Genomic DNA, 144,179 nt, shown 5'->3' with positions numbered 1-144,179 from the left:
CCAAACTAAATACACTACAGACACCGGGGGATGGGCAGACTATCTTGGGAGGCCGAACACTGTGAACCTGTTGATCTGTTTATCGAACCTGAAGTCTCCTCAATATTGAGCTCTTATAATAAATACTTCTGCTTAAGACATCCACGGTTTCCGTCTTCCTGAATCAGCGTCCTCTCCATCAATTATTCCATTTCAAAGTCCACAAAGAAAGAAAGGTCTAGCGGACCATGACATTTGCTATAAGTATATGATAATGAACCCAGAGCAGGGTCCCAAATAAATAAACCTAATCCTGAAATGAAGTCTTTAAAATAGCCTGTTTTATATCCAGAACGACCTAATGCCGGTAGCCTGTTCACACTCTGACAATTGTTTTATTAATTTGCTTATGTTCATCTACCATGCTAGTCATTTCAGTATATCTAATATTAAAGGGATAGTTCAGTGATTTTGAAGTGGGGTTGCATGAGCTGCTTCCACTTCTCCTCCAAACTCCGTCAAATGAGAGCGCTGATCACCATCTCCATGAGGTAACATTAACTATGCATAAGTCACTCATACAGCCCCAAAATCACTGAACTATCCCTTAAACAGGGGGGGGGGGGGCCAAAAGTGGCTGAGCTTTCCAAAATGTCTGCGATGGCTGCCACAAGTAGTGGCGTAGGTTGGGATATGAATCCGCCATAAAACCAGCGAACGAGCAAGCAGCAACGGAGGCGAGTACAGGAATCGGTGAAAATCCCGACTGGAGGAACGACCAATGTTTATTCGCTAAATTAGTAGAGGAGTGTAAAAACCCATTCGACGGGATGATTCAACCCCCAGAGTGAGAGTGCACCAGGCAGGCGTGGGAGAATGGATGAACGCCTCACTCCCTGTGGTTGTGTGCATGAGTGAGGAGTGCATCTCTCTCTCTCTCTCTCTCTCTCCCTCTCTCTCTCTTTCTCCCTCCCCCTCTTTCTCCCTTCTACACCATTACTCTCCTTTCAACCCAAACGCTGGCGGCAGATGGCCGCCCACCTTGGGTCCAGTTCGGCTCCGTCAACAGGTACCCGCTCGTCCAGGCAAGTGTTGGGTTTTTTTCTCTGAAAACATTCGGCGGTCTCCATGGAACCCTGCAGAGTGCCTCCAGATCGCTTGTGTTGTGATTCGACGCTTTGCGAAGAAGAAAATGAGTCGCACCAAATTGGACGGGTTGAAGTCTGACAGCGGGAGGGGGAGATTGCGGCACATAAACAGGATCCTTCACTCACAGGTGAGTGCAACACTTACTCACAACTGCTTCCAAACTACTTCAACTGCTTGAATAACTTAATAACGGTTATGTCCTTACTCCCACAGTTTTACACCTTCAGAGTTCACTGAAAGGGGCTGAGACACTCGGCAACTTTTATCCTCAGACGGATCTAGTCTTTCTCAGAATTTCGTCACCAGGAGTAAATCCTACGCCTCAGTGAACGCAGCCCCAGACGAGTCGTCTATGCCTAACTGTAAAAGTAACCACTGTTTCAGTGGCTGAGGAGTCACTCTGAATATTGCATGTTTGATTTGGAGCACATTAATGGGGATATCCGGCTAGATTAATACAATGTGACCTACATAAGCGGTCCGTCTTCTCTCCGCAATAACAGAGAGACTCTTATTAACAAGAGCTTGCCTTTTTCCTATCTGCAGCTCTCCAAACAAGCGTGGAGGGAAATTATGTATTGCTATTGTTGGGAAGAGAAAGCACAAAAATTGAATTTCGAATAAGGCCTTGGCCTGTCATTGAGTTTTTCTTTACTTCTCGCAGTCGATGACTTTTAAATAGCTTTCAGCGTACTTGAAACGTGTCAGGAGGGAAGCGGAGAGGAAGAGTGCACGGGACCCGTTGGTCTGATATTTGTCGCTAGAATATGAGCCCAACATCAGTGCAAATGACACCCTGCCAGGAAGTGAAAACGGCTCATGCATTTCTCTGCTCATTACTGTGCTGCTGCGACTTTGAAGGAAAACGTTGTTTTTTTTAAAAAGCCTGAGCGGCAATCATGTCCATTGCATTCAGCGTGATGACACGTAGAGACGAGGATTACCTATGGAGTTATCAGCGTCTGCAAACGCGAAGAGGACGAGGACGAAAATAAAACAAGAGTCTGGCGGACTCCTCCTTGAATGATGTCGCTGACAGCAGCTCGTCCTGTACTGTACGCTCTACTGTTTCAGAATCGGCCTGCCCCTCGCTGCGCCCGATCCTCCTCATGTTATCGGGCTTGATGCGGGAATTGTGGGGCATAAGGGGTCAATTTGTTCATTTCAGTCTCAGTAATCCTCTATGGGACATACATAATCTGCACAATCAGATGCTCGTTAGCTAAGCTGCTCTCAGAGCTGTCAACGTTTTGTGGAGGAGGTGGGGGGGGGGGGGGGGCTGCTTTGTTTGGCATTAAAAAAAGAGGTCGGCAATGTATTTTCTACTGACTGTGTGTGTAAAATGTGTAAATAGGATGATTAGAGCCTCATGATGCCTACATAGATGGGAGCGTTAAAGGGGGGGCGGCTGCAGGAAGCTGACGGGGCAGATGTCAGTCAACACATGTCAAAGGAAATTTCATCAACCGCGCATCACCACCGAAGCCTGTCCAGCATCGTTTACCTCCATCTACCTCCGAACAGGCATCGGCCGCGCGCGCACACACATCTCGACAAACATCGCTCTGCGCTGGACTCCGTATCCGCCCGGAGTCTGTTTACTTGGGCATTTTTAGAAATTAGAATTGTCTCTTCATTCTTGACATGGCGCTTTGTTTACACAGCCCAAACATAATCACCCGCTGCTGAGCAATCGCAGCCTGGCCGGCCAAACAATTCACTGCACAGAAAATTTGCCGTGCGGAGCCACTGGGATTTTATCTTATTTTTCCCGGGGAGGGTTTAGGCAGGTGCAGCGAGACAGCCATCACGCTGCAGGCAGAGGCAAAGTTCACGTCTGCTGTGCTGCCACTGGTGCAGGTCGACCTCATTCGTTGTTATGGTAACTCTTGTGATGAGGGAAGGTCTGATCGAGGGGCCCGAAGGCCAAGCGCTGCTCCTGTGAGCCGTTGTAAGGCAAATAGCTCCGCTGAAATAGAAGCTGTCATTTCCCAGGGAAAATTGCTCACAGGGACGTGAGCTATGTGATGACCCAGAGCGAAATCGTAAATTCTCCTTCAGTCCGGCGTGAACTTTTTCCTCTCCCCTCTCTCTGTTTTTTCCCTCTCCTGCTCCTTTCACCGTTCCCCTGAAAGCTTCCATCATTTTCCCATTCCGCGACTGTGACCTCTTTCTTTTCTCGTCTCTCGTCCTTCTGCCCTGACTGACAGACGCTAAATCATTTGTCTCAGAGCATCCTTTTGTCCACGAATAGACTGAGGCCAAGGCACTGGGAGAACAGTGGGGCGGCAACCCAAGAGCAACACACTGACTTTGAGCGATTGTCTCGACCATGCGCACAAATGTGCGCACGCACGTACACGCACACACACACACACACTCTCATAAACATGCAGAGCACGCCCGCAAAGTGGAACTTGTGAGCAAGCACCATCCACCGACAATCAGGGACACACCGCTCTGACTGGTAGACGCAACCACGCACACACACACACACACAAGCAAGCACACACAAGCTTATGCACTCGCACATCCTGCCTACAGCCAACAGCGGCCATCATCATTCACAGACCGAGTCTGATACAAACAAGCAGGCAGCCACACACACACACACACACACACACACAAACACACACACACACACACGCGAGCGCGTATGTTTGTGTCAGCAGTAAAGGAAGCTCTGCTCAGTTAATAAGCCACCATTGATTTCTTTATTTTATTTTTTTCCACTACTACTCTGTCCAGCTGGGCTCCACAGCCATTGATTTTCACTGTGAAAACAAATGTTCACAGGGGGGTCGGCGTGGTGGGATTACATTTGCCAATGTCTGTGTTGAAGAGAAACTAAGTAAATGAGTGCATGTTGCTTATTGCCGGGGTACTGTGTGTGTCTCTCTCTCTGTGTGTGTGTGTGTAGAGGCCGACTCAAGCAGAATCAAGCTCTGAGCAGTCGTCTGCCGTTGCTCCCAGCGGAGCTTTTTAGTCCAAAACCCTCGGTCCATCTCCTTGTACTACGACAAACTCGATGAATCTTTGCCTTTTAAGAGTTAACATGATAAACTGCTACGACGGGGCTGCCTGCCATGTACACACTGTGGGTGTCCAATGTAAACTGGCCGGCAGTAAAAAAAAAACACACACTGCACTGAGGCTCAAATCCACCTAGAAAGTCAGATTGAGTCTGGGGTCGCATGACGCTTCACAGTCACACCCACTCCTCTGAGCACAGTCTGCTCGGCTTCAACAAGTCGCCTCAGTGTCGGAATCCGTGCCGTCCAGTTTAAGCTGTGATTATTTGGAAGGAAGTAAAAGCACAGTGGCGGCTGTGCGAATGCATAATCAATATCCGTTGTCAGCACAAGATTTACTTTTACAGTATGTGCTCACTGTCTAGGAATTGTGAGTGTAACATCACCATCAACATCCACATCATCATGCTCAAAGCCTGAAAAGAGATTTTTGAACGTTGTCGAGCGTTTTTTAACTTTTGAGCTGCCAGAGCTGAACTTACAAAGCCATTAATGACTTACCAGCATGTACAACTATAGTATTAATGGAAAGGATAAACATAAGCCAAAACTGTTGTTTTCCACAACATGGCAACAGAAAACGTCTTTTTATTTGTGCGTATATCTGATTATAGATATCTTATCTTAGGATTATTAAAAACACTTTTTTTTAAAGCCTTTCATTTGAAATAAAGCCCAAATGATGCTGGACTGTTTGAGGCTGATACCAATAACAATAACAATATTTGTGAGGTCAAAAAACACATTGGCCAATATTCTTTTAAATTTATTTTACACATTGTTACCATGGTTCACACTGACTGGGACTGGGACTTGTTACTATCGAAATGTATATCAGGGGTCAGGGCTCCCTTGATGTAACAGTCGATGTAATGGTGCCACGTGCTTTGTCATTTCTGTGCCGACAAGTCTACACATACACATATACACTAATGTGCGTCTGCAATGAGCAGATTCATATAACGGCTGCCTTATTTTGCAGTCCAGCTAAAATCTACGACTAAAAAAACTTTTATTTAGTGTGTATTATTAGAAAATTATTGTTTTTTTAAGCCAAAACCATTATTGGCACTAAATATCAATATATTACTTTTAAGCGTTATCTTCGACTCATCATTTTACATAGAAAAACATTTTTGATAAAGCTCCCTAAACTCATTTTCTTTGACAAGTGCATAAAAGAGATGTACAGGGCAGGATACTTTACAGCTGAAATATAAACTTGTCACTTCTCTTTGGTGCACAAACCTTAGACCGGTTCAAAATGTATCTTTGGTTATTTTTGCATTTCAGCTCACATATACACGTGCACAGATACGGACATACTGTATCTGTGGTCGATATGTCATCCAGGGTGATATATCAGTCGGGTCCTGCTCAAAGGAGAGAGGAGTAATCCTCTCTCCATCATTAATAATCTGTAGTAGCACCAACTATAAGAGGAATAGTTTGACATTTTGGGAAATATGCATATTTTTTTGATTCCAGACGGTGAATTTTCAGGTTGACTTTATTACCTTCATTACCTTTGGACAGGTAATAAAAAGACTATTTCATGTTACATACTATTCGACCTCACAAGCTGCTGGCTGTAAGCTTCACATGTACAGCGCAGACATGAGGGTGGGCTCACCAGAAATAAAGGCAGTCAGTGTATTTTCCAAAAGTGTCAAACTAGAAAACCAATAACATCAACTGTCTCTGTGTCTCCATACATGTCCGTGTCTTGGTCCTTCGGTTATTTAACAAACACGCCAGCAGCACTTTTATTAATTGTGTCACCTTTTAGAATACAACTCAGTGTTTCCTGCTCTTCACATTTCAAATAAATCTGTCAGCATCAGCTGAGTGACTGAAACCAACCCCCAGCCCCCTTTTTTTTCCTCACAATTTCTTTTGTCGCCTCTTTGCAAATGCCAATTTTCACACGCACGTACACGTACACGCACACTACCCATTCTAATTGTCAAGGTTGGTTGATGCAATCGATCACAGCTATTTCATTCACAGGAGCGTCTTCTGACAGGCCGCAGAATTTATGAGCTGGTGGATAATGCCGGAGCAGAAGGACTGGTTTGATTTTTTATATTTCTATTGGGCCATTTTCATCAGTCTATTGTCAAACCTCTTCTCGTTACCCATTCTCATATGTCACTGACTGGGGCAGTGGGCGAGTGTAGTAATAAAGGGAAGCAAAATCGGACGCACACTCACCCACACAGGCTCAAATTCAAAGGGCAATACAATGACTTACATCCATTTCCCGGGGACTCAATCAACCCATAACCACACGATTCATCTAACATGTCTCCACTTTCAGATTCCATCATTTAAGTTAAGGGGAGAAAAGTCCCCATAGTGTGACTGTGTACACAGATTAGGGTCCCCACAACACGGGTAATAACTAGAACACACACACACACCGATCATAATTTCACTGTTGCTCAGCGAAGTTATGTTTCACAGTGCAATGGATGGGTGAGATCAGACAGGTTGGATGACGGATGAAAGGAATCGCATCTTCCTCCACCGATGGAGCAGAACTGTCCCTTCCGTTTTAATATTTTCCCAGATTCTTGACAAAAGTATTCGCATGACCGGATTCGGCAGTTGATTCTGTTTTGTTTTAAGCTGTTGCATTATTGTGTTTTCCGCCAATGTTCCACATGAGTGAAGCTGAATTGTAAATATCTTTTCATTGCAGCTCAGTCAAGAGTATTACTCCACAAGCAATGAAATGTGTTGTTTGTGTGTGTGTGTGTGTGTGTGTGTGTGTGTGTGTGTGTGTGTGTGTGTGTGTGTGTGTGTGTGTGTTTGTGACCAAAAATGAAATGAAATGGAAACGATGCTTTGATAACGACTTGCTTATCATCCCACAATATTGCATTTCAGTATTATTGGGTGTGCAGCAGTGTCTGCAGTCAGAGTCACTGCATCCTCATAAATTATGCCATGGAAGTGACGGCATCTGCTGGCTACAGGTGATGGATGTGATATGTATGTCAAATTGCACTCTGGCATGTAGCCTATATAGTTATCTGTGATGTCTGGCATATAGACGGAAAATAATGAAACCCTTTTTTCTCTTCCTTTTTTTTTCCTCATGCATTTCTTATTTCAGCCGATCTTTGCCATCTGCCAATGTCGTTCTCAAGTCGGCTGCTGTACAATTCTGGCCCACAGGGATTTCGGTCATCATTGTCGGGCAGACACTATAGGCAATGAAAAATTAAAGATCTCTGCGGGCGCAAGAAAGTCAACATGTCTGCATGGATCTGTCCGCAGGAGACAGACGCCCCCCCCCCCCAGAGTTGAACAAACGAGGTCCTATCCGGGGGCCCCGCTATTTGGCGCCGTGCTACGTCATGTGCTGAATAGCAATTAAGCAGAGGAACACGCGTTAAACCTCATTAGCAAGGAAACTGTGGCGCTCAGAAGTCAGAATATTAAAAAAAAAAAACATGACGGCCTTCCTGTAGGAACATGACAGTGTGTCACAGTTAGCGGGTAGTGACCCGAGCACACTAAATTCTTCTTGGCATCTCCCGTAGCGTCTCTGTAACAGTCCTGCCAGATTCCCCTGCGAGGCGAGTGCTGCGTTCAGCAGTAATCTTATTATCAGCCTATTTCATTTTTGTTCTTCTTCTTCCCATCACAACAGTATCACTTTAATGTTCCCATGTGATCGGAATATACAGTGGCTCTGCAGAGGAATTGCTATTGCAGGATCAAGACGGCCGTTTCAGTGCTGTACTACTGCGACATGATGGGACCAACTATAGACAGTCCCAAGTCCCGGGTCACCGCTGTGACCCCTGTTGTTGTTGATTCTTCTCAAATGAAAAGCCTTTTTGAAATTGTGCATTAATGTGGGGAGCAACAAGACCACTTAACAACGGCCAGATGAACATGGTGTTGGTTCATATTATGGGATACAAGGAGATATAGACTCACTCTATTAGGTACAGCTCACTGTCAAAAACAGCCATTTTCCATGTCCACTACATATCGACACTGTTTTACAGGGGGGTTATTCAACTTTAAGGTCATTTTGGAGGTAAAGCTCAGTATTTATGTTATAGCCACTCATTGGCCACTTTATCAGGTACACAACTAATGCAGTCCAGTACCATAGTCCCTGTATCATAGCCGTTGGCACAAAGCTCATAATATTCAGTTTGGGGCGACACTGTCAGAAATGCATATACTCTATAATATGCATTGTACTCTAATTGAGATGCATACAACACAGAAAAAAAATAAAATAACACTATGGTCATGGAGGTAGACTTTATGTGAGAACAGTTATAATTGGATAGATGTTAGTATTTTGTTGACTTCCAACTTGAAAAGTAACATGTGGGAGATGTGCTGCCGGAGATACGAGTGATGCGTAATGAATGGAGTTGAATTGTGGTCACGCTCACAGGTGTTTTAATTTATTTATTATTTTCGTCTACTCCATATCGTTAAAAAAATACAGTATAATACATAATTTAGGGAGGACGGCTTACTTCTATTTAGTCAGTTATTATTTCATCTTAACGCAACATTCAGATGAAGTGCTGCTACAGAGGAGGGTGACCCCCCCCCCCCCCTCCATCACACAGCTGCGACCTACCGTCTCCCTGCGTGCGAGGACTTGCTCTCGGCAGCGGTCTTCTCACTTGCGTCTCGGAAGAAGAAGAAGAAGAAGAAGAAGAAGAAGAAAAGAAGAAAAACTAAATAGATTAAATAAAATAAAAAAATAAAAATATTTAATATTTTACAAAAAAAGGCGAATCCCGTGTTCCACACCGGTGCGGACGGAGGAGGCCCCCCAGCCCCCTCGCTCCTGGCCCGGCGGCGGTGCACTGTCCCCGCGGGCGGAGCTGGTCCTTGGCAACTGGAGCCGGAGGAGGAGGAGAGGAGAGGAGGAGGAGAGGAGGAGGAGGAGGAGAGGAGGAGAGGAGGAGGAGGAGGAGAGGAGGAGAGGAGGAGGAGAGGAGGAGAGGAGGAGGAGAGGAGAGGAGGAGGAGAGGAGGAGGAGAGGAGAGGAGGAGGAGAGGAGGAGGAGGAGGAGGAGAGGAGGAGAGGAGGAGGAGAGGAGAGGAGGAGGAGAGGAGGAGGAGGAGGAGGAGGAGGAGGAGAGGAGAGGAGGAGGAGAGGAGAGGAGGAGGAGAGGAGGAGGAGGAGAGGAGGAGGAGGTGGGGTGCTCGCATCCGCCAAAAGCTGGACGTCAGCGCCGACGGTGGTCGATACACACTCGCATCTCCCTCCTCCGCTATTTGTTACACGGCTTTCATTCGCTTTTAGTTCAATTTTTGTTGTTGTTCTTTCCTTTTTCTCCCCGACGTTATCTTCCTACAGCGACCTGCTCCTGTAGTTATCCCTGCTCCAACTGACTCCCTCCCGCCCTCTCTCTGTAGAGGAGAGGGAGGGCTCTCTTTATTCTCGTCACTGGCAGATCAAACATCGGGCGGGCTCCTCGTTGCCTGGCACCGGGTTTGTTACACTCTCTCTAAGAGCGCGACACATTTCCGAACTAACCGTTGATAGAAACTGCGTGATTTTATTGTGAAAGGTCACGGGGGAGGAGGAAAAGGAGGAGGAAGAGGAGGGGGAGCAGGAGAAGGAGAGGGAGAAGGGGAGGAAGAGGAGGGGGAGGAAAAGGAGGAGGAAGAGGAGGGGGAGCAGGAGAAGGAGAGGGAGAAGGGGAGGAAGAGGAGGGGGAGGAAAAGGAGGAGGAAGAGGAGGGGGAGGAGGGGGAGAAGGAGAGGGGGAGGAGGAGGAGGGGGAGGAAAAGGAGGAGGAAGAGGAGGGGGAGCAGGAGGAGGAGGAGGAGGGGGAGGAGGAGGAGGGGGAGTAGGAGGAGAAGGAGAGGGGGAGGAGGAGGAGGAGGGGGAGGAGGGGGAGGAGGAGGAGGAGGGGGAGTAGGAGGAGAGGGGGAGGAGAAGGAGGGGGAGGAGGAGGAGGGGGAGTAGGAGGAGAAGCAGAAGGAGAAGGAGAGGGGGAAGGGGAGGAAGAGGAGGGGGAGGAAAAGGAGGAGGAAGAGGAGGGGGAGCAGGAGGAGAAGGAGAGGGGGAGGAGGAGGAGGAGGAGAGGGGGAGGAGGAGGAGAGTGGGAGGAGGAGGAGGGGGAGGAGGAGGAGAAGCAGAAGGAGAAGGAGAGGGGGAGGAAGAGGAGGGGGAGCAGGAGGAGAAGCAGAAGGAGGAGGAGAAGGAAGAGAAGGAGGAGCGGGAGAGGGGGAGGAGGAGGAGGGGGAGCAGGAGGAGAAGCAGAAGGAGAAGGAGAGGGGGAGGAGGAGGAGAAGGAAGAGAAGGAGGAGCGGGAGAGGGGGAGGAGGAGGAGGGGGAGTAGGAGGAGAAGCAGAAGGAGAAGGAGAGGGGGAGGAAGAGGAGGGGGAGCAGGAGGAGAAGCAGAAGGAGGATGAGAAGGAAGAGAAGGAGGAGCGGGAGAGGGGGAGGAGGAGGAGGGGGAGCAGGAGGAGAAGCAGAAGGAGAAGGAGAGGGGGAGGAGGAGGAGAAGGACGAGGAGGAGGAGCAGGAGAAGGAGAAGGAGAGGGGGAGGAGGAGGAGGCGGAGGAGGAGGAGGAGGAGGAGGAGGAGCAGGAGAAGGAGAAGGAGAAGGAGAGGGCGAGGAGGAGGAGGAGCAGGAGAAGGAGAGGGGGAGGAGGAGGAGCAGGAGGAGGAGGAGGAGGAGAGGGGGAGGAGGAGAAGGAGAAGGAGAAGGAGAGGGCGAGGAGGAGGAGGAGGAGGAGGAGGAGCAGGAGAAGGAGAAGGAGAGGGGGAGGAGGAGGAGCAGGAGGAGGAGAAGGAGAGGGGGAGGAGGAGGAGAGGGGGAGGAGGAGGAGGAGGAGGAGGAGCGGGAGAAGGAGAGGGGGAGGAGGAGGAGGAGGAGGAGGAGCAGGAGAAGAAGAAGGAGAAGGAGAGGGCGAGGAGGAGGAGGAGGAGGAGGAGGAGCAGGAGAAGGAGAAGGAGAGGGGGAGGAGGAGGAGCAGGAGGAGGAGAAGGAGAGGGGGAGGAGGAGGAGAGGGGGAGGAGGAGGAGGAGGAGGAGGAGCGGGAGAAGGAGAAGGAGAAGGAGAGGGCGAGGAGGAGGAGGAGCAGGAGAAGGAGAGGGGGAGGAGGAGGAGCAGGAGGAGGAGGAGGAGGAGAGGGGGAGGAGGAGAAGGAGAAGGAGAAGGAGAGGGCGAGGAGGAGGAGGAGGAGGAGGAGGAGGAGGAGCAGGAGAAGGAGAAGGAGAGGGGGAGGAGGAGGAGCAGGAGGAGGAGAAGGAGAGGGGGAGGAGGAGGAGCAGGAGGAGGAGAAGGAGAGGGGGAGGAGGAGGAGAGGGGGAGGAGGAGGAGGAGGAGGAGGAGCGGGAGAAGGAGATGGGGTGGAGGAGGAGGAGGAGAAGCAGAAGGAGAAGGAGAGGGGGAGGAGGAGGAGGAGGAAGAGGAGGAGGAGGAGGAGCAGGAGAAGAAGAAGGAGAAGGAGAGGGCGAGGAGGAGGAGGAGGAGGAGCAGGAGAAGGAGAAGGAGAGGGGGAGGAGGAGGAGCAGGAGGAGGAGAAGGAGAGGGGGAGGAGGAGGAGCAGGAGGAGGAGAAGGAGAGGGGGAGGAGGAGGAGCAGGAGGAGGAGAAGGAGAGGGGGAGGAGGAGGAGGAGGAGGAGAGGGGGAGGAGGAGAAGGAGAAGGAGAGGGCGAGGAGGAGGAGGAGGAGGAGGAGGAGGAGCAGGAGAAGGAGAAGGAGAGGGGGAGGAGGAGGAGCAGGAGGAGGAGAAGGAGAGGGGGAGGAGGAGGAGAGGGGGAGGAGGAGGAGGAGGAGAAGAGGGAGAGGAGAGGGGGAGGAGCAGGAGCAGGAGGAAGAGTAGGAGGAGCAGGAGCGGGAGGAGGAGGAGCAGGTGGAGGAGGAGAAGGAGAAGGAGAGGGAGGAGACGTGGTGAGGTCGAATTGTCAAATTGGCTTAGGAAGTTTCCTAAATCTTGACGTGACCTGGAAGTATTTGATCGGCAGCCATGATAAGAGCTGTTCGGATTCTCTAAATGTATAGGAAAGGAGCTTCAATGCTTCCTTCACTATCTCCTTTAGCCTAGGGTACACTGGAGCTTCCTTTGTGAGATCAAGGCGATATAGACGCCCCACAATTCATTGCGGCAGCGATATTTAACGAGACGCGCCATGCGCGAACGTAAACGATTCAATCCGAAATAAAAGTAGAAGAAGAAGAAGAAGAGTATGTATATGACACAAAAGAGACGTACGTCATCATGTTAGTTACTGTTACATATGAATCATTCTGATGTCATACGGTGGTAATACACACATATGACACAAAAGAGACGTACGTCATCATGTTAGTAACTGTTACATATGAATCATTCTGATGTCATACGGTGGTAATACACACATATGACACAAAAGAGACGTACGTCATCATGTTAGTTACTGTTACATATGAATCATTCTGATGTCATACGGTGGTAATACACACATATGACACAAAAGAGACGTACGTCATCATGTTAGTTACTGTTACATATGAATCATTCTGATGTCATACGGTGGTAATACACACATATGACACAAAAGAGACGTACGTCATCATGTTAGTTACTGTTACATATGAATCATTCTGATGTCATACGGTGGTAATACACACATATGACACAAAAGAGACGTACGTCATCATGTTAGTTACTGTTACATATGAATCATTCTGATGTCATACGGTGGTAATACACACATATGACACAAAAGAGACGTACGTCATCATGTTAGTTACTGTTACATATGAATCATTCTGATGTCATACGGTGGTAATACACACATATGACACAAAAGAGACGTACGTCATCATGTTAGTTACTGTTACATATGAATCATTCTGATGTCATACGGTGGTAATACACACATATGACACAAAAGAGACGTACGTCATCATGTTAGTTACTGTTACATATGAATCATTCTGATGTCATACGGTGGTAATACACACATATGACACAAAAGAGACGTACGTCATCATGTTAGTTACTGTTACATATGAATCATTCTGATGTCATACGGTGGTAATACACACATATGACACAAAAGAGACGTACGTCATCATGTTAGTTACTGTTACATATGAATCATTCTGATTCATTCTGATTCATACGGTGGTAATACACACGGAACAATGCTGGATGGAGCCGCAGCATTTTTTTTACTTCATCTTCGGAAATGTGTAGTTTCACCACGACAGACGCACGTCAATAACATCCGCCGTCGCGTGATGACGTAGTAAAGTGAAAGTCTTTCTCTGAGCACCGCTGTCGGCTTTTCTTAAGTCCTATCAGTCCTCCTTTACACCTTTCCTTGACCTCATGACGTTTTCCACTGAGGTCAAGGAATAGTAGATAGGAAGGACAATTCGACCGCACCCAGGTTCTGCCTCTGACAGAGTGAGGCTGCAGGGATAAGTCAGAGGAAACCGCGGGAGGAACCGAGTTGAAAAAAGTGCCATTTCTGTCTGGCCAAGGGCGAGAGAATTCAAGCTTCAACTGCCGCCTGTCAATATCCTGCGACAGCACATTGCTCAGCCCATAGCAGGCAGCAGCAATTCATTACTGGTTGTGGGGGGGAGAGGGATGAATTTGAGACTAAGGTTCTTTTTCAGGTTCTTTTGAGGGCCCTGAGGTTGCAGACTGTTCAGCCACTGTGGCCCCTGGTTTAAGGTCGGGCTTTAATTGCTGTTGTTTGTCTAAAAATGGTGGTTTCCAACCCTTTTCTTTTGTCTTAAAATACCCCATTCATCAGTCAAACTACTTTTAGAAACATTTCAACAATTTCTCTACTTTTATCCAGAGCAGTCTAATGAGAGTCGCGACAACTCCGTTCACTCCAATGGACCATTTCCCCCCCCAGCAATGGCGGATCATGGAGCCTCTCAATAGTTCCAGGAAGTGAGCAGCAGCGCATTAGAGGAGCAGCAGAATGGATCAATGGACCGTCTGTGTTGCACTCATGAAGGGTAAGACGCTTAAATAATCAGATTGCATATTATCAGCACATCTGAATCAAATCAACATGCACATTAAAGCATGTTAGTGGATTATGATTTATGATTATTTATGATTTATTTATGATTTTGAAAAACGTATTGACTAACTACATAGAGTAACTACATAGGCATGTCGATCTGCTATATTGTAAATCCATACATTTATTGACTAACACGCAGTGTTGTGTGGTGTGGTGTTCTCGATTGACAGAGCCCGGGCTGAGTCAAAAAAAACAAAAAATTCGCTGACTTTTTTACAGAGCATGCATTGCTCCAGAGTCGCTTACTGCCCTGTAAGCGGATAAACAGCTCGCTACTTCAACAGCTATCTACTCTAATTAATTACCAACATTAACACTTTGAGCAAACTATTTCAACCATTCATTCACGACTAAATAATTGTTTTTAATTTGAATTTTATTGAGCTTACTATTTCAATCGTTTTATTCACCCTGAATGGCAGAGGGTATCCACTGGCTGCTGCTGAGGTAACCCCCCCCTGGTTCAAGTCCTCCAGCTCATGCGAACTATGTTGTGTGTGGTTGAACGACCATATCGACCGTTTCCTCAATCGGCGCCTCTTCTGGTGACAGGAGGTACGCCGCAAATACTTTTTCGCCTCAGAGCATTGTGGGGTTTTATTTGATTTATCAAGATAAGGTTGATGAGCCTGTAAAGGCATGGGGTGTTGGTTAGGGGGGCATGGCAGAGAATCAGCACGAATAGAAGCAAATCCATTTAAATATACATGCTGTAACATGCTGCTTCAAAAACAATCTGGTAATTGCAAGAGAAATGCGCATTCCTCTGCAAGTGTGTGTGTGTGTGTGTGCGCGCCCCCCCCCCATCACTTGATCACTCACACCGTGTGGTTCAAACTGCGCTGACCCCATTTATTGATTGATTAATGGCCTGTGGGCTTGTTTGTGTGTTCTAGGCGCATGTGCATGTGCACACACGCTGATGCGTAGAGCTGCACGTGAAAAGGTCCCCATTGCCTGAGCAGCTACATTACTCAGTGTGTTAATTGTGTGCCTTTGTGCGTGTGTTTGAGCTTGGATAGTTACAATCTCCTCTCACCCTCCTCCGGACCAAATAGGCTTGAACCTCATCGTGACAACTAAGATCACACTCGAATATCTGTGAGAGCAGAGGTCTTCCCTCTCATCCGGCCTGAACTCCCCCTTTTCCCGCTCACAGGAGGAGCAGAAAATGTTGAATTACAGCACACAGGCTATTTGTATGCATGGAAGCTGCAATGCACATTTTTATTTGCACATAAATTGGTCCATAAACTTTGCTAACAAGTTGTGTTTTCCAGCTATAAAAATCCGAAAACAACCTTATCAAACAGCCTTAGAGTGACACAGTTAGGCTTATAATGTTACGGTTGCCAGTTTAAGTCCCCAGATCTGCAGGGAAATCAGTCCTGTGTGCCCACTCGCTGCACTATCCAACTGTCTAAGTGCACTTGAACTAGTCACAGTTTCATTAGTGCTGCTCTGTGACCAACCTTAGAAGACTGAGGTTCACTGGGCTGTCACTATTATGTATGTGTGTGTGTGTGTGTGCGTGTGCGTGTGTGTGTGTGTGTGTGGGTATTCGAGTAAAAACCCTCTGTCCTTGGCAGCTACTCCCGCAGGGATTGGTTGTAATTAGGGATGTTCTTTTTCTCAACTCGCCTTGTAAAAGAAAACACCTCTGTATCAAAGAGAGGGAACACATTGGGTGCCGCCGCGATGCGGAGGCATTTCCCACCTCTAATATTGAAAAGATGGGCCTTTGATGCCACTCGGGTCTCCCCATTGTCCAGTAGAAAAACAAGAATTAATTTTCTTGACATAGTCAAAGAGATTAAGAGGCAAACGGATGAAAAATTGGAGTTAAAACAAAAGCTCCTTCTCATCGTGAGGAATATAATACTGACAGAATCGTCCGTCTCCTCGTTACTTATACAGACAGCTTTTTCAAAATGGCATGCAATGATAAACTTTGACAACTTGATTCACAATGGGACGGCACAGACTAAACCAAATTACCAGCAGGGCAGTTTAATTTCCATTTACATATTTCACGGAGCAATATAAATGAGGGCAATTTCCATATAAATGTGAGGGGGGGAAACTAAACAGATGAGGGAATCGCTGTTTTGTTTGTGGTCTACATGGGTTAGAATCAATAACAAAGGCAGATGCTGGGGAGATAACGGCAATTCAAACCCACTCAGACACACACACACATACACACACACATATGTAATGGGATGATCGGCCAATAAAAAGCATGCAGGACATGAAGGCTTTACAAATGGCCAGCAAAACAACAGTTGTAATGTGACGGGCAGATATTTGTTCCACTAATCACTGAGCGGATTGTCAAATACATCTGAATGGGGGCTAAGAGAGTCTTATGGTGCTACCACAACAACAACAACACACACACACACACACACACACACACACATCCCTATCCCTTGCCTTGGCCCTCACACCTTGACAGCTGTCAGTGATTTTGACATGTGAGGAATATCACGGAATAAAGGGATTACACTGATCTGAGAAGAGGCGTGTTCCCAGCAGATATTCCATAGGGCGCACACGTCGAGTAAACAACATTGGGTTATAAAAGGACACTTGCAGATTAAAGGGTTAGGTTGACAGAAAATTATATATATAAATATCCTGATTTTAGTGGTATCTGACTGTGACGATAGTTTTGCTTTTTTGTGCCGGCTATGTTTGTTATGTTTGTGGTCGCTCACAGCAATGAGGCATGATGTTTTAAATAATTCAGTGGCAACATGTATTTCCAGACACTGTGTCCTGGGCGATTTGGATAATGCGTTGACCTCATTGTCAACAGTTTTCAGTGGAACATGAAAGCGAGTGTGAACACTGTTGACAGCATGTTCCAGGCAATGCTGGAAAATGATGGCCGCTGCTGAAGTTGTTTTTTTCTAAAGCTGCACTGCTCAGTGATTATACATTACCAATACATGACACGATAGTACAATACTGGGTGATTATGAAAAGCTTTCAGTTGCCGCAATTATTATTTTTGTAATGTACAATGCCAATATTGTTCTACAATCCTCACTTATGTGACACCTTTCCCTTTAATGGGGTCAAAAGTGTTGACTGATTTTCTTTCGGCCACTCGCCGAATAAGTGGAATGCTTTAACATTGACAAAACACCTTTTTACACTGACATTATATTAGTATATAGTCACTTTCTTTTGCTCCATTTTTAGACTCTTCAGAATCCTGGAACAGAGATATCTGGCTTTCTAGCTTAACTAAACACTCCACTGTATTCACCGGCCGGCCGCTAACTGTGTCTGTCTTTTCCGCTCATTGCAGCTGCCGGCCGCAGCTGAAAAGAGCCTTTTAAGAGCAGCGAGGGTGAACCACAACAGTTTCAGTTGCGGGCTAGACGGATAAACAATGAGCTGACGCTCTCCGTAAAGTTCAGTAAAGGTGAGTGGACCTGCAGATTTGGGTGATAAATTCTCACTCTTTCTCTCACACACATTGTTATTTGATACATACTTATCATAAAACACTGGACTGTATAACCACTTTGAGGTTAGTGAATATTTGCACAATGCTATGGTACATTTAGGACTATAGGAAACGTTTGTTGAGGCGAGGGTATGGATATGATTTTGCAACTAAAACATACTTAGTTAAGTACACCCGTACTACTTTAAAGGTGAAATATTGTGCTCATATTCAGGTTCATACTTTTAATTTCGGTGACCACTTGAAAAGGTTTACATGCTCTAATGTTCAGAAAAGGCATCAGTGTTCTCATACTGTCCATTCCTGCAGCTCCTCTTTTCACCCTCTGTCTGAAACTGATTTATTTAGCCCCGCCTCCCGATGAACCCCAGTCTGCTCTGATTGGCCAGCTGGCCCAGTCTGTTGCGTGTGCTCAACTGCTTTCAAAACGTGTAGGAAATGTCACGCCCCTTCACCAGAAAAGTGGAGATTCTCAATTTGCAGGAAGGGTTAGACCAAAAGAGACCAACTGTGACGTCACAGTGGGAGAGGAATCTGAACGAGTTCTTCAGAGCCAGGCTGTAGGGTTTAGTCAGCTCACACAAAAAAAATGACAGGGTCTTTTTTTCACGGTTTGTGGGCTGGAAGGCCCCCACAGATACAGACACTGAAAAAGTGATTTTTGCATAATATGTCACCTTTAAAACTGAAACTTCAGTCACATAAAATGATCAATCAAATGTCTTTTGTGATGTGCGGAACTGATACTTTAATACTGCGTCTGTGCTTTTATTATTTTCTATCTGGCGGCATTCCTAGACCTAAAGAGTGCACACACACACACACACACACACACACACACACACACACACACACACACACACCAAACATATAACAAGGTGTTAACAATCAGGGCGGAGGTGTCTCCCTCTTCCTGGACATCCCCTGATGTCTTTTCATCCGTGATTTCTCAGGAAGTCCATTACTATTGCAGACGGGCACCGTGCTTCTGCACCACAATCAATACTCTTCCATTAAGGTGATGAACGGTCTGTTTCCCCAACCTTCTGCAGTCAAGACAAATTCTCAGGGTCCACTGATCCAAATCAGTCAATGTGGACATGACAGCACTGCGCCCAGGCAACGTGAAGGGTAAAGAGAGTGACTGACGGGGAAAAGTCTGACCAACACCTCCATCCTTGCAAATGGATATCGCCGGTGTAGTGCACGCTGTCCTTCTCCTTAACAGCAGTCCACTCAAGCACTGACATTCATTTTTTCAAATGTAGTGCGAGGGATGAATTTTTATCCATCAACTCTATAGCAGGGTATAAGTGCTTAACCTCTTCAAACACATATTGAAGAGATGAGTGTGGGAAATTAAGTTATTTAGTTTTATATTGAAAAGAGAAAATAAGGTGAGCGCTTTGTTTCGATGGGGATGAACTACTACTACTTCTTTGAATTGTGTAATATTTCTGAGAAACAACTGCTTATGTCCAAAAATAACACATATCAACATTCAAGTATCAATATATGAATATAGGAATTTCAAAAACAATGTGATTTGTTTGATACAAAATTGATTCTTTGCTCTCTTCAGGTTGGTTTCATCCTGTTCTGAGAACAACAACAACAAGGTGATATCCTGGCACCCGTGGAAATCACAAGCCCCTACCGAACCAAAAGAGAACATAGTTGGCCACAAAATTCTCAGCTGAAAAAAACACTGTTCTCTTTAATTTAAAGAGGGAATGCAAAGTCACCCCTCAGGAAAATGGGAATTAGTGCACTAATTGTTATGGAGACGGACATGTTGTGAAAACCCCGGCAAAGACGGCGCAAGGTTAATATAATAAAGCCGGCGTTGTTTTCCAGGCTCCGAAGACTATTTTTTCTTCAATTTAACCGCTGAAATGTCCCACTATCTTTTGAAAATCTGAAGAAAATTGCAGAGTGGCAAAGCAATTACCGGGTGACTGACAGGCTTTCAGTCATACGTTTAGCAAAAGGCAACAAAGTCAAATCTGCATAATGTTCAAACAAGGGACAAATCCGTAAGTGAAGTAGACTGGAATGTTATGGGCCTTGGTGATGGGTGTTACCGATTGATATAATTCTATCACATAAATCCACGACTTTGCTCGTTTACACCTGTCACAGCATTTGGGTTGTCAACTTGACAGGGTTCCGCTAAAAAAGCACATCACGTGATTCCCTTCACAAGATGAAATTCATATCATATCTCCTTTGGCAAACATCCTTACCACCCCGGGTGACCCAACACACACAAGAACCACAGCCGCTCACCAGTAACACTAACACAAAACATACAACAACTTTAACTCCGTGTGACTGCCGGACTTCTGTCTGGAGGTGCTCTCCTGAGACACCTCCACCCTCACAATCTCATTGAAATCAGGATATCATTGATAAACAGGTGGAAACAGCTCTGTGATGTCCGTTATTTGTCAAGTCTGACAAAAAAGGCTTGATTGACATTACTTGTGTAATCTCAGTTTGTAAGGCGGGCCCAAAAGCCCAGACATGGAGTTTGATGTTTGGTCAGGTTTACTGTAGGCATAAAAAACGGTTTGGGGCAGAGCTGTCCAATGAGAGTCGCGACAACGGAAGTCCAAAATGTAGACTTCAGATAGTTCCCGGAAGTTCTTGGCGCACAATTCAAACCCATTAATCAGAGCACGTACTGCGATTTTTGATCATTAGTAGTCAATAAATGTATTGATTTACAATATAGCAGACCGACATGCCTATATAGTTACTCTATGTAGTTAGTCAATACGTGTAAAAACTAAATTTAAAAAAAAATCATAATCCACCAAAATTATTTAATGCGCATGTTGATTTGATTCAGATGTGCTGATAATATACAACCTGATTATTCAAGCGTCTTATCCTTCATAAGTTCAACACAGACGGTCCATTGACTCGATTCTGCTGCTACTCTAATGCACTGCTGCTCACTTCCTGGAACTATTGAGAGGCTCCATTATTCGGCCGTTGAAGTGAACGGAGTGGTCGCGACTCTCATTAGACGGCTCTGGTTTGGGGTAAAAGAGGTACTGTCGTCGTCATGGTTGCAATGCTAAAGATGCAGTTAAGGTTGTGGAACAGTCACGGAGGCAGAGTGTCTTCCACCCACTAGTACTAGTACCTCAAGTTTGTGTATTTCAGTGGATTTGCTTATATTCTGTTAAGTAATCGTGCTGATTCTCTGCCATCATGTCACCCTAACCTTAACCGTAACCCTTACTTTTATGAGCTCGCCAACCATGCCTTGGTAAATCAAATAAAAATCCCACAATGCTCTGAGGCAAAAAGTGTTTGTGGCGTACCTCCTGTCACCAGTAGAGGCGCTTAATGCTTACATCAGTGATGCCCACGGCTACAACGCTCATTTGAGCCCAGCGGGAGTCACAGCAGTGTGTTGTGTCAGTGGGGTGTCAGGGGATTACCTAAGTCATTAGGGATTCCTTCTCCGTGCGCCGTGGATTTCTGCACAAAATCCAGAGGATCAATAGGCCGATCAACATCGCCACTAGTGTGGCTCAAAACGCCCATTCCATGTTTCCACAGCCAAAGGGGACAATTTTTAAGTCATTTTTCCTTTTTTTTTCCAGAAACCAATAATCCAAATCTAAAACAAAAAAAAGGTTTGAAAAATATGACAGTGATATAAAACACAGTAATGTGGAAAAGCTGGAACCAAAGAGCGTGTTGAACTTTGTTCTGATAATTGATAGTTTCTGGTTCATTGTCTGACTGTGAATTTATCGTTTCGGCACCGGGCAACTTTTTCACAATGTTTTCATTCAGTGCAACGTCACTCCTGAACTCGAGCTCGAGCACTGCTCACGCTGATGAACGATGAACTGACATCAGGATGAAGGGTCGCTCGGTGAATCTATCCATCTCCGGCCCGAGTCAGCTGATTTGAATAGCAATAACCAGCTACCCTCTCTCTCTCTAGTATAAGGTCCTGGAGTGACACTGCTGATATGTCAGGTATTAGAGCCGACACAGGCCGAGAACCAGCAGCTTGCCTGCTGTGACCCTGAGTGGTGGCTGTATTTCAGTTGTGGTCAGGAGAAAGGGCGCGTTCCCCAGAAGTGGAGTCACCTTTCACACATAGTGTAACAGTGGTCCCGCAAGCAGGAAAATTGCTTTCTGTCAAAAGGAGAGAAAAAAAGAAAAGGTGAATGCAGTCTAGGAAACGTCCTTCAGCCTCCCTGACGCACGGGCTGAACCGGTCCACTGCACTGTCCTGAGGACAATCCGGGCAGCGTCCAAGGATTATAAACAACAGTTACAGCTCCACGACGATCATTTGTCTGTTATGGTCTGCGAAAAGTAACTCCTAATCCATTCTTATGGTGATTCTCTGTGTCCCCCTCCCCGAACAGAGCGGTTCCAGCTGATGAGATTAAAGCAAGAAGCTGACAGTGGACTCATCTCAACTCAAAAACCGGCGTTGTGCCAACGAGACCGAGAATCGTTGTGCACACTGTTGTAAACACAAGCCATCGACATATAACTGGGTTCATTACGTGGCCTAATCCCGTTACACTGGTGGCATCCGTGATGGATGTCATGGCCCAGTAATAAAAAAAAAAATGGCTTTGCCAGAGCGGATGTGCCTGCAAAATAGAGTGGTGGTGTTTTATATATATATATACATGACAAATGCCATGTAGGACTTTGGTTAATTTACTGTACATACATACTGTACTGTACCTGTTGGTTATTTGTGGCTTGTTTGTGCCAATTAGTTGGGTCGGATTGCCTGGCGACAAAAAGCTCTAAAAATAACCACCTTATCAGCATGTTTCCTCATCATCATCATCATCATCGGAGCTGTGTACAGGACTCAGTCGTGTGGCGTGTCGTCTAAGGTGCATTTACAAGACTTCGACTCTTACAGGCAATTGGCAAAGAGTCCACCTCTGTCCGCCGAGAACAGAGAGTGAGTAAAAGAAATTCTGTGGCACAGATGTGCCTTCATGTAGAGCAGTGTTTATATTTACGGCCATGCTGCCCTCTACTGCCTCCACGTGCCACTGTGGTCATTCCATCAGATTCCATCCGGATGTCATCACGCAGCCTGGACTGTGGAGAGCAGGAAGCACAACGAGACCGCCAGAGTTATTCGCTTTAGTTACGTGTAGATTTGTGTTGTTCTACGGACTAGAATTTGTTGCATGCATGACAAATTTTAATACGTGTTTATATGAAAACAAAATCTCTTCATAAATCTTCTGCATTCCTGCACTTCTTTGTGAGCAGTCAGTTAATTGCTCATGAAATGTATGATTGTGTAAAAATAAACCTGATCTATTATTTTCTGTTTCTTCTGTTATTTAAATTTTTTTATTTATTTAATTAAATATTTGATTGCTGAATCGGGTATGGTGTCATACAAGCCGCAGTTTTTTTTTCAAATAATTTTTGGGATATAATATTAATTGCAAAAGCTGTTTGTTTTTGTTCAGCAATAACTGTCTCTCTACCACCACCATGTGGGGATAAACAAAAAGTGCCGCCGCTCAGCTGACAGTGGGTGGATTTTAGGTTGCACTTCTGCAATATGTTTTCCCTACAGTCAACTAAGTCTTGTGTGAGCAAATTTATGTACTACAAAGTATATTAGTTGCATAAACTCATGGTATATTATTTTTGGCTACTTGGTCTGTTAGTAGGCTATACAAAAACCTTTGCAGTCATAAAAATGATAAAAAAAAACGTCTCTCTTGGTTTGTCCCAAATCAGAATCAAAAAACACTTTATTGGACCACAAGGGAAATTGGCTTTCGTTACAGTTGCTTCAACCAAGACAAAAAAAATATATACAGACCTAAAATTATAATAAATAGAAATGTGAAATATGAATAAGAGGAATGTAAATAATGTGACTTCCTTTCTGACCTTGGGACTTCCAGCCCATGTTCAGTGCAGGTGTCCCTGTCCACTATGTCTGCCACTTGGTCATGGTGTCCCATGTACACCCTGCTGTTATCTGCTGGACGGTCTCAGGAGCGTCTTTGCACAGCCTGCACCTGGGGTCCTGTCTGACGTGGTAGACCCCTGCCCCTATTGATCTTGTACTAAGTGCCTGCTGCCATGATGAGTGTCTCTGTGCTGTCTTTCCGACCAGCCTTTTCCAGCCACTGGTAGGATTTCTCCTGTCAGTGGTACTTGTCCTTCCACGACGGTTCCTCCTCCTCTCCCTCCGCGTCACCCTCCTCAGGTTTCTGCTGTCCGAGGTATTCGCTCGGCAGGTCATCTCTCGGATCTGGACGCTGGATCTTTGTTGTTTCACCCTGGATAGTGGCTCTGATGCTCACCAGTCCTCGGCCTCCCTCCTTCCACCCACTGTGCAGTCTCGGGTTGCTGGACCTGGGGTGAAGCCCTGAATGTATTGTGAGGAGGAGCTCCCTTGTCTTCTGTCTCCTCCCCTGGCCAGGTTATTGTACAGCTGATGTGCAGGGCGTATGTGTTGATGGCTCGGTCCTTGTTCTTTGTGTTCTTATGCGTGTTGGTGATAATACTGACTGATATATTCTTAGAAGAAGTACAGTATAGTACATATCGGAGACAGCAGTGGCTACAAACCTGTCAGGACTGTCAGGCTGTGTCTGTATTTCACTTCAACAGCCTGATTGAAGGCTTTTAGCCTGAGTGGGTGACAGCCCTGCAATAATAAAAAGGCTTTTTACAACACTTTGAGCCTCGGATGTGTTTTTCCCTTTTCAGACAGTGCTTCACTTTGAAAGTGAAAGTTTGCGATCGTTGCTGAACAGTGGAAGCCCGAGGCCACGAGTGGAAATTATAGGTTAATGTCACCATTTCCCGAGACCTGGTTGTGCACGGATATCATTAGATGACCTTGTTGAGAGCGAGCAGAACATGGACCAGAGTAAAGGATGTGTGTTTGTTTCCTGAATGAAGCCTTTTATTTTGGAAGAAGAGGGTTGTGTTTTCTCTTCTTTCAAAATGTATCGTGTCTCAGTTGAGGGGTTGCGATGATTAACACTGTAAACCTGCAATGGCTGTTATTGAATGTCTGACATGGAATAATTAAGCCAGGAAAGAAAAAAACTGTTCTCATCTTTTTAACACATAAGAAATCAAATAATAATTACGCACTTCCAGCAGAATCAAGGTATAAGAGAATGTATAAAGGCACAAGGTGTAAAACAATGGTCTCACAACACAAGGACACTGCAGCACACTGATCTTTAAAATAGATTTTATTTACCATTTTGTAATTCAACAGTTTTACGATATACAGCCGACAGGACTAAGACATTTCAATGGATTTTGGCCCTAAAGGTTGAAGAATAAGAAGAACAGACATTGTTAGATAGACAGATACTGTAGATATGATACAAAGTACCAGAAGATTTGTGTTTTCTTCTCACTTGTGCTTTTCTTCTCCACTCCTCCCATGAAAACAATTTGTCAACTTACAACACTGACACTCGGACAGTTCCCTTCACCCAGACCACTGAAAAAGGCATTTTCCCATACTTGCTTCTTTTCCAGAATGAAATTGTAAATCATTATTCAAATTATATATATATATGTATATATATATATATGTATATATGTATTCCTTGTTGCTAAAAAAAAAAGGATTTCTTTAAAGTGCTGAAAGACGAGTTCATGGTTACATGAGCAGTAGTATGAAATGCAAGAGGTAATGTCCTGTAATTAACAGAGAACCACAGGAACAAGGTAAAAATCACAGTTTTGTTTTTTGCTTCTTTCTTTTTAGTACAGTGGAGTAGATGTGCTGTGAATTTGTGTGTAAAAGTGGTCCAGACCTTCATGTGGTTAACGTTCTTCAATATCAGTGACTTTCTGCGCAGCCACCTCTGTGTGCGGCGATAGTACTGTAAGCATCGGGTCGAGTGTAACTGAACCGTTCTCACGTGTGTTCTCAGGAGCCGTTCCCTTCAGGGCCGAATGGTTCAGGTGTTATTCTTTTGGTAGCTCGACACCGTAAATCAGGTTCACTTCACCAATAAATCAATTTGAAATAGCAACAAGACCCTTGTCTGACACATCTATGTCATATACCTGGTTAGGATGTCAACATAAAACAACAGTTTGTACCGATATCATGCATCAGAGCTGCACAAGAGAGAAAATGTGGCTCGATGGGTCCTGATAGTGATTCAGTCTTGGTTGCAGAGTAATTTTGGTGTTTTGAGTTTGTGCATTTTCTAACATTTTCTAACAACTACGCTGGAAAAAAAACTGCCAAACTGTTCCGTTTTTAAGAGCCACAGAATATTTAAGGTCAGCAGCGTTGTGCGACGGTTGGCACTGCACTGTGAAATATTTCTTTAAGTACAGGTAATAGTTTTTGAAAAAAAAGGAGAAAAAAGAGCATTGTCTACGCCAGAGCTCACAGTAAAAACGAACCATCTCTTCAGTAGTTCAAGTTTCGATCCAAAGCTTTTTGTTTGGCAATGCTTTTAGTCTCAGCTGGCTTCAAATATTTTTTTTTCTTTCTAAGAATACAACTTCAAAATCAATCAACAACAACCAAAAAAAAAAAACATGGGTAAACAATGATTAAAATCCAAAGATAAAATATGTAGTTTCTTTCTCTTCTTTTAGTACAAAATTTTTTTCTCTCTCTCAAAAGATAAGATTGTATACGATTAGCAGAGTAGGAAATGGCTAGTTCTGATAGATTAGAGGTACACCGACATCAATAGTGACACTACGCCTGCTCTACACGAGGCTCAGCAGTAAAGAACTAATCCACTACACACACAGTACACAATACACCTGACACCGTCTACATCACGCTACGAGAAAAATGAGAAATCAAAAACAAAAAACAATGCCCACCCCTCCACCCAAACACGCGTATCCATCCCCGGAAAAATAAAAGCAAAGATAAACACGCACACATACGCACGGTACAATTATATATATATTTTTTTTACATTACTGTACAAAGGGAGGCAGAGATGCGGGGGGCCGGCAGAGATGGAGAGGGTTGGGGTATATAGAGGGAGATAGCATGGCTACACGGCGGCTAGGCTACACTTACTACAGCATGACCACACGAGACAGGCCAATCACAAAGAGGGAACGGGTCGGAGCTACAAGTCGTCCCAACAAGCACTGAAGATGATGAGTGTATATTCAAATGTATGTTGTTTAAATCTATTGTTTTCATCGAGCACCTGGTTTATCAGCAGTGTTTTTATATCTAAAATCAACATTGAACAAAATACGTCACTTGTGGTGTGAATGGTTGAGGAATGAACCAAAACCAGATGGTGAAAGCCAAAGTTACAATCTTCACGTATGGGAGGAGCCACTGTGTGTGCAGAGCACACTTCCTGTACAGAGGCCTGATGAAAACCTGGTAAGAGATTTGTGCTTGATCCAGAATGCCCACTGTGTTCATCATGGTTCCTGGTTATGTGCATTACATCAACGCCTTTATCCTTTCTTTAAAACTCGCTGTGACACTTTTGAGGACGTTACGTGCTGGACTATCCCTGGGCTGGGACCAGTTGCCTGGCAACCAGCAGGTCTTTCTTTTTTTTGAGTGTGTGTGTGTGTGTGTAGGCTAAACAAACAAGATATAACTTGTTCATTGAGCTTTAGAGGTGGATCCTGTTTCCTTTGGACGGAGCCTGAGCGAGCTGCCCCCCCTCCCCTTTTCCAGTCTCAATGTTAGGATGAGCTAACTGGCCGCTGGCGCTGGCTTCAGATGTTTTTGCGTGCAGACTTGAGTGGCATCGTTCTCCTCATCTTTCTCTCAGGAAAGGACGAGGATGGTTCCCAAAACGGTTCCTTTTAAGTTTCTCCCTATGTAAATGTGCTGTATACGAGACACAACCCCTGCCTCACTACCACCTGAGCAGCTGTCCGACACAAACCTCTGTCATCCCACATCTACGATAATGTCCTACTCTCTATCCTAACCCCCCCAACAACATGACGACAAATCGATTCACAGATGATGAATGGTAAACACGGTTAATTATGATTCTGTAGTTTCCCGCCTTTTGTACAAAATAAACATGTGCTATCTTTATCATTATTTACTAAGTTACTTTACAATAGAGGGGTAAAACGGAGAATTATACTGAGAGAACGATTCTATATCAGCTACATTTAAAAACTACATAATTCAGGTATCAGGATCTATTCCATAATCTTCTGGAAACAAGCCGCACCTCGCTGCTCTCTGTTCTCTCCATCAGTCACAGTGCAGCTTGGCTCAGAGCTTTAGAACGAGTGTCTGTAAATACATTGAAGGTTCCACTGACTGCGAGAGGCCTACACCAGATGGGCCTCTGGGATGCACACAAATGTTATCATAAACATGTAACATGTAACTCAGGTAACGTAGGTGATGTTTTTGGTAACGTGCCTGAATGGGGCAGATTGCTACAACCCACGGGAGACACACACTCCAACACACCTATGATCCTTTCCCCCGCTACTTCCTCCGGCCCCAAGACCACTCCGTCACAGACCACGTCCCGAGATGCATTGCCTGGAAGACTTAAGATGAGATGGCACTTTATAGAGTTAGAGTTGCATCCACCGGTATTGTGCATGTGTTTGTGCAGGTGTTTTTTAGACAGCGAGTTGATTTCAGTCTCCATAATCTTGGCCACCGTAGTCGAGACAAGGAATAACAACGTGCCACTAAGTTTAACTCCGCGTGAACCCTGAGAAATGGCCATGGGATCCCTTTTGTCAAAAAACTGGGGAACAGATATGCTCTGTGTGTGTGTGTGTGTGTGTGTGTGTGTGTGTGTGTGTGTGTGTGTGTGTGTGTGTGTGTGTGTGAATGCAGAGGCAAAAAGTTAGAGTATAATACGGTTAAAGTTCACTGATGTTTCTCTGCCGAGTTTGTCAATCTTGAAGCACAGTGTGCTGCAAAAATGTACAATAGTGTGAACGACGATGTATCCGCCTGTCTTTATCCGGCCACGAGAAGTTTCCATCCCTCAGCATCGTCAAACTGTAAATGGCCAGCGCAGGCACAGTTCACCAACCTTCTCTGTATTACAGCACCACAACAGGTCGTCACCGAAACCCAAACACACCCGACACAACACCTAGCTGAATGAAGGAGAACAGTGTGTGTCTCTACGTCGCTGCATGCACACAACAAACACATGCAGCTTCAAGATCTACTGTAACTCTGACTGCATGTGCAGATGACATATACAAGTATACAGAATATGAAAGGAAAACCAAAGTATTTCAGACAAAGTAACAACCCCACTCACACACGCACAAATCTTTTGGATGATGACCCAATTTTTTCCTTTCGTTTTTTTTTCTTCCTTCGTTTATCTAGAGACGACACACAGATAGATAAAAGAAGTTAGGAGAGATATAATAAGCCTTTACAATATGTAAAGGTCTCCAGCGAATGGGATCTCCCCCACAGAGGACTGTGGGAAAGTGGGGTGGGGATGGAGGAGAAGGGAGGAAAAAGGGATGAAGAGGAGGAGATGGGGGCCGACAGATGGGTGTCCCGTCTATGCGCTGGGGTTGGGGTTGTTGTGTGTGTTGGTGGAGCCGTTGCTTCCCTGGATGGTGAGGCTGATTTCCTCTCTCCTCTCCTTCTCATCCTCCTCCTCCTCCTTCAACTCCTTCAGCTCCTCTTTCTCCATGGAGGGACAGGTCTCCACGGGGTCTTCGGTGGCCACGGGGGCGTAGCGGCCCGTCCGGTGCTCCTTCAGGGCAGGGCCCCACGATGGGTGGGGTCGGCACGCGAACTTCAACCGCTGGAATGGAAAGAGAGAGAGAGAGAGAGAGAGAGATATTTTTTTGATTTTGAAAACACAATGTTTATTAAGATTTACCAGAGAACATCACGGAGAGAGACAGAGGGTTCACATTGTTCAGAGCAGCCTCAATGTGACTGGGAACTTTATCCCCCCCCAAAAAATAATCCAAATCCACCAAGGACTAAGTTAGAAGTATGTAACTATAGAGCAAGAAAATGTCTGTCTGAATGTCTGTCTCTCTGTCTCTGGCTCAAATATCCTAAGAACCCTTCTTCTTATCAGCTTCACACTTGGTTTGTGTATTGTTAATGGCCAAGTAGTCACGGGGTCTAATTAGGTGCGATTTGGACACGTGCTACGTTCAATATTAATAGACTGTGATAGATGAGTAAAGAGCGCTCTGCCCTCTGTGTAGCAGTGGGGGTGGGCAGCGTGCATAGGTCGCTGTTCTAACACAACAATTGAAAAGTTTTATGGACCACAACAGGAACGAAAACTTTTGAATTGAAACAAGTTTTTCAAATGATTTCAACAACTAGACTCCGGAATTAGCTTTCATACCTCGAACAGTTTAGGTTTTAGGTTGAGAGCAAACAATAGCTTTATGTGTGCATAAAACATGATGATTATATGATGACAGTTGCAAATAGCATGAGTTCTACAGTTACAGTTACAGTTATACACAACAAGTAGATTTCATTTTTCTAACCCTTTCAATTTAATAATATAATATTCTAACATTTTATATTATTTTCTTCTGTAGCGTACAATTCACGCCGCTTGCGTTAGCAGGCAACATTTTGTCCAGCGAATCATCAATCAAAGGTTGGATCATAGGAAAGTACGTTTAAATGAATTTCAAAGTGAGGCCCGCTGAGGGCGCTCTCTCTGATTGGACGGCGAGCGGCGGGGGCAGTACCTCTCTGAAGGTGGCTCCTGGGGACTTGGAGATCTTGTACAGGGCGTAGATGGGTATGCAGATCACGGAGGACATAGCCATGCAGAAGCCGATGGCCAGGGACCAGCCGGGATACACGTAGTCGTTGTAAGTGATGGGCTTGTACTGAATCACCGTGAAGATCAGGATGAACTGCACGGGGGAGATGGGGGACACCGAGACCCGTTTAAATAAGTACAAAATATACACATATTCATTGTGATCATCTGCAAAAAGGTTTGGCATATATAAATGAATAAAAATATCAATAAACATAGGAAAAATTCCTTATGCGTCTCTCATCCTGGTTAAGCTTTAAGCGAGCAAATGGCCACCATTTCTACTCTCAAAGTCTAAAAAGATAACGTCCAGTACCGCTGATGGGATTTTCACAGGAAAATTTAATATGTCCAGGTCAAATAGCAATAACGGCAGCCAGCAGCACAACGCACATTTGCTTTTATTTACAAGTTGCAGATGAATATAATTATAACTCCTGACTGCAGCCAGCAGCAGTGTGTTTGGTCACAGCTCCGGCAGAGGCCCTGGAGACCGGGGCCTTAATCTGTGTAGTGAAATGAAAGAGAAGAACAAAAGTGCCTGAAGTCTGACTAGTAATCCACAACAATGAATTTCTTGGTTTGCCCAGCAGCTTAGCGGACTAATGCGCCTGCTTGGGAAATACCATTGACAGCAGTCGCATGCGTCCATTTTCCCAGAGGTTTATATCGGAGAAGGGGCCAAACAAGCAGCCGAACAGATTAGTGTTGATGGCAGCGGAAAAATAAGTCAGGTCCCTGACAATGTGTCAGCAACTCAGCGAAAGTTGAGAACCTCACACTCCTTTAAAATGGCTGAACCAGTGTGAGGTGTCGGTCCCGCGACCGTGGCCAGATGTATTTCAAGGACAATAAAGCTTAATGGGGCTGAAACAATGTTACATTTTGATAGCGGGTTCTATCACCGTGACAGTGAGCCCAGATCAGCAGTTGTGTGTGTGTGTGGTTGTGTGGACTTACAGAGATAATGACAGGGGAGATGAATCTCCAGCAGACTTTGAAGAAAAGCGGAGGAGGGAATCCCAGCATCATCTCAACATCTCTGAAGTAGTTTGTGTGACCTGCGACGGAAAAAACAACAACAACAAAAACTCGTTATCCTGCGAAATTCAAGATCAGAATAAACTGATTGGTAAGCGATCAATGTAATAATTTGATAAAGTCAGTGTTTGGTCTGTCTGGTGCCTGTACCCTCAATGGTGTTGGACTGGTGAATATGATTTTAAAGAATTCAATGAGCAATGATTTTCTTTTGTAATTTTAGCTGCAGCTGAGGAGCCAAACGTGCACAAGGGTTCCAGACAGGCTAGATTTTTAAAAGTGTTTCATGCTCATTTATTATGCCATGGTTAGAACCATACTATAACACACATTCATTTTTAATTTATTACATATTGGCTTATAGGGAAGGTGAAAGAGAAAAAAACAGGCATCTTCGTAGTCAACCAGGCTGGACTAGGACTTCTATAGCTAAATATAGGAAAATAAGTAGATCGAAATTTGTAGGGCAACATTAAAAACTGAAAAAAAGGAGATTGAATGAAAGTTTAAAATAACTTTAAATAACTGTAAGTTGTTTATTAAGCAGCGCATGCTATCAGTTAGTAAATTGTAGTTGTCAAAGGCAATGAGGACGTGAGAGGAGAAATAGATTTTTGTCTCGTATTGCAGCACATACTGAAGACGTGTCCCGAGGCCTTGGTGAGGAAACATCTGTACCTTTGCCTCTGGCATAATGAAATGTGGGTGTATAATGGTGAGTTAACACTGGAGGCTCAATGAATAATTTGTCAAATTCATGTACTGAGAAGGCGGCGAAGAATTTCATTCTTGCTCGACTCAGATTTACTGTAGATTTTTTTGGAAGCTGAAACTCTTTCACTATTTCATGTTGAGGTGTTGTATATCCCGCTGGAAAAACTACAAAGATATGTTATTATAATAATCTTAATGTGTCCAATGATATGTAGTTTTTCGTTTTTTTTTTTTTTAATGAGAGGTTCTTGTCATAAATATACACGTCTGTTCATGTCTGTACACCGTCTTTTTCCCTCCTTACCATAAATATACATGACGCAGATGCACATGATGCAAGAGATGATGACCAGAGAGAAACTAGCAGCGTAGTTGTCCATCAGTAACAGCCAGTAGATTCCCGCCTGCACGCAGAAAAACAAGAAGAGTCAGAACAGCATCTCCATGGAGGAAATCAGGCTGCGTTCAGTGTGACTTGGACTCACCCGTGTCGTTAGTGGAACCCCCATTACGAATCCAATTATGGCCACCGACAGCGTGACCACAGTCTTGTTCCTGATGATCCAGTCTGTGCCAATCTCGTCGACGATGGCCGTCACCAGGGTCTCCAGCAAACAGAACTGAAAGAGCAGGAGTGAGAGGTAGGTGGTTGAACTAAATGAGAGATGACGAAGTAGAACAGAGGTGTTACAGTCATCAAGGAATCTTGAGAGAACACTGGAGGCGTTTTTTCCTGTGTAATCAATTTTTTCACACTGATTTCAGAGCTGAGGCTGATATCATCGTTCGTGGAAGAAAGGTCTGACATTTTAGGGCTGAAACTTCAAGTTTCATCTGCGCATATTCACTGTGTAAAATGGACAAAACCTTGAGCAGAAACGAGCAGAACATATGTCCAAAAAGTAAACAACATTGCACTCACTTTCCAGTTTAAATTTTTGGTGTGAACGTGGTGCACAGTTCCCCCCGCCTCACCTGAGTGCCCAGTCCCAGAAGGATGAGCATGAAGAAGAAAAGCAGCGACCAGAGCGGCGAGATGGGAAGCAGAGTGAGGGCTTCTGGGTAGGCCACGAAGGCCAGCCCCGGGCCGTGGTCAGCCACCTCGGACACAGGGACGTTCAGGTGGTGTGCCATAAAGCCCAGGATGGAGAAGATGACAAAGCCGGCGTAAACACTGGTGGCACAGTTGGTTATGCTGATGATGATGCTGTCTCTGTGTGTGGAGCAAGGAGAATGAACAACATGGTGAGCTCAAGTCAAACAGCCGGAGAAAATTTGAAATGGGCAAACACCAGTGTATCCAGCACTGTTGCCAGTTACACAGTCACTTCACACAGGAGATCAAGGATTAGAACAATTTTGAATGAAAGAATGTACGTAAAACTGCATCAATTAACATGTCAATAGAATGTCTAAAGCTATATTTGTATAAATGCAAAGATGGGATGAATGACACGGCCTGTGTTGCTTCTCCGACTTTAGATGGCACTAGTTCTTCACAGAGTTTACAAAAAAGCTAAAAAAAAACAAAAACGTTTTCCTTCCCCCTCCCTCCATCGTCACTTCCAGTTCATCCAACAAGTCGTGGGTGGATGATTCCACAGAATTTGGTTTCAAACCGGGTTACAATCAAAAATATCATAATCCAATATGAATTTGTTTTTCTAAGAATAGTTTAAACTTACAGGTGAGGGTCCAGTTACTGTGAGGTACACGCATCTAATTACATGCAGTATTTATGAGAAAAATTGAATATCTGAATCAGTTTTTCATTCAGCAGCAGTAGCATGGAGAAGCATACGAAGAAAATGAAATGAAATTTGAATCTCCACATAATCGACGGCCAAACTTGAAGAGATCTAAAAGCCCTTTATAATCCACGAAAATATTCCTTTTAATGTTGACCAACATGTCCAAGGTCGGTGAAGTGGCCAAGAAGTTATGAAGTCTCAGTCTCAAAACCAGAGAAAATGCCACAAAAAGCTTTTTAATTTTCCAACACTGATGCTGTATTTATAAATAAATCACTGTTTCTTCAAGACGTGGCGTCTTTGTTCGGGGAAACACCTCGTTTCACACTTTGACTTTCTTAACATTTAACATGGGGGGACGAAGTGGTCGCACGCTGCTTTGTTTCCTCATATTTCCCATTAGACTGGTGACAAGAGGACGTTTGATGACTTTGATGTCGGCCCCCTCCTCGGGCTCCTGCCCCGTCCCACCCCGACGTGCACTCCTGCATGCGCACCAACTGGTGGCGTTGCAGGAGTTGCGGATAGCGACTCCGCGGGGACAGAGCTGAGCGACCCCGAGCTGATTAGGCCGCCGTGCAGCTGTGTGCGCAGATAGGAAAACCTCAAGCTCCTGCCAGAGGGACAAATTATATCTTCACCCCCGCCCCCAACCTCCCAACACCCCCACGCTGTCAGCATGAAGTGTGGTCGAGCTCAGGAGAGTAAATGACAACTTCTCCTCTCCTTATCCCCTTTACTCGGTCTTAACCTTCTCCTTGGCTTCCTATTAGTTCCCTTGGCATTCAGGCACAGTGCGGCCAGCCACTTAACACAAGTCCAGAAATGTATTATCTCTGTCCCTCCTCCTGTCCCACCTTATCTCACCTTCTCCCCCCTCTCTTCTCTTCTCTTGACCTGTATCCATGAAGTTGGATCCTGACTATTTTATCCTCCTCCTGTCACTTTCTCCATCACTCTTCCGCCCTGACTCACTAGGAGGAGGCCAGACAAAACAACTTCTCCTCTTCCTACCTCTGCTTGTCTTTCCACTCTAGTTTGCACTCAATTATTTTCAACTCCCCTTCCTCCTCCTCCTACCTCATCTCTACTCTTCTCCTATGACTCCTCGCTCCCCCACCCTGTGTAGTTTCTCTAATTTGTGGAAATATTAAGATGCCAGTCTGTTGCTGAGAAACAGCATCAACACAGCCTGTTGCAAAATGAGCACAGTCATATTCACACCGGCAAAAGCAGCTGCAGCTTAAATCTGACCATAGAATTTTAATGCTAGAAGCTCAGTTTTGAGGAAGTCAGTGTAACTGGCCTTTCAAAATCCCACTGAATAAATTCAAACGTGTAGACGCACACTCTCACACAATATTTTTCATTTTTCTCTTCTTGTGACGGCTATGTTAGCTGTCACCATGCTCTCACTTTACCGTGCAAACATGAGACTGACATTGATCTTCTCATCTAACTCTCGGCAAGACGGAAAATAAAGTCATTTCCCAAAATGAGTTTTTGTACCAACCTGAAACAGTTGTTGTGGAACTTGTTGTAAGAGGCCATGGTAATGAGACCACCCCAGGCACAGCCCAGGGAGTAGAAGATCTGTGAGGCGGCATCTCCCCACACCTGCAAAGCAAACCTGCATACAGTCAAAGGTAGTAGAAAGAAGGGGAAAAGATCTGCGTCTACTTGCAGTTCATTTATATTCATCCGCCCGTTTGTGTGAGTGAATACCTTCGCATCAAGCACCTTCTCCCACTGCGGAGTCAGGTAGTACTTGATGCCATTGATGGCTCCATCCAGGGTGATGCCACGGATGAACAGGATGGTCAAAACCAAGTAGGGGAATGTGGCTGTGAAGTACACCACCTGGACACACACGCACGCAAACCAAAGTAAGGTACCAAAGTGAGAGGAGAGTTATAAATCTCTGTACATGTGTGTGTGTGTGTGTGGGGGGGGGGTGTCTAAGGACACATGGTGTTTCCTTAGGGGCAAAATTAAGGTCCTTAAATGCATCACTGCTGCTTCATTTACACCTGCCGTCCACACTACTTGGAGTTTTCGAACACGTAAAATGGAGTTTGGGAATGCTGCTCGCCCTTGTTTGAAAACTCCAGACTGAGATTTTTGGAAATGATGAGGCACTTCCTGATTGGTCCTTACCAGTCACGACTCGGCAACCAGCGGGGAAGGCAAAAAAAAATCACTGTCAGTAATAGTTCAACCTCGTCATGGATCCAAGAAGAGAAATCCCTGCTCTTACGTTTCACCCTAGCCGCTTCTTGTTCATAGTATTTTCTGTTGCTAAGCAGAGCAGACAATCTGCTTCCTGTTTACACTTGCACACACATGCTCAGTGTACCTGAATGGTCATGTGATATGTGTTTTCAGGTGTGTTAGTATGGACTGGTAGGCTTAGAGATACTGAGCTAAAACGCTTGTGTGGACGGAGAAATTTGAAAAAGCTTGTTTAGTGTGTGTGTGAGTGAGGCTGACCTTTCCAGAGGATTTGACGCCCCTGATGAGACAGAGAAAGACAACAAACCAAGACACAGCCAGGCAGCCCAGGATAGGCAGACGGACTTCTCCAAAGTTCCCAATATCATCAGAGATGTTCAGCACATAGTGTCTGAGAGACAGAGAGCAGACCAACATGCAGTACTTAACGGATGGCCTCCAGACCTTGGATTTTTCATTACTGGCAGAGTGTCTGTCTCTTATCTACAAGATATTGCAGTAGGATAAACAGAACAATGGATGAACATGTGTCTCAACAATGTGGATAATTGTCTCAGCTCTACTCATTTTATTTGGGTTGGATGTAATTAGGATCAGATCATTGAGAATTTGATGGTTTTCTTTTTTCATGCCCAGTGTATGACAAAAAGACAGCCAGAGTGAGATTGCACAAGTTTTGTCATGTTGACCAGCAGTGGAACCGAAAAACAAATACATAATGTAAAAGGGAAACTGAAAGAAACACGTTAAATCCACTGCTGTCCAACCAGTAGACCTGTCCAGAATGACATAAAAAGTATATAAAATATAAGTTTAATACAAATCCAAGAGGTGTAGCAGTTTGTACTGAGCTAAAGATCCTCAAGTAATAAAAAAGTGAGAGAAACACCCCCCCCCCACAATATGAAAGACTTTAACTACAGCTTGTTGTCAGAGGTGGCTGAAAGCAGCGGGGTGGATTTTACATCAGAGCCTGATTAAGTCATGTGCATAAGACAACAGGCTGCTGCGAACACAGAAACATCTTTAATCATCAGCCAGTTTAATGTGACTGCGCTTCCAGTCAAATCTAGTCCAAATATTTGAATGCTTTCTGCAAACACGGGGCATGTTTGAGGTGCTTATCTATCAGGCGCAGGGTCAGTTGTGACCTGAGTTTAGTTTGAAAGGCCCAATGGACGGGAGAGTCCAGAGAGGTTAGTTACATAACTTGGAAAAACTTAGAGAACAAAATGTACATCCACAAACTAGGATAAAAATGTGCGTGTGTGTTTTTTTTTTTACCATTTTCTTGAATCTTTGGTTTTGGACTTTTACTCACTTCATTATAAATTGACTTTTAAACACCTATTATTAAGAATTTTCATTGATCTTTATCACAAATGCTCACTTTATTCTAAATGGTTTGAAATTTAACAGTATTTGTTTATTTTTTTATTTAACTTCTGCTGTCCAATCGTGAACTGGAAATTTAAAGCTAACCCACTCTTCGCATTGCCAACCACAAGTCATTCGTCAGTGTGCGTGTTCATCTCCTGAGACATTGATCAACAAGAACATGTATACACCACTTCTGAGTTTGAATATGAGTGTAAAAATTCCCCTACATGTCCTTGGTATAAGTCCCGGACTTACTTCCAGTACTCCTCACTGGGGCTGGTCCTCTTGGTGCGGTTGACCACCTCCGACACCCCCGCCACCAGGCTGGTGGTGGCGTTGAGCAGGCTGGCGTTGAGCGGTCGACCACTGCTCACCACACCGCTGCAGTCCGGTGTGTTCCAGGGGTTGTTGCAGTAGGTCCAAGGCAGAAGGCTAGTCATGGACATGAAAAAGTAGTAAAAGGCAATGCAGATGACCACGTTGTAGTAGATCCCAATGTACGTGGACACCACCATCATGCCGTAGCCGACACCTGAGGGAAAAAGAAGACAGGATGGAGAGAAAATGTTTTATTTATCATATCCACTGAAGGTGACATCACAACAAGCTGCTGAATAATGACATTTTACAATGAGATAACCTCTCACCTCACACAACCTTTTTATGATGCACTGAATCTTTACACAACAATAACAACAAGTCTGCCACTCTTTTTATACATCATCTGTCATTGCTTTTTGCAATGACAGATGATGTATAAATAGCCACATTTCCTTTTTGAGTGTTAGATTATCATTTCAGGCCCCTTAGAAACATGGGTGATGGCTGTTGTAATCTTCCAGACACACACACTGACCTTAACCTAACCATGACCATAAATCCCATCTAAACAAACCACTGACCTTTGAACATAGGGCTGATCTTCCAGACGCCCAGACATCCGAGGCTGGCAAACTGACCGAAGGACAGCTCGAGAAAGAAGAGCGGAATGCCGCAGAACACCAGCATGATGAAGTACGGTAGCATGAAGGCACCTGTGGGGGTTTAAACAACAGCACACACATTCAGTCACTGTCTTGGCCTTGGGAAGCTGCACATGAACAACAAAAGAAGGACAGAAAATAAATGATATACTGAGATTTCCAATTTGCATAACTTGAGTTCTTTGAAGTGTGAACACTTCCCTGTTAGTCCACACTCATGTCAGACATGTACATTTATGTCATATCCCTCCTACTGTTGTCTGACAGATATAATAACTACTTTACAGCCAGATGAGCATGAAAATGACTGGTCCATAATCACAGATAGACAAAAAATCTTAAAATATTAGCTCTATAAGATACAGCTTTAAAATCACATGAGTGATACGATATAGAAAATGCCTTTTTCGGATGTATTTTGGAGTCTAATCTCCTCAGTCAAGGAATTCCAGGGCCTTTGGGCCCTGATGGATGAAGCCCGGTCACTCTTAGTTACCAGCCTTGACTTTTGGAACAACTAGCAAGAGTTGGTTAGAAGATCTTACGGGGTTTACGGGGCCAGGAACACAGGGGGTGAGTAGCTCCGTTACTGTATCCGTCGGCCAGACCACGCTGAGCTTTAAAAGTTATGACAATGATCTTGAAATCGATCCTGAATTTTTTTACTGGCAGCCAATGAAGGGAGGCAAGAATCGGGGCGATGTGGGCCCTACGCTGGGTGTCGGTCACAGAAGTGAAAAGACAAAAGTGTGGACATGCTTTTCTCTGTCATGGAAAGACAGAGCCGTTTTGATCTTGGCAATATTTTTAAGGGGAAAGTAAAAAGATTAAGCAAGGTTATTGACATGGGAAATCGAATGACGAGTGATGGCTGTGGATTTTTTATCGTTTGCCAGTGGACCAATAAGTGTTTGTAGTGTGCTTCCCGGTCGGTCTGGGCCAGAGATCATTACATGAATTTAGCTGCAGAAAGTTGCACAGGACATCCATTTCTCAATAGCCGTTACACACTGCATTCAATTCCTCAGAGGACTAAGAAAAGAAAAAACCAACAAACAAAAACAAACCTCATCTGTCACTGTAACCTCCCCTGAGTGAGCAGAGAGGTCACTTAATGACTACATGTGCAGCTGAGTCTGTTCAGTGCTGCAGAAACCCTGGTGGTTCAGACTGGACCACAAACCAGACAGTCTCCTATAGGGAATATGATTGTGTGTGTGTGTGTGTGTGTGTGTGTGTGTGAGATTGTGTGTGTTTATGTGTATGTGTGTGTGCCGTGTGTGCGTTGCTGGTAAAGCTCAGCTCCCCTGTCCCTCCGTAACATCTGTGAGCTAACCTACAGTATGGCATATATTAAATATATATATATATTGTGTAGGGATTGCCGGTCTGCTACATGTGGAACACTGATCCAAATATTTGCATAAACTGAGGTGGGACAGATGTCAGGGAATGGTCTGACTCACTGAGTGAGGGGACTTGAGAACACATTTAATCCAGAGATTTAACAATGCTCTTGACTTGGGGACAGAAAAACTCAGAAACATTTTTCTTATAGTCGTATAGTCTCTTTTCATCATGTCCTTAGGCTTTGAACACACTGCAGCACTTCAGCAACATATTGGCATCTGGATCTCTTCTACGGGCTCAGAGACATTTTGACAACATTCACAGTCCAATACACAATAATGCTGTTTCGCAAAACGTGCTACCTCTCAAGATGCTCGGATTTGAAGCTAAATACATAAAGCTGGAGCTGTTGTGTGGCTCGTGTAGACAGCTGCATTGAGTACGCTCATCATCTGGCCTGTCTAATCATGTAAACCGAAGATTTGTACATTACTAACACAAAAATACACACTACATACCTCAAATTACAAAGGATTATGCCAGTACCTGAACATGCAGTGTATATAGTCAGTTAGGGCCACATTTAGATTCCCCTCATTCTAAATAGCTTGGAAAATAATTATTGAATAGTTATTGACATAAAAGTGTGAATGAATAGATTATGGCAAAGGGGTGGGATATTTCTAAAATAGTATATTGGAAAGTTTATGTTTCTGTGATTATATACATTAATTGTATATGAATATAGTGGGCTTATATCTTTCCATAAAGAATTTTGTCAGCTTTTTTCCCCGGGTTTTAATATTGATGTTTGTCTTTGTGATCGAGTGAGGATCCTGATAAAATCTAATTTTTAAAAAATATAATCAATGAATACTCCTTATTCTGATACACATGTATCAGAATAAGGAGTATGCATGTATAAATAAAACACAGTAATATTGACGTTCACAAATAAACTTCTTCACTGTTATATTTGTTAGTTTTGTTACTGCTACAGTACAGTCAACAGGTGTTTCCCTGGCAACCATGTCACAAATACCTCAGTCTTCAGTGTGAACTCCAATAGTAGTTGTAAAGAAGCGACGCCGTTACACACTATTTTAGTGGAGGATGTATAAATAGCCACATTTCCTACAGTACATATTCTACATATACATACTAGGTGGGGTGAGAGCCCTTGGTAGTCAACTAAATGCATAAGTGAACCAAAAACGTACAATGGATTCTGTGTTCAAGCCTAAACTATTGCTTTTAAATGTGTCACTTACATGTATTATGCAGGTTTCTGGGCCAATTTCCGTTCAGATTAAATGTGCATCTACAGTGACTGAGCTCTGCGGGCTTCCAAAACACAGGCGACCTGCTGCTGCTGGGCTGCTTATGTGTAGACATGGTGTCCTTCTTTCATCCCATCTCGTCATCCACTTGGAGACCTTCTTGTTTAAGGCGGGAGTATATATAAGAATCCCCAAAAGTTTGATAAAGCAAAGAATAAATGTGGATCCTACAGGTCCAAAGCATGAATTTAGCTACACACCTTAACCTGCTGATCAGTTTATTTGCTCTATACTGTGTTTAGTCCATTTCAGTCCATTTTCCCTTCATGCGCTGCATGTTTTATATGAACTTAAAGCATTGAACTGTACTGTACCTTTGTCCTTAAACGACAAAGTAAATCAGCAATAACGCAAGATAATATTGAGCAAAGCTCTGTGTGGAAACATACCGCCTCCATTTCTGTAGCAGAGATAGGGAAACCTCCAGACGTTGCCCAGGCCCACAGCATAACCCACGCTGGTGAGGACAAACTCAATCTGGTTGCCCCAGTTCCCTCTCCGGGAGTTTTCATCCTTCTTCACCGGCTCGCCTGGAACTGCTCCGTTCTACAACAAAGACAGAGAGAGGGAGAGAGAGGGACAGGGGTGACTTCAGGTGGCAGGAAGGCGAGTGTGTTCCTGAGATAGCGCTGCTGCAGCAGCCGGTCCAGCTCCTGCACTCGGCAGGTTTAAACTCATCTCACTTCCAAGTATAAATCAGAAGTATGTGCTACGACAGAGACGGGCTTCTTCAGAGGCCTCATTTGTTCCATTTCACATCAGATCAGATGCAGCGATGTTTTCCTCCGCATCATGCCAGCTTTGGGGTGGCGCATGTTGAGTTGAATTATTCATGTGGCATTTGCTCGCACTCACAGTTATTGAATGCTCTCGGTAAAATGCCATCTCTTCCACCAAAAGACTGGCATAAGGTGGGCGCGCTGGAGCGGACGGGATGTAAAGTGAAATCAGCGCCTTAAGAGCAGCCCACAAACATTTGGTCTTGTCGCCCTGATTTTCCAGCTTCTCCTCTGCGCTCCTCCCTCTATCGCCCCATCTGCCGGCATCAGATGGCCCCTCTCCCCTGACCTCCTCCGTAACCTCAGCTGTGTCCGTCCGTCCGTCCGTGTGTGTGTGTGTGTGTGTGTGTGTGTGTGGGCGCACAAGACGAAACAAAAAAATAAATACTTTAGATCATTTGTACATTCTTAGGTGTTTACATGGAGTGAATCAGGAGGTGGAGATGCTGTTATATTTATAGCAATATTTTGGTTTTAAAGTTTGAAGATAAATGGTCAGAAAGAAATGTACAGTGTGCGCTTCCTCCGGCCGCAGAGTTCGGAAATAAATATTCTGGTGCGAGATTGTTAGCTTCACTTCGATTTCTCCAGTATTTCATCGTAAATGTTTTGCCAGATTGGTTTGAAAATGTATAGACAGCACTCTGCCTCTGGTTATTGTGAGTTCATGGTGTTTGTCTAAGCCCTTGCAGGCTGGGCACAGTTGTCTGCATGACACAATAATAAAAAACTTCATTCATTTCTTCATTCTTGCTGCCTGTGTTATCTGTGTGTAGCAGAGTCCCTTCGAATGAATGGCCTCATATTTTCAGTGAGAACGGCTTTGAATATGACAAAAAAATGTGAATACTAGTCATAAATACACTTTTTTCCAGGACAGCAAACTGTATAGCTGTTAAAAAAAAACAACATTCTGCCACATGTCTGGTTAAAGTGCCCAGACTTCATTTCATTCCTGGTAGTCACAGCAGGTTGGATTCCCCAACTTCTCAACTGAGTTCAGCAGTTTTAAAGTATTATCTTCGATAGATCTGTCTATAGTCACATGTATGATTTAAAGTTCTGGTTTTACAGTTCCAGTGCTCATAATGGAGCAATAAAGCAATGAATAAATTTAGTCACATTTATAACTCAAACCCCCCCTCTTTCCCAAATGAATGTACTACTTCTGACCCAGAGCGAGACATCTTTTTCATAGGCAAAAAAGAAAAATAAAACTCAACAGCAACAACAACTTAAAACAACATCCACATTTTGGCCCCATGCTGCCATAGTTCAACACTGAGGCAGCACAAAGCATGACAAATGAGAGACACAGGGAGAGAGAGAGAAAAAAAAATTGGACCGCAAAACAGCAACAACCACACACAAAAAAAACAAACATCAGCCATGCTTTCCCCCCAAAAGCTCCAAAGTTGTTCTTTGAGTCTGGCTGTGCTTGCATGTTAGGACGGCTAAACAAAGAGCTTTCCTCCAGCATCCTTGAGCGAGGCTGCAGGTGGGACAGACAGGGAGGTCAGCGCGCACACACACGCGCGCGCACACACACACACACACACACACACACACACGCACACACACACACATTGTTGGTGAGGAGTTGCTCAGAGTGAATCCACAGTCGCAGCGGGTCGCACATTGCAGCGGGGTTGCACACCTGACTTTGGAAGGACACGGAAAGAGCGCAACAGCTGTGTGTGTTCTCGCCCGCACCCGACGCTTGCCTGTGCGTCTGGTACATTAGACTTCCCTATCAGCAACCAGGTGTGGCACTCCAAAAGATACACACACGCACGCCTGATATACACATGACCAGCACAGTGTCAACTATATGGAGCTTAAATTTAAAGTGAGCAGAGGATTGGACACGATGAGAGCTCAGTCTTTTACAGTGAAAAACCAGTCACTGATATATTGAACATGAAAAAAATTAAAAACACGCATTCAGGGCTTCGGCTTCAGCCCTCTCGCGACCCTCATTGGTATAGATAATGGATGGATGGACAGTTCAATGGATGTTCAGGACTGGACATAGTTTTACCCATCCTTTTTTATTGCTTTCCTTGGCATTACATTACATTGCATTCATTTAGCAGATGCTTTTGTCCAAAGCAACTTACAATAAGTGCATTCAACCATGAAGATATTACTCAAGGTACATAAACTTTCAGCAAATAGGCAAAAAAATGCTTCAAGTGCTTTTTGTAATTAAGTGTTTTTTTTTACTATTATTATTTTTTTAATATAATTAATTCAGGGAGTATGGTGCAGTCTGAACAGGTGCGTTTTAAGTCTGCGACTGCATTGAAGGGAATCTGTTGTCCTGATGTCAATGGGTAGCTCGATCCACCATTGAGGTGGAAAAAAGGGATTTAGTTGAGCGTGGCTGCTTGCACCGCGCCATGAGGGTGTCCCAAGCCGTTTGGCAGAAGCAGAGCAGAGTGGACGGGCTGGGGTCCATTAACATTAAAGTTAGAAAATAAATATAATTGCAGTCACTTGAAAGCTCTGAAAATGTCTATTCTGTGATGGTAACATTGTAAAATTGTAAATAGAGTCACAGTCTCCATCAAATGTTCATGGATGGATTCAAAGTAGGGCTGGGCAATATGGCCTATGAATAATATCGCAATATATTTTTCTTTTATCACGATACACGATATTTATCACAAAATTATTTAAATCTCCTCTAAAGCACTTCATATATGCACAATTTAACCCCTTTGAAGCATACCATTATGATGATTCTAGCAGTCCCTGAAACCTATGTCTGTATTAAAACATTCTTTGATCTTAATTATATTCATTAATAGTTTCTGATGGGACAATTTTAAACTTCAAAGGAAGCCTTAAGTCGGCGTCTTAACATCAGTTTACGTGACAATTAGTCTTGGCGGTATTCGCGATAGTCATTTAATAAATCTCATCTGCAACAAGCCGCGATACACATGATATATGTGCAGCAAATAAAGCCAGTTTACGTATTTGCATTCATATAACACTGTCCTACATCAAACAGCTCAGAGTCATAAAAATGGACATCATAAATGGATACTGTTGGTATGAATTTGCTAATATTATTATCAGGGGGTGAGTTTTATGTTCTCGTTGTCTACGTGTCATTACAGGCTGGAACTGAAACAATCTGGAACCCTGTGTTAGTAGAGCTTCAACACTCGTTGTCGGCCAATTCACCAGCCGATCATCATAAAACCATCAGCAACCGTTAAGAAAATAAATCTTATTTGACTGTTGCTCAAATAAAAGAAGGAGAGCGGTCCGAACTTTCGGGTAATTTTTTAACATAACATGAAAAAGTAATTGTCAGACGAATCTACAATGAAAATCATTTAATTAGGGTGTCATTAACAGATTCATAAAAGATTAATTGAGTCATTGTTGATTCTGCCCGTGTCAACAACTTCTGAAGGACTTTTTTCATGTATCGTTCACAGACTCCTGATTACTTTGTGTAACGTAATTGAAATCGATTTTCAGTTGTTCGAACCCGAAGCTTATCATTGTTGTTTACTCTGACATTTTCTTCCTTGTGTGTCTCGGCCTTGATTTACTTCCTGTCTTCTCTGGTGTCAATTTTTTCATATAATCATGAATTAACATTTACTCTGTTTAAATTGAGTTCTGGTATGTGTGAAAGACTGTTCTATGCGAGGTAATAATTAGCTGAGCCTAGGGGAGCAAAGCAGATGAGGGAAATGTGGTTTAGAAGGGGTTAATGAACAGCTGGTGTTATTAGGGGCAATAAGACATTTGGGCCAGGAAGAAGGATTCAGAGGGGTGATAAGGCCAACATTGCTGGTGACCTGGCCGCCTTGGCCTGCCTATTTAGGATGTCTTTTCTGTGTGATCTGGGTCAGACCTCTGAACCCATTCCATGGTGAAGGAGCTCTGAACCAGCTGAACAGACTCTGTTGTGCTCTCGACTTTGATTCAATTAAATATGACTTGTAGACAAACTTGTTATGTTTGAGTGATTATTTGTTCATTTCTCGATGAGATCAAGATTTCCACCACATCTTCCGGCTATGTTTAACTGCTCTTGTGATCGTCTGCACCTGCACCTGTGTCTAGAAGTGTCGCCTCCCTTTAGGGAATATAATCTAGTCTTCGTAAACTTGTCTCTGCATGTCGCCCATCATGTTTTACTCGGGTTTCGGCTGTGCTTGCTATTGAAATCCTGTGTTTCTGCTTTTTTTTTCTTTCTTTTTTTGCCATCAAAAAAAAGAAGCCTTTTGCATCATACATTTGAGGTAATTTTGGTAATTTTCTGTCTTGGTAATGTTGATAAATAGGCACATCAGAAACCTCGTCAGTGCTCTAAATCTGTCAAATGATAAGGGTGATTTTCTATACTCATCACAAATCTGTCCCGCAAAAGGCAGACACAGCCATTAGTTCACCAACAACCGGCTCAGAGGACCAGAGAGAGGCAGCGCAGCGATCACATAGCACTTCAAGCATTTGTACTCTAAACTTTGTGTTCCTCATGACGTCCCTCTCTCCCTTCACTGACCTCCATGTCTGCCCCTCGCTGCCCAGGTGCTGCAGCCTGTGGTGTTGGCTCCCGGGAGCCCCCTGGTCAGTCAGTCAGACAGACCCCCCCCTCTCTACATATCGCTTAGTTTTTCCGCCACGTGCTTCTCTGGGACCATCTGGGCTTTACATAAGACCACACATGTCTTACCCCTAAACCCCCCCCTCCGTCTCTCCATCTATTTGGTCCGTGACTTTCCACACTTTTCAAGGTCTCCTTTTCGAGCGAGAGCGCCGACTTGGCTGTAAGTCGTGGCTCAGGAAGCAGCCTATTAGCCGGATTTAGAGCAAGACATGGATTTTGGTTAATTTTTGTGAATTAAGAGGATTTAGCCATCGGAGATGGTTCCAGTGATTTACATGTCCAGCTTCCATGAAGGTCACTCACGGAGAAACATTTGAAAGTTCAACAGGGCTCTTGCAGTCTCATGCTCTGATTGGATGCATCACCTCGGTTTTGCTGTCAATGCATGTGAGAGGAAACTAATTTCACAGACTGCTGTCCAAATTCCAGTTTATGTTTTGGGGGTTTTTGGGGTCTGGTGTGGTGCTCATCAGACGCTGCTCCCCTATCACAGATCTCTAAGCTTTGAGGGCCAAAGTCTGGAAAATAGCGCCCCAGAATTCCCACAAATAACAGCACATAGCGTGAGGTCGACAGAGCCAAATTGTTCACCGCTTTTTTCTGCTGCTACTGTGTCCGAGTCGAATGAAAATGTCCCCGCTGGGATCGATGTGTCAAGTCACTGCCGTCAAATGACAATTCCATTAATCAGGCTAACGGTCCTTGAGGCTTTTGTTTTTTTTCACAGTCAAGCCTCAAGTTTTAAGATCGGAAGTCCAAGGATCCCGGTTTCCAGTGAAAGCTGATATTTAAAATAAATTTAAAAACAAAACATGCAGAAATAAGGTGAATAAATGCCATCCTCAAATTAACCAAACTGATAAAGTCAGGTAGGGTTGAGTCTTTTGTTCACAGGGTTCTACTTTTTTCACACTGAAATATTCTCATTAGTCACATCAATATCCTTTGAGGTGAGCCGCGATATTCCCCACAAACACAGCACAGTGGACTAGTGAGTGACTCACAAACCTGCATTCATAATCTCACGGGTCTGTCAAACTTGTTAACAAGTCGCTAACACCTCTCCGCTAAGCTCATCTTGAAAAGGCTGCCAGCTCAGTGCCTGAAACATGAATGCCTCGTGCAGACTCAGACTGAGAGTGACATTAGGTGGGATCAGCGCGATTTCCCACAAAACCTGTCACTCTACAAAGGCCCACCGGTGGGGAGAGCTGAATGCACAGTCGTTCAGTTTCCATCACTCTCAAGTCCTCGCTGCTCTGATGGAGTCACTTGTTGTCGTCATCAATGTGTAAAGTTATGGATGCCGTTGCTGTGAGAACGGCAGTGTTTTTCATCTAATATTGCTGTTTGACAGCACTGTCAGAATGTGCATGACATTTTAGAGAAAATAGAATAGCAGATGCACTTTCATCCTCTCATCCTCCCTCATATAGTCCAAAGAGAGTGCTGCAGCTTTGTAGAGACAAACACACACACAACTATTTTGACAGACAGCATGAACTGGTCAACTCTTAGAATATTACTCTTACTTTGAAATCCGTATAATTTACGTCCTCTATTGTGCGTTAGATTAAATTGTCTCATTTAAAAAGATGCATCACAGCTGTTGAAACAATTGCTGTGAGAAGAAAGACAAGGTCTCTGCAAAAGCCCAGTGATTACTCCATCAGAATGAAGTTTGTTGGGATCGTGAATCGCTGACTCTGTGTGTGTTGTTTCCTGTCCGGGTGATTTTCCTCTAGCGACACCTTCTACGGAGCGCTGGAATTTTACTGTCAGCTCTCGGGGGAGCCGTCCCTGCCTGCACACATGCACGTCTCCTTCTAAGTCGGTTTGAGTTGCTCTTTTAAGCGAAAAATGTTATCATATTATGAACATCCAAGTGTCTCAAACACTGGTTATGAATAGAAGTGTATAGAGTTTCTATACTGAGGTAAGCTTGTGATACATTTCATTTTCGCTCAAACAAACGGTAATGTGTAATGTGCTACCTCACGACAGTCATTCCATATAGCTAAAACAGGCCTTCATGAGCTGCGGCCACAAGGGACAACATGAAGCCTGCATGGGGCAAACAAATCAGTGTGCAGGTCTCCTGTCTGTTGTCCCGTTCAGACTGTATACCCAATCACAGTTGCTGCTCACATCTGGAATAACTGATTTTTATCTGATTTTATCTTCAACAGCCAGCATTTGCTACTTAAAAGAAGAAAATACACATTTGATCGCTGACACAGTTTGAGATATGCAAGTATTTGAAATACAGACGTCACTGACCGTTTGGCAAGTCAGCTGTAGTCAACAATACTATTGGAACACTGCAAAGTTGTCATTTGATGCATTCACACTGCTCAATATTGCAGCTAAATCTCAATTCACACCTATTTTTATTAATTTTAGGGTAGTATAAACAACAGACTTATCAATAAAAAAGCAAAGAGCAAAGGAAGTCATGTGTTGAAGCATGTCAGAATCAGAAGATAGTCTGAGCTTGAAAACTGTATTTTTCATCAGATTTCTGTGTCATTCTTCTACATTTTTCATGAGAGAGCAAGGTTGTCTTCAACACAGCGGAGGATAACTGTCTGCTCTGTTGAAGACTGAGTCCGTGGCTCTCTGACAGGAAGTCTCCTTTATACCACATGTGGAAAAACACCTTCATCAAATGAGGCAGATTGGGATGGAAACATGTTGTCTCACTTTCCTGTGAGACAAGCAGAAACAACATGTCATTTACAGCAGACGTTCCCTGGCAAATAATCAGGCCTCAGTCGCTTAAATTGGCACACGTAATCTCCCTCACTTCGCCTACACACTGTTTAGTAAACATGTCCGTCCGCGGTGACTGAATCCACTCGGCTATTATCGGACAAAAAGCCAACCGGATCCCCCCAGAAAACAGGCCCGCTCAAAGCTCTTATTATGAGTGGGCTGTGAGGTGAGAGTAATGGGCCTAAAGACGGTGTAGACCGTGGCTTCTCAACCTGCTACCACTGGGGCCACATACCAAAAGATCCTTTTGGGCAGGGGCTGAATGAATCCCTGTCCACGGCTGATTAATTGAAACCAATGGATGGGGTGTCAGGAGGAGGAGGAGGAGGGAGAGAGAGTCGAGTCCTGTCAAATGAAGGGCGGGATATATGGCCGCCCAGGAGCTCGGGGTCACTTACAGGCTACATCACTTTGTACATTCAGAAAGTCGCTCAGCACGTCGGGCATCTCCAGTTCGCACTCGATACGACAAGGAATCTTGAGTGCACTGACATACTGCAAATGACACGTCCACATGGCGCGGCAAGGGTATACGTATATCAGGGTGAAGTGAGGTCAGTCGCAAACTGAGGAGCTGACAACAATAATGTCGTACAGTTTCCAGGAGAGACTAATGGAGCTTGTCCTCAGTTACCCGCATTTGTATGATGCATCTGTACTGCTCCGTGGTAATAAACAAAGCAGCCTTGTGTCCTTTCAGACATGCAATGAAGTCCAGACATTTTCCTGAACTTCTCCAGAGGGACTGAACGTGAGAACACAAATGTTGCTTTGGACATTGTCCAGCACTTTTCCTTCCGGCCCCGCTAGTAAAGTTTCCAGAAAATCTCATTAAGATACACGGCGATCTAGTGGGCGGTCTGCCCGGGCGCTATCTTTCATCTGAATGTTGTGGGGAAATGTCCCTGCTGTTGTGAACGCATCTCACTCAGAAAATCTTCTGCTGCATTCTTCACTTGTGAACGACGAACTCTGGAAGCACTAATCTGTCCCCTAGTGGACGTAGCTTTAAATGCTCCCGGTACTGAAGGTGCATCTGTTAGTCTGCATGTACACTCTGGTAAAATATACTAAGTTTACAAATCTTAAGTAATAAACACATATGGAAAGATCAAGTGCATACCAAATGCATCACCGACTAAATTTGAGGAGATATCGTCCTAAATGCTTTATCACTATTCCCCGCCCGCTCTGTAACGACAGGCTTTGCACACCATCCTCAGTTTTTGGCTGTTCAGAACAAGTGTAAACACTGTTGACCCTGTAAAGATGGATGTGTGACACACAACTGAACCACTTCACGTCAAACGCCTAGGGCGTTTTTTTTTTTTTTTTTGTGAAGTATACAGCCCCTTCAGCCGCACACGAGTGGAAACAAAAAGCATTCTGGGTATTCACAAGTGGGCAGCAGCACCGACAACCGAGATGCATCTGAAACTGCCCAAACATAGCCCGTATGCAAAACAACAGCATCTTCTCTCTGCCCCTGTCAACTCAGGCACTACCGTTTTTTTTATCTTATGTTAGCTTTACTTTCCAGGTTCATCCAGTTTGCAAAAAACTCCACCAACAGTGCCATTTCAGTCTCTGTTTAGCAGCTGCCCTTGGGAAAGTGAAATCTGATCACTGATAGTCCCTGGCGAGGCTTCTGAGATTTCTTGATTCTGAAAGCCGACCTGAGCTGCAAACCTTTTACGATATTGTTTTTGAACAGGCTGTCGTGTCACTCTTGTGTGTTAAGTGTTTTTTGAGCTAAGACATGCAACAAACTGATTGGTCACTTGGTTATTGATGAGACAGTTTATCTATCAATGAAATGAATAGATACAAGGCTGTAAAAAACAAACAAAGTGTTTGATATTCACAGGCACAAATGCAAAACAATATTGAGCTTTTACAAGAAAAAAACTAAACAACAAGAGCTAAATTATGAAAAAGTATGTAACAGTATGTAAGAGTTCATGTGTCCGGATTTAAAGCAGCCTTAACATACGCTACTGGTGGTACATGGTTACATTAGTCGTATATATCATTCATTAGATGTTACAGTCACTGCACTACCTTCTCCAAACGAAACACCTACTGTGTCATCCAGCTCCTTACCTGGACATGACTTTCCATGGCGAGGAACGTGATGCAGAAGCAGCATCAGCCCCTCAAATATTCCCCAACAGTCTGACAGGCTGAACCACTTCTCCACGCCTTGACACTCAAAGCACTAAACTTACGAGACTGGAATTTTCAAACGCCTCCCCTGGGGGAAGGGGCAAGGGGACTAGATGTATGATGCCTTTGTAAGAAAAAAAAAAGGAAAAAAAGGTGGGGGGCAGCATAGCAAAAAAAAAGGGCAAAGGGCCGGGGGGGGCGCATTTGCCATCCTGCTTATGTACTCATGTTTGTATGTATGTATGTGTGCAGGTGCTACGATCCGGGTTTTATTTTAAGAAAGTTTGATGGAGATTATCGCCACTGATGATTTCACAATTGTCCCGTCTGCGTGTGCCAGCTACATGTAAATACCATGAATCTATATTCTCGCATGCTTTTTGGGTTCTGCAGAGGAATCGATGTGCCCTGACAAGTCTCCTTTACTGTCCATTGTCTACGAGTGCAGGATGACAGCGCCCTGTTAAACGCGTCGTGACGATAATCTCCCAATCCAGTTCAGGAATAGGCTGTTTTCTAATAAAACAATGGGATTACATGAGCACCAGTGGACGAAGGAGATGGGAAGAGACGGACCGCCATGGAGGCAGCAACTGGGATGAAGACTGAGTGACAACGAATAGAAAAGAGTTAGAGGGACAAGACGCAGCGATGGCTGATGAGTGCAGGGCAGGCAGGTCTATCTGGAGCCGCTGCTGCCGTGTGCGCCCACCCATCACCCACCCACAACCCCTCCACCACCCCCCCTCGCCTCCTCCTCCTGCGCGCTTGTTCACTCATTTGCTTAACAAGTTCATTTGTGCGTAGGCCTTCATCAGGGCATGGCTGTCAAGTGATGCGCGAGACTGGCCCGCGGAACTGTTGGCCCTCGCAAGCTGTTCACCTGCATCCCTCTCACCCCTGCACACTCACCCACACACATGGAGACACACACACACACACACACACACACACACACACACACACACACACGCACACAAGCATAAGTGCACGTGTCTTCCAGCTTGCACAAGAGCACAGACATCCAGTACTATGAGTAAATGGTGCATGAACACCGATTCAAGCTACAATGTTTCTGAGATAACAGCTGCAGAGCTAAAACTTGTTTTACTGATTGAAAAACAGTGTGGAATTAAGCAAATGTGAAGACGTCACATTGTAATTTTTGATGGTCATTTTTTAGCGGTGCACCGAATGTTCGGTCACCGAAATTGTTTTGGAATAAGTGAAAAGACCAGTGAATTTTTGTCCGAACAATGTTTTTCATGATGCAACCAAAAAGCTGCCAGCGTGGAATGCGGTGCGCACAACAACATGTCGGCAGTGTGGAAGCATTGATCATTTGAAGTAAAATTGTGCTTTGCTGTTTGATGTCTGCTGGAATATAAAAAAACGGAGTGTTCAGTGAAATATACATATTTATAAATGGTACTTTTGTAATTGATTATTTCCCTTGAAAATCAAGACAAAAAGAAAAATGCACATTGAGGCTATTTAATTTATGCAATGGTGAAAGATTCTGCAAAATAAATGAAAAGCTGTAAAAAACAAAACAAAACAAAAACTAATAATAATATTTAAAAAGTGTTTCGTTTTGTTGGATTTCGGCAATTTTCATTTTGGTGCATCCCTAGTAATTTTTCACCATTTTCTGTACTGACGCAGCAAGGTGTCACAAAGAAAAAAAAATAAGCGTATGTGGATGATATCATTTTTCATCTGCTTGAATTAGTATACCATCATACATTGTGTCCTTTCCTCTTTTATTGGAAAGCTAAATCCTTTGGCACAGTCACTCAGCCAGAAGTTTGGAGACAACAACAAAGGAGAGAATGTTTGGAGACGGTCCCAGACTCAGTATTTCTGATGTTATGGCTCTATGATCAGAGATTTTATATTAAGAGGTGTCAGTTCTAGTTGATTTTTAAGTTTTGTTGTGGGAGCATTTTCCTCTCTGGGACCAGCTCTAATAGAAAGTAACAGTTGTTTAATTAAACAAAGCAATACAGGAACAAATTCAAACACATTTCTGACAATGTTCCTCTTATTTTTGCCATTTCATTTTCATCGAATGCTGCTGTGAGGGATGGATTATTGACATTCTTTTTTATTTTCTGTCTGTCTGAAACACAAACGCACATCGGCCACCATCATCAATCTTTCTGCATCTCGCCCGTTTGTCCTTGTTTGCCCCTCAGTGTCTCAGGCCTCTTCACCTGAGGCAGGGTTGACAATCCTCATCTCTGTGGGGTTGCCCTCAATCCTCACACTGCAAGTTTGCTGCTTCAACAAGACACGCACAAGCATTGCGCGTGCGCGCACACACACAACGAGCATTATCAGCCGTTTTCTTCCCCTCGTTTCTCTCCGCTAACCCCGGTGAGCTTGCAGCCTCCGCGAGCCTCATTATCAGCTCTTTTCTCCGCCGTTTTTTTTCTTCCTACAAATCCATGACAAAGCTGATGAATAAGCCTCATCAGCCTTTTCTCCTCACCTCATTTTTCAGAGTTGCTTAAACTTCCCGTTCTGTCGAAGAGTTGCATTGCGCTTATGCACTGTAAATGTGATACACGGTGGTCGGAGCAGTTTATCATACTTGACTAGCGAAGAACAGAGGCAAAGCAGCACTCAGGAGTCTCTGACTCAAACGGATGGTGTGATGAGGCGAGTGTGTTCCGATTATGAATTAATCCTAGTTGCATATGTTGAATTATAGGTAAGCCCTGGAATGTTAGAACTGTAAAAACTGATTTGAGATCAACCATTCATGTTGTCCACTTATTTACAATACGGTAACATAAACTTGGAGCTTGTATGGATACATTAATACTATGGGGTCGACCGATTATCAGAGATTATCTTTATCGGCCACGCCAGTCGATATGCAGATGAGATAAAGTCATTATAAAATGCGTTACCTTTGCTCTGATGCAGCTGCAGTCACTAGTCTCTGGACTTTAGCCCGTCTATGTTTGTTTGATTATCTAACTTCATAATACTGCTGCTGATAGCTCCTTGCACTTTTTGTGGTAAGGTCATGGTGAAAGGTTCTGTGGATTAAACATGTGCTTTAAGGCATTTTAACAAAGTTTTGTTGTTTAGAGTTTGTATCATTCTAAATTTGGACACCTTTTGTCACTTTTCTTACTGCAGAAATCGGTTATAGCCCGATTAGTAATAATCAATATCAGTATCAGCCCCGAAAAAGCCATATCGGTCGCCCCTAATTTATACAGACATTTACAGACAGTCTGTTTGTTTATATGCACACTGATTTTTAATGATTGATGGATCTTTGTTGATATTTACACAACGTAATACCGGAGGAGCAGCTGCTGTTACTACTCAGTGTTGTGCAATGTCGGCACAGGGTCTAATTTAATAAACTACTAACCTATATTTGGTCATGTTTTATCGCTGTTGTTTTGACGTCTGCATCAACCCAGATGATAACTCCATTGATAAACCTCTTATTTAGACAAGAGGATTGCTTTGGATGTTGCACACCTGGGAGAGGGCGTTTAAAGTAATACCCGTCTGATCGTTCACAACTCGCACTCAGTTGTGACGATTATGTAATACATGCCGCAGGTTACATCACTGATGCTGTTGGCAAAAAAAAATCAATTCACGATTCTGGGCCAGACACACTGCGTAAAATGTCCGTCAACATGTTGACTTCCTGAGCCATGAGTACCCACTAGTCATCACTACATTATAACATGAGCAGGCAGTACTCATTCAGCATGCTCATCGGATTACACCAGTCTTCAAACTTTCTACATCTTCAAGTGTCCCCATAGATGTTCAATAGGGGTGTACTTCAGGGTACTGTTGAGGGAAGTCCATGTAAACTAAGCATTAAAGGGTTTGAGGTGAATCTTCCCAAACAAAGATCGAAAACCACAGCAAGCCTCTGTATAATGGAGTGGTACATCTCCTGGATGAGGATGTAGGAAATGTGGTGCAGGAGTCCAACTCCAAAATATACAAACTACCCCTAGATTTATATTCCCACCACCTTGTATCAGTGCCGGTTTGAGACACCCTTCTCTCACTGCCCTAGATCTTTACCTAATTTCATCAGTAAATAGGACTCCCCCCCCCCCCCCAGTGGTCCACTGAAATGCCACAAGCAAGAAGGAAAGTCTAGAAGCTGAAAACCACTACAAGACAGCGTCCTTCTGACAGACCCTTGGCTGATTGGACATCTGCGTTCTTCATTCGCTGTAAGTCGTGTTTCTATTTCTCAGGGAGCTGGGAATCTGATGTTCTGATCTTTGATCTGATGTTCACATTTAGTCTGCCTGATCGCTCTTTTGATACAACCAATCCAAGTTGGTTGTATCCCTCCGAAACCTTTTTTAAAGCCACGATTTTACACCGGATTCCACTCTTTGGGGTTGATTTAGGGAAGCTGCCATTTTCCCCCTGCTACCACAATGCAGCTTGGTGCATTGCCTAGCAATGATCTGCTGGAAATTTGAGGCACAGCCTTTTATATAAAAGATGAACAGTGGCTACAAGTTTAGTTACTTGAATGAGCCTCTGAAGAAAAGATCAAATCTACCTGAGTGGCATCTGAACACATGCTTCAATGGCATTCATCCGAACTCTAGCACTTCACTAGCCTGAACTTCAAGTGGCTTGCTGCCATTTTCAAAGATGACAGACCTGAACTCACCACAATTTCAGTTTGTCATGAGTTCCTAGAACTCAAATCAATGGGTCAATGCAACAGTGTGGCACAGTAAAAGGTCAAAGGCTCCCAGAGCAACTCAGCACTAGCTTTCTCTTTGTGTGAAAGTCTTGCATGGAGGCAAAAAATTACCTTGACTTTACCGTGACTGACTTTTTTTGAAACCTGAATTGGTTAAAGTGATAGATAATAATCTCGTACATCTTTTGGTGTCTTTCTTTCTGTCTGAGTCTGTCAGATTTTTACCTTTTGGCATGCAGTGATGGCTATAAAGGTCTTCTCACATTTGAATATAACCTTTATCAATGTCACTCCTAATACAAAAGTCTTCAGGGTGAAAAATGCTTCACACTGAAAAATTTGGGCAATTCACCTTTGCCACGACCCCAACATTCTTAAGTAGGGTGTTTTTTGCCTGAAGAAGGAAACTCCAGCTGGGCTGCTAACGTCTGCATCTTTCGCTCACCCAACCAACCCTCTAAATAGTCATGGAGTGAAAGATAAAGAGCAGCTGCTGTTTCTAATAAGTGTTGTGCAAGTGGGCATGGGGTTTAATACACGACTAACCTATAATTCTTCATGTTTCATCACTGTTGCTTTGACATTTCTATCAATCTTCACAACACCCACGATTGCAAACTATAAGCAGCATAACAGGGATGACGACAACTTAACACAGAACAAAGTTCTGTGACTGCATCTTGGATGGTTGTGATGCTTTCTCGGTGAAAGTCTGTCCACAGACAGAGAGAAAAGATAAAGACAAACACGCAATACCAGCCTGTGTCTGCTAATAAAAAAATGACAGTGTTCTGATAGATACATGTAGGTACATGCACAGCCTTCCACTGTGATAAGAGCGAGAACGAAGTGTGTGAACCCTCTCACTCTGGTCAGAGCCAGCCTCCTCTCTCCGTCTTGCCACCAGCAGTTATCTGAAATGCTGTCATTTTTAGTGCCCCCATGGTGAGAAGCACATTCTGGAGAAATGACCCTGCAGTTTCTCATTTCGCCTTAGTTAGTTTTCTGCTCTGAGTGACTCTCAATAGCTTAGCTTTTTGATCATCACAAAACGTTTTGCATCAAACACTATGCCCTAAAACCGCACAAGGAGACTTGCTTTTCAAAATAGTACTAGTAAAGAGGACAGACGGTTTTAGCATAAAGCTACACGTAGCTGTACTACACAGGGTTCGGGAGGTACACTTCCTGTTAAGAGAGCGTCAGAGGCAAAGATTGACGTGGAACTCACCCAGAAAGCAGTTTTTAAAAAAAGAGAGATCTATAACATTTGTCAACTTTAAAGATGTCTCTCGTAGAGCCTTATATTAAACAGAGAGATGTCTAACTCATACACAAAGCAGTCTACTAGGATTCCCAAGGAGCATTGCAGTAAGAAACATTTGATCACAGAGCTGGACATTTAGTTGCATGTGAGTCAATTTTTGTATTCATTTGGAAACTATTGGAGTCCCACCCCCCCCCCCGATTTTTGCCTCTGACTGACCCGCTCCATAGAAACACTGAGTGAGGGTCATGGGTCATTCATGGTATTTGGAGCCATCTGTTGTAGCAAACTAATGGTCACAGCATAAACCTATAGTACTGTTCTATTATCCAGTAGAATCCTGTGTCTCTATGTTGAAGAGTACTGAGGATATAGAGTGGCTATAACAAATCATTCAAGTGGGATTCAAATGGAGAAAATTTGAGCAAGAGAAGTTTTTCCACACTTGACCTGCATACCCAGGCCCATTCATGTACACAGCAGGTCAGTAACATTTCCCTGCACTCCTTACAATCAGCCGCCCAAACTTTGCAACTAACTGTCCACGCACCGTGCATGCGCTGTCGGTTTGCTGTGTGGTGGTGTTGTATGACTGTGTGCTTCTGCAAGGCAGCTGTGAGCCCGCAAGCTTAACTTTGTGAAGTCAGAGGGAGACCGAAGGTTAGAGCCACCACAGGGAGATGGACAAGGGGCCTGCGAGCGCACACGCACATGCACGCACGCACAGACACGCACACACAGATCTATTTCTGTCTCTCTTTTCTATTTTCCACGTGTCTATACCCCTGCTTGCTGAGCCTTGGTGTAGTGAGTAAACACGGCTACTTTGCACTTCCGCTCCATAAACTGCAACACCTGCCCCCAGATGGGGAAAGTGTGTGTGTGTGTGTGTGTGTGTGTGTGTGTGTGTGTGTGTGTGTGTGTGTGTGTGTAGGTGCGTGTGTGTGAGTGTGTGTGTGGGCCCCTGCTGGCTTCCTTTGCTAGTTATAATCTACTGAACTGCATATTAGCAGCTGCCATGACATTATATATATATGGATTCTATGGACAGCCAATTCCATGTGATGGCACATTCCTGATACTATGTTTTTTCTAATACTCCTGTAAAAAAACTGCATCTTTTCAGAGAACATAGACTCACCCTGCTAAATCGGAACAGGAACTGACAGCCTGCAGGGCTGATGGGCTAAATATGTCTGTGTACATTCATATAGGAGACACAAAAAGAAAAAGGTAGGTGTTGGAGTGCAGCAGCGCTCTGGACGAATGCCTGTACACTGGAAGAATTTGTGCTTTACTGCACAACAGGCCTCATTAGCTTCCTGGCACAGCACCCTGAGGTCCAGAAAATCTGCTTATATACAAAGCAAAGCGGGTCGTTTTCTTTGACTTGTCAGACTAGCAGTGCTCAGCTATGGCGGAAAAAGCTTCAAAAAGCAGTTTAAAACGTGCAATACTCCAAATAAATCAAGAAGTACTAGATGATTTCTTAAAACTACATGAAGTCAAAGCAATCAGAGCTGTTGTCTGGAAATGGAAATTGTATCTGATCTGATCATTTCTTTCAGTCAGAGGATGTCAAAGCCAATCACCAGTGCTCACTTAGCAATTATCAGACCCATCTGAACTCCTTATTACTCCAATTATTAGTCTAGCGCGCTTTGAAATCACACATGACCTCAGACCATTGTTCCGACATGGAGAGGTCGGTCCACCGCTGGGAGGAACGAGGTGACCCATGTAATAAAAGAGGAAATTAAGAAACAGTGCTTTGATCCGACCTGGTTTTTAAAAAAAATTCCAGACATTGTTTTGAGACAGGATTTTGGGAGATTGTGCAGCTCTTATTTTATTTAGAAAAAAGATCTTCTGAGGAAGCATTGTCTGTCTATTTGGCTGTTGGGTTCTAACGCCAACAATCTTTCTCCATCATCGCTTCCTCCCACTTTAAGATTTTAGAATTTGTTTTTCCAAGAACTGAATAATCTACTCCTTATCTGTTGTACAACATACTATGTTATTATTATTTATATTTTTTAAATTTTAATCAGCATGTTTATTTTTCTCTACTTTCACCACAGAATTCCAAACTTTTCCAGTATATCTTAAGTCCCAAGTATAACACTAACGTGTAAGTGTGTTTGGTTTGTCCCTAGGTTCCCTCTCTCTGTGTTTGACTGTGTGTCTGCTGCTGTACTGTATATGCGGTAAAATGCTCCTGAAGCAATCTTCTGCCTAAGGAATCTTTGCCTTGTTTTTGGAACCTCGCTGACTCCTGTTGGTTTGTTTGTGCCTCAGGTTCCTTCTCGTATGCCAGTCCTGTGCTCACCCTCTGCCAGCTCTCTCCGGCTCACCTGTCCTGGATACTGTTCTCACTTTGCCCTGCCTCTGCTGCCCCTCCTGGTCTGCTGCCCGTCCCATTCTCCTGCCAGCCAGCCTTCAGCATCAAAACAAACCTTCTACTTCTGACAATAAACACTCTTCTCTAACTAAGAGACTGTTTCTGTGTCTGAACTCTACCGCTTAGTGCAACGTAACACTGCTGGCTGGTTTGACTGATAAAAGAAGATACATGGTGGATACATTCAAAGGTCTGTTTGAGGGTCAGAAATAATTCAGGTTAGAATTAGCGTTAAATTTAGGTGATTAAGCATTTAGTAGTGATGGTGAAGGTAAGGGCCTGGGGAATGCATTATGTCAATGAGTGTCCTCACTGAGATAGAAATACAAAGTGTGTGTGTGTGTGTGTGTGTGTGTGTGTGTGTGTGTGTGTGTGTGTGTATGCTCGAATGAGGAGATGGAGCGTTATCAGCTCAGTCCGCACCTGAGTCAAGCCACAGTAATCATACTGGAACTGTACCAACCTACAGGGAATCTCCTGAACCTCCTGATTACCACTCCATTACCACTGAGGACACACTGCAAGAAACAGGCGAGGAGAGGTGGCACAATTCAATTGCAATTTCATGGCAGAGATTGTATTTTGGGTTTGGGGTTTTTTGGGGGGACAATAAAGATATTCTGCAGCGTAGCGCCACTTAAAGACAATATGACAATCTAGAAGTAAAGGGACGCCTGGCAAAACATGATAATTGTCCTTTCATTTTTTAAATTTATAGCTGATCAAACCTTTTAAGACTGTTCCAATGAAGTTGAAGATCTGTTGCAACAGCTTGTTGTTTCAACAAGCCTTTTTTTTACAACAGTAACTAAAAGGACTAATTTGTTTTTCATTTAATAGCAACTCAATTTGGATTCTGTCACGTTGTGGTTTCCAGCCCTGCTGAGACTCGTCCATGTGACACATTTTTTTCCCAAACCATAGAAGTACCTCCTAACTGCAGTACACAAATGATTTGATTAAGCATCGGTGTCTCCGTGGAGAACACGTCCCCCGCCAGGCAAACTGAAGCATCTTATCAGATATCGTAGCAATATCACAACCTCAGCTGGATATAATAAAGATATAACAATTGTTTTTGGTAGAGAGGAGAGTGTTTGTACAACCAATGTGTGCAATTGTGTAGTCTCTAATTAAACCTGCAAACATGCTTAGTCCTGTCAGTCAAAGCTTTGGGAGAAATATGGCGAGTGAGTGGATGAGAGGATTAGCAAGTGGACTGTTGAGGGGTTGTTATTTGTGACGTGCACGCACGCACGCACACAGCAGCAGCTCTGATTATCTTTTTCAACTTTCCATCCACAATGACAGTCTGTTCTCAAACTTCATGTGTGAGCAGTTTGAGCAGCTGCTGTTTTGGCACATGCTTCCTATGTGTGAGAGTTAAACTCAGACTGTTTATGCATATGCTTGAAGGTGTGTGTGTGTATGTGTTTGTATATGTTTCAGTGCTTTATCAATGTGTGTATTTGCCTCGAACTATTGCAGGCTGACTCAGCCTTGACAGTAGCAATCGGAAACAGGAGACAAGGACTTGGCTAACAACGTAAGCCGGCAGCGAGGTCGGATGCACACAGACAGGCACACGCACACACACAACTTTAACATCTTATATTCAACAGATCAAACAATTTAATTGTAAAAAAAAATTTTAAGGAAGAAAATAGGAAGGTGACGTAGGATGCATGTGCCAAAGTGTGCGATTAAAGCAGCTTGTGGAGGGGAGGGGGGCTGGAAGGGGTGAGGGGTGGTGGGGGCATAAATATCTGCCTTTTCTGGACACTACCGCTTTTCTACTCTGTCACTCTTTCACACACACAGCAGACCGGCCCACTTCCTTACCAACCCCATCTCTCACAGCACTGCCCGGACTTCCCACTGCAATTACTTATAAAAACTTTTCAGGGCCGCCACACGTGGTCAGGGTTTTAAAGAGCTGCGTCCCCCTCCTCACGTGGTGCGGGGGGTATTGAGTCGTCACAGACCCCCTTGAATGATCACTGAAAAATAAGGCGGCGTAGACAATAGCTCGTCTTGATGAATTCAATTCTTTCAGGACCCTGTACCGTTGTCCAGGCAGCTCCGGGCAAAACAATCGTTGCTTTGATAGTCCAAGCAACACACACTCGCCCCGTTGCTCTTAGAAACTCCCTCTAACTACTTCCGAATTTCGGATCTAAAGATGATATACATCAGACCGGAACTCGGGATATGTTGGGTTTTCCACTTGGTCTTCTAACGAGATCCTGTTGCCCAAGACGCTGTGAGGCACAACTTAACCCACTCGCTTTGGACGCGAGTGGAAAAAAAAACAACCAACAAAACAAAAACAAAAGCAGAAAAAACAACATGACAGCTTGAACTGACCTGGTCTGCTGTGGAAGCGGCAATGGTGTTCGACTCGGACATGATTTGACGCTGTGACCCAGTGGTGCTTCTCTGTCGGCCACTGAAGGCTCCTTCATTCACACCTTGCCTTTCAGTTCCGCAGCGAAAGAGGGGGGAGAGAGAACAGTATACCCTCCCTTTTGCCCTGGCTTGATTAATGCCTGAATTACTTTCACCTCATTTCATCTGATGGAGTTCTGCTTCCTCTCCGCCTCTCTTGCTCATTCAGCATGGTAGCCCACTCTCTCTCCCCTCGCTCGCTCGCTCACTCCCCCCTCCCTTCCCTCTGCGATTCCAGCTCTGCCTCCCCTCCATCCCTCCCTCCTTTGCGCTCTTACTTTTTACTCACCCCTCCCTCTTTTTCTTGTCTCACTCTTTAACTTTCTCCCCCCCCCCCCCCCGAAATTCAGGAATATGCACCCTTCCTCCTCCTACTCCTCCGCTATCCACCTCCCCTCTTTTTCCCCAGCTCCCACCATCTCCCCAAAAAAGACACAGGAGAGATCCACAGTCTTTTCCCTCTACCTCCACAATGAATGGGTCGTTGTCACTCCGGCACCTAGGCGGAATACAGAGCAAGTAAGCGCGAGAGAGGAGGACCGATGGTGGCAGTGTGGGGTGGGGGACAGGGGGCTGTTGAACTTATACTTTAGCTGGCCCGAGTAAAACGGGGGGAGGTCTGGAGCACCCCTGGGTTACAGCCAAGCTCTCTCCCTCTCTCTCTCTCCCCTTCACTCTTTTCTCCCAACAGATTAAAAAAAAGAAGAAGTGAGGAGCCCACACGCCTTCCATTGCACTCCCCTGTACACCCCCCACCCTCCTCCTCAGCCCCCACACCTCTCTGTCTCTCTTATTTCTTCCGTTTGTTTTCAGGGGCAGCTGTCGCAACTCTGCAGACCACCAACAACTTCCCTTTCAGCGGCACTTGACTCTTCCAAATCCTCGTCCATCTCTACACCCTGACGTTGCCAATGCCAACCCCCCCCCCCACAAACCCCTTGCCGTGTCACACCGAGAGGCCGACCGAGCCAAAGCCCTCCTCCTTCGCCTCGTCCGTGACATGTTCACAGAGTTACACCATTTCAAATCCAAGCGATTCCCTCCTGAGCCTCTGTTTTGTCGCTCACATTGTTGTGCCTGTTTGCAACCATATGGCTAATGGCTATCCACGACAAAGAGGGCGAGGAGAAAGGAGGAAGTGGGCGCACAATAGGAAAAGGTAGTGCATCAGGGGAGCGATTGAGAGATCTATAAAAACATCACTCATGCGGCAGAACGAGACGCCGCCTTTCAGCGTGTCACTCAGCGACGAATCTCTGGCTGGATGTGGTGCGAGCGGTGTCAGAAGTTGACAGGTCACTGGCGCCTGGCCTAATGGGTGTTTGATAGCCGGGCACAATGGCCGCTGCCGCTTGAGTGGAGGCCCTCCAGTTATGTTTAACACAAGATGAGCAACGCAGACAGGATGCTTTTCATTTGTCCATCAATTCAGAGGATTAGAATCTCACAGGGGATCCAATAAAGGAATCATTACCATATACCCGCCCTATTCAGTGTGCCCAGAGGAAGCACTGAGGGCAATGAAAACAAGAGCTCTCAACAAATAGACGCACAACAGACAAGGTATTGTTGAAGAGGTACTGTTGCACATGGGCAGTTACTTTATATTCTCTCTTTACTGCAGTTGATCACCCATGGGATATTATGGGAACGTTTGTTTAGGCTATATCCACACTACTTTGTTTTAGTTTCAAAACGCATCACTGCTGCTACATTCACGCCTGCCATCCACACTACCACAGAGTTTTTCGAACGCCAAAAGACGAAGAAGTTTGAAAACATTTAGTTTGAAAACTGGGCCATACTGCGTGGTAGTATGGACGCGCAGAAATGGAGACCGTAATGAAACGTTGATGCAGTCACCTGAATTCTCTTCCTGATCAGTCACAGTCACGATTTAACTATCAGCGGTGACGGCAAACATTGCGAACACTTACTGTCATCAGTTCAACGTTACAGTTCAACCTCGTCGTCGTTCTGAGAAAAGATATCCCTGCTCTTACTTGTCACCATTGTGCTTTCAATTTAGTTATCATAATTGTTATGTCCTATCAACTTTCAATAAAGTTAATTGGACATTACTTCATTGATCCCCAGTAAATTCTAAAAAAAAGCAAACTCAGTGATCGTCTTGTTCACAATAACAATAGAACACATTTTCTTTGAGCAGTAGCTCCAGCACATCGTGGTGAGGATGCTCCATATTTCCCCATAGACAATAGGTAGGAAAAGGTTCTTCAATATTGGTCTACTAATCCTACATCTGAGGGCACCTACAGCCGGCCTGCAGTACACTGGGATACACCAGTAACATTCCAGCTTAAGACAACACAAGTCATGTATAGTTGTGACACACCCAATACTCCAGGAAAAATGCCTCACTGTCCTTCAGCAAGGAGACATTTACTGCAGGTTGTGACAGCTGTTGCAGCAGGTCTGGTCTGATATTTGCTTTTATTTACAGCAACACAAAAAAATAATATCAATTTAAACAGAGAATATCCATTGCAGTCAGGAGGTGAGTTGTGCGTGTGTCTGTGTGTATGTGCTTGTCTTCATGCTGTTGTGTCTTTGTAAGAACAAATTGTTTTACACATTCAAAGAGAGTAACACGTTACGACATGAGATCATTTTATGTATGTATTTTAGAGCTACAACAAAGAACTGTGTGTGTGTGTGTGTGTGTGTGTGTGTACGTACTAAACTATGGTTGATCATTAATATCTCTACAGGGATCCAGCCACTTCTCACTAGCTCTGCCTCAGGAGGGTCTGCTGGCCTTAGATTAGTTCAAACCTAATGAATGGCTTAACAACCACACACACACACGCACGCACAGGCATTAAGTGTGGGGACAATCAGTAGAAACGCAGTATGGATTTGGTGGGGAAAAACAGATCATTGCAGGAAAGCGTGTCTGCGGCTTGCTGTTTGAGGGGGGGGATTTGTTTCGTAAACTAATTGCCCCATTATGCGAGGTCTTTTAACTCTAATTAGAGACACACAGATGCTGCTGCTGATAATAACACCAACTTGTTAAAAATCTCTCTTGCCCGTTTGTATACTGTACGTGCCTGCTACAACAGCAAAATGGCCTGTGAGAGAGAATACCAACGTGCACACACTGCATAGTCAACGGCACAGAAGCCTGTTGATGTTTCTGACACCAAGAGCCTGACAGCGTTCACACAGCAAATTACCGATAAAATTACTATAAGGCTTGTTTGTTAGCCAGAATTTAGCCATTATTAAATCTCTACCTAATGTTTAACTTACAATATTAACAGAGAAGTCTGTGTTTGGCTTTTATGGATGTTAATTTTTATTAGAATGTGGGACAGAAAAAAATCAAGCTTAAAGAGGTTTGACTTCTGACTCCTCAGGACCTGTTGCATGCCCTATTGATCAGTAAACTAAGATAATCAATAACAATAGATGAAGATGCGAGCATGGTGATTCGATAATGACCACACTAAATAATCGGAGAGGCAGTGTGTGTGCTTCACTCTACACTGAAACCCAATCCAAGTGACCATGTGGAAACTGGATGCCTCAGAAAGTATAAAATTGAGTTTAACCCACGCAACCTGCTTATGACTGTGTAATATTGTTGAAATGTCTGAACAAGCCATTAAGTGAGATGATTGAGTTGAGACCATTCTTTCAACTACTGTTTCGCAGCAACAACAATATATTGACAAGCTCAGCTTTTGATCCAACTTTGGGTCCTAAAAGTGCCCACAATGATTAGAGACGTTCCGATGCCATCCCGATACAGATTGCTTTAATTGCACTTTGTGTATCCGCCGATACCAAGTACCGATCTAATGCCAGTACAAAAAAACCCAAAAAACTTATATAACATATTTAACAGATGTGTGCTTCTAACCCTGTATGGAAGTGATGATTGCTATCATTGTCATTTGGCCTGGCTCAGGTTAAACCCTTTGATAAATGGATGCATACAGAGAATGAATGACATATAGAAGGTCTTATTATTTCATTTCTACAGTCGTAACTAAAAAAAAAGACCAAAAATGTCTTCCTTTATAAAGCTGTTAGAGGGCATCCACAGATTATAGAAATAAAAGTTTTAAACAGTAACAGTATAACACTTCAAAACATACATCCAGTAATTAATAACAAATTCCTTTAATAACTGTTAGCCACAGTTTAGATAAATAAAATCACGTTAGTTTGAATGTTTCACGGTACCAATATAGAACAACAACAGCGGTAAATTGACAAATTGCTTCCATTTTTTGCTAGCTCTGGCTAACGCTACACTACCGGAAATCACTTTTCCAAACTGTATTCTGTCACTGGCGAGTGCTGATTTCCAGTAGTGTAGCGTTAGCCAGAGCTAGCAAATAATGGAAGCAATTGGGCAATATTTCACAATGGATATTGCAGTTTTATCTGGGAGGAACTACTACTTACTCGGTATATGCATTCATGTCCTCGCCAATACCCCATCTAACAATGATGGAAAGTTAAACACAATTCCTAACAAAGAAACAGAGAAAACTCCATCTCCTGATTAAGACCATGTAATACTGTCAAAAGCTCCAAAGCAAGCAGTGGACCTTGAGTAATTATGTCAACTAGATATGTTTAATAAATCTTTCAGTATGCCGCTCCTTTTAAGTTGATAGATGTGCGGCACAATTTTGTGTTTTGCCAAATGAAAAGGAGGGAGAGGAAGGGATTTATTTTCCTACTGTTTCGCTGCTTTATGACACAAAAAAAAGGGCTAGCGTAGTCGCCATTTGCCTTCACGTGAAAACAGGTAAAAGCCACCGCCAATGGACAAGGGCGGAAAGACAAATAGCGAGGAAGGGTAGGCAGCAGACGCTGATAAGGTCAGAATGGACCTCCTCTTTCCTCAGGGCTTTCCTGTTAACTTCCAAACACACGCCAACATCCATTACATGTAAGCCTGAAGCCAAACACAGACTGATCAGAAACAACAGATGACGACTCTCACCGACGTCCAGGCAGAGTGAGAGAGATAAAAAGAGAAAATAATATGTATAAAAGCTTCATTTTCCACTTTGAGTTTAAGCTCGAGCTCCGACAACCCAATATCCCAACTGATGACCTTGACAAATCCGCTGTAATTTGAAGATTAATGTAGGTCGCACATGTCCTCACTCGTCCTATTAACTAGACGTTTAAACGAGCAGGTAATAAAACGTGCTCGCAGCATGGTGGAGACAGGAGGATTCAGCCACACACCCCGGATGATGGGGGCAGACAATGTACGCCAACTAACTTTACTATGATTGAACATATTGATCTGATGATAGTTTAATAACTCTCGGGGGTCCAACTTGCTATTAGGTAAGCTGAAATCATTTGTTGTTTTCATTTTGGCTGGATTTGCCCTATTTACAAATTATTTGAAGAGGTAAAGTAATTTGTCTTGCTGTGGATAACAAGCCCACATCTGTCCATGATGGTGATGCTGCTGACGCCTTGTCGCGTTCGTATATGAACAGCAAAGTCTGCCACCGGTCATCTAACAGTTCATTGTGGTCCTCTCTGTTGTTGAAGGTTAGCAATCCGCAACAACAACCATATCACATATATCATCTAGCAGCTGGTATAGCAATTCCAGGTCATTCCAGTGTGGGCCCTTAGGCAAGGGTAACAAGAAGGGTTCCTATAAAGTCCACAGAATGGAAATATGGTGGATATATGGTGGAGCTATGAGTGTGTAAAGGAGAAAATATCCAGGTGTCTGTTTGGCCATGGAAGAGAAAGGCATTTTGGTAGTGGATGACTCCAGAAACATGGCGGAGCAGACATGGAAGAGCAAAGTAAGAAACAAGTGGCGAGAAAGATGGAAAAACTCACAAAGACACGAGTCAGAGGATGACAATAACTCTTTCAAATATATTCAAAAAGACTAAAAGGAACTTTGGAATTGTGCTCAAAGTCGTTTACACTGACTGCCGATTGCCTTTGTTTTGTGGTCCTGCAGTCCAAAGATGAAGCTTATAGGGTCGAGAGTGAAGTCGTCTGCTTAAGATCTGTATGGACTTTTTTTTTTGTTGCTTTCTGTCCAATGCTTGCAAATGCAGTTTTTCAACATGTTTTTTTCCTGATAATGGTCTAAACCAGTTCAAACTACACAACAGCAGCTTAACAAATAAGGATCTTGTGCAACTTTACTCCACTTTGACGTGAACACACACACACGCACACACACACACACACACACACAACCACCAATGCAAGGTCATACACATGAAAAGACATGGGACATAAAGTTCAAAAGCAGAGGTCAAGCAAACACCAATTTCCACCCAGAGCATCCAAGTTGGTCATAGTTTGATGAACTAAGGGACTGGAGAAAGCTAAACTGACCTTAATATTATAACAGCAGTGCTGTACTGTGTCATTTCCAAGAATAGAAGGATGACTTCAAAGATAATTTGTTCGCTCTCTGCAGCCGATGCACTATTGTGTATGTTGATTAATTATTAATTAATTGAATCATTTTCTTTGATAACCCCAGTCCCTCTTAGCCTGATAAAGGCAAGCTAGCAGAAAGTGAATACAGGATGGTATATTAGAAAGACATTGTATAATAAAAATGAATCTTCGGTGGATAACACAGCAGAGTCGTACAGGCAGACGAGATGGGATCCACTTTGATTTGTCAACTATGACACTGAGATATCAATAAAAAACTTAATGCAAATTGTGATTTTAACTAAGCATATGAACATGTAGTCTTAAAAAGATATATAAAGCTGTCTGCATCAGTGTGCCTTCTTGACTTTTAATATCCATGGATCAACCTGCTCTTACACTGAACGGATAATCTCACAGGGAGTCTGGGCTCATTACATCCCCCTCGATCTATATATCTGTCCCTTACAGCGATTAGGTTAAATATCGCTTCACCTCTCGTTAGCCCAGCACGTCTATGATGGGACGCCTAGCTGCGAGAAGGGACTCGAACTGAAGGAGGCATCGATAAGCCAGACTGCCTCTCTTCCTTCCTGAGATCATATGAGGAAACGCTGAGCACAGAGGGATGAAAGGTCCAGAAATGATCAGAGAAGCGAAAGTTGGATGGAATAAGGGAAAGCTAAGAGCAGCGAGGAGATAGCTTCACAGGGTTGATGGTTCACAATGGGACACGCACCACAGGAGCCATGGAGCAGAAGAAAGGGAGAAAGCACAAAAAACTCAGTTTTGCAACAGCAGGTCGGCTTTGTCCAGCGAAACAAAGGAAAAAAATGCGTTGAAGCACAGTTGGAAGGGGAAGATCACAAAACAGCAAGCTCTTTAATATGAAGTGGGGAAAGATGAAAGCTGAAAAACAGGCAGGAAACATTAGCAGCAGAATGTATAAAAAAAAAAAGAAACAAATGAACAGAGAGATGAGGAAGGGATATAAACAGAAGATTCAAATGAGTGAGGGACGTTTGTCCGGACGTGCGGCTGACCTGAGGTGCCCAGGACCTGACCTGGCCACTCTGGACACACAGGGGAGGAAGAAAAATGATGAGCGCAAGACAAGAGAGTAGAAGAGAGGGAACAGAGAGACATTTCCAACGCTTGGTTTAACCTGAAGTTTCCATGATTATTTCTCTTTCCCCATCCCCCGACCCCTCATCCCTCACTGCTTTGGCTGGGAGGGCCCCAGCTGTTCGGTCTGTATAAATAGCGTGAGGCTTCGGCTTGGACCCCCGGGGAGAACGGGGCTCATTGGAGAGGAGGCATGGGAACAAATCGGGCCGGAAAAAGCACACAACATACACATTTTGACAAACATATGGGACCTTTGCTGGGGATGAAAGTGGGGAACATGTGAGTGGAGTTGGCCTCACGTGGCAGAAGTCACCGCCGCGCTCGAAATGTGACAGGAGAGAAAGAGAGAAAAACGGAGACAGAGCGAGAGATGAAATATGTCTTCATCTTTCATCAATGTGATTTTTTTTTTAAACTGTCCACAGTGCCAGTGCCTCGTGTACAAATGTGATCCACCACTATCTGAAAGGCAGCAACAAAGAGTCTTACAAAAGAAATGCTACAAAATCGTCTTTTCTGTCCATCTGTCATCCAACACGCAGAAGCCTACACTCGACACACACTTGTCTCTGAGACCGAGACAGAAAATGACCTTAAATTACTGTTTCAGAGTTGATTCTTGATCTTGGCAACGGCACATTATGTGAAGCATCAACCTGCTGCTGTTTTCAAAGTCAAGATTGAACCTTGAAACATGGAAATTCGAACGTCTGCATTCCCACGAGAAACGAGTACAACTCCACCTGGGGATTAAAGATCCCGTGATGCGATCGGAATATCGGGCTCAGCCACTGAACGGACATTTAAATGTTTGTCGACCTTTTTTTCCCCCTCTTTAAACGTTGCATTCAAGTCAGACACACTGGAGTGTGATGGGTGCCCTTTTCCTCTCTGGTTGAAGTGGGAGCAGGATGTTCAAGAGCAAAAAAGCCCCTTTCAGGCGAGCACTTTCATAGATGTGAGCATCGTGATTGAAAAGAGCCACCGCTGTTTTTTCTGTTTAAGTTGCGCTGTCCAAGGGAAGACTCTGGACCCAGTAAGTTTTTCACAATTCTCACGTCTGAAGATAGCGCAGTCGTGAGATGAGACACAATGTTAATAATAAATTCATAATTTGAAAATGAACTACAAATGGAGAAATGTCTGTCTCTCTTTCGTCTGTCGCTCAACCGATCGACTTTGAACCCGGTGTGTGTTTTTAAGGAAGTGCTGTTCAAATTTACTGTGTACACAACATGCAAGGGAATTTGTTGGTGATCCATCCATCCATCCATCCATCCATCTTCTACCATTTAATCCACTTAAGGGTCGCAGGGGGACTGAAGCCAATCCCAGCTGACATTGGGCGAGAGGCGGGGTTCACCCTGGACAGGTCGACAGCCTATCGCAGGGCCAAATACAGAGACGGACAACCATTCACTCTCACATTCACACCTACGGTCAATTTAGATTCTTCAATTTACCTAACCCCAATCTGCATGTCTTTGGACTGTGGGAGGAAGCCGGAGAACCCGGAACCTTCTTGCTGTGAGGTGACTAAGCACTACACCACCATGCAGCACTTGTTGGTGATGATTAAATAAAATATTTGAACAGGCACTGCACAACTATTTTGAATTTGGCTTAAACTCTGGCTTCCTCCCACAGTCCAGACGCATGCAGGTTGGGGTTAGGTTAATGGGATATTTTTTCTAAATTGACCATACAGCAGGTGTGAATGGTCGGTTGTCTCTGTTTGTTGACCGTGCGATACACTGGCGACCTGTCCAGGGTGAAGACCACCTTCTCGCCCAACGTCTCGCCCAACGTCGTACAGCTGATGGATAGTGACAAACCAACAGAGAATTATAACCCACCTCCGCTGTGTGGAGTGTTTTACAGTCTTTCACCTGATCGTTCCAGATGTTATCAGCAAAAAAACCCAACCTGACAACAACTCAACTGTAGATCAACAGTGCTGCTCAGCTCCAAACTACTAATGCACAGAGTTAGCTACTGGCTGGTGACGCCAGCAGAGCATTTAGCAGCGAATGAGCAGGGTTAGAGAGAATGTTTGAGATTTGAATTCATCAGGAGAACAGAAATACACTGTCCAGTCACATTCTAGGTTTTGACCTACTCTTGTTTTACTTGTTGTAAATGTGAGGGCACGAAGCAAGAAATGTGATTACCAGCCATTCATTTTTCAACTTACATTAAGCCAAGTGCTCACAGGATAGAAAAACAGCAAATTCCTTCACATCGGCAAATCAAATTGGGCAAAACAGGAATAAGGAAAGAAGGAGGTCTCCCTACAGTTTATTACTGAAAAGTACTGCGGGTTAGGGTTGTATATGATCGACAAGACAAGATCAAAAAGTTTTATATCTGATCACTTGGGCTGCCTGTGTGGTCGCTGTTCTTCCGTGATGACATCACTTTTCACAGTAACAAATGGCTGTTACCCAACTGTGCTGCACCTGCGTGATACAAAAGCCAAAAACCGCCATTCTCTAATCATACAGATGAAACAAGCAATTGTTACGGATTTTCATTTAAGGGGATGAGCAGGGGAGGGAGCAGAGAGGAGGAGAAGTGATAAATAACACAGGGGAGGTGTGCGAGCCAAGAAGGAGAGGGTCTGCACGGACCCTGAGAAAAGCAGACCCCCCCTCGTCCCAGGCTTATAGCTGCCATTCAACGCTCACACACACATATAGAGCCAGGGAGCAGGTTGGGTTCAAGCGCAACAAATTACCCAAATATGGTTCTGAAAAGGCCTTTGAAAAGAGTTCAATTGGAAACCGTTATAATGATAATAATACTAAAAGAAACCGTGGGGAGATTTAGGAGCTCCGTTGTGTGGACACAATGTCGGAGCCCTGTCCATAATTTCACTGACTTCAGAGGACAAGAGAGGAACCACGGTGAAGTCGCCTTTTTCTAACTTGCTTGTCCTTTTTTTTGTGGAACTGGAGGGAGGGGAGACCCATTAAACAAGAAAAGGAAAGGGAGAGGAAGAAAATCTGAAAAACGAAATTTTCAGCCTGATTGGTTTTTCCAAATGAAATCTAAATGGTCCAAAACACAATGGGCTCCCCCCACATACACACACTATTTACTGTGTATGTGTGCCTTTGTGAGCGTACACGGGGGGTTGGTTTGTGGTGGGTTACCTTTTAAATAGTGCCCAGCAGTGGACGTGTTTGGCATTTGTGGCCCTTGTCCCTCAATTATACGTTCGCCACAGTGGCTGCCGTTAAGCTGACGGTGGGCACTGCCTGTGCCCCGAACGGCCGCTGCTACTTTTTTCTTCTTCCTTTTTCATTCAGCCAGTTAGTCGGGGGGTGAAATCAGCAACAGAAATGATGTCTGACTCTTCTCCCCCCACCTGCCCTCACGGCTCTTCCTCTCTCTCTCGCTCTCGGTTCACATCTGTTTGTTGGCCCCTCGCCCCGGGGGCAGTCAACACGGTTGCTGAGCATCGCTGTTAACTACACTGGCTGACTGACAGCTCAATATGTTTCTCACATGAGGACAGACATTTTCTAGTTTCACCTGTAATCAGTGCACTGGCATCATGACAATTCACACCTCTGCAGGTTATTAACAATAAAAAATATCTATTTATATTCAGACTAATTCACAGAGCTGCTCGTGGAGCATGACTTTGAACCAAGTGAAGTACCAGGGAAAAACTTCCCTACCGGGATGTGTTGAGACTTTTTTTTGAGTCTCAACACATCCCTAGTGAGTGTACAATCTGCTGATGGAACACGGGGCTGCGCAGTTTAATCACTGTGTCGGGGCAAAAGTCACACCCTCGCAGCTTCGAGTCTCTAAACAGACTGTGTAGTTTTTATTTCATAATTTGAAATTTACAAAATGGAGCAGAGGTTAGAGAGTATACTTCCCTTACATCTACTTAAGCACATCAAACAGATTAAAATTGAAGCATCTGTGGGGAGAAATTTAAAATATGATTATGTACTTCTGTAGCATTCTAATGTGTGGGTCTATATATGTGCATCTGTGTGTGTCCTGACCTTGGGGAGATTGTGGCTTTGGGCTCCACTATTCTTTCCATTTAGTTTCCACTTCACAGCCTATAGCACACATTAACCACACAACCTCTGGGAAATGCTGCACACGCGCACGCACACATGCACAAAGACAACTTGCACAAAGACAACTTCGCGAAGGCTCCCGACTCAGGGGTACACAAAACTGTGGAGCCATCACAGCCTTACAAACCACACTCCTGTGGTTAACCGATACTAAAAACTAGCAGAAAATATTAATACTTCGGTATCAGGGCCGATCAAGGCACATATTTTTAGGGAACGTATCAGCTGAAATAAAGACCATGAAACTCTGATCCTTTCTTTACTGAGCTCTACTTCGTTTTGTTCACACTCAGCCTGCAAGTGCTGCCTGAAGACGAGCTGCACTGCACATTGGTGGTTGGATATTTTTACCCAAATAAACAAACACGTATAGCAGTTTTTCATAACAACCACAATTGAAAAGAAGAGCGTGATCAAATTATGAAATTGTGAGAACTTCATTAAATAAAAAAATCCAATGAGAGAAGGCTTCAATAATGTGCTGCAACAATATATCTTTTTATTTTGTATTTGTAGTACATGTCTATTGTCACAGTGATTAAAAGTTAGAATTTTTAAGTTAATCAGGGGAGCGTCTGCGTCAGGGCCAAATTGGCACACTTCAAAATGAAATTATCTTATCGGCAAATCGCCTTAAAATATGGCCAATACTCAAATGCGTAATAGTGCGGGACCTCTCGGGTTCATTTTTGATTTACAAAAGGCGTTACCAAGGGACGCAGAGCAGAATGCCTCCGGCCGCAATTGGCTAGCCGTGGATCATGTTACATCTGTTGAGCACTGCGAAATCGTCAACAGACTGGAGCAGAGAAGAGATGATGTGATGATGATTGAACAATGTCTGTGAATGGTTTTGTGGGATAAAATATCGGGTACTTTTAGTCAAATGCTCGTTCATCAGCGGCATCCTTTGTTGTTTACAAAAGTCGCTCCACTCCACGTGGTGGTATAACATTTGTCTGGGTTCCAGGCTAGGCCAATACCGATAATCATAAAAATGTCGGCTCCGATTATCGGCCTGTCCTGATCATGTCCCAGTCCAACACTCTCACAAAGTGTGGATGAAAAGTCTTTTGCCAGTGTTGAGCTTTGATGATCGGCCAGTCTTCGGTGACCTCTCCCTCCATTTGGCCTTAACAGTGACGGTGGGGCAGCAGTGGCCCGCACAGCCGGACACATTAATACAGCGCTCAGCGGACAAATGAGCAAGACCTCGGTCCAACTCCTCCTCCCCCTCTCACATCCCCGTCCATACATCCAAAGTGGCAGACATTTTTAAGGCGACGAGTGGAAAAGAAGTAACTAGGGAGTGAAAACAAAGGGACGGCTATCGGTAAAAGCTGGTGCTAGGGCACCATCTGCTCATCCGCTGGTGGAAGTGGTGGCTTCCAGGGCAGTCAAAGACAGCGCAGGAAGATTGAGGAGAAAGGGGGCTCCCTTTGAACGCTGTGAACAAGCAAGGAAACCAAATTTGGATAGAAAGCGACCCGGCAGAAGGCGACCGGCCGAGCCAAACGGTAGCAGGAAGCGAGCGCCTTAAGTGTTGTGAGATTTACACTGACTTGTCCATCCACCAACTAACCATCTGTGCCAAGATAAATAAATTTAACAAGATTGTAAAGAAAGGGCAGGGACTCACTGAAAAAAAACCCAACAACAACACAGTATCACCATGTCGAGAAGACATCAGGAAGGGTCAGTTTTCACTCAGAAAACAACTGACTAAAAAATATTTTTTTATATAAATTCATCATCCCTGTGAAAGCGGTGAAAGTGGGCGACGGGAGAGCAAGGACTAAGACTGTCTCACTCTCACACACACACTCTTTCATTCCTCGCTGATGTCTCTGAGCCATGACTGACATCGCCGTCTGTAACTGCCGAAGTCAACAGCCTCAGCTGTATGTATAGCCTCAAATGTATACATACAAGGGCAGTAGCCATGGTTTCTAACTCTCCTTTCTTGACCATCATTCAGTTACATTTGACTCCCCAAGATAAAAACGCCTCACACTTTTTTGCAACTATGCCGCAGCGCTTAATAACTTTGCTAAGGACTGATTGACAATCTGTCACTGAGCTGAAAACTCAACCACAACACAAACAAAGTTCTGAGAACAAGAATCTAATTTCCTTCCTCCAGCCACCTTCAAATGTTGAGAGAGAGGAGAGAGCAGGCAAAACTGATAACACACACACACACACTTCTTGAGTTCAAACAGCACATAGGCATTTTAAATGTGGATATGCATCTCGAAAGGACACGGCAGAGAAAAAGTAATGTCACCAGGGAGGAAAGTGAAGCTTCAAATGAGCGAGAATGTCAGAAGAGAGTTGGAGCTCGGAGTGTGTGTTTATCACCGTCTCAAGACGGACTGCAGGACCGAAGAGAGAGCAAAAGGAGTGGGGGGGGGGGGGGGGTGACCTGACTGCCAATGATGCCAAACCTCTATTTAAAGCTTTAATAACAACAGACGCCTGACACTGACACATTTCACCCCTTGGCCTCATTTCTTATCAGCAGCCCAGATTAGCGTTTACCAGAGTCGTACAGATCGCTCTTTGGAGAGAGTGAGCGGAAAGTCTCTTTTTGATGCAATTGAAGACAAACCGGAGGTAATTTTGGGACAACATTCAGTCGACGATTCATGATTTGTGCTGCCATGCTGAACAGCAGGTGAGGACAGCTTTGTCTAAAATAAAAAAAAATTTAAAAAATCATTCACCTCAACGATCTTCGGCAGCCAGAACACACTGAACACGTTTTGCAAAGATCGGCTTAATGGAGGGCGTGAGTTGAGGGTTCTTCAAGGTAAAAAAGCAAAAGATAAACTTGGGGAACTCATGCTCTTGCGTTGCCATGGTGAACAGCAGGTGAGGGCAGCGCTGTGTCTTTGTCGTTGCTGAAATAAACAACATCGAGGCCTTGTTTAATTTGGGGTCAACTTTAGCTCAGATACAAAGTGGAGACTAAAAAAGAAAATAAAAGAGTGGAAAAGAAAAGAGGAAAATGCACAAAATATGAAAATAAAAGCCTGTTGGAGTGAACCACCTGGTCTCTTGTGCTCAGACTGGGGTTAAAGTGGAGAGTGAGTCAACTGGTGCATCCCACCAGTGGACTCTGATGTGGCTGTAGACATGTTTGATATCCATGTGTTTTTACACTTGTATACTATATTGGTGTTACAGGTTTGTACAAGCGTGTAAGTGTGTGTGTGTGTGTGTGTGTGTGTGTCTGTGTGTGTGTGTGTGTGTGTGTGTGTGTCTGTGTGTGTGTTCACTTGGCAAAACTCACCAGGATCCCAACAACCGACTTCTCTTCCATCCTTCAGGACCTTGTCTGCAAAGATCCCCTGCCTCTCTGCTGCCGTCTCTCCCTTTCCCTCTTCCTCTCTCTCTCTCTCTCCGGGACGGCCTCTCGCTGTCAGAGTTTGACGTTTTCTGAGGTGGCTGAGGTCCGTTCGAGTGTCTTCACCCCGTCGCGTTGCTCCCTCTGACTCGGTCCCCCCTCTTGCCTCTTCTGCGTTGTTTTGCAAGTGGTGCTGGAGTGGCGTCGCCGCTTTGTGTCAATTCTGCCCTAATCCAGAAACTTTTCTATGCTGTGAAAAGAACATGTGACAGGCAGAGAGGGGTGGAGGGAGGGAGGGAGGATAGGATTAGGGGGTGGGGAGATGGGGGGGGGGGGGGGGGGGGGGTGCAAGGCAGCACTTTTTTAGTGACTTGTCCCCTTGTCCACGTTCTAAACAATTCCTCAGTCTTTTTACATGACCTGCTTTGAAGTGAAAAATAAGAATACAACATCAGCAGTCTGCCCGCTCTGTGGGTACAACAAACTAGGAGCTGGAGATAAAACTTAATAGGAATCTGAAAGGAAAGATGCAGAGGAAGAATTTAGCACACATGTAGTAACGGATTTGCATTTTGTGGCAAAGCAGCTGCCATAACAAAGTGCCCTTTTGTGTAAAGAGATTAACTGTTAGGGGAACGTTTAGACTGCCCATTGACTACTGCTGTGTGAAAGCCAAACTGGGGAAAGAGCACTCAGAAACGGCCAGGATTCAGAAGACACTGGCAGAAAATGCTTCTGATTGAGTGAAAAGCGTCTGAAATGCTCGTGCTGGCTTGAAATATGCATGCTTAGTGGTGAGTTTTTAATTCTGTCCCAGTAAATATTCTACCTTTGATCGATTTGAACTGTGACATGTGAAAATGTGTAACAAATACTGCACAAGTAAAAAAGATATCAAATGACATTTAATTAAAAATAATCAGTGGAGAGATGAGACAGCTCTTTAACAAATGAAAAAGGTTTGTTATCAACTGCTCCGCACATTACCGGTTCTCTTTTAAGCGATTTATCATTTGGTCAGTGAAATATCTGGATACATTTCCAAAATCCCAAGCTGATGTGTTGATGTTGACGCAAAGATGGTCAATTTACAACGCTGTAAAAACAAAGTGAAGCAGGAAATACTGACAGTCTGGAAACATGAAAAAGTTTGGTGAGAATGAATACTTATTACGAAATAATTTTTTTCCACTAACTGATTACGTAACTTGCTTGCTGCTGGTATAATGCAGTTCTTGCTTAACTTTACAATACATGAAGACACTTGGGTCTCCAGCTCATTAGCACATCACAAACCTGCAAGACACTGAGTCAAATGCTGCGACTCTGCCACATCTCCCTCCATCTGACTCAGTGAATAAAAATCCTAGACAGTGTACTAAAAGCCTCCAAGCAAAACGGAGGGAGAAAGTGGCCAAATATAGCCACCATTCAAAGTTATTCGCACATACACGCACACACAGGAGCCTGCAGAGACCTAAAAATGCTCCCCTGGGACGTCCATCATACACAACCCAGTGCACATTGACGAGAAAACAACAACAACAAAAAGACAAGAAAAAAACCCAGTTAAAAACTGAATCTTATCATCCACGATTATGATGTTTGGAGGGAAAAACTAAACAAACATGCAACGCCAAACGCCAAACTTCTACATCAGAAACCAGTTAGGCAACTGGTGTGAAGAGAGAAGTCAATAATCAAGTCACAGTGCACTGGCTCCATCCCACTGGTTGACTCTACTAATGTATGTACACAAGGCAAGATGTGAGCCAAGCCCATTGGACAACCCCAGGAGGAGTGGCAGTGAGAGGTTATATCAAACTCACCCTGTCCGCTGCCTCTGGAGAGGGATGGTACCGGACATGAATTATAAAGTGATTAACTGTTCACCAAGAATGAGAAAGTGCTCATACAGCAGTGTGCTGAAAAAAAAGCCCGGGGCTCAGGAGGTGAGGCAGCTTTGGAAACGGATCTTGGTTGTGGATGATTCAGGCATGAGTGACGGTGCTGCGCATTTAAAAAATTCAAAGTGTTTCCTCAGTATAAAGAGGAGCGCAGATGGAATACACACACACACACACACACACACACACACACAAACACACACACACACACACACAAATGTCCTGACCCCCACAGCGATCAGTCGAGGATGCGGGGGGGGGGGAGAAGGGTCAGAACAAAATTCCACCACCGTGTTGGCTGTACCTATTGCCAGAGTGACCTAAAAAAATGGGGTCAAAGTGCACTACTGGGCCCCACTCAACCCCCTCTGTCCAGGTCATCCATGGGTTTCCATGTCTCTGAAATTAAATGCCCAATAAGCGGAAGACAACTTATATAGAGGTGATGGAACCAGTGACTATATATTGTAGAGAGTGCAAAAGTCACAAAGGTCCTCAAACAGCGGTCTTTTCTGAAGCTCGTTCATGAAAATGAAAATAATTCAACCTCATCACAAATTCAACCGAGAGCTTTAGTTAAAGTCAGCCCTTCTGACCTCAATTAGAAGTACACAAATAGAAGCCTGCCACATATGGACGGGTGACAAATGAGAAGGACCTTTGGCCTGGTCTCACGTGGTCTGTAACAGACCAGAATGCATCTGTGGTTGCTATCTGTAGTTACAATGCTTCACATTGTTGGGCTTGCAATTGTGTGTATTATCAATAATGTCAATATGCAGCAGTGCGATTGGGACTCCGTCAGGTCTGTTTTGTCATGATAGACAGCCTCCTTTTCTACACTGTGCACAGATACTGTAAATATGCCTCAGAAATGGTGATGGTACTCAAAGCAGTGATAACTATGCTGAGGCCTTTGTTCAACACCCAGTAAATGGAGCCAGCAAACTATGCATCACCATGGACTGCTGAAAAATTCTTGCAATAAGGTAATGCATTTTGGGAATGAGAAGATATGGGATTTTATTGTGAAGTGCACAAATCACGTTGATTTTTTTTAATTATTGGTGGCATTCAAATGATTTTGGTTGCCATGGTTTAGGAGTTGGACAGAGAGGAGAGTTGTTGCAAAAACACTGACAAACTTAATCTGTAGCAGTAAAAACTATACCAGTAGTGGTATAGTTTTTACTATACGGCGATTTTATCTCTTTCACCAGGGCATAAAATTGCCACAGCGAACAGTAGAGAAAAACCTTTTCAAAAGGTCATCAATGAAAAGCCGCTGCAACAACACAAACACCCACAAGCGTAGGGGTCTTTTATCTTTTTAAATGCATGGACACCTTGGTCAAGAGATGACTCCAGAGACAATAACGATCAAGCACATGATCACAGATGCGGTTGACGCCACACAACAAAAACCCAACATACTTTAAACTATCACTGCATCTGGAGTAACAAAGAAGAGTGATATTAATGTGAAGAAATAGAGGAATTCGTTGGGCGATAATTACACATCACTCCAATAATTATGATCAAGTCATTGAGAGTCTGTTTTATAGCCCTCTTTATAAAACTTTTGTATAGTCTGTATATGTATATACAGTATAAGTTTTAAACAGTGTGCTAGTGCTGAGAACCATCCCCGACCTCTGCACTTGCCCCCAGCTCTATGGAGCGTCTCTGCATCTTGTCACTGTATTTTGTTTGTGTGGCCAAAAACTTTAAATGCCTCCTGATGTATTGATGGAAAATAGATGGATTCAGCCTCAATCACTGTTTTAGTTCATATAATTTCCAGAAATTGGGCAAAATAGGTCTGATGAACCCAGGATTCTCTCACAGCAGACAATAGAAGTGTGTCTCTAGCTGAGAAACACAGTGGAACATTAACCCATTAATTAATAAAAACAGATAAATTCCATGAGACCAATGAAACCAAACCAGAGCTTTAAAGCATAGTGCCTATTGAAATTACATCCACTAGGTTGAAAGACTAAACATTTCAGGTGACTGCTAATGTTGCTTTGTATCTGCTCAATGTGTCATTATATGTCAATGCTGTTAAACACTCATTGTGCTCCAAAATTTAAATTTAAATCAATGACTGCAGGTTTAAGGAATCGTTCACATAAATTTAGCTGTATAGTTTAGCTGTACTATTGACAGTGCTTTTTTTTTGCAGCAATAAAAACACATAAAATACAACGCTGAGGCAGAACCCAACATAGAACAAAATGTTACAATGAGGTTTGCAGCCTTCTACAAGGCTTCCTCTAGTGAAACTACAGCACCACAGGATGCACAGTATGCAAACTCTAAAACCGAGAGAGGTGATGGAAATTCGTCGGCATTAATTTATTACTAAAACGTGTGTTTTTCCTACTATGATGTGTCAAAATATCTTCAATGAAAAAGGCCAATGCCGCAGCGCGGGCAGATTGTCCTCAGCGATGCTGATAGCTGCCTACCTTCCAACTGTCCAAACACTTGCATTTTCTCACACACATTTGTGACAATGAAAATCTGAGAAGTATAGAAAAACATTCTTGATTTATGCAAAGAAAGTAAGTACTTGTCCTTGGTCTGCTTTGGCCTACTTATTTACTGCAATCAGCAGCTGGTATAGTTAGTGGGTTACACCGCTGACTTTGGTACAGAAGGCGTTCAATTCCAGGTCATCCCAGTGGGGGCCCTTAGGCAAGGCCCTTAATGCTGCCTCGATGATTGTCAGTCGCTTTGGAAAAAAACATCAGCAAAATGTAATGTAATGCAATCATGAACTTCATTCCTGCAGTGACCCAAGAAGGAACACAACACTTTCACAATTAACAAATGGGAAATATTAAAGAGATATGGATATGTATAACATTAATCTTTTAGAAGAGGAGGGACAACAAATGACCTGCTTGCTGCACCACAATGTGTGTATGTATGTATATATATATATATATATATATATATATATATAATATTTATTAATTTATTTTTGTCAGGACACGTGGAAGATCATACTTAGATGTCATTGTGTCATGCTTTGTCACACATGCAGAGGCAGGTTTCCCATCCAGTTGGGCTACTCCTGATGGCAACTGTTCCATTCAGGCTGCGCTTAAAACCAACCTGATGATGCATGACATGAAAGATCTTGGAGATGCTGACAGCGAAGGGCTGCACTCTCCAACACGTACAAAACAGCTCCGCTTAACTGTGTTACAGGGCCCTCTGGTGGTCAAAGCATATAGGCAGAATTCAGTCACTCCGTCATGTCCCTTGGTGACTATTCTCACGTCTAGCGCTCTCTTCACAATGACGTTAGGCATAGCAGCAACATGTCCAACTCTGACGATGTGTGAAGTACACAGATCTGTGACATCAAAACTGAGTCGACAGTGTGACTGTGTTCTAATGCCGCTAAAATGCACACCACTCGGCATCTCGGCTCTAGTCCCACAGTATTTGGGCTTCCCAGATGTCCAGATGTGTCTGGACTAATCCCTCACAAAAACAATGACGAACTATCTCAGAGGCTACAGTGAAAACTGTCCGATGCAAACCATGGGAAAGTTTCATCATAACAATTATTTGATGCTGTTGTACCTTGTGCTGTATCCCAAATGCCACATAAACAGTGTCAGACGAATAACTAATGGTGGCTAAAATAAACCACAACCAGAACTTTTTCATGATCTTAACCAAGCTAACCTTACGCCTGCATGAATACATTTGTGGAAACAGGTAAAACAAGCTGTAAGCACGAGATTAATACATTACCACCTCCTAAAGTTTGTGTGGTGAACGTGTGAGGAATCCCTTACCTACCTACATATCTAGCAGAGTTTGAGCTAAACCCACTGCCTCCTGCGGAAAACAAGGTTGATGAAAGCAGTTGCAGACTGAAGACTCCAAACAAGGTGCTGGAAGACACTACAATGCTCTATAGAGGTGGGGGCACACTATTGGTTAGTGCAGCTTTAATCTGCTTTCGATCATATTTAATTGCCACAACCTTTAATTCTCTTTTAAAGCTTTTTTTTCTCCTAACCTTACAGCCAAAATGGTCAAAGCAATATCGTCATGGAGTCACTGACAGTACGGAGCTTCTGACAAACTCCACTGACAATTACCTTCCACCCATCACTACGGCCAACCTTCCTCTGATGACAACTAACACCCTGGGGGTTAAAGTTATACTGTTTGTCACTTTGGGTTAGGGTAACCGTTGCCACTAGAGTAGCCATTGGCAGATACTCACTACCTTCACTTCCCCTTCATCGTCTCTGCATGAAAACTTTCTATTGACTAATGAGGTCTCTGGCCTTATTTGCTCAATTCTTTGAGCAAATTAAAGGCTTCCCATTCTAGGTACTGCAGATCCTTTCAGTTTGTCCTTTCAGCTGTTCCCAGATGAGATTCTTGTCTTTATCTACCATCAGATTTCGTACCTGACCTGATCTTCTCCATAGTATGACAGTGGGTGACAGATACTGCAGTTGGGACCATATGGTGACAGAGCTCTTTACCATGCACCTGCTCTAAACCTAATCCCGCCCAAATATCTCCCGTCTATCACAGCGGGTTAAAGGTAAAGTGAAGAGGAACTTGATATTTAGAATATGACGTGCACAAGATCAAATCTGGCATTACCTTGTGGTGGCAGTTTTAGTTTGTCAGAACAAACAATATTCATTTGTTCATGCCTTGTGTGCTGAAGTCTATTGACAACAACAAGGCAAAGTGCAGTTTAAGCTTTATTTTGAAACTCTATCAGTATTACAATGTTTGGATTGTGAAAGGTCCAAATTTGCAATTCAGAAAATTGCAGTCTAATGAAGGTTTGACGGTTAAGTTAGTATCACAAAATGTGGCAATTCTTGTAGATTTTCAGACGTACCAGTGGTCTGGTTATAATGCTATTATTTTCACAATATCTTTATCTTAAACTGCAAAACTACTGTGCTTTTGAGACACACATATGAAGACCAACCTGTGCTTGGGGTATAGGAGTCCCTGGCCTGTACTATGTGTTACCCAATGATTACTGCATTAGGAGAGCAAACAGAAAACTCCAGGGATGGATGAAAGACAGGCACTGCTGTGTGTGGGTAAGGGTACGGTGGGAATGTGGTGGTGTGTGCACAACGTCTATTGACTTGCCCCACTTTTAACATTCAGTCCAGCAAACAATTTGGTTTTGTCAGAGGAATATTAAGTGACGCCTATAGAGAATTTTCCAGCCTATCTGAAAGTGGGATAAGTACGGCATTCACCTCTGAAAAACATTTTAGTAATCCTGTGAAAATCATGATTTATCTGCAAAATCTCAATTATTTTCTCAATTAATTAGACCACTCAAACACAAATCACTCACCACATGTCAGTTTCCCTTTTTAATGGTGTCAGCATATACTGCACGATGACTAACAATTTACAAGAAACTGAAGCACAGAATTGTCAAAAAACATGATTGAGTGAGTTAAGAAACAGTATAAATGTTGCATAATCCATCAGAGTGAAAGTTGATGGTGCAACTGTAAAATATTTTACAGCAGTTTTTTCAGTTTTGGTTCTGTTAACTAAACCAAAGCAGTTGATTCTAAAGATTTTACCAGTAAAAACAGAAAAGACCTACGGCAGCATTTTTATTTGGAGCAAAAGTTCATCTCTAGTTATAGTTCATGCAAGGGCACATGATGAGCATCAATATGAATTGTGCTACAAGTAGTCACAACTAAATGTTTTACTCGAGGGTGTGCTTTACCATTATTATTATCTTGTCAGTCATGACTGTCATGACAATAATCACGTTAAAGCCCCTCTTGTAATATTGTTTAAATCAGAATTTTGGGTTATACTTGACAAACTGGGCACAATAGTGTTTTTAAAAGAGACCTGATCTAATGTGGTAGACGTGAAAAAAGCAGTGAAATCACCTATTTTTGCACTAGAATAAAGGTTTCAACAATCTGAAAATATGTTTCAAAGAATCTTTGGCCTATCTGTGACAATACAGTCCAGATTTGACAAGTATAGCGATAGTGCTTTTCTATCTGGACCTGGTCCAATACGGAGGACAGGTTGCTCAACAGTGTAAATTTCCCTTAACTGCCGAATCGAAAGCGGCAAATTGGAAAGTGACTTCAGCATTTTCTCTTGCTTTGTAAGTGACCACATCAGGTCTGAGAAGTCTTTTGTTTCTGTTTTCTAGTGATTATATTTTCTGTTATTAATAGAAAAACATACACCTGTACCCGTCACTGTTCTTGTGCTGGTGCCTGCTCCATCCTTCTCCTCATCAACAACAACACCACCACCACCACTGGGGTCACCCTGGCCCTCAGTTTCACTTCTGCAGACACTGGCCTTGACAGCTAAAGGTAAATGGACTATTTTCTGTGTAGCGCTGTTCTAGTCTCATTGACCACTCAAAGTGCTTTACAGGACAAGTCACATTCACACACATTCATACAGCGCTGCCATTAAGCACGCTTTTTCTTTCACATTCACACTGTCGGAGAGCCTTGCGAAGCAATTTAGGGTTAAGTGTCTTGTCTCAACAACGTGAGTGCTGCTTTGCTGAAGCAATGGTGCAAAAACACACAAATTCACATCCAGTCACGTCTTTGTGTTGACTTTGTATGTTATCTACTTGCGGGAATAATTTGAGATCTTTTATGTTGCTATGAGAAGTATAAAATATTTTCGGTTTGTTATGGCAGGCCACCATAGTCTAGTCAATGTATGGGAAACACTGTAAAGTAAGTGACTTACACCTTAGACTTAAACCTGTCATAGTTATATCATCATTACGAGGTTGAACAAAAAACGATTAAGTTCAAGAACAACAAGTCAAACAGGTAATCAATAATTGACCAATAACCACAACATCTAAATATGTTGATGTGTGAAAAAGATAATTTTGCAGTACCACGAGTGGCCACCGAAAAAAATGCTTCAAGGTTGAGCAGCTGGACCCTGCCATGGCCCAGGACCACAAAGTGACTTCCTTCAGAAATTAAAAATAAAAACCCGACGTTACTTCGCAAGTCTTCCCAAACTTCATCTGTACATTCGTGCTGGGGACCGAATCTAGTTCTTTAAAATGATAAAAATCATAAACTAAACTATACAATCAAAAGATTCACTTGCAATGAAACATCAACGCAACCAAAGTGACAATAGCGACATTTATGACATTTACTTTCACGTTCTGCTCACATCCCAGGAAGGAGCAGAAGCTTGATCAACGTGCGTACCATGGCCCCGCCCGCTCATGGTGCGTTCAACTTGGGAAAATGAACCTTGCCTCATTAGAAATGAATGGAACGTGTGTCCAATTTGGGATTACAGGTCGGAAAAGTGCGGGGGGACAGAGGGGACAGATAAGTGCGGGGGCACGTCCTCCGCAAACCCCCCACGTCCGCTACGCCCCTGCAAGCGGACAATGTTTTCCACAGTGCCAGAAACACTGTTAGTTTTATTAGACATGTAAAACTAAAAATCCTTTATCAACTCTATATTTTAAATTATATACTTTATTTAGAATACATTTATTTGATCTTTTTGGGGGGGGAATTCCCCCATATCTACTTGCTGCTGCTAGTATTAAATTACTGTTTTCAACAGTATGACTTTTTTGTGGTTTATCCTTTAGTAATTGCATGTACCATGATGGGTATATTATAGGCTATTTGGCTCAACCACAAAAGCCAACTACTGTCCATTAGTCTTCACAAGACGTACACGAGGTGGCCCACTCTTCTTTAACTGGGGGGGGGGGCACTAACCGCTGCCACGTGTTCCTCCCTGCTGACATTAGACAGTCTGACTGTTGTCTGACTGTTGTCTGACTGCCTCTATTATGACGTGGAAGGCGACACTTCGTTTGCACGCTCCACGGACGGCTGTAACCACAGTGTAGCCCCTGGTTTAGTGACCCGCTTGTTGTTCAGAAACCAGGAAAAAAGAAAGACCCACTGACTTCATACTCTCTCTCTCTCCTTGTCGGCCCGGGCTGTGGTGTTACCTTGGAGGGGAGCTGTCGTCCTTCGGCTGACGTCGGCGCTTCACGAATGCTCTGACGGGCCTTTTTTTTTTCCGCCAACGCTGGGTTATTGGAAAGTTGCATCACCGTGGTCCTTCGTCCCTCTTCGGTCCGAGTCGGGCGACCAACTGCCCCTCCGGCCCCTCCCTCCCTGCGCAGCTCCGAGTGAGCCGGGGGGGGGGGGGGGGGGCATGCGAGGGGCTCTCCGCGTCTGTGGACGACACGACCCGTCACAGACACACGGCTGCTCCGGCGAGCCAATCAGAGGGAGCTCTCACTTCGCCACTTGATTGCAATTAATGAATCGTGACGCATTTGACATCATACAACCAAACGCACAGTGCGCGTCGGTGCGTTGACACGTGTTGCTCAGTCTGTCGGTCGACGCGACGGCTCCTCGCAGACCCGCGCGATTGTTGGCTTCGCGCCGCTGCTCAGTGCGCGTGCGCGTGCGTTGACGCCAATGGCATTTTAATGTCGGGGGGAACAGACGGACCACCGTAGTGACGAGGCACCGCGACGCTCCACACAGGTGTGGTAGCCTCGGGGGCTTCGGGGGCGTCCGAGTGACGGATGACGGATGCGGATGGACGGGTTTACCTTGATTTAAGACCGGTCAGGTTGTTGGGACTCTTGGGACAGCGCAGGAGGATGATGGAGGAGGAGGTGGAGGAGGCACGCAGGCAGGCGCGGTGATGGGCAGCGGCTGGGGTGAGAGGAGGGGGCGAGGAGTTTGGGGTGGCGGTCACAAAGTCTGCACATCTTGCATGGCTTGCACAGGGCTCAGTTCCCTTTTCTGAAAAACTTGGGAAATCAAATACATTTTTGGGAGGATGCTATCCATATACCAATGCAACTATGGATACCTAATCTCATGGATATTATTTTTTTTTAGGTATTTCCATTTTTCACGCTACAGTACATTTACTCCCATTCATTTCAGATAGAAAACTTTGTCTGTTAAACACGTCAGGGGTCTTTTCAGAGGCACAAACACAAAACTCCCACCTAAATTTGTGTATGTACAAAAACGAGACAAATCTAGCACCACCAATGACAGCTACAACAGTAAAATGGTGCCTACTCAAAAATGCATTCATAACAATAATAATGATCATAGGTCACAGGAGTTATTTTTCTCGGTAGTAGGATGATGTATTTCTACTTACTTCTGTAAATGATCTGAATATTTCTCCTACTGCTGTCTCCTTCACCTCTTGCAGGGAAAAGACCATCTCCGAACAGAACGATTAGCAAAACAAATGCAATCTTCTTTATCAAAAAGGAAAGATTGTTTTGGCATTCAGTACTATCGACATTCTGCCAGCTTTCACGAGACACCCTTTAATCATACTTTTCTTTTTTATAAGGGTTGATTGAAAAACGGTCTTGCAAAAACAGTTTTGGAAAATAGAAACAATTTCACGCCGATAGAGTGAAGCAGAGCAAAGTGACAGGCTTCAGTAGGGACATGGTCAGCTGTTCCATTTGAAGTTTCTCACTTTAAAAGTCATTCAATGTCACATGTCTTTTTAAGTATTTATTCCATCTAAGTACAGTAGTGACAAGTATTCTTTGTGCTAACGGGAGCCGATTTATGGATCAAAGCACAACTTATCGTGACAAAACATCAAAGGTAGGACGTAGTTTATGTATGTCGCTGTTTGACACAAACTTGCCGTTGCTTAACTCGCGCGAGTATCTGAGTTTGCAGCTTTTTTTTCCTTCTTGCATTGCTCCATTCCCGACCGGAGTTACTCCACTCATGTAACACAAGCTTTTTCAGATTAAGTCTTCATTTTCTGCATACCCCAGGTATGGTCACGGGAGTTGCCATCACTGGGGACGAACGTAAACTGTGCAATGCTTTGGACGCAAATCGACGACTTTCTGTAGTCGATGGAATCGTGCAAATCGACAAATTTGGGCTGACATGGGTCATTGTTAGAGGCAAAGGGATGTGGTCTAGTACGTCTTTATGATATAGAATAAAATTAAGTCTGAGAGGAGAGCCACAGTGAATACACAGACTTGACTTGACCATTTTGAGATTAATCAACGTTTACCTTTGACTGTTAGGCATCGTAATAATGTAACAGGATTTGAAAGACATTCAGTCTCTCAGACATTACACTGCTTTCTCGGTTCTGAGGGCCAAGATGAGACGTCATGAGTGTCGATAAAAAAGGGGTTAGTTTACTTAGCTTGATGCTTAATCAGAGTGAAAAGGATTTCTACAAACTGTGCTCCTCATGACAACAGAGAATGTGTCTGTAAAGTTTCTAATATCCAGAGGGAGAGAGAAAGATTCCTAATTAGGCACCACACAAATGAAGACTATAAGAAAGACTTAAAAAAACAGAAATGTAAATAAAAGTACAACCCTTATAGATAAACAGATGCACTTATCTTCATATGGATAAATATGAAGATAAATAAAAGTGATAAGTTATTAATAGTGATAAGTCCAGTACAGAGTAGTGGTGGTGCTGTTATGAGTGGGGGAGTGAGTGCTGTGTATTCAGCAGTGTAACAGCTCTCACTGCTACTATTACTACTTTTATTACTATTACCCGGGTCCACATCCTTCTTTTGCTTGAATGCCTGTCAGCAACCCGACAGCGTGGCAGGTAGATTGTTACATTTTAGCGTCGCTTAGAGACGTGTGCACTGCAGTTGGAGACAATGATAACAATACCAAAGACACAACTGGGACATGAACAACTGATCATGCATTCAACAAATGTTTGATCACTGATAGCAGACTGTCACGAGTTGTGTGAATATATGGTCATTCATGTATGTGATCTGGTTCTTGAATGATGCAATGGAAAATTAAAAACCACACAATTATGCAAGACGTATGTTGTGTCCTCGTCCTTATTTTGTACAATTTAAATTATACGGCATAACATGTATGATGTTGTGACGGCATAATGGAGTTCAACACGGTGGATGGTGTAGCTGAAAACACTGCAGGCTATTCTCCTCTGGTGTTGTCATTAAAAGATTGTGCCAAAACTGACATCAAGTTCTGACCTTTTTTTTTATGAGGATGAGAAATGTCTTAAAAGACAGACCTCTAAAATCTGCTCTAGAAACCAGAGCTTCTCCCATGGCCTCTGTGACCTAAAGAGGTAACGATTCAGTGTTGATTGAGTGGCATGTCTGAAGGACCCTTGTTAAATGGAGGTCGGCACGAGACCTTCCTGCAAGGATTAGAGATGTGTGTGTATGTGTGTAACCTTCAACCATGTCAAATGATTTCTGCGTTATTGTATTACCGCCTCACTATTGTCTACAAGGAAGGATGGATCAGCTCTACTTCCATATATGAACTCAATAATTCTTACGCATTCCCCTCCAGCGGCTCACACATTACCGACATTCATACTGATATCAAGTCAAGTACAAATGTTTTAGATGACATTGTTGCGCTGACGACTTCAATGCTGCTTTCGCGTTTCCTGTTTTTTCATCGCTAAGGCTCTAACACATGAAATCGCTTCACTAATGGTCATGTAACTCCTGTCATTTTGCTTGAACTGTTGCACCCCGAAAAAAAGCTAGTGCCTCGAGGCCTCAGCCACTGGCAGTTACACAACTTTGTTTCGCTCGTTCGTCCTACATAGGGAAGTCATTAAGTGAAACAATTCTGAAAAAAAAGTAAAACAGTACGTTGTGCGTCTTTACCTCAAGGTAAATGGTTCAATGCCGGTGTGCGACGGTGGCATAAAATCACTGAACAGGCAAAATATGGGCGAGCCAAGTTTGAAAGTCTTCGACGTTTCGTAACCTTTGCATTCCATCGCCAGGAATGACTCTGCACTGTACAGTATAAAAACATTCATATCGCTAGCATGTTGACAGGGCGGGGAAATTCCATGAATGTCATATGCCCTCAACATTACACCGCAAACATTATGCAATATCACCGGCTCGGACATCAAAGCACTTGCAACATCGAAAGGGATTTTGAAACGAGGTTCATCACCACGTTGTTCCAGGAAACAGTAGGGTACGAATTTTTCAGAAAATTATGATGTGGGATTTTCCCTCTAATATTAGATTTGAACATGTGTGGTCATCTGGCTTTTTATATATATATATATATATATATATATATATATATATATATATATATATATATATATATATATATAAAGGTTGATATTTGGGATAAGATGTGCCTTGCCACTGTCATGAAAATAATAAGATAATAACAATCCAATTCTATTGTACCTCCAGCTTTGGGATGTAGCTGTCTGCACGAAGTATCTTCTCTGTCGACAGATCTGTGTTACAATAATCAGTTACCAGGCGTCATCCACAGATTGCAACAGAGACGGACACAGGGTACGTGATATCAGTTTTATTTTTCTTTGTGTAACTCGGTGTGCCTCCTTTCAGAATCATGAAGAAATGTGTAAATTACAGTGAACGGACATGATATGGCTTGATCATGCATTTACTGCTGCGAGTTGAATTAGGAAAAGACTGTGGTGTGTTTAAACCCCACGGCATCAATGAGGTGGTTGTTTCCTTGGGCAACTTTAGGTCGTGTCTAGCAGAGAAACATGGTGAGCTTACATCCAGAGGGGAAAAGTCATGGGGCTGCCGAAAAACGCATGCTTCAGCATTAAGCAAGATCAGGTGGTGAGCCAAGTCCTTCGGGAAATGAGGGTTCAGTTTTCCCTATGGCCGCAGAATCCAAGCAATCCAAGAATTCAGTGATAAATCTGCCAAAGATTGTTTAGGAGACCAATTTTTTTTTAAACATACCTTAAGGGAATTAATCCCATTCACTCCGCTTCGCGGTTAAAATGAATACATCTGTCCGATACAGAGACAGTGGCAGAGAAGGGAGGGGTGAGAATAGGAGCAGTGAGGACCCACAATTCACAACATGTTTGAGTTCACAATTAAAATGAAATCCAAAAAATTAGTAACGCCTCAAGTTGTATTGAATAGATGATTTGGTCCTGACAACTTGGTTTGCCAATCACTATCTCCTTAGCTTCTGTTATGTTTGGATTTTCCATCCTTCCCTTCTGACCTGTAAGAACAAAATGTTTGAAAAAAGAAACATGTCTTAAAAACCATACAAATAATACAAATACTTGAAAGTGGGAGAAGAAAGAAAATTGTTCCTCTAATCCAACTTGGCACACCCGCCGAGATAATTGCTAAAAAATGTGTTTTCTTTCACTTAATGATCTAAATGAGTTGACTGATGTTGAAGGGCCAGTTGCTGGGTCATTTACCCTCCACAAGATTACAATTATGACAGATGTTGGAATCTGGGAGAGGAAAATCAGAATGAGACAATCAATATTTGTGTGCATGTTAATCAAAATGAGAGGAAAGTAGGTCACGAATGTGTTCATCAAAACCTGCAAAGTTAAACAAGTGTCTTCCTCCAGACTCTCTGAGGAGTCATAGGAGATTAAAGGTGCCAGACCACAAAGACGACATGAAGCCTTATGATACAAAATAGCCACAAACCTTAGCTTCCGATATCTGCTAATGCCTTGGTGCTCAAACGCTCTGAAGCAGAAGCAAGAATAGTAAGTATGCAGAGAGGTATGTGTGTTTGTGTGCGGTCCTTCTCATACGTGAGCGAGTGTTCCTCTGAGGAATGTAAGCTGCAGATAGCTAAAATGAGAACAGAGAATGAGACAGAGCTGAGTCCTTTTTGACCCAATAAAGGAAATCCAGTCTGGGATTTCAGATTCATGACAGAATATAGGATATACTTGTGGGGATGGAAGAGGTCTATTCAGATACCTAAATAAAAGTACTAATACAGCAATACAAATACTCCATTACAAGTAAAAGCCCTGCATAGGAGATGAACAAATCCTAAAAAATGTAAATTACTGAAATGACGCAGTCCATTGAACAACGACAACAAGAGCAGGAAGGAGATTGGTTAGAAACCTAGTGTTAAAGAGCGGGCGAGAGATCCAGGAATGTCAAGATGGCAGAAAAGATGAGCGGGATTCAAACAACAGGAAACACAGAGTGAGATGAGAAGGAAGACGGAGTATTAAGAGTGGGATGGGAAGTTAAAGAGAAGATGGAGGAAAGGAAGTCAAGAGTTTGAAAAAGAAGACCACGTTTTCTCCCAAACCAGAGATCTGTAATAAACTGGATCACGAGGCATCGGACTCAAATGCACAACTCAGGATTCGAAGGTCAAAAAAAAGAGTCGTTAACAACAAGGCAGGTCGCCAACGGTGAAGGCAAAACAGAAGGGCGGACTAATCCAGGAGGGCTGCGGCAAAAGACAATGTCAAAAAACTCACAAGCAAAAAGGATCATTAAAGGAAATAATGCTGGAACGCTTGCAACAGAATACAAAGAGGAACTGGCAAGAGGACAGCGGAGCACACAGGAGGGTGAGATGACCGCACCAGGTGAAACACTTCAGGACGGGGAAGATCACAGGAGCGGGAGACACACAGGGACAGGAAGTGGAAACGGGGAACGGGAGGAGAGGTGAGTAAACGGGAAAAATTAAAACAGGAAATGAACAGAATGTTCGGCGGCAGACATGACAAGGTCCTGTTCGTCCTCAGGAGAAGTTGTAACATAAACATTGACGGCATTATTTTAATGTTATTTAATCGTATTTGTTTTATAGACGATTTATTGTTGTATTAATCCTTTCTCTCAAAGCCCTTAAATGCTGCATACAGTAAATAAAAGATTATTATTGGGTGATTGACAATAACCTAACAAAGACAATGGAGGGAATCAGTGCTACTTTTGTGTTGCAAGCTAAACATAAAATGTCTTATCCACACAGATGTTGTAGTAAGGAGCCGCTCTGCTAAGGAGCCGTTTTGCAGTTGTTTATCTGTTCCAAAAATTCTATCGGCAGTGGCGAATGGTCCTAAGACCTTGAGATTTTGGCACACATGGTGCAGGGGCTGACTGATAAGACACGCAAACTCTCCCTTTCCTGTGATGGGCAGAGCATATGCTTGACTCTCCTCAGAGAACATATCACACGCACATTGCAAACATGTTGACAAATGCTGGGAAAGGAGCTGATCCATTCATTAAAACCAGGAGGAATCTGTAAATTGAGAATCTTTGTCTTCTAGGTGGAGAGTTTCATACCAAGTGCTGCTTGTCTTGTTTTTTACACTGTTTCTAATATGGTCTTAATATATATTCCATGTGAATATTACACTGCTGACCACACAAACCACCCGAAGGTGGAAGGGAGGGAGTGGATCTATGCATCCATGTCCAGCAGCTACCATTGGTACGGTCGAACTGTCAAATTTGGAAGGAAGTTCCCTAAATCTGGACCAGGAAGTAAAAGAGCTGTTTGGATTCTCTAAATGCATAAGAAAGGAGCATCAATGCTTCCTTTCCTATGCATTTAGCATAGTGTACACTGGACCTTCCTGTGCAAAAGGAAAGGGGAAATAGTCGCCCCACAATTCACTGTGGCAGCGATATTTAACTTGTTGCGCCATGCACAAACGTAAATGATTCAATCCGAAATAGAAGAAAAAGAGTATGAATATGACCCAGAATATGACGCAGGTCATCATGGAAATTACCGTTACCTATTAAATAATTTACATCTGATGTCATACAGTGGTAAAACACACTGAAACATGCTGATGGAGCCGTTGTGTTTTTGTAGTCCATCTTCGGAAATTTGTAGTTTCACCACTTCAATAACATCCGCCGTCGCAAGATGACGTAGTACAGTCAAAGACGAGTCGGATTCTCTGAGCAGCGCTGTCGGCTTTTCCTAAGTCCTATGAATCCTCCTTTACACCTTTCCTGGACCCCACAGAGCTGAAGGAATAGTAGATAGGAAAAGACGATAGGAAGGACAATCTGAATCCACCTCATGACTGTGCCAAAGCAGGTACAACCGCTGCGGTTGTAAAGCAGCGTATATACGGAGGCTTTTTTTGTGTGTATTTGGAAGAGAGAAAATCACAATCACAAGTGACACAAGAAAAGTAAAGTAACAAAACAAGACACAGGAGAACAGGAAATGAATTTCAAAATAAAACAGGAAACACCAAACTCCAGATCCAAACATGAGGGGGGAGACTACAAAATAAAAGAGAAGGGTGTGGCCGCAGTTTTAATTCTACAAAAGAACTAAAATGAGTGTTAATAAATACTTTTCTCATATCTTAGACAAACTAATTTAATTGAGTAGAGGTGACAGAGTTTTTTTTTGTTTTATTATTATTTTTATTTAGTAAATGATAGCGAGTTGGAAAAGCACACATTTGTTGTTTGGCCAAAAAAAACGCAAGAAGAAGATTTTCGTTTGAGCGATTTGCGCGCTGCAACCCACCTACAAGTGACGTTGTCGGTACTCGGTTATATGGGCAAAAACAAAGAAACAAAACATTTCAATACGCTTCAGTACATTATTTGCGCACTTCTGAGGGGCGCGAAGGTCACGTGTTTTCCGCTTTGGAGACGGGGAGGTCACGTGTTTCCGGTCTACTGTGGAGCTCCACGGCTCTGGCGGTCTGCAGCCGGACCCTCTTGAAATAAAACGGAAAACACAAGGGCACCACAGGAAGGTAAATGACCAGAGCATAAAATCAGAAGTCCAACGAAAAAACTAAAAGATTTCGCAACAGTTATAAACACAACAATAGTCCCAAAAATAAAAAAGTCCTAAAGAGGGACAATGTCCTCAACAGTTCACACAGGCAGAATCCCTCCGCGGAGAGAACGTCTGTCCGTTGTTGTATCTCTTTTTCTATCTCCCTCCTCCTTCACCTGATTTTGTTCCTCCGTCAACAGGATTCGAAAGTTGAATCTGGGAGAACGCAATTCTCCTCCTTGTTTTGGTTATGCCATGGACAACGCGGTTCCTTTGTGCAGGAAATAAAGCCTTCATTTTTCCATAACAAGGCTCACGGGCGACCAATAAAAAAACATGGATGGTGTCGTTTTCCTGTCGCCATTACACCGAGCAATCGGTTTTAAAATCATAATGACACTATTTCAGCAATAGTCTATTCCCACTTTAAGATGATGATCCTTCCTGTGCCATTTTCCTATTCAGCGTTTACATGATACTCTTTTACAGGTGGTGATTATGATTGTGAACTCATGTTCTGTTCGAATTTGTCATTTAGTGGCTTTACTTTACTTGTTTGCATGTTGAGTCACTGCAAATCAGTTCTGGACAAAGGTGCATAAGTGTGGGGATATTTTCATTCATTTAGCATTCTAAAGGATTTTCAGGTTCTGCTACCATGCTACCTGCCTGTTGTGGTTTGAATCACAGGACTCAATGGCGGAAAACAGAGGCTTAGACATCATATAGGATCTGGTCCTTCAACTGTGCAGCCTAAAACACTCGCTGTATATAATCCTTGCTGTTTATATATATATATATATATATATATATATAGTTTCCCCACTCGCCCCATTGGACGGTCTTGTGTTTCCTCCCTCAAGCTCGGGTCATCTAACAGAGGCCTGGGAGCCTGAGGGTTCTGCCCAGTATCTTAGCCCTTCCCAGGACGGCGCTCTTCTGGACAGAGATCTCGGATGTTGTTCCCCGGAATCTGCTGGAGTCGAGTCACTCTCCCAGTTTGGGGGGGGGGGGGGGGTGTCACAGCCCCGAGGGCTCAGATCACCACCGGCGCCCCTGCTGCCTTCCCTCCCCACATCTTTCCTAGCTCCTCTTTCAGCCCTTGGTATTTCTCGAAACCTCTCGTGTTCCCTCTTCTTGATGTTGCTGTTGGCACATCTACCACCGCCGCCTTCGTCTGTTGTTCGCCGACCACCATGGTGTCCGGCTGGTCCGTTATCACCAGTTTATCAGTCTGGATCTTGAAGTCCTTCTCCACCACCTTCGGAGGTGTGTTCCATTCCGACCTTGGGGTGACTTCCAGCCCATACTCGCGCAGATGTTCCCGTCCACTACGCCGGCCACTTGGTTGGGGCGTTCCATGTACACCGTGCCTGCCTGCATCTTACCCGTGCGTTTGCTGGTCTCAGGGGCGTCTTTGCACAGCCCACACATAGGTTCCCCCACTGGTGTGGTCGGCCCGCGAACTCTATCGATCTTGTGCCCAGCACCTCGTCTTGTGCGTCCATTATTATTGCCTCTGTCCTGTGTTTGAGACCAGCCTTTTCCAGCCACTGTCGGGATTTCTCCGTATAAGCCACTTCTTTTATCTGACAGTGGTACATGCCGCGCAGGGGCAGGGGTCCTTCCATGATGTTTCCTCCTCCCCGTCTTCCTACTCATCCTCCTCATTAGGTTTCTGTGGCTCTGACGCTCACTTCGCCTGCCTGAAATGTAAGTGTATTTGTATGTGTGTGTGTGTGTGTGTGTGTGTGTGTGTGTGTGTGTGTGTGTGTGTGTGTGTGTGTGTAGCCTGGTCAAAGTCAGTGATGTTATACTGCCTCTGTGTGGCTAGATGCAGCAACTGCATGTCCAGTCCTCCAATCCACATGCCATGTGCCCAGGGCAAGACACTTAACCCTAAGGACTGCGGCGTATGAGTGATGTATATGAATGGGTGATTGTGACTGGAATGTTATTTCAAAGCATCTTTACTGACAAATAAATTACACGTAAAATAACAATATTCAGACACAACTGCTCTCTGGTGAGTGTTACTGTGCCTCAACAGATACTTGACCTCGGCTCACTGCCACACTGTCATGGCACAACAGAGACCTGAACTCCTTTTGCTTTTCCCCATCATAGGTCAAACAGTATGGCAGGACAGTAGTGCAAGTATTAAATCTGCATAAACGATGTGATGCATTTGTGTCAACACTGAACACGACCTCAACATCGTGAGGCCGTTTGAGAATTAAAAACAACAATTAATTATAACCCTGCCAACACTCATTTGAACATGACTACTTGTAGGGAAGAGAATGACAATATGCTGAATCTGGGCACTGATCTGTCTCGTCACCAAGTCGGCCAGAACACCACTTAAAAGGCCAAATATGCAACAGAATTGAGGGTTTTCTTCAAAGGCTGTTTAATGTCTCTTTCACTGTGGCACATACAAATATTCCAGCAGTTACAGAGTCCTGGGTTGTAGCTGTGGTCTTGGTTGTGTGTGTGGTTTTCTATATAAAGAAGGAATAACCTGGTAACTTTGGGGCCTTTTCTACACTACTTTCTTTTATGTTTATAGAAATATGTAATGGTTAAGCTTCAGTGCGGACCACCTCACTGAATGATGATTTCGCAGTTTGGAGCAACATTTCATCCACATGTTAACACTTTCCTTTACCTAAAGTAATTTGAAACATTAAAATAGATACTGTATTAATGTATGTTTTTTCTACGTATATATGATCACCTCTCTAAGTTTAACTTGATGCTTTTACAAAATGTTTTTACACATCTTGTCTTTGAGAATGAAACCATATTTCACTGACACTTGTCGTAAGGAAATCCAAAATCAAAATATGTGATTCAGTTGCAGATGAGTGTCATGTAAGTCTTCAGCCGTGTGCGACTGGAGAAACGCTATAAGAAGAGAGAGAAGGCGGGGGATATCTCCACAAAGGCGTATCATCCGTCTGAGTGTGACAGGCACTTCTCATTCAAACAGCATCAGCCTGATGAAACGAACACTGCATGCCAAGGCTAAACCAATGAGGACATCTAGTGGCGATACTTAGGTATGACAAGGGAAGAAGCACAAACTCCTAGACACGTTGATTTACACTCCTTTTTAACATAATGGATAATAATCCTTTATTCCTCCCACAACGGGGACATTACAGCAGAATATTTATTTTAGCCAATCCCAGCTGACATTGGGCGAGAGGCAGGGTACACCGTGGACAGGTCGCCAGCCTATCACAGGGCCACATACAGGGACAAACAACCATTCACTCTCACATTCATACCTACGGTCAATTTAGAGTCTCCAATGAACCTAACCCCGTTCTGCATGTCTTTGGACTGTGGGAGGAAGCCGGGGAACCAGGAGAGAACCCACGCATACACGGGGAGAACATGCAAACTCCACACAGAGAGGTCCTGCTTGGTTTGAATCGGGACTCGAACCCAGAACCTTCTTGCTGCGAGATGACAGCTCCATTCACTACACCACAGTATAAGTAAGATGACATTTATAATTCTAGTATTCTTACAAGGGTGTGCCGAGAAAAAAGGTGGAAATTAAATTATGTTGTGACCAGGTGTTTTTTTTTAACCGTTTTAATCTGATTAGATGTAAATAGTGCATTTTCAAACCAAGCACTTTTCCTTTTGGTTTGGACCCCGGGCTGGAGGATTGTGTTTTGCATTTTCTCTGCAACTTTTTAATCTTCCATTTCTTGCTGTGATGCTGCTCACTGTGGATGCTTCAAGAGTTAAGAGTTTTGATCCAAGTGTGAAGACTGCATGTTGTATCCAGGTATATCATGACAGGAACATTTGTGAATTTGGATCATTTATAAATGAATAATAATTTAGAACCTTTCATCTAGTTTCTTCCCCTCAATGGTGTTAAGGCAATACATGTTTTCCATTTCAAATGGTAAACTAAACACGTTACCTTAGGCCAATGTCATTATATGATTGGACATTAGGGGGCAGCCTTTAATAAGCCATTGTAATCATAGTAACATCACCTGTTGCAAAGTGTCATATTAAATGTTATGGATTACACGATGCCTTACATTACACCTACAATTTGGATTGATGTTTATCTAAATCTGCTGCAGTCCCTAAAGATGTGAATTAAACCTCATGAATGTGTTATGTGGAAATTGTTAAAATCATACCAATGACAAGACATATTTGTAAAAGTACTTTTATTTTTGAGCCCTTGAGTACATAAAAACAGTAGCATTCTTGGAAAATGGTGCATCTGAGTGGCAATTCTGCTGAAGTACAGAGGATTGACCATTGCAATTGATTTCTTCATTCTTAATAAAAAACAAAAAACATTTTCCATAGCAAAATACAAAGCGTATCACTAAAAACACTGATCGATCAATAACATTTGAATCAGAGTGGCCTGAATTGATGCTTGGTATCCTAAATATAATTTTTTAGTACCTGAATTGTCTTCTTGCAAATGCTCAAGCAATGTATATAATCTCTTGCATATACTAAAATCTGTCAGAAAATGTAGTTAAAAAGTCGTCGACAAAAACCCTGACCTGATTCGAGTAGTATCAGAGGCGAATGTAAACATTACAAAAATACTCTTTCACATATGTACAACGGGACCGGCCCACAGTGCGTTTCTTCCTTTGGGAAGCAGATACACAGTCTTTGTCGAGATTCTCACCCACAATCAATAAGTTATTCAAAAGACAGGGTGAGGAAATGTATTAAATATCAAACTACTATAACTTAGCCAAAGATAAATTCATATATGCACATAAAAAAAACACGTTTTCATTTTTCCCTGACAGAGAGGCACTTGTTCCTATAAGAATACATTTTGTTACGTTTGATATGGTTCCTCTGCCAAGGCACGAAAGGTCCCCAAGCGGGACCATTTTGGGTTCACTTGGATGATCTGACTACAATCCCACTGATGGAGTCTGGATAGAAAAATGTCCTGGTGGGTCAACGTGGCCTTACATGTGCCTCTTCATGTGTAAGGCCAGGTGGTCCGAGCGGGAGAAGGCGCGCTCGCAGAGGTGGCACTGGAAAGGCCGGTGTCCCGTGTGTTTCCTGAAGTGACGGGTCAGCTCATCCGACCTGGCAAACTTCCAGCCACAGCCTTCCCAGTTACAGTGGTAGGGCTTTTCACCTGACAGACACACGCAGAGGGGTTTTTGTTTAGATCACAGGTCACAGGGTGCATGAACAAGATCAAAATAAGTTTACTAAACTGACCAGTTGAATTTTATCTATGAACCTCAGGGAAAGTGTGCTCACCTGTGTGTGTCCTCATGTGGGCCTTGAGGTGGGAGCTCTTGGTGTACGTTTTGCCACAACCCGGGAACTCGCAGCTGTGCGTCGCGGCGCGCTTCCTGGGCCACGACCGGCGGCCTCGCTTCGGCTTGACGCTGCCCGCCTCGTCGTGCGCGTAAAACTCGAGCAACGACGGCGACGACGGAGGGGTGAGCATCATGCCCTGCATGGACGCCGGATGGTGCTGCTGGTGAACGCGCACCGGCTCCCCGTGCATGCCGTACTGTCCCTGAAAGGGCGCCACGCTCTGGTGCGCGTACTGCGGCTGGTAGTTTGCGTGCATGTACTGGTGTTGGACGTGATGTTGGTGTGGATGCGAGGTCATTTGCGCCACATGACAGCCCGCGTGGCCCCGGGGAGCGGCGTGCTGCATGTGGTGCGCGCCGAACCCCGGTAAGGCGCTTGGAACTGTAGCGTGGTGGTGCGTAAAAGCTGCCAAGTGCACAGAGCGTATCTGGTGCTTCTCAAACAGCTGTCCCGTAAAGTCCCCACCAGCCGCCGCCATCATACAGGACTGACCTACGGGCTCTTCTTTAACCTTGTATCCCAGCGGTGGTGGAGATGTGGCCGCATGTTGGTGGCCAGGTGCGGCTTGAATGGCACCGGGGTTCAACGCTCGCAGTTCGGTGTACTCCCGGCCGTCTCCCGCCGCCTTGCCCTCGCCGCCCTGCCCCGGGTAGCCCATCTCGGGCGTGAGGAGCTCCGCCATGAGGCTGCGCACCGGGCTCGAACCTGCGAAGCCCGCGGCGCCGCGGTAGCTCTGCGCCGCCAGGTGCGGGGAGGCGGGGTGCTCGCCGCAGTCGGGCACAGAGCCGCAGCTCTCCGGAGACTCCGGGAGAGAATACGCGCACTGCTGCTGCTGCTGCTGCGGCTGGGGCGGAGAAACGCTGCAGCTGCTCACCGCGTCGGAGTCGATGGTGTTGGACAGAATGAACTCGAGGTCCAAGAACCTCCCCAGCTCGTCGTCGTCTCTGGGAGGCAGCGCGGGAGACTGCACGATGCTGAACGCCACCTCAATCAGCGGGTTGTGCGCGCCACCTGCTGCGCCGCTCCGCGCGCACGCGTCCACCTTGCACAGCTGCACGGGAGGACGCAGAGAACCAGAGGTGAGCCAAGACGTTGTTGGTGTGTGTGTGTGTGTGTGTGTGTGTGTGTGTGTGTGTGTGTGTGTGTGTGTGTGTCTCTCTGTTTTACAATGTACATGCTTCTTCTTTACTTACGTTGTCAAACTGTTTTCCCTCCATGGCTTGGACGCTCGGGAACGACGTGACTGCGGGCATCGCGGCCTCGGCCACAGCCATGCTGACCGCTCGCGGGTGGTGCGATGAGGAGGAGGAGGAGAAGAAGAAGAAGGAGCGAGTGGGAGTCAGACGACGTCCCGTACGTCCAGAAAGCGCCGGCGCGGTCACGTCGGCAGCCGAGTGGGCGATACAGGATTCAGGATGTAAGTATCAACAGTGGACACGGAGCCTCTTATAGATCCCCGTGTCCCGAAAACAGGGAGGCGTGGCTTTGACTCTACAACCCCCTCCTGCCCTCCTCCTTCCCTGTACGCACACTCTCACCCCCCCAACGGAAACCAACTGAGCAAACATTACATTACTTATAGGTGCGTAAAGCAGGTGTGTTACTGAGGTGCGTGTGTGTGTGTGTGTGACAGAACCAACGAGTAAATGACTCGACATTACACGGTATCTCTGAGCCGTGTAAGATATTAATTACACGCCTGTCAAAACTACTTTCAAGTTTTTTGGGGTTATTTTGCCAGAGGGTTATATATGAAATATACAAACCCCTTGTACATTTCCATCCATGTACAACTGCACCTCCAGTTGCAAACACTTTGACCCGAGGCGGCCACAGGGGGCGACTCCGAGCCCGCTGAGCGCACGGGACTCAGTTCCAGCGCGTCAAAGACTCTGTGGAGGTGAAGTTAGAAATGTTGTAACAAAGGGTGTGTGTGTGTGTGTGTGGGGGGGGGGGGGTGGGTCAAGCTGGCATTGTTTGCTGTTCTTGTTGACCGTCTCTCACGTGCGTTAATTTTGCAGCGTGCAAGTCTCTCCCAGTTTCATTCCAACACACAAACGCGCGCATCATCAATGTGTCCCGACTTGATCCCTGCGCGATTAGCGCAAACGCGAACGTGTGAAGAGGAGGCTCGTCCCTGGAGCCCATCGAAACAACCTGTTGATCTGGATGTCAACAAAGGAATACATGTTTTCTCCGTGACCCCCCCTCTTTCAACCTGTCCCCTGCAGACATATGGTAATGCACAGGTGGATGGGTGTCGATCGTGGAGAAGGGAGAACAACCACCTGGACGAAAAATAATAAATAAAGACAGAGAAAGAGAGAGAGAAACCCATCAGACTTTCGTTTGACATTGAGACATTTATCGGTTCATGTCTGTCCACAAGCTTAAAAAAAAAACCACATTGGACATTATTTTACCATCCTCATACTTCAAATGCGTCATGACAGTTCATAATTTGATAAGGCCGTTTGAACTAATGACACGTCAGAGAAGTGCTGCTTGGTTCAGCGCCTCAGACACCTCCAGCTATGACACTGACTAAATAAAACATATACACTTTTAATGCATTCAAAATGATTAGGGTCTCTATACTTCCTCTATTGAAGTCTGAAAAACGGTTTGTTCTGGGGAGAGTTCGAGCCCCCTGGGGTTTAACTGACATAATTCACCATAACAGATAATTGACTATAATTTAATGTGTCTGTGTGACTTGTTTTTGTGAGGATATTGTTCCTATAACTCCTCAAATAAATCATTATTTGGGCTTTGTAACAGAGCATGTGGATATTGTTGTTGTTTCTTTACATCTGCGGCAAAAAAGGGTTGGGGAATTAATTTATATTTCTTGTTCTTTCTTTCTTGTGCTGCTTTTTTTTACAAATAATTTTAAACTCAGTTTGTAACTCAATCACAGTTTAGCATAACACAACAAGTCCCCGGCCCCGTATCTCATTAGACGAGATTAGATTAGATTAGGTGCATTTGATTTTCTTTAAATGCGCCAAACTGCGCCATAGCCGAACGAACACACACACACCCTGCTCCTGCAGGTGCTGTGAGAGGCAGCGTCCTGCAGCCCTCTCCCTTTATATACGCCGTTATTTTTAACCAGCCTGGGCCTGACGCAAAAAATCAAATTCCGCTTCTGTGTGCGTGCCAAGTGGAAATGGACTCTGCTTCCTGAGGAAAAAGCGGACAGCTTGCTTCCTCCACTTTCACTCCACAGTCACCTTTGTTTCTAGTAACCTAAGGGAATGCAGACACGGCTGGACGACTTTTCATCCACTGATTGAAACTAATATCAATGTAGGACATTTTGTTTGTCTTATAGTATTATTATTACACTACTCTATGGGGCAATAACAAGCCTGTTTGAGATTTTCAGTCTTAGAATATTGCAGCGTATTGAAATATAATTTCTGAGTGTTGTGAGCTCCCCCTGCAGAGAAAACCGTCCACTATCTTGTTCCATCAACTGTTTCATCAAAGTAAACTCATGTAAAAAGCAACTGGCCAAGAAGAGAGAGAGAGAGAGAGAGAGAGAGAGAGAGAGAGAGATACAGATAAAGAGTCAACCCCCCGGCTCGGGTTTCTCCTTTTGTCACTCTCTTTTCTAAAAGGGAGGAAGTCTCCCTGCTTGAGTGTTTTCTAAACACAATTACTTCAAGATTACAGTTGAGGCAGACAGACAGAGAGAACCACGGCATCCCACCGAGGACACACTCAAATATTTTCCAAGTAAACAGAGAAAAAGCTGTTATCTTGTTCAAGTGTTTGTTTTCCTTCTATTTTTTTTTCGGAAGAATGTTGATTTTTTTTGTAGCATTGTCTCGGTATCTTGACAAGTAATTGAAGCTCGATTCTGCAAAAGAAAATCTTGCTTTTAACTGGAATTAAGGAGAGATGATTTGTGTAAACGCACACGTCTGATGGCGATTGTCCTGTTTCCTATTTGCTTTGATGCTCAGGAAGATTCAGGAGTTTTCACAGAAATCACACAGCAGCGTATCCGGCAACGGATGAGTCATTTGAAGTTTCTTTACTGTGAATGTGTGATGGCACAACTGTCCTTTGCACGCACACACACACACACACACACACACACACACACACACACACACACACACACACACACACACACACACACACACACACACACACACACACACACACACACACACACACACACACACACACACACACACACACACACACACAGCAATTATCGTCATCACACACAAAGTGAGGGGAAACCCAACTGTTATCTTGGATAAATATGCCGCCGAGCATGGCATGAAAAAGCAACAAAGTGATTAGAGGGGGGCTGAGGGGGAGAGAACAACGACACTGTGGAGACGGGCTGGTTTCTAGAAAGATATCACAGGGAGGTGGGGAGGAGAGGAAACGCGAACAAATGTGAGCTGATGAGAAGAATCATGGGAAAGAAGAACGGCAACGACATGGGCCAATCAGTAATCCTCTGGTCTTCCTGAGTCGTGTCAAACAGTCCGACTCTGTCCGGCCGAGCGGATTGGACGGGATCAGAGGGGATGTGGGCCGGTGTATGAACGTAGGATTCAAGTTATTAGATTTCCAGTGGGCCAACGTATTTGGATTCATTACATCGTTCTTCACCTTATCATAAACAGACAAAATAGAGAAATACTGACTTCATTAGATTTTTTAATCGCGATAAAACTGCAATGCAATGAATTAAAGTTAAGTCACATGCCCGAACTTAATCTCATTATATTAAAGAAAACATCACTTGTCTGCGACAGTCCTAAATGGTTTATCTTTTTTCTTCCAGTAGGCAAAGCTCATGGTGGTTAAATGGTTTAGCATTCGTCACTAATGAGGCCATTAGCTGCTAGCTGTTAGGCTAATGAGATCAGGTTGGCACATACTTAGCAGAATGTTGGCTGATTTACGTTTCTCGTATGTTTGATCAGGATCAGGGGTAATTAGGAGCTGGACCAGCAATGATTAGCAACTGTTTGTACATTATCAAAAGTCACTACATCACTTTTTTTTAAATCAAGAGACAAATCCCTTCATTATTCTTGGTACTCTTTACTTATCATTAGCACCTGGTTAGTCTGAGGGTCACTGTGGATTAAAAGCTGTTCCAGTAGTTACCCTCTGACTATCTAAAATAAAAACTAACTTTTAGTTATTATAGAGCGTCAGCTAAGTTTAAAACAAAATCAGCACAAATGGGACATGCACCTCCTGCCAGTCACCACGACTGCTTAAGAGGGTCAGGGTCATGGTTGACTTGTCAACAGTCAACGGGGTCATGGTTGCTTCATCACACTGAACCAAATAAAAAACAAGTAATATCTGGGACTACACATCTAGGAAGGTTGAAATCCAGTTTTACCAGCCCCCCCCCCCCCCCCCAAATAAAATGGTTTCTACAATCGTCAAAAACAACTTCCAGTTTGACTATGCAAAACGCCAGAGCCGGGTTGTCACTGCGAGCAGGACCTGTGACTATTCCATCATTTTGTACTAATTATGTTGTCCTCTTTTTCATGAATGAAATCTTAACTGGCGCACTTAGCATTTTCAAAATGATTCACCAGGACCGATTCAGGATGTATTTTATGCAGCATAAAAACTTCAGTCAGATCGGTTGTTATGCTCTTACACTGTGTGACTTACTTTATCGCATTATGTGCTACAACATTTTTTTATAGTTTTACTCATCCAGTAGATCAAATAGGGCATGCTTTTAGAATTATTTGAAAGTTAAATTAAAACTACATAGTAACCTGTTGATTTCTGTTATTAATTAACATGATTGCGAATTTGTGGAGTAAAAAGACTTCTTTTTTTTAAAGTTCACAAAGGGCACAGGACAATGAACTAACTCTAAAAAAACTTGGTGTGTCTGACTGAAGAGCAGAGGATCGGCATCTGAGTATGCAAAAAAATTATTGTCATGCGACCCGATCCAGCACTTTATTCAAGTGTCATGAAAAAAGAACCGGTCTCGCTTCTTTCAGTCTCGGTTTCAGCTCTTTATTTCTCCACATTAGCTTTTAGCAGCAGCAGCGGAGAGTCTGCCCATTATCTGCCTGAAGGGCCATTTTCCTGTTCCACCTGTTGGGACTCCTTTTGTGCGTGTGTGTGTGCATCAGTTCCCATGGCAGTGTACTGGTGCTAGGGCTGGGCGATATGGCCTAAAAAAAAATCCCTGATTTTTTTCACAAAAACTCTGATTTACGGTTTAAACCGATTGATTCTCATTACCACCTGCCTTCACCACGTATTTCTGTAACTTCAACTTCTCCCAGACCGTGACATGTCTGGCAGTACTTTGAAATCAAATGTGACTCGTTCAAATATTTCTAAATACGGATAATAATTTTAAAAAAGGAGTAGTTTCTCCTCTGCAGTGAAACATGTTTTTGTCACGCATCGATATCTTGAACTGCAATTTGATTTCTCCTCACTTTCGGGTTTTAAGAAAGTTTAGGAACTAAAAGGATGCTGCAGATATTGATGATATTTGTCTATTTTTCATAATGGCATACAACAGTTATAGAGCACACAGGTGGAAACTGTGTCTAACGGGTCTTGAGCCTCTGTCTGGGTTTTTCCCATGGTCAACTCACACCAAGTGCTGTCGTCTTAAATCTATGTTAGCTGTCGCTACAGAAAAATAAAGATTTTATTTTCCGACCTCAACACAGATGATGTAAAGTTTCTAAGCAAAATTACTTTCAATTTCACTTCAATTCCGAAGGTCACAGTATCTGCAGGGTTCCCACACATTTTCCATTTCAAAATTCCAGACTTTTTCCACACTCAAGTTTCCTTCTTCTCTGTACATTTGTCAGACCATATTTGACATCCGAGTACAAATAGGTAGATGTTTATTAATTAAATATTATTATATAAATGAATGTTTTAAGTAATTGTATAATGCAAGTACATATTATGATAAATAAATCATTTTAAAATCCAACTGTCCGCTAATTTGTTGCACTTCATACACAGAAAGTCACGGTTTGTGCGGATTGATATTGAAATATTGATACTTCCTATCCCGAGGTGTCCTGTTCTAGAACTGAGTCTCTTATTGAGAGATTGATATTCAAACGCAGGAATTTTGAGTAAATACGTATTTTACCATCAACAGGGGGAAACAACAGTACAAAGCAACTAGTTATCACCGGGATAATCTAAATAATGCCCGGTTGATAGAGACTACTTATCCTTCCGCCTGTCATAGTCAATGCAAACTACGGCTCTGTAGAAAATGGAGTGTGTAACTAACGTATGGCGATGTTTATCACTGACCGTGGGAAAATGATTCACTAGAGAGATCGAGACGTATCGATAGTATTCTAAAAAGCTTTGGATTCACGTCTGTTTAGACTTTGGTCTGGAAACACAACACTTTTTCCCACACTGATCCAGACCTGGAAATCACTAAAATCTAATTTCATACTTTTCCATACTGCGTAGGAACCCTGTTTATCTGACTTGTTTTAAACACAGTGCCAGATCACACTTAAAATAAAAACATTCTATCCTATTCTAACCTTATCACAGGAGGCCTGTTCAGAGTCTGGAGCCTGACACCCCTGTAAGTCGTCTAACTTTTGTGCCATAAATAGTAACTTATATCATTACAAGTGGGTTTCTGTTTGAAGAAAACGCCTGACAATAGGAGAAACACTGGGAGCTAAAGCAGGGAGACGGTTTAGAGATGACAATAAATTTTGACCAGGAGCGATCCTCGTGCTCTGAGGCAACGAGCGATAGCTTCTCATCCATCTCGGCTGCTCCACTTAGCTCGTCTTTCAGCGGCTGAGCTGTGTCACTGTCCCAACCGGTGATGATACTCTAGAGAGGCACACGACAAAGGGACAAAATCACTCCCATTGTTCGGCTTTTGTGCGAGGCATAAGGAAAACATACAATGCCTGACATTTCTGGTCATCATTTAACATGGCACGGTGTTCATTTCTGCGTGTGCGTGTCATATTACACGTGCCCTCCTCGCTGTTGGAGCATTCGGGCACCGGTTTCACCCTCAGACCAAAATATGAGAAACGGAAGTGTCACAGTGACACCGACCATCTTAGCACATGTTGTGCGAGGACACGATTCACCAGAAAGAAAAAGAAAAAAGCCTGGGAACCCTTTCAACCGCAGGCCCGCCATTTATAAAATGACAATGATTCAACCTGTTCAGCTTTAAGAAAGCCACAAGCGTAACAATCAAGACAAATTCAAATATCTGTGATGAATGCCAGTTGACGTAGCGCTCTCGGAAACACCTCGCGTCTTTGCCTTCTGTCATGGGCGACGGACAAGAAAAAGAAAGCCGCTGCATGGCGTGGGTGAGTGAGAGGCCAAGGGGGTGATGTATTGTGCATTACGCGCCGTCTATTCTGTGTCAACACGGCGTCCAGGGTTAGGAGTTCATTTCCCAACGGGGGCCACCCAAGCAGATCATAAATCTATCTGGAGGTTTGTCACTGAACTATGCAGCATCCGAGAAGGTGACTGCTGCTCGCTGCTGGACAATTTTGGAAACACAAACAAATTTTGTGCTTATTTTTTTTAGGAGCCAATGCTAGGATGGCGCTCTGGGGATGGTATTGACAGTTTGTCAATGTGCCACACTCAGGGGTCCCCAGATGATGAAAACTGTGCAGATCCCCTGAATTTTCTTGTAGTGCCTTCATGAGGTGACTGTCTTTATCCGTCCAGGTGACTGAACTGTACTGTGACTCTCGAGCGTGATGACTTCAGTTAAATTACAGAAAACCAAAGAGCAATGAATATAAATATTCAACCAAAGTTGCTGGCTGCTTCAGCAGCTGATTGCCTTTGTGTTTGCATTTTATGTGTGTGTGTGTGTGTGTGGTGGGGGGTTAGCTCACTGTTATTATTGATGTGCAGATTGTGTGACATTTGCATGGCACCACGTTTCACCTGCTCCTCCTGCATGGTAACTAACAGTGAATGCAGGCTTTCTGGTCAGTGCAGAGGATAGGCCTTTAGATCGTCCAGTGCTGATGGTGAGCTTCCTCCTAAGTGAGTGTGTCTGAAGTGATAGAGACGGCAGCGAGACACGGTGGGGAGTCAACGGAGAGGTCAGTGAGTGTCACTCGTGTCAGACCTCGATTTTTGGGTTAGGATAAGATTATTGTAATTTTGAAAATAAAAAATAAAATGTGACACTGTTGAATATCTACGTCCTCGCCCCTGAATGTTCAGCATATCAAGACTGGAATATCAAAATAAATAGACTATTGTAACAGTCGAGAGAGGGAAGCTAATTAAATACATATCTTCTGACTAAGTGCAGGGATTAAGTCCCTGTGAAGAGAGCAAATACTTTTGTTATATCTGTCACTAAAGCGTATTATTTTTCACCAAAGCGCCGCGTGATTTAATTCCCGGTGCCAGCGTGTCTGGTTCTGTGAGGTTTGATCAGACATCACGGGGAAGGCAGTTCTCTAGGAGGCCCCTGTCAATCTGTAGTGGGACACAAAATCCCATGAAACCACAACTTGCTCTCATGTTTTAATTTTTTGACGGATCAAGGCTGGCTGTTTCCCCTTCTTTCAGGTCCTTATGCTAAACTAAGCTAACCCACCACTTGTTGCAGCTTTAACAGCGAGATGCGAGACGGGTATTCACGTTTTCATCTAACATTTGGCAGAAAAGGTGACTTTTACTAGAAAAATGCAAATGCTAAACCAAACCCATAGCTGTCTTTGTGGGATGTAACTGGCATGCTAAGGAATCAGTCAAAATAAAAGAGGCCAGTGGTTTTCTTATGTTTATCACCTGATCAGAGTTACTTTTAGTAGCATTTTAAAAAAAGGGGGATTAATTCTTACTCTCTGAGCACCTCTCCCTCCTGATTGTGTTTAAACAAGCCAAACTACACCTCGTATCACACGGCAGTGCATTTTACATAATGTTCTGCTCCTACAATGTGCAAACATGTGCATCCTGCTGAACATGTAAGTGTTGACGGACATAGCATGTGGAGTGGTTGCAGGATGCAAAGCCGCGAAGGACACTGAACACATTAACACAAGATTTATTTGAACACAAGGTTGTTTCCTTTTACAAAAAAAAAACCTAGAAGCCAAATCAGAAATGTACAATAATGTCAGTGAAAGCGCAATAGAAACTTTTCCCCTTGTCTGTTTCTTCTCACACCAGGCAGCCGAGAGCTCTGAAAGGTAGAAGACAGACGTGAGAGCAAATAATTACCTTTCCCAGGTAGCGGCACTGATTGTTGGGGGCCCGCGGGATGAGTGAGGAGGGCCCCGTGTGTGTTTGTGCATCTGAACACAGCGTGTCCTTTTGACCTTGCGGCCCTGCAGACACACACAGAGAGACGGTTTTGTGTCCCACGACAAGAGGTTTGCTTTCACCTGAGCAGGCTCAGCCAATTACGTCCTTCCAAACCCCCCATCCCCCCCAGCAGAGACAAAGGAAAGGCAAAGTGGGGATGAGTGACTGGGACCAGGCCCCATTCACTAGTGGAGGAGGGGTGAGGAGTGTGTTTGGGAAAGGGGAGCGAGGGGAATTTCTGTCAAGGAGTTTGCAAATTTTAAAAAATTCATGTTTTTTTTGTACATTTTCCTAGAATTTTGAATCTGTCCTTTAGCCAGCGACAAAGCTATAACATGATAAAATCCAAAGGAGTGCTGACATAGTTGTGGTTAATAATATGCTCCAGGGAGGCTGGTTTGAGCTAATGCCAAGGTCAGACTACACAATCTTCAAAGTTGTCGGATCACTGTTAAGTTCACACTACACGGCTTTCTGTCTTGTGATCAGGAGTCGTTGTGCGTTCATACTACAGGACTGACACGGAGGGGTCGCACCCTACACAAGCTTTCACCCGGAGAAACCCTGGACTAGAATGTCTGGTCTCAAAAAAACTAAAACTTCTGCAGCACTATGTCTTGTCTGACATCCCCTTGCAGCTGATTTGCAGATTACTGTACCCATTTTTGCAAATCTCAGTAAGCATATGCAGAATCACTTACCAATCTGCACATATGGGTTGACATACAGTTACACAACTCTCCACACATACACAATTAAAGTTTCTACAATATTGGCCCCATATATAAGCATTCAAATGAGTCAGAATAATCCTCCTGCTGTTCTGTCACCCGTCCTGCTCTCTGATTTGCTGAAGTTGTTGCCACTTCATTTAGCTATTTAGCCTTCTAGAAATCTAGTCTGCGATGTGTCGGCGAGCCTCTCGAATTGCCTCCTCGAAGAGTTTACACATAGCGATTTTTACCGACTACCAATCGAACGTTGATTTGGCTTCGATCTGCGGCTTTCGTGGGCGGGTAGCAAAATATGTCGGCGAGTGGAAAATTGTGCCAAACAATGTGCGATGTGAACAAGGCGTAAAGGACATTCCTCTGTGCCGTCAGGTGTGTGAACAGGTTCAGACAAGACCACGAGCACATCCACTGGAAGGCTTTATTCACAAGTTTGTTTTTGCCAATTGCGTCAGCTGGCATCGGATCACATTAAGCACTCATTTATGCCAAACTTTGGCAAAGGTTCCAGATTCCTCCACTGTGATTTGTGCGTGGAGTAATTGGAGTGAATGCCTGTGAACCGTTGAACATTGAAACGGACATCATGTCTGCTTTATTGCAGATGCAGGTATAACATCACCAACGGCACATCTCTGTACACACTCGAACACTCGATGTCAGGATAATTTTTAATCGTTTGCATTTCGACACTTTTTACTTTTTCGCATTAAAATAAGTATGAAACCGCGGGCGCTAGACAACAAAATCACATTAACAAAAAATGCAGGTCCTATCTGACGTTAAACGTCAGAGTGAGCCCTGGAGAGTGGAGGCAAGACAGTTGGTGAACCTATAAGCTACTGTGTGGACCTATTTGTGTGTCTGGTCGCCCACATTAACACACCATTGGCATTGCATGGACAGCTGGCATGACATGTTAGCACGGAAGCCATCTATCTATGTTGTGTGACCGAAGCGGGAAACTGCAATAGGTTGTTGCCGTTATCAAGATTACGACAGCAACAAGTGTCAAGCGTTAGACCGATGTGTACAAGTTATGAAGTTACCTGATTAGCAAGCAGAATTCTTAGTGACTGCACAGTGAGTGACGTACTGACCGTTGCTCTCTCAAAATGAATTAGCCTGAACTGTTTATATTACATTAACAAGTTTTCCAGGCAGTGTTGCCTCGCACTAGATGATTTTAAACCAGATTATCCACTCGCCTACAAATTCTGGAGCTTGCCCACAAAACCCCCAAATCAGCATTAAGTTGGAGCTCGCAATTCGGCGCCCTATCCCTGTGTTTGAACTACCAACGACGAGAGTGAAGTGACTCTGTCCTGTAGTGTGAACTGTGCTGTGACTGGCACTGAGTGCGTTGACTGCTGCATCAATGGCGTTGATGCACTACAGCCAATGACAGCGCAAGATGACACCTGGAAGTGGAAACCCACAAAATCCGTTCAACACAACAAAATATTCTTTCCCTTGACGTGTTTCTGAAAAAATCATTGCGCAGACTATATGCAAGGCCTTGTTTCTTTCTGACGTCCATCGTGAAAGTGACAAACAATTCCTGTTTCGCACATGTCACCTCTTGCGTGTGTTTTCATGACAATACGTACTTTGGAGACCAGAGACACTCGTATATGATTTCTGCTGGTGAACGATCATCATGGCTGACACCCTGTCATCGATAAGTCACATAGTTTGAACAGCACGATGATTGAAAGCCTTGTGATTACAAGACGGCAAGTCCTGTGGTGTGAACGGTACAGCGATCTGACGAATCGCTTTGTGTCCGAGCTACAAGTGGCTAGATTTAGCGACTCTTCAGCAAACAGTGCTACACCAGCAGCCACGGCACCACACAAATGCTGCTGATGAGAGCCACTCACACCACTGCTGCCTCAACAGGTTCAAAGATTTCAAGATCGACTAACCAGCCAACCAAGTCCAGCCCAAATATATTTTAATCTAGGAATACATCATTTGTGGAAAATACTATACCTGCAGAAGTAGATTTACACTCATGTGTGCTTAGTACAGTTCTGAGGTACTTGAACTAAAGCCCCCCCCCCCCCCCCCCATTTTCTGCTACTTTATAGATCCCTGTTACAATTAAGAGGGTAATAGCAAAAACTTTTTATTTCAACTACATTTACATGGCTGCTACTGAATAGTTATTGCTTTCTCTGCAAAGAGATTTAATAAATAAAACACGTCAATATGATGCATAATTAGTGTTAGCTGTATCTGACCAGGTGCGACGTTAAAATAAACCCTGTGCATCCATTCAACGAGACACCAATCCACCACTGTAGAGCAGTATCTCATAGTGCAGTATAATGCTATAGATGTGATCATCCAGAGATATCTCCCTAATGCCTAAAACGGTTTACGTGAATCTTTACTCAAGCATAAAATAATTCCGGAAATTACCAAGTGATTAACAAGTTGATCCACCATTAATCACAGTACTGAGTCATTTTTGGAACCCTGTCCCGATGAAAACACATTGTGCCAAACTGTCAGTCAGTGTACTGTACAATCCCTTCCATTCGGCTCTTTATGCTGAGGAAAGATGTTTCATAATCTCCATTCTTCATTCCCTGGTGTCTGTGTTGTGCTGTCAGTGGGCATTGTGGTGTACAGTACATTAAACCTGCCAGGCCTTTGAAATCGCTGTCACGAAGATGGGTCTGTTATTGAAGCCATTATGAGATTTAGTCGCCAAACAGCCGCAGGGCCTCTCTTCAAAGAGAGCGGGAGCCCGTGTTAGATTCTCACAAGCAAGAGTCCCTCAAGACATATTCTATCCCACACGCAAATTCAAGATACCCACACAGTATCATTAATGCAGGGAGAATTCCTTGCGTTTCTACATGTGCAAATACCACCAAACCTGTCTCACAGACTCAATGTTGTACTTACATATCACATCTACATCGCAGTAATAATCCGACACTTAAATATCAAGAATGTCAAGTAGACATGAATGAATAATGTTTGACTGTTGAATAAATTTAATTCGCTGTCCTATGAAAAACACATAGTGTCTTCAAACATAAAAACCTTTTGGATACTCTGAAATATATATGTTTATTTAAACACAATGTGCATGTACATGCCATAGCATATGATTCACATCATTTTCATCCGCATCAAACCATTCAGTGAACCGCATGATCTGTAGAGAAAGATCTGCATTCATTGATTTCCCTTCTCATGTATGAAGACTCTTCCTTTAATTGTTATCTGTATACACTCCTTAGGAAGAGGAGTCAGTGGTCAGGAATAGGAGAGGACTTGCTGCAGGCTAAAGGCCTCACTCTGCTTCAGGTGAACTAGTTTGTACAAATCGTGTTTAAAGAGAAACGTGAATTCTTGTTTTGAATGGCCTCATTGTATAGCTGCATCTAGATGTCGCTTCAAGAAATCATTTGCTTAAACTTTTTCACGCACTTGGACAGTCTCTCATCAAAGGTATTCTTCGAGTTGCCTTTGAGTGTCGTGTTGTGTTTAGACCAGGGCGTCGGAGCCCCTAGGAACGGAGACTTACGAGAAACGCTGCTGGCCCCATTTTGGATTATAAAATCTCTAGTGTGGATGGACGGGCAGAAACAGAGACTTTTGGAAAAAATTACGCATTGTTTCCCGATTGATTCTTACAACTTGACTACGAGCGGAGAAAGGAAAGTGTTAAAACTTATTCTCAGTCCAAGAAAAGAAATCCCCGCTCTTACTTTTTATCATTGTTGTTTCTCGTTCATAGAATTTTGCAATCTGCTTCCTGTTAACACTGGCATGCACACCGCCACTGTACGTGATTTTTCATGTGATATGCGTTTGCAGGTATGCTAGTATGGAAAGAGATCACTGAGATCAATACTTGTCTCGACGGATATTGTTCTCGTTTTAAAATGCCGCTTTCAAGCACATTAAAGCAGATGCAGCCTAAAAAAAGAGACCTGTCCTACTTTCTCACCAGTCCAATCAATGCAGAAAGTAGACAGATCGGAACACAGATCCATCTGAAAGACAGATCTGGACGCTGTTGGACAATCGAGTGTCTAACTTTGATGACATTTTAACCGTGGATGTTCAAGGTTTCCTTCAGGAGGCACAAATACTTTGTGTTTGTATTCAGCGCTACACTTTCAGTCTAGGTATGCCCTGTAGTCTCTGAAGCAGACAGCTATAAGACTTTTATCTGCGCTGTCATCACGAATAAAACCATGTAGCTGCTCCACTGATAATGAAAGGAAGATTTACTTTGTCCACTCATCTTGGGGCATCTGAGCCCATTTATCTTGTTTGTTTTTTCTCAGAAGGGCTTGAAAATAGTCTTAATTTGTCTTTTTTTTCCCCCTGGCTAATGATAGTAAGTACAGGCTTTTTTGACAGGCTAGATCCTCTCTGGTGCGTAAATCTCCCTGAAAAACCCAGAGGTGGTCTTTGGGTGTTTTACACAAGGCTTAGCTGATGCACATTAATCTTTTGGCCTTTCAAATCCGGTTGACAAGTTTTCTCACCCCTAATTCATCATCATATGTGCTCAATGACTTTGCTCAATACGGCCAGCCCCTCACCTGCCACATTTAGAGGGCTAATGGGGTCCACTTCAGATAACCGTTGTTTGACTAAGTCTGCCTCGAACCTTTAATAGTCTGTTTCAACAAGCAGAGCAGCGAAAACAAGCTTGAGGAAAGAGGTAATATTCACCACACTGTCACGTGGGTGCACACACTCAGATTGGAATCCACACTAAAACACACACATACATATTTATTATCACATTTTTACCTCTTTCTTGTGATAACAGATATCTTGGCTTACTTTTCACAGAGCTTTGAATTGAATTACGTGCTTAGAGTTTGCAGGTTTCATCCGGGGGTTTCATGATTATTATAATTTTTTTAATACTTCATCATGTGAGCTGAGTTGTTGTTGCGCATTCTACACGATTTGTGTTGCTGCTGAGAGAAATGTCATCCAAAGTTTAGACTTGAGCTTATGCCTCAGACAAAACTAAACAAATTTGAAGACATGGTGCCTTTTAGAAAAATATTAAGATATCCATATTTTCTGATATTTTTATAGACCAAACCAGTGATTTATTAATCATACGATGAGAAACATGAGAGGACAGGAGCAGCGAAACTTGCTGGACTGTGGTTGACATTCATTCTGATGTACATTGAGGTCAATAAAACTTATTTCATATTCATGTATCATAAGATATTGTTATTATCGTGATGGGCCTACAGAACGCCATTGTGTCTTTTTGACAAATGGTGGTTCAATCCCCAGCTACTTGTGTGCTTGGGCAAGACAAGTGTCTATGCTGAGTCTCTTTCTCCCTTTATCTCTCCAGCTACTTTCAGACATGCAGCGAAGTCTGGATATTTTCCAGAAATTTTCCAGAGGGGCCCTATGTGAGAACGAAAAATGTCAGCAAATGTTGCTGCCTCCTGCCTTTCCGGACATTTTGTGGAGGTTCACATCTGAAAACGGCATCTGTCGTACCCTCTCTTCCATTTTTTGAGATTTGTGTGTGGTTATCTGTTTCCTTATCTTCCCATCTCTTGCCAGGTTCTTCATGGTAGAGAGGAGATTGTGTGACTCACTGTCCTCACAGAGGGCAAATTGTGAGTATTTTATCACCACAGTTTTTGCATTATCATAGGACGACCCCCGAGCTTCCCTTAGACGCTGTCAATTTTCAGAATTACCCCCCTGGTTCATTTCTGCAGTAAAGACGTAAGAAGATTTTGCAAGAGCCGTCAGACACAGCTGCAGGTTGAACTGAACCGATGAGAATTTCTGATGGTGTGAAAAAAGATTGTTTTTATGACTTTGAATGTGAGACAACCTCCACTTTTTCAAACCTATTCATGGAATAAAATATTGTGTTATACCATGGTATATGCTCCCAGTGTGGGGAACACATGTAAGTCACCTCAGCATCTGTCCGATAAATAAATAAATGCAATAAATACGCTTTTCCAACTTTGAGGCAGTGCGAGTAATGGCTGACACTATTTGGTGAACACGTCCAAATATAACCGTTATGTGTAAATGAGGTGTCTTCCTCTTTTACCCAGGTTTTTTAGTAATTCTAAGGAGATTATGATTCCCATGCTTATTTCCTCATCCATCCTGTCTGTCTTTAAATGTGCCTGATCAGCAAACTGTTAAGTTCAATAGAAAACTGCAAATTGTTACATGCAAAAAAACGAGAATTCGATGTGATCGGGCTTCCTTTTCGCATCGCCGCATGATGCACCGTCATGCTCTTCTGAGAATCCCGTGTGTCAATCTGCGTTATCACCTAATCCATAGAGTACATGCACAGGACTGGACAGTTTTTTTTCGCTGCTCTTATCAGACCGCCACCTCTTGCATTTCGGTTGGAGGGACGGTGCTATCTCACCTAGCCGTGCGAGCCATCCGGCCTGTCCACCACAGATTAGCCGAGATGGCCCGCGGCGGCGTCTGCTCACTTCTTTTTACAAATGTTCCTCATTTGGTTGTGGCGGCTCTAGTTTTGTTCATGCACAAAGTTTAGTTTTCTTCTTCTTTTTGTTTCATCTCTCTCAAACGCCGATAAAATTCCATTTGGAGCTGGCTTGTTACTGTTTTCCCCGCTCCCCTGACGAGTGGTTACATAATATGAGCACGTTGTCATTTTTCCACAGAATTTGTTTGGAACGATAGTGATAATGATTAAGTGGAATGTCATGAGTTGCAAAGGAACTGAATATAATCTCCCTCAGATTTGGAAGGCCCACATGAAATGCATTAAAACAACATGACTGTTGAGGGTTTGTTTCCTCACACATTTGTAAGGACTTTCCCAACTACTTGATTTAACTTGAAAACTCATGGCAAGAGGATCTGATGCAACTATGAGTGCCTCTTCAAAATAAAAGCCCTGGTTTACAGCCAAAGCTAGACTGCGAGGAGAGCAACACACAACGAAGTTTAATAAAGGCTGATGACTTAAGTGTGATCTACATATTCAAAGTCAGTAGGTAGAAGAATGGACAGAAAATAGGTGTTCAAACGGGTTCAACGGGTTCTAACTGGCACGTTTGAACACACCCCTCCACTCCTTTTGATGGGGAAAAAAGGTTTTACAAAGTTGAATAGCTGTACAAATACAGTATACATCACGAAAGGATGGCGGTGGTCATGAATCGAATGCCAAATTAGCCCAGGGCTCGAGACTAACTTTTTACATTGCTTGCACTGGTGCTCCTAACTTTTTCATTTGGGTGCACAAGCACATAATTTAGGTGCAACCAAATTTTTTCACTGCGCCTTATGGCACTGCAATAGTACAACTACTTTCTTGACAGTTCCCATATACATTGGTAATTTCTTAACACACTGTGTGAATGACTGTTAACAGGAATAGAAGGGCTTTTTTCATGAGGATGATTTGGGACCTACATTTTGTAAATGGTAGTCCTGTTAAATTTAATTATCATTTCTGACTCTGAGCAGTGTGGAGTAGAATGGACAAATGTTTTATTTCTCGGACTGTACAATTACACAACTCAATATATGCACATAGACTGTTACCTAAAGCCTCTACTGTTGTAAAGGGTTGTAGGTCTTTCACTATGAACCAGGTCACAGCGAGGTGTCACTCATTCACCCTCTCCTCAGTCAACCACCCACTAGCAGCAGCTGTTGTCCCCCCCTGGGACCAGCAGAAGTATAGTGTACTCTCACTTTCCACGCGTTACACTTGAGGCAACGAGCGTTGTCGCCATCGTTTTGTCGAAGTACAACCAGACTTTTGAACGGTTCACTCTCTTGCGCCATCGCCACGCGGATAAGGGTTTCGTTGTTAGTGTGTTTGTGATTTGACAAGGTAAACTACAGCAAGAGGCGCACGCAGCGCGTTCCAAGTTCAAAGCAGACGCCGCACAATTTTCCATCTAATTCTCACAGTCAGGTGTGTGTCTTGTTTAGACACCGTCTCTTCGAGAGCTTGAGGTTGTCAAGACGTAACGCCTCATTAGATGACATTATACACGTGAGTTTGCTTTGAAGTTGTGCCGGTCTCTCTGCTGGAATCTGCTGCGCGGTTATATAATACGGTATCTGCTTTGACAAGTCTAATTGTTACGGCCGCGCATGTACTCACCACAGCTGACTCAGCTGTTTGGCATGCTCACGGGTTAATAACCTCGCATAGATTATGTGTTCAGAGGCGCAGCGGCACAGCGATGCTGCTGGTGAAACAATGTTAATATATATAATCGCGTACTCTCGATCATGCGCTGTAATAATAAACAAGACAAAACAAACATGCGCTGGTAACAGGGTTATAATAGAGCCAACGCAAGACTAATAAACCCTCAGATTAATACTAGAGCTAAGCCTCATTTATCAGATGTCTATATAACTGCTTGCATCAATATAAAAAGACCAATCCAAAATAAACAATGTAAATTACTGCAATCAATCCAAATCTTCTCCAGTTTAGAATCCAAACAAAACAATCTTCCCATCTATCCATCTATTACAGTATGTCTATCATCTTGGAAGCAAAGGTCAGACATTGAACTGGGTGGATTTTTTGAAAAAAGGCGGGTGTATGCTTTATTATGATTAGGGCTGCGACTGACGATTATTTTCTCAATCGATGAATCTGTTGATTATTTTCTCGTTGTTTGGTCCATAAAATGGCGAAAAATATTGGTTGTTTCCCAAAACCCCAAGATGCTGTTTTGTTTTGTTCCACACATCGAAGATATTTAGTTTACTGTCATAGAGGAGCAAAGAAACCAGAAAATATTCACATTTAAGAAGCTGAAACAGAGAATTTAGCCTTTTTTTTTAGTCGATTATCAAATAGTTGCAAATTCATTTATCTATTAATTGTTGCAACATCCTAATTATAATTATGAAACTCAGCTCAGTACAGCCAGATTTGCAGCAGTGGGCAGTGGCAACAACAATTCTTTTACTTGTAGGAATCTTTTGGGATATTACGTGAAGCTTGAATTCTGCTGTTAAAATCAGGACACAAATAAAAAGGAAAGATTTAAATATAGTGCACTAATAGAGAAGGGAGTGCTTTTGGACAGATCATGGCTCATTATTTTCTGCTCCACCCATTGAGATTTGAATGAACCAATGGGAGTTTCTGTGTCTGTTGAAACCATAACAACATCACCACAACAAAACATTTTCGTTTTGTCAAACAGTGCGTCAGTTAAAACGCTGCCATTCACTTTGCACTAACCACGGTCGATTAGTTATCATCATATAATATATACCACAAGAAGGTCGTCTCTGCATTCATCGCTCTGCATGGTTCTTTTTGTTTTTGTTTAGAAGAGCAAATATCAAAGATTTTCATTCATCGTCAATGTATTGCATCTGATCTGATTCATCTTTAGCAACTGTAAAATGTCATGGTTTTGTGTTACGTGATTTCAATTCCATGGTAATGTGACAGAAGCAGCATTTGTAAGTTTGCATTAAAATGTTACCATAGAAACCAAAAGCAGGTCTTCCTTCCTTCTATCAAATAACAATTTGTTACCAGTTGGTTAATATGCTGATTATTTTCTTGGTTTTGTCAATAAAATGTCAGAAAATAATGAAAGTGTCCAGCACAAAGTGGCACCTTCACATGTTTTCATTTGTCCAAGAATTTAAAGATATTCAGTTAATGATAATAAACAGAAAAAAACAAAAACAAATTACATTCAAGAAGCTGCACTGATTAATCTATACATCTATGTGTGTTAAGGATATACACAATTATAATAATGATGAAAACAGTGAGACTATATCTTTGTCACACCCGCTCACCAACAGCAGAGTCCAGTACAGAACGTCACCATGCTTTATTAACAGACCACACATTTTGCCAGAGAGCATTTTGGCAGTGTTTGTTGTTTTTGGTTTGGTTTTTTTCTATTTAGTTTACTTCTATTCTATTGGTTGGGTCCAGAAATGGCGCCTGTGGTTTGCAGATAGCATCGCTCGCAGCAACCACATGAAGAGGAAAAAACCAACAGTCAATTACACCATTAGTACAGACGGAACAGGTCAGATGACACGTGCACACGTGCGCACGCACGCACACACACACACACACGCACACACACACACACACACACACACACACACACACACGTCTGAACAAGTTGGAACAAAGTTCCTCTGAGGACGATGATGCAGCTCAAATCAGTCATAATGCAACTAGAACCGTTTTATCAAGAACATGTTGCAAAAATTTTCTCAGTTGCCTTTTACGTGCCAACACGTACAAATGAGGTGTAACACACACGGACCAATTAAAACTCACACTCGCCGTTGTCTGCTATTATACTAGCGGACGCACAGCGGAGAACACAAAAGATGGGGCTGCTGGGTGGCGCAGGCCAAGCAAGAGAGATACGGTGACAGACAAAAGAGAAGAAAAGCTCGGCCATTAGGAGCGAGTCACCTGGGCACGCGTAGCATCGCCGCGTTTCCCGGACTCTGTCACGTGCGCGGCTCGCACACTCGTGTCTGTCATGAGAGCGAGGAGGGAAGTGACCACTTTATACAGTAGATAAACTACAGCAGCAGTTAACATCATCCGTCTTATCTTGTTTCATCTGTCAGTAATGAGTCACTCCAGTTGAGGATTATCTACAGTACAGTGGAGGTAAATACTTCACAAGAACAAAAATGTGAAATGAGTAAAACTTTCTGTAAGATGTGACTGTTTTCACAGCAAGTTTACTCGAACATTATGAAACTGTCGATATGGCTCACTGTTGGTCAGTGGCCCCATCAGTTCACCTGCTTATGTCGATTCCCTGATCGAGGAAATTGGAATTTAATTGACATTGGAGTTTTTGCTAAATGTGTAATATTGCACCATTACAGGAGAGAATCTAACATCACTGGACCTCAGCCACCTGCAGTAACAAATAGATAGAGGTAGGGCTGCAACCAACGATTATTTTCATAGTCTATTAACCTGTCGATTAGCTTCTCGATTAGTTGTTCAGTCCATAAGATGTCATAAAATGGTGAAAAATGTCAATCGTGTTTCCCAAAACCCGCAAGATGATGTTTTGTCCACACAACAAAGATATTTAGTTTACTGTCATACAGGAGCAAAGAACCCAGAAAATATTCACATTCAAGAACCTGAAATCAGATCTTTTTTTCTTATTTTCCATAAAAATTACTTGAACCGATAAATCGATTAATTTAGTAATCGATTAATTTAGTAATCGATTAACTGTTGCAGCTCTAGATAGAAAAAAATGCATGGAAAAAAATGTCAATGTGTTCGCTTCATGCTTTAAATTTGTGGATATCACCATTATTTTTTAAGTTATGCTTTTATTTTTGTGCTTTATACCTTTTCACACCAAAATTACCGTGTAGACCCAGGTTTTTTAAACACGGGTCGACTAACCCTCATTGTCTCCATCATCGCGCAAATTAGTGCGTTCATCCGGGTGTGACGTTAACATCAATGCCGATCGGAGGTGAAGCCGATTATTACCGGGTCTATTGCAGAGTCATTTGACCCGGGGCTGAATGCCGATTAAACGTTTTCACACTGCAGAAAACGCCGGGTGTTAGCGGGTTTAAACTGGTTTTTTGACCAGTGTGAAAGGTGCTTTAGTGTCATTTACTTCCACATTACTGGCAAACCAGTGCTTGCTCTGTAAGGGGATTTTTGTTCATGTTTTACAGCCTCCTAAAAGAAACGAAAATGAGACTGTGAGTTTGAAAGTAGATCCTCTAAAGTCCTGTGTGAAAAATCTTGAGTTGATTTCTAATTTAGATACGCTGTGCCTTGCGGTATAGGAGCAGCAGTGACTCACCGGTGAACAATGCTGCTCCGCGGAGGGAAGGTCCTGCCATTGCTCCTTGTTTCTCTCCGTTTTACTTTAAACTGTAAAACGCCCGCAGGCCTGAGTGTGACAGTGTTTGTTGTTGGCAGCACGTGACTGGTTTACCTGTCCGGCGTGTTCCCCTGCCTCGTGGGCCCGATCGCAAGCGTTGCCCGTTTGCGTTTTAGAATCTTTTAGCTCCATTGTTTTGGTTTTAAACCACAAAAACCTTTCTGTTTTGGTTCACTCAGGCAGATAAGACCAAAGTGCAGTCAAACAGAATGAATATGGGACTTACAAATGAATGCTACTGTTGCTCCATGTCTGCTGTATGTATAATTAGGTACTTGTTTGAGAAGATACTTTAGTTCATACATGAAATGACAGTTACTAGCTATAGTTTCCAGTTTTATCAAAAGGAAACATCAAAAGCAGAAAGTCCGCCACACAGAGAGACGGATAAATGTGACGACCCTGATACCACGGATGTGATGATATGTGCCTCAGGCCGGTGCAACCTCATTAATCCTCCCCAGAGGTAGAACAGCTAACTGTTGTGGCTGGAACATCTTTGGTTTAACACCTCAGGCCCTGCACAGACAGATGGGACTCACTGGTTTCCGACGGGAAACACGCACACACGCGCACACACACGCGCACACAGTGGTAACAGTAGCCTGTTGCCTTTCACTGCTGTCGTTTTGTAAGTTTGTCACAGCTTGTAAAATGAGATGAGAAGATTTGGGATTATTTCTCTTGTGTGTGTGTGTGTGTGGTGGGACTAGAGATACAGTATCTGCAGGTCAAGTGTCAGGACTAAATATCCATGGACTGGTTGCTGGGGTCATTTCCCACCAAGTTAACTGGTTGTACTTCTAGATATTTCCTCAAAGGCTCATATGATACATTTTTTTTTCCTCATCCAACAGTACACCAGTTTCCCTCTGATGTTCACAGTGTCACTCATTAGTTTTCATTTACTCATTAATCTTTCCATGACATAACTCGCGTGTATTTAGTCCTAGTTATAATTGCACATACGAAGTCAAAGCACATCAGGAGTGTCTCGCTCGTAAATGACTGATGGCTAATGAATGCTTATTTGTGTTAAAAGCCCTGCCACGAACTAAGAAACGTGCTCAGAGCTCAATCATAAAGTTACACCCTATCGTAGGGAATGTTTCAATAAATCATGGTGAAGTTAATCTGTGCAGTTCGGTTACTGTACATGTACTGTATTAAATCTGTGTCCCCAATAAGAAGAGATGTGTGTTCATATTAATCTTCATGTGGGGAAAAAGTTCTCAGAGAGCATGAAAGGATTCAACTAGTTAGACAACTTTCATGCCCTAGTGGTTCCAGGTGGTATTATAGTTTGGTCACTGTCGTAAAGGCGCTGCAGTAGCAAGATGCCGGTTAGGACAGGTACTTTTCGTCAGAACTCCTTTTTCCCGAAGCTCTCTCCACTGAGTTAATGACTGTCCAAGATTCACTCGTTCTATCCGTTTTCTATTACTCTGGGCCAACGGGGTTCTTTCTGTCTTGCGAGTTTGAGCGTTTTTTTGTCAATTCATTTGTTCCACCTTTTAAAACTTCCATCACTTGGGATGGATAACGGGAGAAAGCTATTCTTTTCCTCGTCTTGGCTATGCAATGGATGATGCAGTTTCTTTGTGCCGCAATTCGAGTCGACGTGTATCCACAAAAAAATGTGTCCTGGTGGCTTAGAGAATAACATGGTGAAGGCAAGATTCACAGGGGACCAATATAAGCGCAGGATGGTGTTGTTTTTCTATCACCATTATACTGTGCAATTTTTTTTATCATCATGACTAAAAGTTTAAGCAAAAAGTTGTCTACTTCCGCTTTAAAGTCTGTTATTAAAGTACTTTAAGACATATCCCACGTCCATACTAGCAAAAAGAAAGTAATAAGGAAAATTGGAGGCACAGAATTACTTCCAAAGTAAATGAATTATGATCTTGAATTCATAATCCAATCAATCTTAAGACCTGTTAAAAGCATATTTAAGACAATTTTCAAACATTTTAACATGTTTGCATCCAAATCAGTTGAAGGGGACATTAAAAGGACTTCACCCTGCCAGACCCCAAGTACAAAAATCCAAGTAATGGCCAACAGGATCCCATGTGCAAATAGAGCCATGCAGTTATTGTTCAGTACATTCACAGCGAGCGAGTGGGCTTGTAGATGATGTTTCTATTCTGCCTCCTGCGCGCTCTGCCCAGGCACCAGTGTTCCCAGTAGAGTCTCTGGCTGGGTGCCGAATGTGTGAAAGGGCTGCTCTGAACAAATGTCTAGAGTTTGTCTCGGTAAATGGCTCAAGAATTTCACACCTCGTGTGCCCCGAGGACACGAGCAGTAAGTCAGGTGGATGAGGATTATGTTAAGTGTCCTTCACATAGTCCTCATCCAACTTCATGGTGACATCTACTAATGTCATATGTTACTTTCAGGTCGATTTGACCCTTTTTGTTCACAGAGATAAGGCACCGATACTGCCTGGCTTAGCTATTAACATTCAGAAATGTAAAACTAAAACATATTGGCATGGATTTTGTCATCCCATGTTCAGTTTATGAGATCAAAATTTCAGATTTTGCAACAAGGATTCCCATCACACTTCAGATGACGTAAACAGGGAGTGTCACGTTGCCATGGAGTCGGCCGATTTGTTGTGGGCTACACATGGACCTGATTTTCATTTGCGAACACTTCAAAAGTGCTTCCACTTCCTGTCCACACTGTAACCGTTGATGTATGGACAACAATCACCTGGCGATTACGATAGGACAATGAGAAGAAATGCTAAATGTCAAATGAGATTCAAAAGAGAAAATCTAATTAAAGAGTTTGCATTGTCAAGAATGTTTTTTGTATACATAACCTGTAAACTTGTTGGAACTCCAACAAGTCCTGACTGCAAGCTACAGCCGCTTTCAAAGTAATTGTCAGTGATGACATATCCAATATACTAATACTGTATCTGGATAATTGTCATCATGTCTCATCTTTCCAAGGAGACATCTTGAGGTGCACAGGGAGCTAAACCATTTTTAGACAGAAAATGATCTGACATTTTAGACTGACCAAACTTTTTGTAACAAAGTTGCAAAAATGTCAGATAATTCTCCATGTTGTCATTGAGGAAGCGGTCCTCTGACTCAGAGCTACTGACCTTACATTGTTTTTTTAGAGTACAACCCTTTGGTGACATGTTATCCTCTCTCCATGTTACACCCCTTTATAACTCCTGGGCCCTCTCACCTGTCTTGACACTTTGTATTCTCTACCTACGTAACCAAAGCCGCCCAGAGTAACCTCTCACTTCCTTACCACCCTCCCCCCGCCATCATTTTTTCTTTCATCACTATGATCTGCCCTATTCTCTCTCTCTCTCTCTACCTCCCTTTGTTTCCCCCTCCTTTCCCTCTCATTCTCCTGCACACTGCTCTCTCTGAAGGTGTCATCACCCGCTCTGCTGTATTCTCAGGGGTGAGCCTCAGGATCAAAGAGAAAGCCTTCACCTGTCAAGCCAATCGGAAGTGGAGGAATCTTAAAGCTCTATAGTTGTACGACGCAAGAAACAAGAAATCAATGACAATCTGCACAAGAGGGGTCAAAGGGACAAGACTCACTGCAGTGAGTCAACGAAACGGTCTTAAAAACTGTGCGGTTATGTGTTTTTACTGCACTGTGCTTTTAATGCATTGGTCACTCCATACACACCCGTGTGCAAAAATTTGTTAAAATTAATCTTTCGACCTCGTCTACTGTTACGGATTCACCTCAGGCTACGAGCCAGCTGCTGGACCAACATCTGTCATGTAAGCGAGTGCTCAAAGTCCAAACAGGGACCGAAGTATGAATGAGGCTTTTAATTCAGGTTATGGAGAACTTTAACAGAAGCAACACACATCAGCCCCATTCCAATGCTGATAGAACCAGTGTAGTGATACCAAACAATGCCGTTCAACTGATACTGTTCAACTGATAGCTGCATACTCTATAACTTAGATGTAGTACACACACACACACACACACACACACACACACACACACACACACACACACACACACACACACACACACACACACACACACACACACACACACACACACACACACACACACACACACACACACACACACACACACACACACACACACACACACACACACACACACACAGTCGTTTTCACAAAAGACTCCTATAGAGAAAAAATCTGTAAAATGTTTTTGCCCCCCCATGGCTGTTTAAGATGCAGGAAAATAAACATTTCAGCCTTGATAGCAGCACGGCTCTTTGAATGGCAATGTCAGCTGGCTGGTTGGTCCACTACTATTGGACAGTATTTTCATGACATCTGTCATACATTCTTGGTCTTCAGAGGATGAATCCCCCGACTTTCCCTGTAGCGCCACCAGCACAACAAAGCTTCCACTTCCACTCATTCTGCGAAATTTGGGGATTTCTAGTGAAATGTCTTTTGAGGTATTGAAACGTTGAGCACAGAAATGTTGTGGATCTTCATGGTCTTCAGAGGATAAATCCCAATGGCTTTGCCATTCTCCTGGCTGTTTCTGCAGTGTCACCAGCACGTCAATGCTTCCACTTCACATCCTGTGAAATATGTCATTATCTACTAAACTGATTCCCGCCATTTTGTTTAGCCATTGTTGGTCAGCAGATAATAAATCCTAATTATTTTGGTGATCACTTTTCATCTTGCAACACCATGAGGTTCACATTAGTCATTTTGAGTAAAGTGTGTCAACAACTATTGGATGGATTGTCATGCATGTTAGCATGGCAACATTGCAAACACATACCTTATACCTGCATTGGATTAGCATGTTTTCCTTCAGGATGTTTTGCATTTACAAACAATGGTTATGCAGGTAAATGGAGAACATTAGACTAACCCACTAATGAGTCCAAATTTATTTTAAATGTGAAGAGGCTATGTGAAATGATCTCTCCCATCATTGCCCACTCTGCCTTCAGGAAGTCACATCACACACATATGTAAAAAACTGTATAGAAATATATACTTATTCAGTCCAAGAAGTGTGTTCTCCAAGAAAACTCACAATGGGGAAAGCAGCTTTCTCTAATTTGCCAACACAAAATGGTTCAAATTGTTTACCTGACATCATTTAAGATAATCAGCTCACTGAAAATCCAACTGTAACCTGGTCACTTAAATAGATGTGCGCATATTAATATGCTGACATTTGTGTTTAGCTCAAAGCAATGTTGAGCCCGAATGTGGCCTCAAAGAGCCGCGAGCCTGGCTGTCCAATCTCATTTGCACAAGAATTGTTTGAAGCTCAGTAATGAATCGCTTAACAAATTTCCATCACCTTTTAAAAAAAACAACCTGCCCAATTCACACGCTCTCTCTGGAGCCATCGTACATTCGCTCAGAGGACGTAGCCCAATAAAAGCAGCTGTTTATCAGCCGACTCACAGTCGTCTCATTGGCTAATGTACTCGTTTACACCATCACGCGAGGGAGTGTTGCGTGTCGCACTCAATGGAGTGCTCTAATGACCTCAACACAGAAAAGTTCTTCTGGATTTACTTGCGTGCTGGTAAGGGAGCCACACACACACACTTCAATGTATGAGTCACTGCTATCCTCTAATGCCGGATGCATCCTGACAGCCCCGTCACAGACAAAGAATCAGCAGAATGCAGAATCTGAGTCAGCTGACTGACTGGGTTAACTGAAGACATACTGACTATCTGCTACATGATGGAATGGATAAGGTTGCTTTTATTCTGGTAGCGTTTTTACAAATGACCACACTTCACTGCAGCTGTATTGTGTAGGAAACATAATTACAGGACATAGCCTCAGTATGTAATAATTTGGATCACAATGTGTGTGTGCGTTAGTGTGTGTGTGTGTGTGAGTGTGTGTGTCAGGATGGCTCTGAGCCAAAACACGAGATGTGATAAGTAAGTAGTACCTTTTTTGTAGATACATACATAATAAACTGAATGCAACTAAATGGAAACCAAAAGTCGTGCCTCTGAAACCAGTGAACTAAACATGAACTCATTTTGGTCTCAAGCATTAGAAGAAAAAAACTAGCCAAATGTAGAAGAAAAACAAATTAAACTGAAATCAAAGAAATTAAATTGAATTGAATTAAATCAAATCAAATCAAATCAAAAAAGGTAAATTACTCTCTTCCTTAAATAGTATCACTATAAAATATGGTCCTTTATTTCACTAAAGAGAAACTAGGTCTGTCTGAGATATGAGGATATTATTATAGGCATATATTAATTTTCTCCTTTATCATTTTCATCAGCCCACTGTGTAATCTCAACCCATCCTCCTTCAAATTTCAATTGTTTCTTACTCCATGAAAGAATATGCCCTTGATGAAAATACAACTGCTAGTCTCGTGAATGACGATGGTCAAGCAGGCTGAGCATTACCATTCACAGGTTATTGTTCACTCTAGTTTAAAATCTGCAGCCTGCTATCTGAACGAAATGAAAAATGTTAAAAACACCCTATGAGGTTACAATTCTCACATAGAATCTTTTGTTTGCAATGAGACAGTCAGTTGGCTGTCTAATTGGACCTCTTGTCCTTCACGGGGGAAATTTTCGAAACAAAACATATGCTTCACATTCTCTTGTCCAGCTGCATTTTGGATGAAAAAAACATAATCCATTCAGGAGATCACCCTGTAATTGTCCTGAGAGTGTTGTGCCCGGGAACATTTTGTACAAGTGCTTCACTCTCCCTGCAAATAATATGATGGACGGAGACACTTCATGATTAATGGGGACGCTCGCATGCTAACAAAAGCACATGGTGATACATATGAATAGTGTTATGAGATGGGCAGAATAATACAGTCATTAAATCGCATTGATTGAAAAGGGCAAATGTGAGTCTGGGTATAGTCTTCATTTGTCTGTGTTCGGAAGGTTACACAGCTAAAGGCTGCTGTGTACATGAATGCGACTGCGGCGGTTAATAGTCAGAACAACACACGTTTCTCCAACACTAGCCCCAATGTAACCGGGCTGTAACTGTCTGCCATGGACAATTTTAATGCCAATCAAACTACAAAAAAACAAAACATTTAGCCATTGTCCTATTGGTCAGATGTTTACGTGTGGACGGAGAGCTTGATGAAAATTACCTTCAAATGTTAGTATGGTTGCATGTAATTTTGGAACTTAATCTTAAAGAAGTTTGAAAACAATATGCCAGTTTAGTTTTTGGTTTGGTGCAATGAAAATGCTTACAACACTATGTTGAGTGTGTGTGTGTGTGTGTGTGTGTGTGTGTGTGTGTGTGTGTTGTCCATGGAAAATGGTTCCAGCTCAGTGGTAAGGAGTTCCACTGTGTCACACCAGGCCTGAAAGTCACACCGGAAAGAGAGGAAGCCGGCAGAGTTGACGGCAGGTCGGGGGGCCTAGGTGCAGTGTCACCGACGATATAAACAACCGCACACACATGGCAACTACACCTGCGACGGGGTTCAAAGGTCAGTCTGCACACACGCGCTCAGTGAGGCCCAGAATAGAACAGGCAGCCGATACAAACAGACTCTTCCGCTGGTCATTTTTCAGAGTGGAGCGCGTGACATAAAGGACGCAATTCACTGACGCGAGACATCACATGAACCGTTTCCATGTTCTGTGTGATGCTCACCATGCGCAGGTTGCTGATGTGTTAAGAGTTGAGTTTTAGTGAGGGTAAACCAGTTGACTGTCATAAGCCTGATATTCTAATCATCAGCTTGCAGGAAACTCACTTCCACGTAAACCAGCCTGTACACAGCCTGCGATCTGACTCATGTGACATCTGGTGAACTTGGCGCTCAGGTGCACTCAGGCTTTCTTTGCGTGTTTGTTTGACTTGTGCGCATGAGAGTGCAACGTCGTCTGCCATTTGCTCACCCACACGCTGAGTCACGCATCTCATCTCATCATCTTGATGAACATTTCTCTAGTTTTTTTACTTTTGACAAGCTGTGCTATGGAGGGTGAACAGTTTCATTACAGATGTGGAGATATTAACTCGATAATTCCTAGCGGTCATCTCAAAATCAAGGAGAAAGAAATATAGTGATTTTTTTTATTCAACTCAACAGAACACAAAAGCAGGCCTTTATTTTATATGAATATATTGTATATATGAACAGAAAGTAGATTGAGCTAAATTTACCTTGTCAGACATTAGACTATGGGTCATTCTACCCCACCTCTATGTTGTTTACTGAGTCATTTTTATTTGTACATATTCTCCAACATAATTATTTGAAATTTAGCTTTTCACTCATCATTTATGGTGGTTACTCTGCAGTTCGAGTGTGTGTCTGTGCAGAGCTCACTGGTATATATGAAGTACATGTAAGTTATAGTACGAATGCGTCTGTGTGGGACATCTACACAGTTTACTTTGTGCCCCTTTTCAGGATTTCCACACAACAGTGTTTGACTTGCAACGAGTCGAACCACCCTTGGAACTAACATCTGCACATTTCGCACACACACACAAACAGACAAACAGTTCCTGTGTATGAGCTCTGTATTTCTTACAGTAAACAGTGATAAACTCGGCGTGAGACAGTTTGTTTTCAAAGGAAAATGTCTTTGTACCTTGATTGTTATGACCTTCAAAAGAATATTTTACTGCACATCTTGTTTTTTTAATCTCGTATAATAAACATAATAAACGTTTAGCTAGTGCATATTTGCCCTCATACGCACTGTGGCGCTTTTGATGTATGCTGATGTATCCCTAACCCTAACCCTTAAATTGCGACGTCATCATTCTTATTTCTTTGGAAAAAGGAAGCTAAAATTAAATGGTAGGATTGACTGATAAACTAAACGTTACACCAAAAACTTCTCTTCTCACCCTTATTATAATCAAGGGAGATTTGTTTCCCCAAATCTGGCAGGATTGTGGGACACTGGACATCCGGAAATCTCGCAGAGTTGAAATCTTGGCATGTCACGCCGCCCAGCCATCCAGGACACACTTTAGCTCAGCAAGGGAGCCCGCGCCCCACCTCATCTCTCATGCTGTAAGTAGAGGGTCGACTCCGCCAAAAGACAGTGGGATGCTAATTCATAGCTCTGCTCTTTCTGGGCCTAAAGCTGCAATTACATGCTTATTACTGCCTGTCCTTTCAATCGTTTGTGTGTTCTCACAGACAGTAAAGGGTGTTATTCTTCCCATAATCCCCCCCCCCAAAAAGTTTCCAACCTTTGCCAAGAAGGTTTTTAATTTGTTTTTTTTTCTCGTTTATTTGTTTCTTTTTTTTTCTTTGTTAGCATTTTATTATTGAAATGGTGGTGTAATGTTAAGATTAGAGGCAAAGGATTTTTTTTTACATAGATTATAATGTCAGTGTTCAACTCAGCCCTACTCTGGTTTAAAGGGACTTGTCTTGAAATATCTCTATGATGTCTACAGGATGGATCCTAATAACTTTGGAAGTCACCTGACCTTTTTATCTATTTCAACCAACTCATCAAAATTGTTGATGGTCACGTAATTTTGCGCATTTAGGACATTCGTGACACCCGACGACCACAAAGGTTGTTTCTTCAAGCAGCTCATCAGACCTATGTGGTCGTTTTAAAGGGGCAGTAAGCAATTTTGGAGAAAGATTGTTTTTTGTTCATTGCACTGGCTGCACTGGTTGAGCCTCAAACCCGCAGTATAAGGTGTGGGAGACTTTGTGAAAATGTATTCTGTAAAGTAATCGTGATGATTCTCTGCCATGTCACCCTAATCCTAACATAACCCTTGCCTTATGAAAATTATTTGTGGCATACCTCCTGTCACCGGAAGAAGAGCTAATTTAGGAAACGGTCGATTTGGTTGTATTAGAACACATATGACATTTGGCGTATGAGTTGGAGGACTTTTTGACATTTATCGTTTCCACGTGATATATCCCACTGACTTGTGAGGTCATAACTATTATTTACTACAATCATTAGACACAACTTCCCAGCTTTTGTTTTTTTTTAATGCGCTGCAAGTGTCATGACAATTTGAACCATTTCCTGTGCACATTTATGATGCTCCTGTGTGGCCGTGTGTGCCAGAGTTTCCTCTGTTTGTTGTGGTCTTAATGCCATGCTGCTGTCTGAATTTAGCAGCAGTTTGTTGTGGAGTTAGAGTAAAATATTCCCAAATTGGACAGATGGGTGCAGACCATCCTCTTTTATTTATATTTTTTGAAAAGTGTAGGCCTAAAATGTACATCAAGCTAATAATCTTCGTATTCCGAGATTTACGACAATTGGAATCTGCCATGCTGTGTCAGTGTAAATTACGGGGGAAAACAAAACAAAAACTAAGACTAAGCGGATTTTTGCTGCATTTCAATTTCATTTTTGTCTGTGTTGCATTGTTCATTGTAGTTTTTATTTTGTTTTAATTACTATTTTAAATGAAAAAATGTTCTCACCAGTAATTTCACTTTTAGTTTTAGGTTCCATTAACTATAATAACCCTGTTTTTGTGTACACGTGCATATGAATGAAAAGAGCAAGAGAGAGAGAGAGCGAGAGAGAGAGAAGAAGTGCATATACACAACTGTTTATTTTGGCTCTCCAACAAAATATGTCCCTACCAAAGAAACAATAAATCCTAAACCGTTTGGCTACTATATCACCTGAAATGCTTGACAATACTATTACCTACTACTATATGTATTTAAATGTATTTCAAAGATCTTAACATTTCTATATATGTAGACAACTAATTAAACTGGTGGGGGAAAAAAACACTAACCCTGGAAACTTAACAAAAATTTCAGTTTCATTTTGTCACTTTTATGAGATATCCACCTTCTTCAGTGGATAATGTTACATGAGATGTTCACAGCATTAAAAGAAAAAAAAATTAATCAATATTTGTTCCTTTCTCTATGACACACAGTATTTGTTGTTTGACTTTACAACTCCAGCCTTCCAAATGACAGGAGAATCTAAAGTTTACAGCCAGGGTGGTTTAGTTGCCGTCGTGACATCAATTCACATAGACGGGCCGTTTATAACGGGGATCCTACAGGGTTTTATACACCTTGATTACAAGGGATATTCACATTGAAATGTGGCCAGTAAACGCAGGCTAGGTCTGGAGTGTATACCGATGCTATCAGATAAAAGCCATGCCACGTCTATAGTTCATATATAAATAAAGGGTCAGCATTATCAGCGATGCGAAAAAATCTGTTTTGAAATACATGTAATGACTGTTTTCATCATGTACCCTAACTTATTCCGAGATAAGGTTTAGTTTAAACTTCCAAGAATAGTGCCAGTGATGTTGTCTTAGTAAATCTTTAGTTTATTATACAATTAGTCCATAGCCTGATAAAAACAGTGAGTTTCCCTTGGCTGGCAAAGTAACTGTCGGTGTTCCTGCCACACCGCAACCTTTATGATAATACCTCCGCTCTCTTTCCACTACTGACAACACACACACACACACACACACACACACACACACACACACACACACACACACACACACACACACACACACACACACACACACACACACACACACACACACACACACACACACACACACACACACACACACACACACACACACACACACACACACACACAATAGTGTTTGTGCCTCTGATAAGACATCAGAGAGAGTTTTTGTTAATTGTTTCGCTGAATTCCTGGCAGAGAGGAAGTGCTTCCATAACTGCAGCCCAGATGCCAGAGGTCAGATGGCACCAAAAAAAGAGAGAAAAAGGATCACAGGCAGATGATCCGCAGCCAAAAACAACAGCGGCTCTGTTGCCAAAGAGAAACAATAAGCACAGTTTCCATTAGATGCCCCCGCTGCTGCCATCACTCATGATATGCTGGGAGTTCCATTACATTAGTCGGTGTTGTAGCTGCGAGAAACAACGGAGCGGCTGTTTTAGAAGATGCTTAGCATGCGCAATGTGTTGCAGCCTGGCTTGAAGTTGCTGTTCTGTAGAAGAACATCAAAGCGACAAGTCTGTTTCTGTTGTTTATTTTAATGAAGACTCTTTACTTTAAGTGACAAATGACTGACATTAAATTAAAATGTAACTTTAACATAAGAAAAAAGATAAGGCTTTGCTGTGATGGATCATTCTGCTTTTTGTCCACACACTGCAGTAAAAGAATGAATGGAAATAAATGCATCTTTGTGTGTGTGGAAATATGCAGCAGGGGTATGAAATAACTATTGATGTGAAAGTTTAACTGGTTTGTTATGAAAAATATGTATCTATTCATTTTTTATGAATATTCCGAAACATCCTGCAGTTAAAGTAGAATAGAACTAGTCTTCATTGTCATTTCACCCAGGTACAATTACATTTTTTCGCATAACATCTTTCCTATGTGGGTTAGAGTAGGAAAATAAAATATGAGATGATAAAAAAAACAAGCAGCACCAGCAGTAGTATTAGCATTGGGTTTTCAAAAAACTTGTCTTAGTACAACTTTAAAATAAAATACTTTTGTTGAAATAGATTTTACATATTTACAGAAGATGAATTATTAAACTGAAGGAAAAGGTAAATAGATGCCAAATTATTATGTTTATGAATTATGTCCTTGGTAACAAGTACCAGGGGGTGGAGGAGGGTGTGTGTGTGTGTGTGTGTGGGGGGGGGGGTTTGATGTCAGCGTGTGCGTACGTGAGTCACAGATCTTGTCGTGTGTGCTTGAGTGCTCACGTTGCCTGTAATCAGTCGTGTGGTTGGGCAGGGAGGGGTGTGATGGAGGACCTAAATTCAGATGAATAGCGTGTACTGGGGCACAGCGCTGTGCCACACAATGATACTGAACATATGCTCTGGGCGTGGACATGTGTCCATGAGTCAGATTCATGTCTCTGCTATGAATCTGACTCATGGTCACGAGGACACTGAAAAAAAACAGAATATCTGCAAATGCATAAACCTTTCCCATATATGAAGATAAAAAAAAAAGCTTTGATTAATAACTTTATAACTGACAGTCTGGCCGAGTTGTCAGTGTGGCTGCCCAGTGGGCTTCACAGCAGGGGCTACAATACATGTCCAGCCCCTTTCCCGGGATCACTCCCACCATAAAATCTCAGTCGTTATTCACGGTCACGCCTGCAGCTCGAGTTACGGTCAGGTGTTTGGGACAAGAATGTCCCATAAATATATCTAGTAAAATGTGAACAATGCTGCTTTAATTAAGCCCCGTTCCATAGACACGGAGGGAGCTGGGCTGGGGTAGGTTACCCCATGGGGGCTACACAGTGGACTAGCAGCAGGGGCAACTATACCTGGACAACACCTTTCCCCTCAGACCGTCACACCCATCTTCACTCCTGTTTCCAAAACCCACAGTCCCGAGGATGACACGCACACTGATTAATCAGATACGTGAAACCACCAATATGTCTGCAGATTTTTGAAATGTGATTCGAGCCTGCATGGTGTCTGAGGGGATTTATTGGTTTTTATTAAAATAAAAGGTGCATTGTGCAAGATTGTAATTCTTGGTGATCTACATCTCCAAGGGGAATAAGGTAAACTTGTGCTTTTTACCCCTCAAATTCATTGTTAAGAGTCTTATGGGGTCTCTTTATAGTATAATATCTAGTATATTTGTATCTGAAATAAATACTTCACCCACATTATCATAAATGAATATTTCCCCAAAAACAACCCCTTTTAAATCAATTTCGTATGTGTGAAAACGAACCATGCACCAAATCTCAGCAGCTGTGATTCACAAGCGAGTGTCGGACAGTATCACTCTGATGGTGACAGTGCATCATAATGCTCCCCCCGGTGGACCTCACAGCAGGGGCTACAATACCTGTCCAGCCCCTTTTCCTGAGGGACCCTCCTACCATAAAATCACAATCATCATTTATGGATGGCCTGCAGGTCAATTTACTATCTGATGTTCGGGGTTAAATATACTGTAAAATTCTCCCGAGAACAATGTGGTGATGGCCCCATTCTGCCCCGGCAGCCAAATTCACACCAGACGTCACGGTAAACGACCAAGCCTTTCCCCTGGGCCTCATGGGTACCACACTTTATACCACACCAACACCTCAGTGGGAACCAACCACAAAGTATTGTTAGTGCTCTGGTGGAAGTTATTAGAATGTTCTTTTTTAAAGAGTAAGATACTCAAAGCTGCAATGCTGCTTTACTGATTGAAATTTGTTTAATCCCTAGAGACATAATTGCCCTCACTGATGCAACATAACACGACGACCAATGCCTCTTTATTCATTTTCATATACAAACTTCACATGGTTTCTTATTTTTGTTTAGTTGTTCTTTAGGGAAATTCTCAAGAAAAATTAATAGATTTGTAATTCTGAGCTGGGCTTTGGCTATTATAGTAATATAAATTCTGACTTGCATGTTTGTGTGTGTGCCAGTACTTGCACAAGCATGTTCTTGGTGCGACTGTGATCACGTGTTCCTTTGCGTCCATCCCTCACTTGTCGCCCCGGCTGTCTCCTGCGGTGGGAGAGGCCTCACACTGTGGAATGCCTGTTGCCATTTAAGCTCCATTACTACCTGCTGCTGCCCTATTCTCCCTGCCCTCTATTGCCTGGGGTTCATATTGGATAAGAGCCGTAAAGCCCTGCGTTTCATGGGGCTGGGCTGGGTGTAATTGGAGGGAGGCAGGCCCCTCATTCCCAGCACCGTGGGGGTCTACAATCACAGACTTGCCCTGGCCTTTGGGCCGCCCCAACAGGCGCTAAAGAGGGTCTAAAGAGGGCACCGCAGGGGATGATATCAAACACCCCCAGAGCCCCTAAATAACAGCAAATAACACTGCAGGAGAGGGAACACACACACCACCAGAACACACTCACACAGTCGGCCGGTCTGTCTGTCAGGACTTGTTTATTGCAGTGAATAAAGCTTTGTGCTCAGTAAAGCGGCATGCGAAAAGGTGGGATTTGGAAATTAAAGGGGTCCCTTATTGAGAAGTACTTTTTGTTTGTTTTTGTGAATGTCGATTTGTGGATTTTGCGAAGGAAGAAGAGCCAAAACAATTTTGAAAAAGTCTGGATTTTCATGACACAAAATATGCCAGTTTGCAAAAAGAAAGCCAATTGATGAACTACAACATGTTACTGAAATAAATAATATCCCTGTCTGAAGTGTCATCCAACAAAAGCAGCAATCTTGAGTATTTTAGTCCATAATTTAAACACCTTTTGAAAAAAGGAATCACACTTAATTGCTTCCTTGCTGTATTACAGCCAGTAGCTGTTTAGCTTATCTTAAAGCACAAAGACTGGAAACAGGTCACCGGTCCAAATGTAACATAATCAACCTATACCTACACATCCAAAGCTCACTAACAAACATTCTATATCTAGGGGGCTGGCTGTTTCGCTGCACTGTAGCAGCGAAACCCCCCCCCCCCCCAATGTGGTAACGCAGTACGACTTAAGCCCAAACTTGTCCCTCCACATTTGCCCCAAAGAGAGAGCCCAATGACTTATTTGTACACCCAACAATAACAAAGAGGCTACTACTCAGGATGTGTTAGCCAACTTGTCAGTAGCAAGAGAGATGGCGCAAAATCAACAGCAAGCAATGTGAGTAATCCCTCGTGTGGGGATCAAGGTGTGCAAAGACGCGCTGAAGCAACAGTGAGGTTACAAGAGAAACAATGTACAGTAAGTAGTGTCAATGTGATAGGGCAGGGTCCTCCTGTGTGTACTTAGCAAAGCCTTTGTGAGTGCAGGAAGGTTTCTGTGTCCGTATTTAGCCTATTGCATTTTACATGTGTGTGTGCTTGTCTATACTTTTGAGGCAGATGCGTGTGTACATTTGACTTACTTGTTCGGATTTTTGCTTGTTTTCCCATCTCCTGTGAGGGAGATGTGTGCACATATCCTACAGCCTGTGGACATGAATACATAAAAGTTTGTGTGTGCAACGTTTTTGTCTATTCGTGTTTATTCAAATGTATATGTACAGGAGATGTGCGCATCCCTGTCAGTGCACTCATGCTCGTGTGTGTGTGAGGATGTTAATCCTCCTGGAAGCTGCGGTGTGACAGAACAAAGCTCAGCTCAGGTGTCCACGGGGTCATGTTGAGTTAGTGCTTACGGCCCGGTGAAAAACGCCTTGACAGTTATGGGGCATTGTGAACATACAGTTTTTTGGTAGCGTTTTGGGGCACAGGTGGGATGCGCCGCCGACCAATCACAGCAGCTGGATTCAAGCTCCCGTCACGCCCAGCGTCCGCCCTGCTGACCTGTCTTTAAGACCAATCGCCAACAGCTCTGCTCTGCAGCTGACCCCCCACCTTTAACCTCCCAGCGGACGAGAGGAGATCTCCCATGGAGGGATCTGTCAAGTGCTACTTTGTTTTTTGCGAACAAGTAGCAGTTTTGATGCAGTGAAGCGACGAATTAAGAAAATAAATGGAGGTTGATGTCAACATGAGATCAGAGAAAGTATATAATGTTTAGTCACCATTAGTTAGTAAAATAAATAACACAGTGATGCATTATTAAAAGCAGTTTTGCCTTATATAATTTTAAAACTGTGATTTTGTACTTTGAGGTTTTATCAAGAAAGTACAGGTAAATTGTTTAACTCCAAATTGCAGTGGATTATAAGTATAAAATAGTATTAATATTAAAATTGTCCAGTGTTGTAGAACTGTAGTTAGTAGCTACTTTGAAGATTAAGATATTACATACATCTTGTAAATTATCAGTCATTGTTACAGATCAAACTATCCAATATGTAGTTAACATTTCTCCATGTTGCACACACTGTCGCAGATTAGGTAATAGGGATAAAAGTATGTGCTTAAATAAATATAATTTATTACGTAGAGCCCAGTCTGCATAATGAATACTCCCTGGAGCAAGAACTGGGTGTTTTGTGTCTGTCTCATTAATATTAATAAGCAACCCTCTGGTTGTCTGAGCAATGCAGAGGGGGGTCAACTGCAGGTGATGGATTGTCACCTACTGTAGCTCGTCATAACTCAAAAATGCAGATAGCCAGGGGGGGGGAATCATTTAGACAAACAAATGCAAAAATCTTGACTCCTGGAGTCAAAGTTTACAAACTGTCCTGTTCATCAGGCTCACAGAGGATGAACCAGCTACAGTCCCCAACAAAATAAATATCCTGGCCCTTGGATGTTTCATCATCATCTCTACACAATATATACAACACTTGCCAGGCTGATTATGGTCTAAGATTAGAAAAGAAAATCGTGCATGAAATATGATGACCATGTTTAATTATAAAATAGAGATATACTCAAGAAGAGTGGGTCTGCAATGCAGAATCAATACCACTTCTTTAATATATAGTTTCTTATAAAAAATAAATAAAGTGGACATTAATACAAATTTTTTTACAGAATTACAGTAAAAACAGTGAAAAGAATTCCCGCACACAGGCTTGCTCACTGCTGAAATAACTATAGACTGGATTACAACATTTCAAAATGAAATAAGCGTTGTATCGTGCCTGAGTGAAGAAGATTTAGACTGAAATGTTCCAGTGTAAATAGTCACTACAGGTCTAATACAGGGCTGCAACTAACGATTATTTTCATTATCGATTAATCTGTCAATTATTTTCTCGATTAAACGATTAGTTGTTTGGTCCATAAAATGGTTAAAAATGTTGATTGTGTTTCCGCAAGCCCCAAGATGATGTTTTGTTTTATTTGTCCCCACACCAAAGATATTTCGTTTACTGTCATAGAGGAGCAAAGAAACCAGAAAATATTCACATATAAGCTGAAATAAAAAACTACTTGAACCGATTAATCAATTATCAAAATAGTTGGTGAACACTTTAGTAATCGATTACCAATCAATTAACTGTTGCAGATCTACTCAGATCTATAATATATGATATTGACTCCCTCACATCCAACAAGTGAGCGGTATTTACAGAAACAGTTTTTGACATCACAACCTTACCAAAGTCCTGACAGCTCGTTGTGACAGTTTCTGGATATGGACTGTGTGTAAAAATGTGGATTATAATATACTTAAAAAAAGGAAATTTCACTTCATTACAATATAGGACCTTTGAATAACATTTTCAATGCAGAACCTTCTCTTCTAATGGATTATATTTTACAGAAGGTTATTACATAAATAAAGAATCTAAAAATGTCTTCCATCAAGTAGCTCAAGTCAGCAGAGGAGAGGGGTAAAAAGTTCAATCAAAGTTATCTCAGGGTGCAAATACTGTTTATCTATACTGGTGGTTATACGCAAGGTCTCAAAATCTGACCCTAAAAGATTAAAAATGAACGTGTGCTTCCCTCTCACTCTTCTTTACCTCTTGTCGTTCTCTTTCTCTTTCTGTTTCCTGACTTTGCTGCAGCGCTCATCTTCCCCTCTCTCTCCCCACATCTTTCCGTCTTCCTTCCTCCAGTCTTTTTCCCTGTCATCCCATTACTGTGAACGATGACAGTGGACGGACACGTCCAGAGTACAGCCAGCTGTGAAAACACAAAAATCCATTGGAAAGAAAGAGAACACGACTAGGTCAAAGCCTGGTACTGTACAGTATATGGCTGGACTATGTACGGTCAATGTGTGAAATTGAGGATGCAGTGGAAAACTGCAGTGGAAAACTGCTGTGGAACCGCGATGTCAAATGAATCATGTTGTTGCATCGTGTTTGCATTCTGCCAAGAACCAGCCCATTTTCCTCGTTGGCTCAATCGGACATTTAATGGACTTTATTTATTGTCCGGTTCAACTGGTTCAGTTCATTTCTGAAAGACGCTTTTCTTTGTCTGTCAGATAGTGCACAACCATTTTTTTTAAGTGTTGCTAAAGACATACAACAGCAGAGAATTCCTTTCTGAAAGAGCAATGGCCGATGAGGAAACTCTTTAACCTCTGCCGGCCGGCCAACGATTTAACTCGATAACTGTCTCAGTCACCGACGTTCAGGAAGGCAGCACTGGTCAAAGGAAGACAAGAGGGCGAAGGAATAGGAAGGAAGAATATGATGATATATTTGTGACCTTATGGTTAAAAACTCAATCACAAATTGCATTCATCCTAAGACATCATAAGGGATTGAAAATGACCCCTCATAAATAAACTGACTACTGAATTTGAGCAGTTTACTGAGCGGACACAGTTTTGGGAACAGTACATTGAAGCAGTCGCAGCTCCTCAAAGCTGGAAATTTCAAGCACAGAGACGAGTTTGACTCAGGTGTGGTTCTTTAAATTTCCTGAGTTCTGTGGCTCTTGGCTGAAGCTAAAAGATCATATCAGTGTCATGAACAGTTTTCTCTCTCCACCATGCTTGACAATAAAGCCTTCACCCTTCCTGCCGTTTGTCACCGTTACTGCGAGGATGAATTTAATAGCCGTCACTTAATCAAACTGAACTAACAAATGGAAGAACACATTCATCCACACTAACAGTTTCACTCGTTAGCCTTTGCACTTTTTGGTTGAACACTTACAGAGAGGACAACCGTGACTTGGATAAGTTTATGGAGAAATTAGATGAATCTGATTTGGCAGAAGCCAACTTGAAAAAGAAAACTGGAAATCAAATAGAGCCTGACTGATATATATTTGAGGGCCAATATATCGGACAGTATATATATATATATATACAGTATATCTTTAAAACTTTATAATCCTGCTGCTCATGTGGAGGATGAGATGAGCCACTACACGGTTGAAACATCCATACAAAGTACACAGCAGGCCAGGTCCAGCTCCCAGAGGGCAAGCAGAAAATCACATTAGATAGCAGCTAACATTAGCGCCTAACCCATTGTGTTAGTGAGATGACTTTATTTTATTCCAGAGCAATGTGCCC

The 144,179-nt window shown here is 43.3% G+C and overlaps 3 protein-coding genes and 3 long non-coding RNA genes across 11 annotated transcripts in view; 2 read left to right on the top strand and 4 right to left on the bottom strand.

The window, feature by feature from the left end:
* The window catches only part of lrrc24 (leucine rich repeat containing 24), a 16,296-nt gene extending 7,195 nt beyond the window's left edge, over positions 1–9,101 (bottom strand). Inside the window, exon 1 of the mRNA XM_047332309.1 lies at positions 8,782–9,101. The gene's annotated coding sequence lies outside the window, so the exon portion shown is untranslated. The remainder of the gene's footprint in view (positions 1–8,781) is intronic.
* A 15,812-nt stretch (positions 9,102–24,913) lies between these two features.
* On the bottom strand, positions 24,914–88,714 carry slc6a9 (solute carrier family 6 member 9). Of its 4 annotated transcripts, XM_035635517.2 has the most exons (15): positions 88,576–88,714; positions 88,007–88,210; positions 77,399–77,702; positions 41,644–41,800; positions 38,484–38,615; positions 37,837–38,113; positions 36,460–36,592; positions 35,695–35,829; positions 35,483–35,586; positions 33,194–33,431; positions 32,704–32,838; positions 32,523–32,622; positions 31,424–31,524; positions 30,387–30,557; positions 24,914–29,464 (listed from the first exon to the last, which is right to left on the bottom strand). In XM_035635517.2, the coding sequence occupies exons 3-15, from the start codon at positions 77,426–77,428 to the stop codon at positions 29,216–29,218; spliced, it is 1,962 nt and encodes a 653-aa protein (XP_035491410.1). In that variant the 5' UTR covers positions 77,429–77,702; positions 88,007–88,210; positions 88,576–88,714; the 3' UTR covers positions 24,914–29,215. The 4 variants fall into 4 exon arrangements, with proteins under 4 accessions (XP_035491410.1, XP_035491409.1, XP_035491407.1 ...); XM_035635516.2 differs by lacking the exons at positions 88,007–88,210; positions 88,576–88,714 and adding an exon at positions 87,389–87,527; XM_035635514.2 differs by lacking the exons at positions 77,399–77,702; positions 88,007–88,210; positions 88,576–88,714 and adding an exon at positions 87,389–87,553.
* An 11,485-nt stretch (positions 88,715–100,199) lies between these two features.
* Positions 100,200–102,690, bottom strand: klf17 (Kruppel-like factor 17). Its single transcript, XM_035635518.2, has 3 exons — positions 102,554–102,690; positions 101,298–102,411; positions 100,200–101,169 (listed from the first exon to the last, which is right to left on the bottom strand). Exons 1-3 carry the CDS (start codon positions 102,632–102,634, stop codon positions 100,994–100,996), a joined length of 1,371 nt encoding a protein of 456 aa, XP_035491411.2. The 5' UTR covers positions 102,635–102,690; the 3' UTR covers positions 100,200–100,993.
* On the top strand, positions 102,643–104,151 carry LOC124850031. Its single transcript, XR_007030772.1, has 2 exons — positions 102,643–102,777; positions 103,382–104,151. It is a non-coding gene; the product is annotated as an uncharacterized LOC124850031 (long non-coding RNA).
* The window catches only part of LOC124850030, a 67,389-nt gene continuing 26,303 nt past the window's right edge, over positions 103,094–144,179 (bottom strand). Inside the window, exons 2-4 of one of the 2 annotated variants that reach the window (XR_007030771.1) lie at positions 142,666–142,828; positions 140,179–140,242; positions 103,094–103,252 (exon numbers count right to left, since the gene is read on the bottom strand). This is a non-coding gene — a long non-coding RNA (uncharacterized LOC124850030). The remainder of the gene's footprint in view (positions 103,253–140,178; positions 140,243–142,665; positions 142,829–144,179) is intronic. The other variant, XR_007030770.1, reaches the window with a different exon arrangement.
* LOC118311536 lies at positions 127,794–136,995 on the top strand. Of its 2 annotated transcripts, none has more exons than XR_004794008.2 (3): positions 127,794–127,956; positions 131,674–131,838; positions 133,261–136,995. It is a non-coding gene; the product is annotated as an uncharacterized LOC118311536 (long non-coding RNA). The 2 variants fall into 2 exon arrangements; XR_004794007.2 differs by having other exon boundaries at positions 127,794–128,141.

Source organism: Scophthalmus maximus, chromosome 5, assembly GCF_022379125.1.
Source record: "Scophthalmus maximus strain ysfricsl-2021 chromosome 5, ASM2237912v1, whole genome shotgun sequence".
Lineage (NCBI taxonomy): Eukaryota > Metazoa > Chordata > Actinopteri > Pleuronectiformes > Scophthalmidae > Scophthalmus > Scophthalmus maximus.
This window is presented reverse-complemented; position numbering and strand designations above follow the sequence as displayed.

Bases quoted from the DNA above. Each gene is read 5' to 3' on its own strand.
- slc6a9 (XM_035635514.2), bottom strand. From the start codon at position 87,490: ATGCAACTTTCCAATAACCCAGCGTTGGCGGAAAAAAAAAAGGCCCGT. The intron at 35,830-36,459 runs GTCAGCCTCACT...GTGTGTGTCCAG, and splicing joins GCGTCAAATCCTCTGGAAAG to GTGGTGTACTTCACAGCCAC. The intron at 31,525-32,522 runs GTAAGGAGGGAA...TTTCCGTCGCAG, and splicing joins CTGCGTCATGTATATTTATG to GTCACACAAACTACTTCAGA.
- klf17 (XM_035635518.2), bottom strand. From the start codon at position 102,634: ATGGCTGTGGCCGAGGCCGCGATGCCCGCAGTCACGTCGTTCCCGAGC. The intron at 102,412-102,553 runs GTAAGTAAAGAA...CCTCCCGTGCAG, and splicing joins AGGGAAAACAGTTTGACAAC to CTGTGCAAGGTGGACGCGTG. The intron at 101,170-101,297 runs GTGAGCACACTT...TGTGTCTGTCAG, and splicing joins CCACATGAGGACACACACAG to GTGAAAAGCCCTACCACTGT.